Below are 144,179 nucleotides of genomic sequence, written 5' to 3'. Positions count from 1 at the left end.
AAAAACGTATGTAGAATCAAAAAGTAAAATTTAATTTGTTTCATGAAAAATTTCTTTGGTTTTTATTTTCAAACGGCCCTTACTTAAAAAACAGCAATCGTATATTTTTAGTATATGATTTACCAATTTAGTAATACTAATAAGATTTTTATTATGTTATTTTAACAGTAATTAATATAATGATCAAATCAAGCATTATTATACTTATTCGCATATCATATTGCAAAATTACGCATCTTAAATTCAGTAACTTTATTTTTATTTTCCGATTGTTGCCTTTCATTTTACGCTTATTTAGAAATGATCCACTTGGATTGGAAGAAACCCATTTCTTCCAAGTCGTTATTTTTCTTGTTTTATTTTTCATCGGATTTTTCGACTGTGGGAGAAACTTGTCATGCTTGATTCTGTATGCAATCTTACTGCAGTTTGAACCATGATATCCATTTATTGTTGTCAGGGCCCGACTTAGCTTAATTGGGGCGCGGGACGAAAACTTCTTTGGGGGGCCGCCTTTGCTTCACCACTTCAGCAATGAAGAACCGAATTTATGGAGGTATTTAAATTTTTCACCTCATTATGGAAAAGAAAACAAGAAAATTTACTAGAACCTAAAATAGCTATAAAATCTCCCCCCCCCCCCTCTTTCCAATGGTCTGACGAAATATCGCTCTGTCCATTTTATTGATTTTCTGACAATTATATGTCCATCATGCCAAATGTAATCCTCTTTTTGTTATCTTTGTCATTTAGCTGCGAAAAGTTCATATCCTTGCTGACATTTGGGCGGAATTCAGATGAATTTTCTCAACTACAATGCCTCAATTAAACCAATCAGAAGTCCGTATTTTTGTAAACATTTTGCGATACATAAAAATACAGGTTTTTGATCGGCCAAATTTGTTCATCGTCATTGCAAAAAATTAGCTTAATTCCATCCTAGAGTCGGATTTACGAAATATAGACTTTTTGTGTTCATACGATAGATTAATGAAGAAGCTAACGAAAGCATTTCTAAAGAAAATGTCATCTTGAACAACTGTTTCAGATCATGCACAAAACTGAAAGGCATATAACGACACAATTAATAAAGCTAAAATAATTTCGATCATTTCCTTATTATTTGTTTCCAGTGGCTTTACGTTATTAAATTAAGTAAAACATGTTTCTTTTAGTTCATCCTAACAGAATAGGGATTCAGCATCACTTGGCGTGATGCTCGCCGCTAACTCATGATAGTCGAAATTTACCACTATCAAGTAATTCTCTCCGGAACATATCCTTTTCGAGGGGCCGTAAGACGCTTATTACCGCAGTACTAAAACTGCTCAGCCACTCTAAAAATTACCAAATATATCACCATACAACTTTGTACCTATATCAGTATAATTAGTACCTATAACATTAGCCCTGCAACATTTGAGTATTATGCGAAATGCATTTATCAGTGGTAGAAAAATGAAGTTTTTGCTTTTCAGTACAAATCTTATTCTTTTTATTTCAATGACCGTTGATTTTAAATTATTTAGTTTTACATTAACATGGTTCAAAAGCGTTACAACAAACAAAATAAACTCGTTGTTTCAGATAACCTCAGACATGTGTTCCCATGCGTAGACGGTATTCATTTGAATTTATCTAACATTACGGGGAGAAAAAACTATGATAAATATTTATAGTACATAAACTCTTCCCTTGATCAAACAGAGCTACAAGCTAATAAATATCACTTATATTGATTATTAAATTTAAAGCAATAACTTAAGAAATAAGAAAGAATTCATTCATACCGTTCGAACGTATTTTAATGCCGTAACAGTGACCTCCCCCCCCCCGTGCTCCGACATTTCACCGTTCTTAGGAGACTATAAAAGACACACAAACAGACGTAGATTACGTATTTAATAAAAGTTGCACATTTTCACTACTGAAATGTTTTAACAAGCGAGCTATCCTAAAAAGTTTTTGAAAGAAGAAAATAAAATGAAATAACGCTATTGATAACAGATGATTTTAATAGTCATTTGTTATGAAGGGGTATGATGGATGGGAGGTCATAAAGTACACGTCATGATTTCTGAAAAGAGGAAAAAGATGACTTAGCTGGCTCACACATTTTCATAAAAATAAGAGGAAAAAAAATTTTTCGAAGGAAATGCTTTTCTATTAATGTCTTCCATTTAAACCTTTTTGTTGACAGCAGAAAAATTTATTCAGCTAAAAAAACCCGGCCAGTCATTTTAAACTTGGTTTGTATCTTTCGTATTAAGATGTTGATTTAGATCAGGGGTTGCCAAACTTTTTTGATCATCGACCCCTGTATAATTTTTCGAAATCTCCATCGACCCCCACAAACGTAATTTTCTGTTAATTAAAATAAAACTCTATTAGATACTGTGTTTGTACATTTATTTTTGAAATTTACAAAAATTGGTCAATTTTATAATTTTCGTAAAAAAATACAAAGTGTGCTATAGTTTTGTCGCGGGCTGTACTAATCCATATTATTAAAGCTTACCTTCTTTTTTGTGCATTGATAATTAAAATTGATATCTAAACCAAACGAATGGTTTTATCGAAACAATAACTAATTATCCAAAACTATAAAAGTTTTAATAATGACACTGCAAATATTCAACACAGTTTGCAAAGTATTTGCATTTGTAACGTCAATGCTCGTCACACGTGACATATGGACAAGCGCACATATGCAGATGACTTATAAACTGCGCTGAGTTCGTGCCACTGCGCGGTGGAACGTAAATACTTGTTTCACCCCAATAAATATACGTTTATTAAGTTATGTTTTATAAAGAAACTGATATTGAGTCAATTATAAAAGAAATTCACAAATTTTACATGCTTAATTAGGTATGTGTGATTTGCGTAATGAGAACTGTTTTTTTTTCAACCCACGATCGACCCTTCCGATTCGGATCGACCCCCATTCGCCCCCCTGTCTCAGATCGACCCCCGCTTTTGTTAAATAGACCCCTGGGGGTCTATATAGACCACTTTGGCGACCTCTGATTTAGATAGTTGTCGTAAGAGCGGATTTCACGTGACATACGAATAGAACGATTTTTTATTAAATGATTTAATGAGTGGAGATATAGCAAAAGTAGGCTTATTTTATTAAATTTCACTGCAGTAATTTTTTAAAGAGAATATTAAATAATAGTTAAATCAATAATTATTTTTCATCTCTTCATTAATTCTTGAGTTGAAGTTTTCTTCGTTACTCACCACAGATTTCGATTTCAGAGAATCGATAACCGAAGATTATTAGATTGTTAATTAGAATTTTATAAAAATGCAAAATAACTGAGAAATGAAAAGTTCAAAAGAGAAAATTGTTTTAAGAGAACGATGAAACGAAAAACTCCGAACTATTTACAGTCCCTGTCCAAATTATTGGAAGCAATGTAGTTTTTTAATAATAACATGTTTTGCACGAGTTTATATGCAATACTTTCATATTTAGACATGTCGTGGGTTTTCATTCGGGAGATTTTTTTATATACTTCCTATTTGTATTTCTCTTTAACCTATTGGATTACAATGTTAACCAATTGATACACGAACGTAAACAAATGCAAACCGGTTTCAGTTGCATCAGTTGCAGACGCGTTTCTGTGACTTTATGCTCAGTGTTTATTTGTTTCACAGTTTTATACTACGCAGTTATTTGTTTGTTTGGTGCGCCTCTCTCACTGCTCTCTCTGAGTTTCCTATGACATCGATGTCATCGGCATATGCCAGTAATTGAACTGATCTATTCCAAAGGGTGCCTTTTCGGTCTAATCCACTATCTCTGATACATTTCTCCAGAGCTAGATTAAAGAGTAGACAGACTAGGGAATCCCCTTGACGCAGGCTGTTGATAATGGTTCCGATAATTGATTTTGAATTTTAACCCTGCATCTTATATCACTTAGTGTAGCCCTGGTTAAGTTAATGAGTTTAATAGGGATCCCAAATTCGACCATTGCTTCCAGTAGTTTATCTCTCTCTTTATGCTGTCGTAAGCAGCTTTAAAGTCTATAAATAAATGAAAAGTTTTGAAATTATATTCCTTAGTTTTTTCTAAAATTTGTTTTAGGGTGTGAATTTGATCTATAGTAGGTCTTTGTGATCTGAAACCACATTTGGTCGGTAAAAGGGAGAAGTCTTGCGAAAAGCAAGTTGGAGAATATTTTATATGCCGTATTGAGGAGTGTAATGCCCCTATAGTGACGACATTCAAGTTGGTCTCCTTTATTAAATATGGGGTATTCTCCGTATCCCAAATTTTAACCATGATATTATAGATGGCGTTAAGAAGCTCTGGTTCATCAGTTTTTAGTAGCTCAGATGGTATACAGTCTGGACCCATTTTATAAGAATGAGTCTAATGGATTAAATCAGCTAAAAAATAAAAAAAATACTTTAGCTATGGGGGAGGGAGAAATAATTTAATTTACGTGAAACCAGCCAAAAGTAAAATGAAGTTAATATTTTTACTTTAAGAAGAATAGGAAAAAATATTTTTATTACAGTCACGACCCTTATAAATAAATAATGCATTTATTTTATTCTAAGTAAAGTAAGTCATATGGCGATTCGAAGAGAGGTGACTTAATGCTGTTTGAGCTGTCTTAATGCGATATGTTGTTCTTTATGACAATAATATGTAAGCAAAATTTAAGTGTTAATTTTATTTACGTTGTCAAATATTTTAGAAATTAAGTATTTTGTTGCATTGCAGAATGGTGCTAACAATTTCGGTCTTATTATCATCTCTCACTTAAAATCAAAGAATGGTCTCTCATTAAAATGTATAGACATATCAGGTATGGTAAGATTCCTTACAAAAATTTTTAAAGTAATAGAATAAGTAAGAAAATAAGATGTATGTAGAGGAGTGAATTTCTCATCTCCGCTACACTTAATATTTTCAAATAAATTTAATAATTAACATGATGAAATAATTGCAAAATTTATTATTTTGTAATTTTACTTTTAAGATGAAAACTGATTAAAAAAGAACTTTTTATAACAAAATTAAAACTACTTTTTAAAAAAAAAAAATTTACGAACCTTAAATTCCAATTACCTAACCTATTATCCAATCTGACCCGATAGAAGGCACATTATTTAAATTTACAGACTCAGAATTTGATGAATATTAGTATATTGATTTTTATTTTATTTTATAACCGTCGTTGAACAGCCAACCCCATTCTTGGGCTTACGGCAACTAATGTTCAACTCCACAACCTTGCAAATTTTGTACCCAATCCAAAGGACAAGAGAACTCCTGAATCAAGTATTGCGAGAAATTTGCCTTCGTTGACAACTTTTTGATGAAACTAAGCCGCATTTGCGTTGCATGGAAAGGAAAACCACGAAAACCAACCACGGTTAGCTTGACGGAAAGGGGACTCTAACCCATGATCCGTCTACCACTGAGGATATTTTACGTCAGCCCTGTGGTCGTTGCAAGCCGGATGCGGAGTTGAAATCGATCAGCTATCGCTGGAATCGATCTCGGGTCACTTCATTTTGAGGTGAGGGCTCTCTATCTCCTGAGCCACTAAGGCTCTTAGTGTGTTAATTGTGGAGAACAATAGAATACCAGAGCTAAAAATGATAAAGATGCGTAATAAGGCTTCGCGAAATATAAAAAAGCTTTAAAATCTTTTGCCAAAATCTTTTTGATGTATTTGATGAAATTTGTATTTTCGAAAGTGACGGGTTTAATCTGTAAATTTAATTCAGTTTATTGAAATCTTTTTTTCTTCTATTCCCATGATAAAATTCGTTCATTACAAGTCTTAAGTTCTTTACAAATCATAATTTGCAAATAAATTCTTATGGTTAGCTGTATGAAACGCGTTATGTTCCGTATTTTAACATCTCATTTCCTTTACTGTATTGAATTTCCAATTCAACTTAACATTAAGGGCAGATGGCCACCCTTAGGTTTATTTTCGAACATTTTTTTTTCATTTATAAATTTATTTTCTTCATATTTTGTTTTTAATATTTCATTATTATTTGTTCAAAATATTCGGAGTACGGAATGTATAAGGATTTAAAACATGAGTTATCATTTCTTGCATTTTCATTCTTAGAACTTTTATTTTGATTTAAGAAATCTATGTTCTTCTCTTCCGCACTTGCCCTTTTCCAACATTCTTTCAATTGATAATTATGTTTGGTCAGATCTTTTAAAATTGATGTAACAAAATTTTGTGTATAAATTTACTTTTTTATTCCTAACGAACGATAGCCTTACTAATAATTTACAATTAAGAAGGTGCGCCCCCTGCTCCTAGCATTTCTCTTTTTTCTCCCTTAATATTAAATTTTTTTAAAAAAAAATAATTTATTTAGAAAATCTATAACTATTACAATTTTAGGCTTGAACCTTTCTTTTTTTCTACATTAATCGTTAAATAGCGAACTATTAAATAAAAATAAACTATGCTTTTTCTCAAATATTTTTCTTCTATGGTTACTTAATCAGTGTTTGTCCACTGTATATGAAAGCTGTCCGAACATCTCTAGAATCATTTGTGGTAGAGTTCGGAAAATCGACAAGAGAGAGTAATTTTAGTCCCCGACTCTAAAAATTTTAATGAGTCCTTCAGAAGAGAGGTTTGAAAAAAGAATTTCTTTGCATTAGTTTTTGCTTTAGCATTAGCCATCGTTATAAATTAAATTGTAGGCGATTCTGCTTAGCAGTTTATTGAATGTTCTTTAATATTTAAAAAAAAATTTACGAGCTTCGTGATCGAAAAGCATGTTAATGTCCCCAAATGAGTGTTTTAAAGTTATCTGAAACCACGTGTTTTGTCGATAATTTTGCTTCTAAAACGTGTTTCGATAAAACTAAATACAGTACAGTCCCGATTATACGATGAAATGATCGTTAATGTCGTCGATAATGAAAATGAATCAAAACGAAGATGATGAAGACAGTGATGATGAAAATCAGCGTATAAAAATCTCTCATACAGATGAACTAAATGCTTTGGAATATATAGAACAACAAGAAGAGGAGACACACCACAAGCCTCCCTGTTATTCCTAAAAAAATGACGAAACATTGCTGCAGAAAAAGAACAAAGTAATGTAAAACAAAAAACAATTACCGACCTCTTGAAGTAAAAACTCTTTAATTCTCGTAAAATATGTTTTTAAGTTAGTTGTTTGATTATAGCGTGAATCGTGTGTGGTGTACCGTATAAACTTTTGTATTTGTTAAATATATTATATTTTTACCTACAGTTTTTCTTTCCCTTTTTATACTCTTCGTTTTAGCCGAATTTTTCGATTATCCGAGTGAGTCGTGGCTCACATTAACTCAGATAATCGGGATTCTACTGTTAATAAAAATGAATTTAAACAACAACAACAAAAAAACTTTAAAATGCAGCGAGTCACAAATAGATAAAGACAAAAATAAAAATTAATCCAATGACACAAATGTTATTTTCGACCCGAATGAATGAAATATTAAGATGATACAAAATAATAAACGAAATTAACATAATTCTTAAAGAATTAAAGTTTACGGGGTCAGAAAAAGATAAGAACGTAATAAAAATTAGCTCAATTAGCTCGACTTGAAATAATTTTATTTTTCCTCTCAATTAATAAAACATAATGGCAGTAAAAAATTGACTTAATTTTTCGAGAATGTGAATAAAAACATTTATAGAAGTTTTCGGATCACAACAGAGAGCAGTTTAAACAGATCATTAATCGGTTAGCCAACATGAATAATTTTTAAGGAGGAAAAAAAGAGACTGAAAAAAAGAAGAGAAAAATAAGAAGAAAAAAATTGAGGAAAGAGTTCTAAGCATGAAAACTGTGTTAGTGGATAATTTTTCCGCCATAAATAAGTTGTTTTAAATAGCTTAAGGGAGAAAAAAAAGACAGTTTTATAGAAATGTACTTCCTCCTAAGTCCTTTTTATAAAGTCACACTTTTTTTCCTGAAATGTGATGTCACAATAGAATGACCTTGTATTTTCTAATTTACAATGAATGTTTTTGCGAAATCCTAATTGCTCAGCAAAATAAGCAGAATAATTTAATTTCAAGAATAAATTGGCGTCTTTTTTAAATTTTTTAATTTCTTATTTTTATTTTTTAAGGAAAAACTCTAAGGGAAACGCTTAAGTGTTTTTTTTTTTTTTTTTTTTTTTTTTGCAGTTAAAAACATTTTATTCTTAAATTTTGAGTAAAATTAAAAATATCCAGAATAAGTAAAAAAAATAATCCAATAAATAATCATTCCATTCAGAATTTTTTGGAAAAAAACCTGGTAAAAAAATAAGTAACACTCTAAATAACTTTTGTTCGTTTTGCACGAACTAAATGAAAGCTTTTGCCCTCCCGACAGATGGGAAAATATATTTTTCAATCCTCTTTTCTTAATTTTTACGAATAAACTGATGTTTACTACTCGGTGGCAGTATTTTTTACTTAAAATTTGATTTCTCAGGACTCTTCTTCAATTTCTTCACATTTTGTATTTAGTAAAATTAAATTGTTTCAAATTCACAAAAAAAAATTTATACCTAACAATTCAAAAATTTTTTGACCATTTTTAAATAAAATAATAAATATTTACTAAAAGTTAGTTTTTGCATAAAATTATCCTTGGATGAACGAATTTTATAAAAAGTTTTTGATTCTCATAAAAAGTTCTGCGAAACATGCAAAAAGTAAAATTGACATTAAGGGGTCCAAACTTTGGATCGTTCTTCTGACCAAACTATTTGGACTATATTTCCCAGATTGCCGCTACCACCAGTATGCTGGGGGTGAGAAATCTGAATCCGTTGAAAAAAAGGTATGCTTATTCAGAGAAAGTACGTTTTGAGTCTGAGTCCGTAACTTAAAATATCGTTTGCACTAATTAATTATCATATTTGAGATCATCCCGTCGGACAATTAAGATTGAGTCCTAAAACGAGAAAATCCGATCATTGAATAAAAAGTTATTCAGGTTAGTCCATTTTTTTTATTTGCACTGTACAGCATTTAGTATCTATCCAAAACTACTAATCTTATAGCTTCCTACCTTTATATTTATGAAAAAAAAATCTGGTTATTTCTAAAAATTACGGGAAGATATTTCTTCTTATCTTATAAAGAAATATGCTTCTATTTTCCGCTTCTTCTTCTTTTTTTTTTTCTTTCTTTTTTTTGCCTACTTTAATCGACTCAACAAAAGAGTAAGGGGGGAAAAAGCATAAAGTAAACGAAAAATCTAAAATTTGATATAAAATTCAAGTATACTATAAATATCTGAACACCAAAAAATAGTTTGCTATGACGAGTTTGCGAATTAAATAAGATAAGCGGAACACTTTATGTACATAAACTTCAAACTTGAAACTGCACAGTTATTCGCCTTTAAAGTTCTAATAACGGACCGAAAGCATTTGTCATATGTTTAAAACATGACCTATCAACATTTCTCACAAGAATTTAAGAAATATACACTAAGCATTCGGAGTTCTTAATTTAACTTCAAAATAATTTTGTAATTACTCCCATAGACAAAGCTAACAATAATTATACAATCTTCTGTAAAAAATTCTATATTGAACTTTTAAATACGGAATTAAAAAATTATAAAAATTTTAAACTTAGCAATTTAAATAATAATATTGTTATTAAAAAAAATTTTAGCTTTATATAAGAGATTAAAAATTAAAATTAGCAATATAGAATGTCCTTACTTAATTATCAGTCCTAAATTTCATAAAATTCCTGTAAAATTTAGAACTATCACATTTGGATCTAATACTTATCTAACTAAACCTGGCACCATTTTCTTTAACTACTTAAATAAAATTATTAACAATATTTCTAAAGAAGGTTTCTCTTGGATTATCACTAATAATCAACCGATTTTAGATTTCATTTAACATCATAAAATTAATTCTATTGCGACTTTTGATTTCCAGGATCTTTTCAATAACATTCCCCTCTCTAAACTAAAAGATGTCCTCTTGAATTATTACTATGATTTTTAAAATATCCTTTGTCGCGATTTTGAGTATTGGGAAATTCTGATTCATTTTTGTCTTTTTAATAATTATCTTTACAATGGAAGGGATATTTTTCTTCAAATTGATGGAATACCACAAGGATCTAATTATTCATCTCTCTTAGCTAACTTATTTTTGCATTATTATGAAAAAAATTATACTCTTAGTATTAAATTTGTTTTTAGATATATTGATGATTTAATTATCTTTAATTTTCAGGATTATACTATTTTTTAAATGATATTAACCCCGAAGAATTAATCTTGCTTTGTAATCATGATGATAATATTAATTTCAATTTTTCGGATTTGGGTATTATAAAAGAAGAAAATATCTGCTTTGTTGATTTATACGATAAAAGAAATGATTTTAATTTTAATATAAATAAACTTATTACTTGGAATTCTAATATTTCTAGGAGCATCTATTTAAATACCACTTTTAATGAAATAAATAGAATCAAAATGTAGTAATATTTATTTATCCAAGAAACAAATCGATAAACTCTTTCAAAATTAGATAAATAACAATGGATACCCAACTAAAGTAATAAAATTCAATATAAAATCATTGAGTTAATCGTATATTATTGTAGATATATTTGCAAAAAATTTTCTTTGTTAACTTATATAGTCTTCCCGTGTGCAAATCCATATCGGGTAAATCCGTGGCCAAAATTACTTAATAAAAATTTCTTTGTTAATTTGTATAATTTTTCCATGTGCAAATCCATTTCGGGAAAATCCGTGGTCAAAATTATTTACTGAAAAATTCCTTTACTAAAAATTTTTTCTTTGTTAATTTACATAATATTTCCATGCACAAATCCATTTCGCGTAAATCCGTGGCTAAAGTTATTGACTAATAAATTTCTTTGTTAATTTATACAATTTTTTCATGTGCAAATCCATTTCGAACAAATCCGTGGCTGAAATTATTTACTAAAAAGATTTCGTTGTTAATTTATATAATTTTTCCATGCGCAAATCCATTTCGGGCAAATCCGTGGCTAAAATTATGTGCAAAACAGGCAATTCATGTTTTTTACTCTTTTCTATTTTATATTTTTTTCTTAAATAAATATTTATTTTCTAAAATTATTTATAGTCAACTTCTTTAAATTATCCAGTATAATATTACCTTGCGCACATCCATTTTCGGGCCCATCCTTGGTAACTAACAAATCAAACGCACTTCAGTAATGCAGTAACAACGCACTTTAGAGCACAACTCTTCTAGTTACGCCTTTTTCACGATTTGCGCTTTTATTTTCATTTTTTTGCAATCTGGCAATCTTGTTACGAAAATATTTTAAATCACTTTTGAAAAATTTCCCCTTCATGTAAGTTCATTTGATTTGCTACTCGCTTTGTAGATTATGTTTTATTCTGCTTTTTCTTTATATTTTATTTTCTGTCTTTACGTGTTATTTTTACTTATTGTGTTCGATTTTATTTGTTGTAATTTTTGCAAAAATTTTTTGAGTGCTCCTCACACTTTTGTATTGATATATTTTGCTTTGGCTATATTGATAATATTTGCAGATATAGACGTGTGGGCTGATGAAAAGATTATATCTTTTATTTTCTGGATTTTTTCAAAAGAATTCTATCTTTTATTTTCTGGATTTTTTCAAAAGAATTCTATCCTTTTTTTCGGATTTTTTTTCTTCCAGTTTTTGTTATTTTTATTTTTATTATTAATTTTCTTTTTCCCCCTTTTTTCATTAATCTGTAATGTTCCTTTGCTTTATCTTCATTTTGAACTTATTTTATGAGCTCTATTTACTTGCAGCTTATGCGCAATAAATGAAACTTATTGTTTTTCTTAATTTTCTTCGTGTTTTTTGTATGTATATATATATATATATATATATATATATATATATATATATATATATATATATATATATATATATATATATATATTCACATCAAATTCACCAGGATAACTTAATATAGTTAATATCTTATGAAATGTAACAGATTTGAGCTCAGAATCAAAACAATTATCGAAAACAAAATTATATAGTTAAAAATATTGCCTTGTACACTAAACTGTAGTATTCTAACCGGAAGTAGTGAAGCTCAGGAGATTTGTCATTGTTCGCATTTGTATTGAAAACGACACAGTCAAATTAATCTAGAAAATCACTTGCTTGGCCTCTTGCGATAAACTCTAGTTTCTATACATTATGGAAGAACATAGATTCTTTTACAGATCAATATTAAAACAACAAAAAGAAATACTTTTTTTTTCTAACAGCAGGCACTGAACTTTCGCGTCCTTCGCCTAGAAAGATGCCGGAAATGTTACGCATTTAACGTTACTCAATAAGCACATGTGAACCTAAGTCACTGAGGCGAGCAACATTACCCACGCCAGATACCCGTTTATAGGGCGGGCCACATTCACGCATTACATAATAGAAAGCAACACAGAGAGAGAAATATCCATGCCCTGAGTGGGATTCAAACCCGGAGCCATTGGCTTCGCAGTCAGGCACGCTAACCGCTCGACCGTCTGGCCGGCACGCAAAGAAATATGAAGTCTTAAATAGCTTCAACATATAATTCTTGGTTTGTAAATGCTTTGTGTTTCAAACACACTGCGCTGTTTATGATTTTTTTTTTCTGAATTAAGTCACTCCGAAAATCAATTTTATTTTGTGTGTATGCAACTTTTTTAGTACATTGTTATTGTTATCGTTCTTCGAACTTGGTTGGAAAAAAGTAAATAATCATTAAATCGGGAGTGAACAGCATTATAAAATCATGCACATAATTGAAAGAGATGTAAAATTAATTAAGTTAAAACAATTCCAGTTTTATTTATTGATTACATGTTGCTCTTCCCGATGGCTTTAGGTTATTAGATTAAGCAAAACATGTTTTTAGAAATCCATCCAATCCAAAAGCGATATCCTTTGTCCTAATGCTCCACGGGGCCAACAACTGATAGTCATCATGCATACTCAACAGTTTTCTCAGATCCCATTCGGTGGGCCCTAAAAAAATTACTTTTACAATACCTTCAGTAGTTATCGTTGTACATATATTAGTATATGTAGTACCTATTAAAGCAGTATCGATTATTATAGAATTATAGTATGAGTAACGCCTATTATCAACAAAAAAAAAAAACTGTTTCAAATTATTCTTTTTAAATGGAAAATAAGAAGAGGCTCATCAGCAATCTTTAAAATTTGTGCGCACAATTAAGTGTAAAATATAAATAAATTTAGCTTACATTTTACATATTTTTCAATGTAAAAAAGCAAATTGTTCATAAAAGTGGGAGACAGCGGAGACAGAGTAAATATACGAATCCCAGACATAGATGGTTAAATTTTATTTTGCTCCCTCCCCGCAAAGATTGCATTACTCACGTAACTTATACTTAGGTAAAGACATATCAGATCTCCATTGTCATCGGGCGAGTCATGAGAGATTTTCGTTGACTTTCACCATCATATTATGCAAATGCTGATTAACTCGCTTAAAAGAATTATCGTTAAAAGTCTAGGGACCTGGTTTTTTTAACAAAGTATTCTCCTGTCTTCCAGATTTAAAACTAAGAAATTGGAAATACACTGGAAATTTGAAGAAACACGAGAGACGGGTCACTCATCCTGATAGCGTAGTTTATCAAAATAGAAAAAATACCCACAATAGTTTTATAAACATTTTTTATAAATTCAAAAAAAAAAACTCATTTTTTCAAGAAACTGCTCATTTTTAATGAAAAAATTGAAGATACACTGTTGCAAGAAATTAAAAGAATTTGCAGACTGGGTCTCTAGAAACTGCTGAATGAAGTGTGTACATACATTGATACAATACAAAACAAATAACCATTCAACAATTGTAATACACACGTATGTGACACTCATTGTAATCGGAAGGTATGAAACAGCGGTTACAGAATAAACAAAAAGAATAGGGGTCCTCTCTTACAGCGTGATTTCATACTTCTTGAAATAAAACAGTTTATCATTTCCTGTGGCAATTTCCTACCCTCCAATTACGCACGATCATACTCTTGTATTACAATTGTTGAATGGTTATTTGCTTTGTATTGTATCAATGTATGTATACATATCACATTTCATTAAAATCGGTTCAGTAGTTCTGGAGATAATCGACCAAGTCTGCAAATTCTCTTGATTTCTTACAACAGTGTAATTTATGTGTTTCCACAACTATTTTTCCTTTTCTTTTTTGCATTAAAGCTAATAAAAAATACTTTTAATCAGTCTTAAACATACCTCTAAGCATGACGAAATGAAATAACATTTTGACCACAATCAGCGCAATTCAAGGGAATTCTTTTGTAAATCAATAATTACCAAATTCGTACCAATTAAAGCGATTAATGCAGGCAAAACATTTACTACGTGAACGGTAAGCTCACGCTGACTCTGAATCGTTTTTTGGTCTTATTAGGCTAGATAAAGCTAGATGTCAGTTTGTTTCGTTTCTAAAGTTTTACTTCGTGAATTTAAACCAAAATGTATGTAGCTTTTTAAACAAAATTATTATTCGATGAAAAACATTAAAAGTTCTCCAAAGAAACACGCAGATGCTATACACAAAAATCATTGAAAATCCTTCTTTATGAAAGATCAAGAATCAAATCTAAGTTTTTAATGCCTTTACAAATATACTGAAAACATAAAAATTGAGCGAAGTAACAGAAACGAGTTGCGTTAAAGCTCATTTACAGAAATTCGATATAATGTTACTTTTTTTCACCCGGATCTTCTTATATAAAATCAACGCGAGTTTTTTTCTTTTCTTTTCCAAGTCCAACTTATTCAAAATTTATTGCAATTTAAGTGCTTTTGTTGGGAACTTTATAACAGTTTTTTTTTTTTGTTTAAATATTTAATATTCTCTGTTGTTGCAGAAAAATTTGTTTATCTAACTCGTGATCATTATTTTATAAGCTGACGTTTGAGTTGATGTCAATCAAATTTGACAGAAGAAAGAGGGAGAGATTAAATGTCGCAAAATATAAATCTAAATTTTTATATTGAAAATTTTCAAAATAAAAATCTTAATGCAAGAGATATAAAAAAAAAAACGTTCTCTAGTTGAATTGTTATATATCTCGTTTACGAATAAAAAAAAAATTTTTTTTTCATTTCTATTTAATGAGTCACACATTTTGTATTATTTATGTTAATTTTTTTTTTTCAAGTGAAAATTATTATTTTTCAAATCCAGGTAATCGTATATTTTTCCACGATTAACATATTGACAAAATGTTTTCTCTAAATTTTGCACTTATTTTAAATTTTGTCAACAAAATGCTCTTTATTTGTCCGGAAAATATCGAGCTTTAGAATAATAATTAATAATTCCTTCTTGTATTTTAAAAATCGCAATTTTACTTCTTCAAAGTTGGAATTTTTTCATTGACATTGCAACTTAAGTCGTTATTTAAAGGAAATTTCAGTTAAATATTTTGAATATAAATACAAATTCCAGTTTTCTTTTTTTAAATAATAACTGAACGTTTTTCTAACAATAACTAATATGAACTTTTTGTGAACAATAATTATTAAAGAAAAACTTTACGAAAACTGCTGACTTGTTTTTGTTTAATAAAATAATTTCCGCACACTGCTAAATGTAGAGGAAACATTGCTGAATCAGATACTAAGTTCAAAATGTCTTGTTTCATCAGACGAACTACTGATTTTATTTTTTTAAATTTTTCAAATTTTAATTATGCTTAACAGAAAACTAGTTTATTTCTTAAATTAATTTTAAATTCATTTTATAAATTTGGTTGCTAAGATTATGTTTCTCGCTAGGCAGCAATGAGTTTGGAAAAGAGCTTAAAACGCGTGTTTATGAAACCCAAATGAGTATAAATCAATACTTATTTCGATCAGAGACCATAACTAAAAATTCACCGATAAAACGCTTTAAATATTTTATTACTATTTTCTTACTATCGATTCCAAGAGGTGTTCGTCAATTTCTTTTGGATTTTAGAAAGGTATTCTCTTGAATAAACGATTTAATCTAAAGCAAGTTAAGTAAACTACGCACACACTGTAACAAATTTATGTGACGTTTGCAATGACTTTTAAATCTTTTATAGCATCGGTGTTGTAACGATAAATGACGGAATTTTTTGCTTTGAAGAGAATTGTATTTTATTGCTTGCGTCAAATAATCAATCGGAACATTTCATTGTTGGCATAAATCCAATCCGCAGCCAGTTTGTTGTTCTTTTTTTAATAAAAATAAAATAAAGAAAAAATTGAGTTGAAGCTGATTAAATTCTTTGGTTGCTGACACCGCTATTATCATCAGAAGCAGTAAATTTATGGTATTGTTTTGAATAAAGCCATTTGACGAACGATTAGACACTGCGAAAGATTCTTATTTATAGAACTGAAACTATAGTATGTCTATTTATGTACTTTCTTTTGTGTTTTTAGCACGTTTTTCAATTCCTACTATTAGTTCACACTCCAGCAATGTAATCAGAACAGATAGAAATAATCCTGCAAATGTTGCAATTTCATGGGCTGCTGACGGAAAGAGAAAAAGATGGAGAGATTAACATGGTAAAAAATGCATTAAGGAAGATCTTAGTAGCGCAGGATGAGAAGAAGCGAGGCCAAAGACAGAAGTGTGTGGAGAAAAAAACTCGGAGCCTTATGTACCAGTTCAGCACGAAGAGGATAAGTAGGGGAGAGGGGGGTCAATTGTAACATTTTTTACTTAACTATTTTTAACTAACAAACAATCAAATATATTATTAGTATTAATTGACAGACGAGTAAAGTAGACTATCCTCTACTAGAAAAAAAAATAAATACCTTATTTTAAATGTTATTATATTAGATATTAACAATTTTTGACAGTCGTGCACTTGTTACAATTGTCCCCACTTACGGGGTCAATTGTAACAGTTCATAAATTCAACTTAAACATAGTTAATTATACATATTATCATAGTTGTGATATATTTTATTATTGATCAAAATAGTAGTGATATTTTAGGAGTAAAAATACAAATCAGCAGAGACCTAAAGGGTTAAACTTTTAACTTAAACTTTAAACTTTTAACGTCTGTCTAAAATTTTTAAGGGGTTAAAAAATTCAATTTATGCTGTGAAAGGTGACAAATAAAATAATGCACATGCAACATAATATAAATGATATAGAAAACTATTGGTGGTTCTTAAAGAGTTAAGTAGTGGTTTGTAAACATAAGATTATTTATTTTCAGCTGTTACAATCGTCCCTTTACTTATTGTTACAATAGTCCCCAAGACGCCATTTCAGCTTGATTTGTTAAAAACAATGCTAGTTAATTAACAAAACTAATCTTTTTTTCTTGAAATGTTAATTAAGGTGTCCACTTACATATTCGGTTAATAATTTTAATTTGTTTAAACAAAATTACTTTGTTACAATATAATATTCTAATACCAAAAAAAGTACTTACGTAGCGTGAAAATATCTTTTGTGACGTAACTCTTTCAAAAGTACATAAAAATGGTTGCCAGCAGGGGTGTACATGTAGATTTATTAAATACACCTTGTGTGCCACCTGGGAACCAAATCTAGAACCCGACACTAGAAATTTTTGCTCTGTTACAATCGTACCCTGTTAAAATTTACCCCACTCTCCCCTAATGTTAAAAAGAGAATTTATTAAGGGCTTTTATAACGAAAAAAAAATCATCTAGAACGTTAAAAAAAATGATGTATTTAATATTTTGACTGTTCGACCCTTTGTTTCTAAGGAAAAAATGCCGTTTTATATTCCTGTTACCGAGAAACAGAAATTTTATTTTCAAACGTTATCAAAGTAATAAATCTTGCTCATCCTTCTCTTTATTTAGCTTTACTATGGCAGCTGATTATAAAATTGCGCATCGATCAGTAATAGAGAATAACAAGTAGTGAAAGTTTTGTAAATGCCTAATGTTATTTGAAATACCTGACGATTTATTTTCGTTATTAAATTCTTCAAAGCATACACTAAGTATATGTTTTATAATGAAATTGAATGGTTGTTTCCTACAGAAAACTAATATACGGCTCGATTTAAGTACTACCAAAATAAAATATGCAGTATATTCCGTAATCATCAATATATATATATATATATATATATATATATATATATATATATATATATATATATATATATATATATATATATATATATATATATATATATATATATATAATATATATATATATATATATATATATATATATATATATATATATATATATATATATATATATATATATATATATATATATATATATTACTTCAACGAAGTTATTACTTCAACGAAGAATAAAACAAAGAAAAATAAAAGACATATGAAAAAGGGGGGGAATAATAATAATAATAACAAACAACAGTTTATTAAAAATAATAATAAATAAAAAAATTAAAAAAATTTAAAAAAAAAAAAAAAATCATGAAATGTTAATTAAAAAACCGGAAAAATGAATACATAAATAAATGAAACTTATTGTTTTTCTTAACTTTCTTCTTGTTTTCTTGTATTTATATATATATATATATATATATAATATATATGGAATTATCACCAGCAATGCCCACAATTTCGGACAGCAAATTAATGTTTGAACTATAAGGAAACAAAAGCGCTATCGAAATCTGTAGAATCACTAGTGAGGAAGACGTGACGAAAACATCAATTACCATAAGATGTGTGTGGGTGTTTTTAAAAATCATCTTTTAACTCTCTCTTTTTCCCCAGATAATAAAGCAGAGGTTTTCAGTTGTTCAGTCGTGATTATTTTGATTTTGATAGCGATTTTGTTTTCCTTGCATCACTTATTTTGTTTGTCTTACTTTCTGATAAAGATTTTTAAAATTATTTATTAAGGTTGGTTTTTGCGGAACAACATGTATATCAAAAGAAGTAAAGTCGCCACTCAATTTAATTCAAAATGAAAAACTATTTATAAAAATTTTTATATTTTTGACAAAGACTTATAAAGACATTTTCATGGTAAAGAGAAAGCATTTTCGTGGTTCGAGGATGGATAACTAACTATGAGAAAATATTTACGATCAGATTTATGATAACTGATGAAGTCAAATAAAAACTACTTTATATTCATTTGATTGTCTGACAAAAAAATTATAAGTAATTTTACATTTACCTAACATATTAAAAACCCATATTTTATTATTAATTTTACCATTTCATTCATTACTAAAAAGCCTCAGTAAAAATGACCGAGCTTCTTGTCGTTCCCAGAAGCACTTTATCATATTCTGTTAATTTTGACCTCACTTTTCTCAGTATTGAACATTTTAAAATGCAAAATATGTGATTGGATTGCAGATTCAATCTCTCACAAAAAAAGATAATAGAAAAAGAAAGATTTTACTTTAATTTCGTGTGTCTTGCGTTAGATGAAATACCTAGCAAAATATCAAAATTCGGTCATTCATTTGAGCTAATCACCACCGAGTTGCACCAACGACGGCATCGAACTTGCATTTCATATTTTTCTTCGATTTCGCGTATCGAAATATATTAAACAGTTTCAAAAAATATGAATGTTAAAAATCCGGACATTCATTTGTGCGAAACGAGGGACGTCATTGCTTCATATTAACTTCCCGTATTGTAAGATTTGAAATAAGTTTCAAAAACATAAATGTTTAAAATCTGACCATTAACCCTGTGTAATCAAAGATGCTCTTGAACATATTTGAAATAATCTCGTGGGGTTTCTTATCCAAAACGTGGTCCGAAAACGTAAATGAGAGGTTCAGAAATGTAGAGGGAATCATTTGTACTAATACTAAGATAATCAAATTACTTAACATAATTACTATTATATTAACAGATAGTTAATTCAAATAATATTGGAAAATCTTTTTTTTTTCTAATTTTTTCTCTACTTGATATAGAATTAAACAGTTAAAGTAATAAAAAATACTCTACCATCTCATTCTATGAAATGGCATCTTTCAGTTTCAAAAGATTAACCGAACAGGCAATTAAATGGTGTCGAGGAATTGAAGTAGCATCGCGAGAGAAACTTTTTAATGGCGAATTATGTTTCATTTCCATCGCTTTTTCAAAATTTAAAGTTGAGGTAAAAGTGATTTATGGTAAATCTGGAGGTTAGCGTAAATTCAATATTTTCTAAACTTTTAATTTAAAACTTCGTAAAAAACTAAAAGAGAATTTAACATGTAGTATTCTCCGGCTATACATCGTCCTCTTAACATGTATATCTAAGGGAAAACAAACATATTAAAGGAAGATATAAGTTTACATTTATTTTTGTTGAATAATAATTTAAAAAAAAAAAATGATTCTATGAAGTTTTTTTTAATTTGTGGCAGAATTCATAATACCCTGAAAATGAGGAAAAGAACACTATTTTATAAGGAAACAAGGAAGCTAAATTAGATTTCAGAACCATCTTTTAATTTTGTTCTTAAATAACGATTATTTAATTAATATCAGAATTGTTTTAGGCAACAAACAATTCTGGAACTAAGAGATAGTAAGTTGCTCAAAGCTTGAATTACTCGACCTATTACTTAAAAGGAAGAAAAAGAGCAAAATTTTAATTCTACAAAGTTTGGTTCTATTTTCATCATTCAATTTTGAATAAAAAGAAGAAAAAAGAAGCTGCCATAACATTCCTAAGTACTGAAACAACATTGCTGTTTTACATTTTTTGGGTGACAAATTACTTTTATCTCAATAGATTGCAAGGTTGGTTGCTGAAATTTACTTAGACATTACATGATCTAAAAATTTAAAGTAACAATGCAACTTTTAAAAAAATTTCTATAAATTTCGAGATTGTTTCAGCCTTTTGTTTTGGAATTAAAAAAGACGAAAGAAAAGACCTATTATAAAATTTTCGGTGTAAGAAATTATTCTCCGCCTATAAGACCTCAAATTGCTTAAAAGTAAAAATTAACACTAACAAGAAATACTTTAATGTAATGCATTAATTGTACATTAAAAAGAAGAATAAAAAAAGAACATTATTTTCTAAGGAAACGATTCTACAAGTTTCGAGAACTTTTTAAACTTTTACTTTTAAATTTAAAAGTAGATAAAAATACCTAAAAAGGGAAATTTTTGTGTAAGAAATTGTTTTTTGACTAATTGATCAATTATTCTTTAAAGTTAAGAATTTACTTGAACACAAAATACTTTATAGTGGGGCAATTGTACTTTAAAAAGAAGAAACCAATTCTACGAGTTTCGAAGCCTCTTTTAAATTCATTTCTGAATTTAAAATTACACGTAAAGAGTTTTAATACTCATTAAAACATTTTACGTGTAACAAATTGTTCTTCCGTAACTAAATCGAAAATTCTTCAAGGTTTGAAATTTAATTAATACGAAATACCTTAGAACACGGCATTAAAGTTAAAATTTTACTTTAAAAAGAAGAAAACGAAACTCTATTTCTTTAAAGGAACTATTCCGCAAATTTCGGGGCTGCTGTCCCAAACTTATTCAGTATTAAAATAAAAGGAAAAAAATATTAAAAAATATTCTGCGTATCAAATTTTTCTTTGACTGATAAATAGCAGATTGTTAAAAGTTAGAAATCAGTTTAACACGAAAAAATTTAAAGTAATGCATTAAAATAATACGTATTGATTTATATATATATTAATACAAATTGAATATATATTAATAAAAATTGAAGAAAAGAAACACTAATTTTTCAGGAAACAATTCTACAGATTTCTGAACCGTTTTCCTCTTTTGTTTTCGAACTAAGGTTGAAAACGAAATACTGATTATGACATTTTCTGAGTACCAAATTATAAGCAAGAATCACTTTTTAACGAACCTATTCTGCTAATTTCGGAACCTTTCTGAGCCTATAGTTCTGAATGAAAAATAAAGAACATTCTTATTAAAACATTTTCACAAATTATTCTTCCGCAAATAGTACGCAACTCATTTTAGCGAAACTATTCGGCTAATTTTAGGACCTTTCTGAGCATATGAAAAGACCTAAAAACATTTTCCGAGTAACAAACTGCTCTTCGGCTAATTGATCGTTAAAATTAGAAATATATTTAAACACGAAATTCTTTATAGTACAGCATGAAGGTATTAATTGTAAGCTACAGTGTTAAAAAAAAAAATAACATATTTTTTAATAAAAAAATCCAAAAAATTTCGTTAAATTTTGATTATGAGTTAAAGATGAAATAAAATATTCTGTCTAACAAATCGTTCTTCTGCTGATAAATCACAAATTATTTAAAGTTAAAAAAAGTTTTAAGCACGAAATACTTCATAATAATGCATTTAAGAATTAATTGTAATTTAAAGTGGAGAAAGTAGACTATATTTTTCGAGAAAATAATTCTACTTATCTCGAGACCATTTTCTCCCTTCTGATTTGGAATTAAAATAGAATAGAAAACAAAATGCCCACAAGAAATTTATAAGTAAAAATTATTTTTCTTCTAATAGTTCGAAAATTGTTTAAAGTTAGAAATTTACTTAAACACGAAATTCTTCATGTTATGCATTAAAATAGTGATTCTACTTTAAAAAGTAAAAGAGAAAAAAATTGTTTTATTAAAAATTTTAAATATTGCTTAATATTGTTTTTTAAAGAACCAATTCTTTAAATTTCAGAAAAATTTTTAACATATATTTCTGAAATAAAGAAAAAGAAAAATGCCTATTAAAAGATTTTGTGAGTAACAGATAGTTTATTCGCTAACAGAAGGCAAGCTTTAAGGCTTAGAAATTTACTTAAACATGAAACTCTTCTTAGTACAGCATTAAAGCATTAATTGTACGCTAAAGTGAAGAACCGAAACTTTAAATTCAAATTTTTGTTTCTGAATTAAAAAGAAGGAAAAAGAAATATAAAAACATTTTCTGTGTTACAAATTGTCATATGGCTAATAGAAACAAATTGTTTAACGTTAGAAATGTACTTAAACACGAAATACTTGATAGTAATGCATTAAAATATTAATTGCACTTTGAAAAGAAGGAAAGAAATATTATTTTATAGGAAAATAATTCTAAGAGTTTCGACACATTATTTAACTTTTATTTCTAAAATAAATGCCTGTTAGAACATTTTCAGTGTAACTAATTGTTCGTCGGCTTAAAGATCGCAATATAGTAATGCATTAAAATATTAAATATACTTTAAAGTGAAGAAAAGAAACATTATTTTTATGGTTGAAGTTTTAAAAATCTGTTTTTCATTTTGCACACACTCTCAGAATCTTAAATTTAATTCTCAAAATTTTTACTAATAATTTACAGAGGATGTTCAGACGATATAAGTGATATGAAAACTAAAAGAGCATTGAAATAGTAGATCGAGGCGGCATGATTCATAACCAATCAGGGATCGTTTTTGATTGCGTCACTTACAAAGGCCTTTTTGTGAAATTTAAATGTTTAATAATTAAATTAATAAACATTTGTAGAAAAAAACAATCAGATTTTCGGTTTCAGGAGAGAATTTCCAATAAGTTAGAATTGAAAATAAAAAAAAATTTAAGAGATGCTGTAATTGTTCACTATATGCTAAATTTCGGGAGCATTTTTCCTTTTGCTTCAAAATTCAAAAAGAAAAAAAAATACTAATTATAAAAACATTCTCAGTGTAGCAAATTGTTCTTCGTCTAATAAAATGCAAGTTTTGTAAAGTTAGAAATTTCTTCTACCCGAAATACCTGATGGTATTTCATTGAAGTAAAAATTTTACTTTAAAGTGAGGAAGAAAAAAAAATTTTCTTGAACATTTCTAATTTCAGGAACTACTGAATTAAAGAGTAAAATAAATATTTGTTTAAACAATTTCTGTGTAACAAGCTCCACTTCGACTGCTGAATCGAAAATTTTTACTTCAACAAGAAATATTTTACACCAATGCATTGTAGTATTTATTGTACTTGAAAGGAAGAAAATAAGCATTATTGTTTAAGGAAACAATTAAACAAATTTCGGGATCGTTTTCCCTTTCCGATTTCAAATTAAAATTGGGAAAAAAATTGAAAAAATTGTTCTTCCGCTAATAAATCTCCAAACTAAAATTCCTATGATTAGCAATTTACTAAATTCCTTTGATTATCAATTTGCTTAAACACAAAATTCTTAATAGTTCTGCATTAAAATATTAACTTTACGTTAAAATGAAGAAAAGAAACACTATTTTTTAAGAAAACAATTCTGAGCATTTTAGGAGATTTCTGCGTAACAAATTGTTTTTTCGTTAAAAAATTACAAATTTTGAAAGTTATACTTAAACATGAAATTCTTCAAAGTACGTTTAAGTGAAGAAAAACAACAGGTATTTTTTCAAGGAAATAATTTATCAAATTTTCGGGACCTTTCTCTCCTTTTGTTTCGGAATTTAAAAAGAAAAAAAATTCTACCGATTAAAGGAGTCTCTTTGCAACAAATTGTTCTATGGCTATCAGAACGCAAGTCTTGTATGTTGCATGAAATGTATATTTAGGGAAACAATTCTATAAGTTTTGAGATCTTTTTAACTTCCGTTTTTAAAATGAAAGAAAATTCCTATTAAAACATATTCTGTATAACAAATTGTTTTTAGGCAAATAAATCGCAAGAAAGAAATAACTTCTTCAATTTTCGGGACCTTTCTCTCCTTTTGTTTAGGAATTTAAAAAGAAAAAAAATACTACCGATTAAAATAACATTTAAGTAAAAAGAAACATTATTTTTTACGGAAATTATTTCTCCAATTTTCGCGACCTTTTTCTCCTTTTGTTTCGGAATTTAAAAAGAAAAAAATACTACCGATTAATACAGTCTCTTTGTAACAAATGGTTCTACGGAAACAATTCTGCAAATTTCGAGATAATTTTCAAACTTCAGTTTTCAAAATGAAAGAAAATTCCTATTAAAACATATTCTGCATAACAAGTTGTTCTTCGGTAAATAAATCTCAAATTTTCTGCAATTAGAGATATACTTCACACGAAACACCTTATGGTATATGTACCATAATGCTAAAACATTAAAGAATAAATACAGTCGGACTTCTATCTAACAAACTTCCATTTTGCGAATTTCTGTATTTTACGATTTCTTCCAGGAACCAAGAACACTTTGGAAATTTCTTATTAAAATAACTTCCAAATTGCGAAAGGAATTTTCTATTTAAAGAAATTTTCTTTGAGATCCACTTTCCCTATTACCCGAATATTTCAGAACATTTCTAACTTCTTAACGCATTTTATATGTAGCATATAGTGTAACACTGTATAATGTTTTGTTCTATTCTAGCTTTCCATGCAGATTTCTCTTATGGTTAAGATTTATAAACTAAATGATAGATACTAGTTTACAAGATAAATGTGTATCAATTGCTATTTTAATTATGTCTAGTGTTTATTAATTTAAAACCTGTTTTGTGATTTTTAAGTATTTCAAAAGGTGATTTTCTATTTAACGAATTTTCCATATAGCGAACTTTTTATCGGAATTTAGTGACTTCGTTAAATAAAGGTTCGACTGTACTTTAAAGTGAAAAAAGAATTTTTATTTAAGTGAACTTTACTACTAATTTCGGGACCTTTTGAAATTTATGTTTCGGACATAAATGAGAAAGAAAAAACTTATTGAAACATTTACTGCTTAATAAGTTCTTCAGAGGCTAATAGGTTGCCAATTCCAAGTTAAAAATTTACTTAAATGCTAAATACTTTATAATAATGCATTGACATACTGATAATACTTTAAAATAAAGAAAAGAAATATTATTTTTCAAGGAAACAATTCTACAAATTTTTGTACAGTTTTCCACTTCTGATTTGGAACTAAAATAGGAAGAAAGAAAAAAACCTTTTAAAACATTTCCTGAGTCACATATTGTTCTTTCGCAAATTGTAAGCAAGCATATCTTTTTAACGAAACTATTCTGCTAATTTCGGGACCTTTCTGGGCCTGAATAGAAAAGAACGGAAAATCTTAAAAACATTTTCTGAGTCACAAATTGTTCTTTTGTAAATAGTTCGCAAATTGTAAGCAAGAATCTCTTTTTAACGAAACAATTCTGCTAATTTCCGGACCTTCATAAACATATAATTCTGAATTAAAAAAGAGAAAAAAGACTTAAAAAACATTTTCTGGGTCACAAATTGTTTTTCCACAAATAGTTCGCAAATTGTGAGCCAGAATCTTTTTTTAATGAAACTATTCTGCTAATTTTGGGACCTTTACTGAGTATATAATTCAGAATGATAAAGAAAACAAAGACTTTTACTTTGTCACAAATTGTTCTTCCGCAAATAGCTCGCAAATACTTTAAAAGTTAAAAATTTACTTAACATGAAATACATTGCATTAAAATCTAACTTTTGTCTTTAAAATGAAGGAAAGAAACATCGTTTTTGAAGGAAACAAATTCAGCAAATTTTCAGTTCTTTTTTAATATTTTCTTCTGAATAGAAGGGAAAGAAAGGGACCTATTAATTTTTTTTTTTTGTTTAGCAAATTATTCTCAGGTTAATTTATCGCAAATTGTTTATAATCAAAAATTTACTCTAACACGTAATTATTTATTTTACTGCTTTAAAGTATTAATTATGCGTTACATTTCGGGACCATTCATTCTACTTCAAAGTGAAATAAAGAAGCATTAATTTCTAAGAAAGCAATTCTGCTACCTTTCTGAAAATGTTCTTTCGAATTAAAGAGAAAGAAAAAGATCTATTAAATATTTTCTGTTCAACAACTCATTCTTGTCGAATAGATTGTATATTGTTTAATTTTAGAAAATTACTTATACACGAAAAATTTCATTCTAATGCTAAGTATTGATTGTACTTCAATTTGAGGAAATGAAGCACTATTTTTCTAAGAAATTAATTCTTCAAATTTAGGGAACTTTTTTAATATTGTTTTGGAATTTAAGGGAAAGAAAAAGAAAATTAGAAACATGTTCCGAGTAACAAATTATTCTTTCTATAATACATCGCAATTTTTTTTAAGTAAGAAATCTACTCAAATACAAAAACTTTAAAGTATTAATTGTACCTTAAAGTGAGCAAAGAAATATTATTTTTTGAAGAAAAAATTCTGTTAATTTCAGAATCTCTTTTTTTACAAGTTTTATTTCTGAGTAGAAGATAAAAAAAAAAAGACCTACTAAAACATTTCCTGTGAAACAAATTGTTCTTCCACTAATAGTTCACAAATTGTTCTATGTTAGAAATTTTCTTAAACATGAAATTCTTTATAGTACTGTATTAAAATAATAAATGCACTTTAAAGTGAAAAAGAAAGAAGCGCTATTTTTTAAGGAATCAACTCTGCAGACTTCGTGAGTTTTTTTAATATTTTCTTCTGAAATAATTCTACAAATTTTTGGACAGTTTCCCTATCTGATTTGGAACTAAAACAAAATAAAAAAATTTAAAAAATTACTTATTAAAACATTTTCTGAGTCACAAATTGTTCTTTCGCAAATAATTCGCAAATTCTAAGCAAGAATCTCCGTGTAACGAAACTATTCTGATAATTTCAGTACCTTTCTGAGCATATAATTCTGAATGAAAAAGAAAGAAAAGACCTAAAAAACATTTTCTGTGTCACAAATTGTTCTTCCGCTAATAGTTCACAAATTGTTTAATGTTAGAAATTTACTTAAGCACGAAATTGTTTATAGCACTGTATTAAAATAATAAATGTATTTTAAAGTGAAAAAAAAAAACGCTATTTTTTAAAGAATCAATTCTACTGATTTCGGGATCTTTTTGAGTATTTGTTTCTGAATTAAAGGGAGAAAAGAAAGAACAATAAAAGATAAAAACATTCTCTGCGGAAAGAAAAAGGTAAAAAGATTTTCTTTGTAACGATTTGTTCTTAGATCGCAAATTGTTCAAAATTCGAAATTTACTAAAAAATTAAATACTTTAGAGTAACGCATTAAATAAAAATTGTACTTTATAGTGCGACAAAAGAAAGGCTTTTTTTATGAAACATTTCTACGAATTTCGGGACCTTTTAACATGCAACTCTAAATGAAGTGAAAGAAAAATAATTATAAAAATTTTTTTCGTGCAGCGAATTGTTCTTCGTCTAGTTCATCACAAATTGTTTAATATTAGAAATTTACTTAAAAATGAAATTTAATTGTATTCTTTTGAAGTAATAATTATTCTTCAAAGTAAAGAAAAGAAACATTATTATTAAATAAAACAATTCTACGAATTTCGGTACCTTTTTGAGTTATTTGCTTCCGAATTAAACGGAAGGAAAAATACCTATAAAAACATTTTCTGTGCAACAAATTGTTCTTCGGCTAATCGATCGCAAATTCTTCAAAGTTAGAAATTTACTCATTCACGAAAAACTTTATAGTATTGCATCAAAGTATTATTTTTACTTCAAAGTGCGAAAAAAGAAGCATTAATTTCTAAAAAAACAATGGTGCAAATTTCTGGCCTTTTTGAAAATTTTCTTTTGAATCGAAGCGAAAGAAAAAGGATCTATCTGTGGAACAAATTATTCTTCGTCTAATAGATCACATATTGTTGGAATTTAGAAATTTACTTATACATGAAATATTTTATTGTAATTCTTTTAAGTATTGACAGTTCTTTAAAGTGAAGAAGCGAAGCAATGTTTTTTTAATAAAATAATTCTACAAATTTCGGGACCTTTCTGAAATTTTTTTTTTCTGAATTCAGGGGAGAAAAAAGAGACCTATAAAATCATATTCTGAATAACAAATTATTCTGCCAATAAATACATCGCAAATTTTTTAAGTGAGAAATTTACTTAAATGCGAAAAACTTTGAAGTATTTCATTTAAGTATTAATTGTAAGTTAAAGGGAATAAAGAAATCATTTTTTTAAGGAAAAATTCTACAAATTTCGGGACGTTATTTGACTTTTGCTTCTTATTTAAATAGAACGAAAAAGACCTACAAAAAACATTCTCTAGTAACAAATTGTTCTTCGTCTAACTGATCGAAAATTGTTTCAAGTTTTTCAGAAATTTACTTAAACAAGAAATACTTTATAATATTGCTTTAAAGTATGAATTGTATTTGGAAATAAATAAAATAAAAACTACTTTTATGGAAACAATTCTGCAAGTTTTGGATCTTTTGTTTCTGAGTAAAAGGGAAAGTAAAATGTTTAAATATATTCTGTGAGTTGCAAATCGACCTTTCTCTAGCAAGTTCTACAAAATTAGAAACTCTACTAAACATGAAATGTTTTATAGTTATGCATTTAAGCAATCATTGTTCATTATAACGAAGAAAAGAAACATAACTTTTTAAGGAAATAATACTACACATTTTAGGAAATGTTTGAATATTTGCTTCTGTATTAAAGGGATTAAAAACGACATATTTAAGCATTATTCTATGAAACAAATTGTTCTTTGGATCGCAAATATTCTATGTAGTTAGAAGCTTATTTAAATACATTAGAAGTTTATGAAATACTTTTTATCACATTTGTTATTATGTTTCAAAGTGGGGAAAAGAAACACTGTTTTTAAAGGAAGCAGTTCCACAAATCTTTTTAGCTTTTTTGTTTCTGAATTAAAGAAAATAACTATTGATATTTTTTCTGCGTAGTTAATAATTCTGTGATGAACGAATCTTTTTTGCTCGGACATTATCAGTAGATTAAATGGCTAGAAGATTTTATTTTATACTTACTACGATTCCATTCTGATTTCCACAATACTGCCAGAAAAGTGTAAAGTTCATTTTTGATCACTTCGTTTTATTTATTTTGCTTTGTCGTCCTGGTGGTGCATTAATAAACAGTAGTATGCTTTTCAATATTACTGATAAATTCCTCGTGTCAAATTTCAGTAAAGAAATGATATTTTATTGACTGCAATTACTCTAGTTCTTAACCTCGTCTTTTCGAGAACAAAGAATCTAACTGAGCGTATCTTCGTGAACATTAAATTGGACGAGAAGATTTTACAAGAATACGCCTTTCTTAACGCAAGAGTGGACTAGTTCCACTCATAATAGGTCGGATAATCAGTTGGTAATTATTTAAACCTGTAAATGATGAGAAACGCGTTCACAGAATCCATAACTACAGATATCTTGTCTCTATCTGTTATAATCTGTAACAAATGTCTCTTAAATTTTTTCATTTTATTTTTGATCGTTAGTTGCTATTTACAATCTTAAAATTCTGCTTGCATCAGTCAACCAGCGAGCTGTGTTCAATCTGCTCATTAAAAAAAGAGCTCTTGTCATTTTCTGAGTATAGTGGCTTTAGATATCTAGAACAATTCCCTCTAGTTCTTAATGAGTTTTCTAAAATCATCACCGTTTAAGTAACTCTCATTTAATTGGTTTAAATGCTTCTCCTGGAAACTTTTCAAAGGTAAATAGTTTTACACATAATCAGGCAGTAAGAATAAAAGCTTAATAACACGTTCTTAACATTTTTCGTTCTACGTTGTTAATTTCTGCAGAAAATAAAAACAAAAAAATTTACTTTTCAAAAGAAAAATCATTCTGCATGAACTCTGTAACGTTCTGAAACGTGACTGTAAAGTACGGGACTGTAAAGTAGAAAAGACTTGGAAGTAGGAAAAACTAAAAAAAAGGAAGAAAAAAAACCTACTTTTTCTGGGTTTTTTTTTCTTCTTCTTTTTTCCGTCAATTTTAAAATATCTATCTTTAATTAAGTTAAATTTTATAACTGTGCCAAGTAACAGAGAAGCGACTTCACTTTCTCGGCAAGTTCTTCCTTTGCCAGAATACTGCTTTGGTTAAACTGGTCCCACATGAAATTACAGTTGAACCTCGATTTAACGCATTGATTGGGACTGACAAATCCATCCGTTAAATCGAAGCAATTCGTTAAATTGAATATAAATTTAACGAGTATGGTATAAAACTATCAATGCAAAATACCCTTAGATATGCAAACATGAAAAATTCCGTGATAAGTGATAATTGTTTACTACGAGCTTAAAAATATACATCATACGTTAGGAAATCAACTACAAAATGATTTCAATTCTTTAACGCTACTTGCTTTTGAAACTGAATACATAATACATACATATAATTACACACTTGGATTAGAGGTTGAAATATTCGAAATTTTAAGTCCGAAAAATTCAAAGTTTCAGTTTTATGTGCGATTACTTTCCAGAGATTGTTGTTCGTTAAATCAAAGCTAAAAATTCGGTGAATGCATACTTTTTTTCGGGACTGAGAAAATACTCGTAAAGTAGGAGAATTCGTTAAATCAAAGTACGTTAAATCGAGGTTCTACTGTAGTTTCTTCGGCATTGAAGTTTCCTTCGTGCAATATACGTATTGAGTTCGCTTGGGCCACTGCTCAAATGAGCAAAGTCCTGACTTCATGGGAAGACATCTTAAGGGTATTTAATTTGTATTCTGTTGAATAATTAAATTGAATTGAAAATCTGTCTTTAACGCAAATGGGACTTCCAAAAATATAACCGTAATAAAATTAATAGCAATTTCTGTGGTTCTACTCGAAATATCAAAGCAGCATTTCTCACAGATAAAATTTTTTGATTTAAAGAAAATTTTATACCTGCACCGTCCATGTGGATTGAAGCACCCTAGTATATAATATAGATCAGCAGCATATAAGCAGTTACCTTATTTAAATGTTTTGTTTTAAATAAAACTCATTTTGACGATGAAATATCTCCACTTTACAGTTATACTATATATTTACAGTCTAGACGAAGGAATTTCTACCTCTTCAGATTCTCTAAATTTCGCGTATAATTTTGCGTTCTTTAAAGTATTCTGTTCACTTTTAAATAATTTTTTCTTTAAGTTGTAGACATAATTTTAAATTAATTCAAATTTATGTGTTAACTAAATTAAAGGCATATTATCAAGATATAATTACTTCTTATTCTTAATTCAAATAAGATAAACTTACTTGTTCTTTATTTGCTAAATATGATATGATTTCGAAGTATGATTTTACTCAGTATCAGCTGTACTAACAAAACAGATTGCAAATCGATAACAGTCATAAATGACGTATACTTATTTAAAACATATTTAATTAACCATTTAGTTTAAAATGCAAAATACTATGTTGAATTTTTTTAATCCGTACACTTGTATAAGAATTATTCTAATCAAAATTAGAAGAAAAAAGTTTCCCATTTAAATCCATTGGCTATTAGATATTATTTCAAATAACTTATAGGCACGGTTTTCGAAGGTTTTCATAACTAAAATATTAAATTACTTCACTTGAGACAATTTTATTATTTATATTTTTAATACCATTATCATTATTGTAATTTTTTTTTTTTTGAAATTTGAAAATAATATCAAAACCGTTTTTAATCTCTTATTTTTGAATAAAAAGAAAAAAACAAATATTACATTTGCTGCGAAACTAATTATTCTTAAGCTAATTAATAGATCGTGTCCAAAGCTCCAATTTTATTTTAACATAACTCGACTATAGTTTTACTTTATTTTTTTGTTCAATTATGACAGCTTTAGATTTGTATCTGCTACAGATTAATTTACTAATTATGATAGCAAAATAATAATGCTATACCATAAAGTTCCAAGAATTAAACCTTATTTGCGCACATAAAACGATGTTACAAGAGGAAGAATAAATAGCATCTCTTAAAATCGTTCCAAAGCGGAAGTTCGTAACGGTTTATAGAAGAAAAAAAAAATCACTTTTTTAAACTACATATACGCTGTTTACGTTTTAGAACACTGTGTATCGTTTTCTCAACATGAAAGTGATTTGTTATCGTGAAAAACGCAATCTGTTATTTTCAGTTTGAGTGATTTATTTATTTGTAATTTGCGTGAGCGCCTCTCTTCAATTAAATGCGGAGACGACGGTAAATGCGCCATTGGTGAATCTTGTCGATGACGTAACATAACACAATCTTCGAATCTATTGGCTAAGTTTCAAGTCGGCAGAAAAGCTGTTTACCAAAAAGAGCTGGTGTAGAGGACATTCGCTATTCAAGGTCGTTGCTAAGAGGATCGTTTTCTTTTGAGAGAACAACGATATACAAACAGTTTACAGTGTATTTCTCAACTGGCGTTTTCATTTCTCTCTAATTTTTTTTTTCTCTCCTCACTGGAAATAAGAGTCAATCAAATTTCTCATATTACGCATTTTATTTTCTCATCTCTGAAAAAGGAACCCTAAGGAATTTTTTTTATTTTATTTAATAAAGTGTTTTCGAAAATGTTACGAAAAATAAAATTACTAAGCTTACTGATTTTCAACGGAAACGAATGAAGAGAAAAGTGGGAAAAAACTGTATTAAAAGAAAATGTCCACTTGAGATTTAAAGATTGTATAAAATATCTTAACTGATGTCTTAATTCCAAAAATTAATTGAAGAAGCCATACAAAGTATTTCACCTTTCAATAATCTTCCCATAAAAATGGGACAAACAGTACCATCAGTTTATTGGGCATATTGGAATTTCGCAGTCCAGAAATGTCATATTTTTTATCACGGTTACATGTTAACTGTTTTAAATTTAACATTCATTTGGTTACATAAAATTAAATTTATAGAACACTCGCGATATCATCATATACTATCAATATCGGTGGTCATACATGTTTATTATCACCGAGAACTAAGCTCATTGTGAAGCTGCTTCTCTGTGATATCAGGATATATTTCGCCTTAAAATCCACTTCATTAAAAAAAAGTATCTCCATTTCAAAATGTAACCACTGCAACCGAGCTCAAAATAACTTTTCATGTTCTGAAATAAGCTCCCAAGAATATCGTGAAAATCAACAAATCGTCTCTCAAAATTACGTCTGCCCTTGCTTAATTTTACCATTTTGAAAAGAAATAAGCTTTTTTAAAAATGGTTTTTGATACAATCTTCATTATAAAACTCTATTAACTGTGTCAGAGCAACTAAAAAAATTTTTTTTTAAAAATCACGTGATTTTCTCCATTTTGAACGGAATTGTCTAAATGTATATAGATGGAACCATCCTGGATTGTTGGTCCATGAGAATCAAACTTCTCTGTCCATCTTAATATTGAAGTATCATTTTCCATCAAGGAATGGTGGAAGCTTGTGGGCATATCAAAAACCATGAACCGGAAAATGTTGGATGATGGTAACCATCAAATGATGTTGGAACCATCATGAATCACACTGAAACCAACATAAACCATCAAAATGTTTTGATCAGGAATTTTGATTTGGATCCTATTGGTTAATCATAATTTCTTTTTTTCCTTTCCTCTCTGTTTAAATCAACTTAAATTCTTAAGTTATTTTGGTACTTTTCGGTTAAAGGGACTATAAAGCCAACACGTACGAACACTGCTTGACTTCGGTTTAAATTCGTGCACGATAAGATCGCGATCATTATCGATTACATAGCAATTCAGAAAGTTAAAATCGCGAAAATTATTAAATATGGTATTATTGTTAAGTGTTAATAATCATATTTGGGTAACGAAAGTTAACGAGGGTAACGACAAATCATCACGAAAATTCGTACTTATAGGTTATATATTATTAGAAATTTTTCGGAAAAATGAAACAACAATTTATTTAACCATTTTCAACCAAAACAATCAAATAACCATAAAAAGATGGTATTTTGAGCAAAAACACTCAAATAACCTTTGAAAAAAAAAGGTATTTAAGCTGTTAATTGTGAGAAAAATCGTTTTTTGACTGTTTTCACCTGATACTGTTATACAACCAGAATTTTATCCACAACAACCACAGTCAATGAGAATCGAGTTCATGATCTTCAAAACTTGGACGTTAAGCCATGTGATAAGTATTACGTATTTTTATTTTCCATCATCGAATGCCTAACACAATAGTGGATACCTAATAATTATGTAGTAATAAGTGAGAGATTATGAAACCCTTCAGTTCCCTGCAGCTGGGTTGTATACTTTAGCTGAGTTCAAAAGCCATTCCTGATGAAAAACATGACATATTCTAACTCTAATGTTCATTAACTAATATAACCTAACTCCAATTTTCAGTTGCATTTAATTTTCACGGTTTTGAAACCATTCTAGTTGTAAATGGTAAAAAGCCGTTTAATTTTGTACTCACTGTTTTGTAACCATAATAGTTGTAAACAGTTTCAAACCTTAAAAGTAAAGAAATATTCCAAACCGTTAACTTTACAGATCATTGAATGGATAGACTGCTACCGGCAATTTTATCGTAATTTTAGACTGAAAATTCCAACACCAATGTTCGTGTTGACGAAAACTCAGAAAAGCAGTCATCAGCACTTGGTCCCAGTAACTTCTAGGTTACGTTATTTTCTCAGTCCCCCCCCCCTACATCTTTTCTTTTAAATCAAATGTTCAGAAAGTGAAAAAAAATTTAAAAGTTATATTTTTATGGATACTTTTCCTTATTTAAACCTTCGAAAACGTCATAACTAAATTTAATTTAAAATCCTATTTTATACTCCATCAAAATTCCCTTGAGCTAAGGAATTGCTAGTTGAAAGCTTTAATTTCATTATTAAAGTAATAGCAATAGATTTGAAATTCTAATGCCTTTAGTCTTCAATTAGATATTCATCTTTAGTTCGATGTCAAAAACTTTTACACATGGAACAGAACATTTCAGTTTTTTGTACATTCTTAAAATTAAAGTGAAGTTGTTTTAAAAATGAAATTAAGCTGAACAATAATTTCAATTGAATTCAGAAATCATAAAATAAGCTAAAAAATTTAGAAAATATGGAAAATGATAAAAAACAATGACAAGAGAAGAAAATTATTGAAAATATTAAATGCATTCTATTTATAGTAATAATAACTGTTTCTGCTTATTTTTAGTACAAATAATAATAAAGAAACAATATAATAAAGAAATGTTGAAACGCTTATTATTCATTAGAAAGAACTGAAGATCTCATATTCAATGCATTCTTTTTATAGTAAAAATAACTGTTTTTGCTTAGTTTTAGTACAAATAATAATAAAGAAATGATATAATAAAAAAAAACGAAAACGCTTATTATTCATAAGAAAGAACTGAAGAAATTTTTAAATTTTTATTAACTCTCAACGGTCGAGTTGAATTCAAATAAGTTGAATTAAATAAAGATAAAACGAAAACAAGCTTAGCAAGTTTTACCTCGCCTGACGAATAACAAAATAAAACATTGTAATTTTGTTTGACATCTTCCTTTCAAGTAAAGTGAAGAGGTAATTTAAAATGTCTGCTAGTAAGGTGTTCTTCGTGTTTGGAATAGTTATTACAGATATTTTCTTTTTTTCATCTTTTTTTATTCAGCATTAAAGAAATAAAAAAAAATTATTTCTATATCTTCTTGGATTTTGGATTCTAATAATTCTTTAATGTCCTTTTCTTTTTTTCATTTTTAACAAATTAGTCATTGTTTCGATTATCAGCTTTCAAATTATGCATTTAGAATATTTACATAGAATAACCTGAAAACTAAAGTTCACAACTTAATTTAATTTGTTTTAATTTTCAACTAAAACATAAATACTATTTGCTAAAATTGATTAGAAGTTTTATAGGTTAATGAAAAAAATATCAAGCAATTTTATTTTATAGATAGTATTAAGTACAATTATCTTTAATTTTATTTTATATGCATTTTATAACGTTATTTTATGTGTACTACCCTATATTATGTGTATTTACTAAGTTGGATTATATTTCATTCATAATTAATGCATTCATTAATAAATGATATATATTCAAATACAGTAAATGCAGCAAATAAAATTTTTGCTGCTTTGTTCTTCTTTTGTAATTCTTTCATTTTAATTAGATTTGGTCTAATTCGCTTCCTAATTCTCAAAAAAATCAAAAGCAAAACTCTTCGATTTCACATTAGTTTTTTTTTTTTTTTTTTTTTTTATTTTTTTTTTATTTTACCAACGTCTAAAAAGTGCGGCATTAATGAATTACTTCTTAAACTAATGGTTTCCTCTTCTTATTTACAATTTTGTATTTATTTTGTCTCGCACTTTGCACAAATAACAACAAATTTTAAACATTTTTTTTTTATTTATTTAAGTTACAAATCTTAAACATAACAAGAAAAAAATAATAAAAAGAAGAAGAAAAAAAGTAACATGATATTGGCTTTTCACTGAGTGCTTTAAACTTGAAGCAAAACTATTGAATAAACATCTTATCGTAAAGAGTTGTCTGGGGCTCTAAACGAACATTTAATAGAGTATTAATCTTTTTTTTTTAAATAATCATTCATTTATTTAGTTTTTCTACCTGAACCAAAAATTACAAAATTCCCAGAATAATAATCTGCATATTTTTTATGAGCCATTGACATAAGAGTAAAATTTTGAATACAGTCGAATTTCCATTTTACGAATTTCACTATTTTGCGATTTTCTTTCTTCTAGGAACCAAGAACATTTTGGAAATTTCTTCGTAAAATAACTTCCGAATAGCGCAGTGAATTTGCTATTAAACGAACTTTTCTTTGAGATCAACTTTCCCTATTTCCCAAAATATTTCAAATTATTTCAAGCTTGTTAACGCATTTTATGGGGAAAATGACTTTGAATTGATTTTCATTTACTTAACTTTCAGAGAAAGCAATAAAATCCCTTTTTGTTTGCATTTCAAACGAAAGACAAAATTGACGGATTTTATCTGTTGCCATTAAACTTAAGAACGCGCGTAGTAATGTATGCTTAAAATTACTTTTATAATAAATGCAGCTATAATCTTATACATAAATTTAGCTTTTTTTTTTTTTTTTTAGGTTGAAGTGTATGTAGCACGTTTCTTTTATGATTAAGATTTATAAAACAAATATAGTAGATACTAGTTTACAAGATAAGGGTGTATCCATTGCTATTTTAATTATGTCTAGTGCTTATGAATTTAAAACTTATTTTATGTTGTTTAAGTATTTCAAAAGGTGATTTTCTATTTAACGAATTTTCCACATAACGAACCTATTATCGAAATTTAGCAACTTCGTTAAATAGAGGTCTTTCGTTAAGAGAGAGAAGACGTAGTTAAAAAATTGTCACAAAACTGTGTCCTTTTTTTATATTGACATATTGAGCATAATTAGCACTGTCTAAAGAGTGACGAAACAGTCATAAATAATTGTTACGACAGTTATAAGAACATATTGTTGCTCTAAAGAACGTTGTCTTTTGAAGAACAGCCTTAAAAAAGGCTCTAACAATTACTTCTTCTCTTTAAATATCAATGATAGTAGAATAGATATGTAAGTCATAAGAAAAGTTTACTCTTCGTATAATTTTCTTATCTTCTTCTACTTTGCAATTATTTGGAAGTCATTTCCACCTCTTTCTGTAGAGGCATATTTTTATGCATGCATAGAAATTTAGGCTTAAAAATTTAATTTTACTAGAAATAGCAAATAATGGTTTAATGCCATCCATCAAATATGTAACCACAAATCATATTAACAAAATTGACACAGATATAAAAGTAAGTAAAAAGGTAAAGAGATATACAAGTAAATTAGTTTTCGAAAGGATAAGAAAAATTATAACCTATATAATTCAAATTACTTCAGTACTTTTTTAACTAACAAATAAATACTGTTAATCTATGCAAAAATGAGAAACATTTTACTTTAAAAAAAGAAAAAGGACTAAAAGCATAGTGTTCCCAACGTTTTTAGTCTCTACCCATTTAATAAAGAAGGTAAAAAAGAATGCAAAGAAAACAATTTTTTGTATTTACTTAAGTATGCTGTACTCTAAGAAAACTATTGATTGATTTAAAAACTTTTTGATTTATTATTGATTCTTGCTCCTTAAAAACCATTGATGGATTCGCCTATTAACTCTTATCATTTCGGTAATTTTAGTTAATTGATGGGAAAAAGAAAATGGCTATAGAAATGTTAAAATGTCGCCTTAAGTATAATTAAGTACTAATTATGGTTAAAATAATTGCTAATTAATGGACAAAAGAGGAAATTATTTTTAGTTATCAGCGAACGCAAGAAAAGTAATTCTTTATTATTTTTAAGCATCACACGCGAACAGTTTATATAAACAGTGTTCAAGCAGTAAAGAATTATTAACGTAGAGATTGTGAAATATTTTTAACTAAAAAATGTGAAGATACCAAAACATTCAAATAGAGAAAATGAATTCGAAATAAAAATAAAAGAAATAAAATTAAAAAATGCTCCTTCTCTCTTTTTCCGAAAAATAATCTTAAATATATTAACAGAACAGAAAAAAAGAAATACTTTTTGTTTGAAGTTTCGCGTAAGATTAATTTCTCAACTGAAATTCTACGAATTATATCAAAATGATATATTAATTGAGTACTTTATATATTCATTTTCATTTGGTATCATTGACTTGATGGTAAAATAGAAATTTTTTAATGATTCTAAATATTTCGCTTACGTAAGTATCTTGATTTAGCTAGAATTTGAATTCAAAGAATCAATTTGAAATAAAATGTAATAAATAGCAAATAATGTATTAGCTTGGTATAAAAATGAAAACACATATTCAAAATTCTGATTAAAAAATTAATTCTAAATTATCTGTTATAACTGATTTTAAAAGTTTTATTTGAGGCAATATTGTATTCCGTAATTGTTTTTGTTAAACTTCAAGTAATAATTAATAATAATTTATTTACTTATTGCTTATAACTCAATTTTAAAGTTTTTATAGAAATATACTCTAATCGTAATAGTTTATTTTTTAAACTTGAGATAATAGTATTGGCTGTTAACAGAAAACCGATTACTGATTAGGTAGGTGGGTACTTTATTTACATCGCACAAGAACTGCACTATGGGTTATTGGCGACGGTCTGGGAAACATCCCTGAAGATGATTCGAAGATATGCATTCTCAATTTTGAACCTCTGCAGAGCTCCCCTGCTTTGGTAGCCCGACAACCTGAGAGTGAAGTAAAGCGCTTTACGGTAACAGATACCGCACACCCTCGGTCCCTACGCAGGCTGATCATCCACCCGCTTACTGACCGCAGCCAGTCGGTGTTCTACTGGGAACCGTGTCTTTACGATCAGTCCACTGCGGGACTGATGACTGATCAGAAAACCGATAAAAGCCTAATGAAATACATTCAAGAATTTAAATTTTATAAATATGTATTTACATTAATCTTTATCTGGCTTAATATTTACAATACATATTTCACCTAAAAATTTTAATGCCTGTGTTCCCAAAACAGTTATGAAAGACTTCAAAATTGTTAAAGTAGAAGGCATTTCTTTGAAGCATTTAAAACGTTATGCTTTAAAGTGCATCAATAGCGTTTTCATTAAATTGTACCGTATCTCTGTAACGACGAAATTAATTAATAATTCCAAAATTATTTAAAGTGTTCATGGCATGTCCTTAAAACTGAACACTAAAATTTGTTCTTTCATTGTTTTTGTTGTTGATGAGAGCTTCCTTTTCACCGAAATCTTAATTGTGAGTCCATGAAAAGGAGTTGAGGATATCAATGAAAAACACATAAGTTTTTATCCGCAATATTTGAAACTGTGTCAACCATACTAACTAACAATGGGTGTTATCATAATGACTGATTATGCTACCATTCTGAGTCTTCATGAATGGAATGAACTATGACAATGATGCAAATTAAATAGAGCACCCTGAATAACTTTTGATCGAATAATCGGAGTTTCACGTACATAATCTGGCCGGATGGCTGAACCTTGAATATGATAATTAATTAGAGCAGATGATATTACGAAATCAGACACAAGAACTTTCAGTCCTTGGCTAAATTATTAGACGCCCTGTAGGTTTTTTTTTTTTTTTTATTATCAATTGCATGTATGTTTTGCACGAGTTAATATGCAATACTTTTATATTTAGACAGGTTTTTATTCGGGAAAATGTTTTATGTACTTCCTATTTGTATTTATTATTTTTAACGTATTGCATTACAATGTTAACCAATTAATACACGAACGTAAACAAATTGAAACCGGTTTCAGACGCGTTCTCGCGTGCGTCAGTTTCGGGCGCGTTTCCCTGACTTTATGAGCTCTGTTTATTTGTTTCGCAGTTTTATACTACGAAGGTTATTTGTTTGCTTGGTTTGCAGTGTTTAAATAATCAATTGGAACATTTTCATCGTGGGTATAAAAAAAAAGTGATCTATCACCATGTAAAAAAGCTGCGGTAAAGGCCCCCGTGAATACTAAAATATTTTCAAACCGCGAATTATCACGAAGATTGAAAGTTTCTGAAGCTAGCGTACGACCCATAAATAAGAAAATTGTGTCAGGGGAGGAATTGAGACCTAAACGAAAGAAACGATGAGGCAGAATCTTGTAGTGCGTATTTGGCCAGGGACTTTACTTTCTCTGTCCGACGAATTCGAGATCTTCAAAATATGGGGATACCGGGAAATAGTTTATCCCAATAGATGAGCTGTTCTGTTCATTTTACTTCACGAGACTCTATAAGTGAATTGAAAAATGTTTTTTTTCTTTCTCTTTTTTTGCCTCCAATGCTAAAATTAATTTATAAAAATAATATTTGATTATTAATTACTATTCCTATTTAACTTTATTCAACAATAGTCAAAAAAAGTTTGAATTGTAAAGAATACAAATTTAAGGTATGTCATTTTAAATCTCTAAATTTCAACAAAATCAGTCGGATAGTATTCGAATAATCACATTTTAAGCATGCGATTTTTTTTTCTTTTAAATTGGGGAATTTAGAAACTGGATCTACATAAACTACAAAGAAATAGAATTTGAAAGGACTAATTCGTTTTTGAGTGAAATTTGAATTATTTATCATTTTCAATTTCATTGTAGATTTAAGTATTTATTATTATTTTTAATGAAATAAATGCTCGCAATTAAAATATTATATCATTATATATTAAGTTTGGAAAACATAGCAGTGACTAGAAACCTAGAAATCGTCATAATTGATAACTATTTTTTGTAACCATTTTCTTTTTCTAACTTTATAAACTGTGGCAACTCAATGCAACTTATTGCAATGCCTATTTTTATGACTTTCGAATGTTTAACTTATTTTACTATATAATAAGTCTAGGAAAGATTGTAGTGATGGAAGAACCCGAGAATTATCATTCGGTTATTACTTTGTCAGAAATGTGTTCCTACACTTTGCACACTGTGGCAATTCGTTGTGCATTTTTAAAACCGAATTCTCACAATAAGTATCTTTTTACATTTGTAATTACAATAATTATATTTCACTACAATGGAAGCGCAAATCGCTCTAAGTTTGAGCTGGGAAACTTATGTCAATGTATAGTTTTGTTTTTGTCTTTTCCAATTTAATAAATTTTTTCTTTTAATTTTCATCTTACAATGATGGACTAATTTTGAACTCTTATAAAGAAATCCAGTGAATGCTATTTTAGATTTAATATTTTTAAATAGAAAGTTTTATTTTTAGGAAGCTTTTCATTTTGTGGAGATTAAGTGTGTACTTTGACCGAAAATGTTTCGGTTATAACAAAATTTTAAATTCTGAAGATTTTAGTTTTTATTTCAGTAACATAAAAAAATAAAAGCTCTTTTTGCTTTCAGTTATCGTTGCTACTTGTTCCTATTGTTTTCTGGTCTTTTCTCGAAACTTGAAAATGTCACTATCATTATTAGTTTGTAGATAATTATATTATGTTGTCATTTTACTAAATTTTAAAATAGCGTAAAATAATATTTTTGACATTTTTCAAAACTTTTTTCAAAACTTGTAAAATCTTGTAGTTTAAAATTATTTTAAATTAAATGCCACGTATTTACGATTGTTAAAAGGACGCTATACCACATAGAATAAATTCAGACATGTCTAGAATGAGCCATACGTAATCTATATATATATATATATGTAAAATATATATATGTAACATCAGTGCCGAGTGGAACGATTATAACAGGTCTTAGGCTGGGAAGGAGGGTACAAAATTTATTTATTAATTATAAGACAGAGCGGTCATGAGAGTGTACACGAAAAGTTGCGCTCCTCGGTTATATGTTATTGAAAATCTTGCAAAGTAAAATCCGTGAATGTCTCTATTTAGGGAAAAGAGGGGAATCTTAGAAATTACTATTGGTTTATGAAATAGGTCGAGTGATTCCCACGAAGATTAAAGGGAAAAATCTCCTGCTTTTAATTAAATGCATACTTGTGCCAAAAATAGATTTAAGGACAGGATGTGACTTTTGAAAGTTTCAGAAAATATTTCGATTAGAATAATAAAATGAAAGAAAAGGATATTCATAAAAGAGCTAACATAAAAAGATTAATTGAAACTTTTTATGTTATATATATATATATATATATATATATATATATATATATATATATATATATATATATATATATATATATATATATATATATATATATATATATATATATATATATATATATATATATATATATATATATATATATATATATATATATATATATATATATATATATATATATATATATATATATATATATATATATATATATATATATATATATATATATAGAGAGAGAGAGAGAGAGAGAGAGAGAGAGAGAGAGAGAGAGACACGCACACTGTAAAAAATCTCAGTTTATGTTTATCCAATACTTGGTGTAAAGTTTACTCATTGCACCATAAATAGGATAAATCAAAAATTATTTTATCTGGGTTGCACCATAAATTGGAAAATATGATCAAGAAATGAGCTTATCGCGCAATCGATTGCACCAAACTTTCGTACTATGACAGGCACGTGACCGATGACCTATTTTGTAGTTGTTGACAAGATGGACGATTTTGTTGTTGAAGCTTGATATCATCTCATGCAAGTTGTCTTTGAAATTGTCAATTTCTTTTGAAGGTAAGTAAACTTTTCTTAATTATTTGCATTAATTACAGTTCATTTCCTTAATATCAACTTTAAAAATTTTGTTGTCTGTTCTGAAAGTGTTAGCTTCAAATTTCTTCTAGGAAACTGTTTCGTTGCATGAATAATTAAATATTTTAAAATCTATATTAGCTCTTTTTCAGTAAATAAGGAGGATGTGCATTTACAGTTTATTTGGCTAAAGGAGCATAGCTTTCCGCAAAATTTACTGCCGGTGAAAATTTTCTAGGTTCGTGTTTTTATTTCATTCTACCGAACAAAAAAATTCGTATGTGCTTTCTGTTAGGATTAAAACTTTTATCAATATCTATGCTTTTGTTTTGATTTTTATGTTCTATTTTGCTCATTTTCATTTGTAATGCCACATGATTACACGAATTTTGGTCTATACATTCTAAAGTGCTTCTGTTGTAAAATTTTCAATGCGAATTATTCACCTGCAATTAATACTAACCGTTGTCATGGAAACTAGATTTCTCTTTACGTTCGTTCAGCGCACGAGGTAAGAGAAAAACATAGTGGGTAATATTGGCGTTTTTTAATTCGCCAAGAATACCTTACTGAAATTTAGAACAAAACACCACCAAGAATAAGATTTGTTTTAGAACATTCAGAAATAAGCTGATTTCTCATTATAATTTTTTCTTAAAATATATTTTATTATTAAATTTTTTAAACTAAGTTAAAAAAACTTTCAATGTATTTAAGATAATAATTATATATTTCTTATTAAATACAAATAAAAAAATACTTTGATACTCATAGATACTCTGCTTTAGATACTTATTTTTCTGCGTTTTTTTAATTTTTACTTATTTATTTTATTTTTTGTAGCTTTATGTATATTAATTTAGCCCACATTTGTGTTCTGTGGGTGAGAGGAAGGATACTATAACCATGAAATTGAACGTTTTCATTGATCCTCAAAATGTCATACGTTTTTTTTTTTAAATATTTACAGTTGTTTTTTTTTTAATAATTTTTTTTGAAAAGTTTCATTTTAATTATAAAAGTGAAATTTTTTTGTTCTAAAATATATGTGCTTCTATGAAACAAAAGACCTTTAGTTAAAAAGGCAATCCTTACAAACAGTATGCATGTGGAGTTTTAATACTATTCACATGAATACTGCTTGTGTGTTAATCAGCAGACAGATTCCACCCTCTCAGACTCAACACGAACTCTTTTATCTATACAAGTGATGATCAATATGTTCATTTATTATTTTAACTGTTAACAGTTCCTTCAGCAAATTTTTTTACTGTGCCGCTCTGCATAAAATTCAATTCACAATTTCTTAAGTGGAGAAATTCCATTTTGGTGCTTTAGCACATTTTAACAAAAATAATAATAATAATATTTTAAAATATCAATATCTTTCTTTCCTTTTCGGGATCTTTGTGGGTGAAAGGAGGCTTATGATAAAAATCTCCCCCCCCCCTCCTGTATAAATTGTTGGTCTCGAAATTTTTGTTTTTTAAAGTAGTGAAATGTTTTAACATTTTTTTACATGAGAACTACAATTTTTCAATTTTCTTTATATTGTATTTTAGAAATAGTAATTAAAATATGACTTGCTTTGATTTATCTTTCTATGTTTTAAAAAAGTAAGGATTAAAATTTTGTTTCCTCTGTACATTTTATCAGCATAAATTACATTAATTTTAATCTTCTTTTATTAGCACAAAGGTACCAACAACTTCGATGATTTTAATTGAGAAAGAGACACAGGAAAAAATATTGTTATACCCAGTGCCGAACCTATTGATAAAAATATTTATTCTGCCAAAATCACCAGAATTCCAGAAGGTTATAAACAGTTTTCTCACACTTGAAAAGTGCTAGTTTCAATAACAGCTTACAAACAAGGAATGTGTATAGTTTCAAGTTTTGAGAATGAAGAACCTGTGTTTGGAAAAACAATTATTCTTTTGTAAATAGGATCCAAAATTTTATTTGTGTGTAATCTTTTTAAATCTTGTTGTGTTTCTTACAATCAACTAAAAAATGTGATATAGTTAAAGTAATAGCACCAGAAAATCTATAATAATGAATATGTAATAAAAATATTGTTTTTTTCTCAAATACTCACCATCATTTACTAATTTATTAAAAAAAAATTACAGTATTTTTTTCCAAACTGTGGGAAATTTTACTCTTTTTATCAAGAAGTAAATTATACTTGTAAAAAAGTAATTTAGCTGTATTATAGATTTTAATTCAGATGAGGCAGAATATATCAAGAAATTTAGTATCTTATTAAAATATAGAAAATTATTTTCAGATGATCCCAAATTTCAAAACTCTAAACATTGAGGCATAACATAATTTTTATTTTAAATTACTGTAAATTTTAAATAAGTTTGAATTATATGTACTCTCTTAGTAACAAAAACATACTATCTATCATATTTTTGAGTGAATATTTTTATTTTTTTTTATGAATGCTGTAATATGTGTAAAAAGTATAATATATTTAAATTTTAAGATTTTGCTTAAAAATTATTACATTCTGTCTATGTATACAAATATCAAAGTGATTGTAAATGAATAAATTATGTTTAAATATTGATCTGTATATTTTTATTGAAGTTATTTCATTATTTTTACATTTCTTAATTTACTTCAAATTTAATATTTCCATACGCCAATGTAATTAATATTGGAATGTTTCCTTAATTAGAGATTGGGGGTTGGCCAATACAATATTCGCCTACTTTTTTACATAAATTTTTACTTGTGAAAGTAATATTTTCATTTTTAAATAATAAAATAATTTCAAAATGCATAGTAATAAGAATTTAATTCACCCTAAAATTATAATTCTTTTTATTTCCTCTTTAAAACATTAGCGGTATTAACTCTATAGCATCTGTTCGTGCTTTAAATGAAATGTAAAAAATGATTCAAATTTTACATATATCAATTTTAAGAAAGAAAAAGTTTTTATATGAACGAAAATATTTTAAAGCGCCAAAAAGCAGATAAAGTTTGCATCATTAATGAATATTTATAAAAAAAAAGAGAAGATAATTTAAATCAAATTATAATTCAATTATTTAAATATATAAAAATTCAAAAAGCTATTTTTATTTTAGATGTATTATTTAATATATACTTATATATATATATATCACATAACGCATCTAAAACAAAAATAGTTTTATTAATTTTTATAGGCTTAAATAATTTAATTATAATTTGATTTAAATTATTTTCTTTTTTTTAATATATATTTATTAATGATGCTAACTTTATCTGCTCCTTGGTCCTTTAAAAATATTTAATAATGGTGCAACCTTACCCTGCTTTTTAGCACTTTAAAAATACCAAATCATGGAGTAACCTTCCTCCATTTTTAGTTCCCTTCAAAACCACTTATTTTTGGTGCAACCTTTCGCCGCTAATAGGCTCTTTCAAAATTCCGATTTTTGGTGCAACCCTCTCTCGTTGTTCGGAACTAGTGAAAGCACCAATATATAGTAAAACTGAGCACGACTTTACGTAGCCAGTAAATGAATACCAATGTTTGGTGCAGCATAGCTCGAAATTTTTTACAGTGTATATATATATATATATATATATATATATATATATATATATATATATATATATATATATATATAATATGATATGATATGATATGTATATATCATATCATATCAAATCAACCTGCATAAATTTTTGCCGTTTTATCAAGTATCCATTAAATTGTATCTCAAATGTTTTATCACATATTCTAGACAAAGATATTATTATTTATACCGAAACGGTAAATTCGGAAGTGTAACTTCTACTGCCTATGATGGTCAACAGTATTCACTTTTTATGGCCTTTAGAAACGATCGTAAAATAGGCAAAATAATGCGACGCACAGGTTCGTTGATTGAAGCATGTGAGCACGAAAAAGAGTATAAAGGGCACGCCATTCCGTCGTAATTCGACGGTTAAATTTGTATAACTGCAAAAAGAATCACGATTTCTACACATATATCAGCATTAGTGATACTGCATCGCTTTTATGATGAACTCAATTTCCGTTCACCAGAATTCACTCTGCCAGGCCCGAGTTCATTGTTCCATTCATAATATTTTTCTTTACAATGGAATACGTACCCTTCTTTTTTTTTTTTTTTTTTTTTTTTTTTTAGATACGCATTCTTTTACTGTAAAACATATTTACATATTTTTAAGGGAAATTCTCAAATGTTGTATTTAAATATCGAAGGATTTTGAAAATAATAATGATTACTGGAGTCACGGTTTTTTGTTCTCATTTATTTTTTGTCGTTTCATTTCAATTCGTAGCTGATTGATGGAAAGAGTTTGCAAAATAAAAGTTAAAAAAGGGAAAGAAAAAAACAGAAAAGAAAAAGGGAATATTTTAAAAAATTTTCATCATGATCAAATTTTCTCATACTAGCACGTATTCTGAAGGGATGAACTTAGATGAGTTAATGAATTCGTGCTAACACTATTTTAAGTAACAAAAGCAGACGCATACAAGCACACACACAAAAAAATAATAAATAAATAAAGACAGTCTAAATTATTATTCAGGAACAAATTTATAGTATGTTTGTTTTTGTGTCGCTCCTTCTCACTATGTTTAGATTTGTCAACATGTTCTTCTTCTTTATTTGAAGAATTGGAATTTTGCACTCTTATTATTTTGCTGTTCCATCGATCTAACAAGTTTTCATCCAAAATTACAAATTCTAGAAACAATATAAAGAGGAATTTTTTTCAAGTGGTTCATTTTCAAAGATGCAGCCTGAACTGTGGTTATTAATTTGGAATAATTTGTCCCTCTTACTGAAAAAGAAATCGAATCTTAAACGAAAAATTTACACTGTAAATAAAAATTTGGAATATTAAAAATTTGGAATATTAAAAATTTATAAACTGAAAGAAGAAAAAAGTTTTAAGAAAATCGTGTTTGAAATATTACACGGACATTCATTTATTATTTTACGTCCGCGGTATATAAGTCAATAAGTAAACAAATAAATAACTGAAATTAGATTATTTCAATATTATATTCTTTAAAAGAAAAAGAAAATAGTAGTTAAGATTTTTAATACCATTCCGCAAAACAAATTTAAACCCTTATATCTTTCAACTAGAGGATTGAATATTTAGATTTAATTCAAATTTTGCAGACCAATAAATTATATTAACTCGACTTTCTACGAAATTTATCATCATGTTTTTCAAACATAATTACCAATTTCTTTTTCCCTCAAAAAAAGAAGAAAAAGAGAAAAGAACGAAGTCGTATAATAAGTCTACTTAAATAATTTCACTTTGGGTTTTGTTTCTTCTCACAGCGATTGTCTCGAAGGTAACAGCAAAATGGAAAATTATTGAATTAAACAGCCCTAAATTTCTTATCTTTAATAAGCAGAGGTTTTGTTTAGTTTCCGAGTCAATTGGTATAAAATTTTAGCCAAGTCAGCTTTCTCAGTTACCATTTTAATTTCAACCCCAACTTTTTTTTTTTTTTTTTTTTTTTAATTTTCGTTTGCAATAATACTCGTTAAATGTTTTTCACCAACGACATTATTTAGCAATAATACAAGTAGTTAATTTATAGAATTTATTATAAAAGTTACAAGAATTTTTTTTCTAACAGAAGTTAGTTTTTAGGATTCTTAGAAAGAATTTCAATTTAAAATACTTATTTTTTAATAATTTATTTCGTAACATATGTTGACAGGACCCAGTTTTAAAAGTAAATTTATAAAAGCCAAATATAGCTTTTTTACCGTTAAATTATTATGAAGCGGTGACGAAATCTATTACTTTCATAATGATTATTACGTTTCTCACCCTCGATATCGTTTTTATTGATCTACGCCACATGATTGTTGCTTTACGTTTCACTAAAAATATGAAAAAAGCGAAAAACTTAAACGACGAAATAATGAAAAAATATTAAAAATATAAATTAAAAAAAATATCCGTAGGTAACTGCCGCAAATGTACATTAAATTCAGATATAAATAAAATAAAATAAAATAAAATAAAATAAAATAAAATAAAATAAAATAAAATAAAATAAAATAAAATAAAATAAAATAAAATAAAATAAAATAAGAGGTAAATAGAGTTATTAATTTTTTTTTAAACTGATTACAAACTTTCCGGATCTTCTTTGTTAGATTTTTTCTGGCCAATAACGACAACAATGACAGCGATGAAAAGCGGTTGAAGGCTTTTTGTGTAATCTAATTTTTTTTTCTTAGACGTTTTCTGCAAACAATAGTGTACTTTTGGGTGCTTAATAAGTCTGTTTTTCCATTCTTATAATTTTTCAGTTTTTATTTTGAATTTTAATTCATTTGGCCAACCAATAAAAGAGTTATTGTTGAATAAAAAATCATTTGTAAATCCATATAAATATTAATACACGAACTACATTAATTGTAGTACTGCATCGTAATACTTTGCACTATATGATAATACATTTTGCAAATGGTGATTTGTACTTTAAAAAAAATATATACTGGTAATGTATGTTTACTTATATAAAATGAATCATCTTGGCCAAAAGTAGGATGTTATAAAGGATGCTAGCTTCTGTCACAACCGACAGGATTGTTAACGCTACCATTTTTTTTTCTTCGTGGAATTAATTACAAAAATTATTCAGTGGTAAGAGCCTAAAATTATTTATTGTATTAAGATCGAATTGATCCTACAAATTGAATTTCCGATTCCATTGGGATAAAATTTAAATCTCTGACATTTCACCCACAAACTTGTTTTTTTAAAACAGTTATTTATTGAATACCACAAAAAACTCATTCATTGTTTTTCACCCAAGAAATGAATAAGGAAGAATTTAAAAAGTGAATATTCATTAATATTTCTAACACTTTTATTTATTTATTGTTTGTATGCATTGTTTAATTCCTTATCACTTTCAAAGCCTAATTTGCGAAAATAATGACAAGGATTCCCGAAAATTATCATATACAGTCGCACTTCTAATATTTAACAAATTTCCATTTTGCGAATTTCTGATCCCACTTTCCAAAATACTTCGGAACATTTCGAAATATTTATAGGGGAATTGATTTTCACAGCCACTTAAGAAGAGAAAGCACTTTTTCTTTGCATTTCAAATGAAAAATTCAGACAAAATTAGCGGATTTTATCTGTAGCAATTAACTTAAGATTGCATGCGGTAATGTATGTCTACAATTACTTTTATAATATAGGCAGCTATAAATTTAGCTTTTTTTTTTAGTTGAAAATGTATGTAGCATGATAGTGTAACGCTGGATAATGTTTTGCTGCATTCTTGTTTTCCATGCAGATTTCTTTTATGATTAAGATTTATAAAATAAATGGTAGATAATAGTTTACAAGATAAAGGCGCATCAATTTCTATTTTAATTATGTCTGGTGTTTATGAATTTAAGACCTGTTTCGTGTTGTTCAAGTATTTTAAAAGGTGATTTTCTTTTTAACGAATTTTCCATATAACGAACAAATTATCGGGATTTAGTGATTTCGTTAAATAGAGACCTGACTGTATTAGTATATAATGTATTATTTTATCATTTCAAATTAAACTATTTAACAACAGGATTTTAAAATAGTGTTGAAATGACTTAGAAATGATTCTAAGTTTAAGAAGAAATTTAAAATATTGTAACAAAATATTTTACTGCAAATGTAAGGGCAAACAAAAATATTTAAATTATGAGGAATTTAAAAGTGGTCAATTTTAAGGTCTTATGATATGCTTCTTATCAAACAATTAAAAAAATAAACACTCAAAAATCATCCTTTTCTTAATCAAAATTGATAGATCAAATGTCTTTAAACTAAAAATATCTTAATAATTCAATATATTTAATCATGATTTTATTTATGTTATTTAAATTTTTATTACGCTTATAAAATAATTGTTGCATTCATATATTCATGTATTACATTTATAGCTTAATAATTTTATAATTTATAAAATAATTGTTTTTTGTAATTTCAGTTCAAATAATTGTAATTTCAGTTCTTTTAAGAGAATTTTGCTTTATCAAAGTAATACAAAAGTAAAAATTTATACTTAATTAAGAAATAAGACTAGATTAGATTAAAAAGTTTCTTAACACTGCAATCAAAGATTTATGAATACAATAATTTGCAAAAGTAAAGTGCAAGGCAGTAAAAAAAATATTTAATTTTTAAGATATTAGAAGAGGTCAGATGTTCGACTCGGATGTCTTGATGTAAAATTATTATTAATCTACAATTAAAACTATCGGTAATAGAATGTATTCTTTTATTAGAATTGTATTAATTTAAATATAATTAATTTTTGAATTTTTATAATTTTAATATAATTTGTTAATATCATTTTCAGAGCAAACGTATTGTGATAAAACGAATTTTTGAATAATTTCGATATAATTTTTAAATTAAGCAAATTAAAAATTCTAATTCACAAGCGCGTTGCACTTGTATAGAATTTACGATTTTTTGAGAAGAAATTAAAAATGTTTTATTTAAAAAAACTACTTCAAATAACAGGATATTATGATTACAATGGGACCTACTTTTTAAAAATATAGCTAATAAAAGCAAGGCAGCAAAATTTCTTCTGTTTTAAAAAGAAGAGAAAAAGGTAATTCAATATTACTAATATCAGATTTTTAATATCGTAATATATTATCAACTAAAATTAATATTTCACGCTGCACTGCCCTATTTGAGACCAGTCCATTAAATATGCATCATTTTGAAATCGGTCAATATTTTCGTAATTCAAATTAAGTTAATCAACACTCCTGTTAATATCATAATTGATAAATATCGTTATCAATATGCTTTCAGAAATTATCGCTACTCATAGTTTACGCACGATAATATGATATCCGATAAGTATCACTACTAAAAATACATGCGAATTCGAATCAATTTTCACGTTTTCGATATTTATAGTAATAATTATCGGGATGTTACGAATTTAATAATTACTATTATTGATAATACTTTCATTATTATTGTATTCAATATTTTCCAATACTGATAATTTAAAAATGAGACAGTGCATTCACTAAAACTATATTAAATACATTCTTTTATTTGTATTGTATTAAAATCTGAAACCTTTTTTTTTTTAAATATAAAGTTTTAATAAATATAAATATTTTTTGGCCGAATGTCTAGATAATCAAAAGAAAACGTTTGATGGAATCGTTTTGATATCATTTCAAATTATACTAGCTTAAAACTATAAATTTAAACTATATTATTCAAATAACAGGAACATTATTCTTATTCACTGCCAGAAATTTCGGTTTCTGTAACAAAAAATTGAAATAACTTTTTTTTTTCCTTTAAAAATCTACTTCAAATAAAAAGATATAATATTTGCAATAGAAACTAATTTAATTTTCCGAAAAACATAATTTACAAATATAATGAGAAAGCAGAAAATTGGTTTGTTTTTCAAAGAGTTAAAGTCACTGCAGTGGACTGACCGTTCCCAGTTGAACACCGAAGTCAAGCATCACTGTCTGCTGTCAGTAAGCGGGTGGGTGACCACTTTGATGATCCTGTGCTGGGACCGAGGGTGAGCGCTATCGGTTCTCGTTTCGGAGCTCTACCGTAAAGCGCTCGACTGATCGCTCAGGTAGTCGAACTACCAAAGCAGGGGAAGCCATTCCCTCTGCAGAGGATCAAAATTGCGATGGTATGTCTTCGGATCATCCTCAGGGATGTTTCCCAGAACATCGCCAATAGTCCATCATTAAAAGCATTTTAATATTTTTTCAAGTTAAGCTTGTTTAAACTCTAGATTTAAACATTCCAGCCCAGAAATGCTGTTATTTACCAGAATATTTGCTTTATTTTTTTTAGGAAGAAAGTTTAAAAAAATTATCTCAAAATCTACTTTAAATAATAAGAATTTATAGTTAAAATAGGTCCTAATTAGTTTTTTTTCTCAAATATTATGAACAAAAGTAATTAGTGGGGCAACAAAATTTACTTTTTTTTTTACAAGGAATTGAAAAAAATAACAAACATTCATCATTATTAATTCGCGTTTGAAATTATCAATCATAAAAGATATTATTTTTTTGCTATAATATTAAAATTTGAAAAGTTCTTTTCTTAATATCAAGTTTAAATAACTATTTTCGAGGCAAATATTTTGATAATAGAGCGGCGAAGCTATTTAGACTCATTTCGATATCATTTCAAATTAAGCTAGTTAGATATTATATATTTTACCTGCCATAATCGAACAAGAAGATCATGTTTTTGGCCAGAATTTTCGGTATCTTTAAAAAGACATTTAAAATATTTTATCAAAAAATCTACTTTAAATGAAAAGATATTATATTTCTAATAGGACCTAATTTTTTATTAACTTTTTTTAAAATCATAACTTACGAGAGCAATGTGTACAGAAGAAAAAATTAAGTTTGTTTTAGAAGGAATTAAAAGCTGGTTAATTCAGATGTCATGATATAAGATTATTAGCAATCCGCAATTAAAACTATCAATCATTGAATGCATATTTTTAAATGAATTATATTAAAATCTGAATTTGCTTTTTAAATATAAAATTTTAATATCATTTTCAGGTCAAATAAGTGTTAATGATAGAACGGAGATGTTTTTTAAAATGGTTTCAAAATCGTTTAAAATCAAACTAGTTTATAACTATAAATTCCAAACACGTTGTTCCTCGTCGAAACTTATGGTCGTTTCAGAAAAATTAAAAATATTTTATCTCAAAATCTTCTTCAAATAGCATGATTTTATATTTACTATAAAAACTCATTTAATTTTCTAAAATATATAATTTACAAAAGTACTTAGTTTAGAATAAAAAGAAAATTTAGTTGGCTTTATAAGTCATTAAAAAGAGGTTAATTATGATTATGCTTGATATAAGATTATTATTAATCTGTTATTAAAAACAATACATTATAAAATATATAATTTTTAAATCAAATGTCTTGATTATGGAATGATGAGGTTTTTAGTATCATTTTGATTGATTATTTCAGATTAGGTCAGTTAAAAACTATATATTCTGAGCGTGCTGTACTTAACTCAGAAGTTACGTTTTTTTTTTAAATTTTTATTTATAAATCGACTTTATTTGTCAGGATGCAGTATTTATAATATGATGTGATTTAACGCAATATTCTTTAAAATATAATTTACAAATATAATTTACAAATATAACTATTACTCCAGAATGAACTCATTTGCAGCCATTTTCGATTGATTTTAAAACATCTGACGTGGTTAACTTATATTCTTTGCGTTGTATAAGTTAAATTTTAATATTATGATAAATGCTCGAGTAAAAAAATCAATTGAAATCTACCGAAACTGACGGTATTCCCTGGATTTGATGCGTACATTTGATTTATGAAGATGTAAAACTTAAAATAGAATATCGTTATTTGAATAGTGTTATAAGAAGGTACGTATGAAGACTAAAATTATCAGTTACCCAATAAAATTGCATACATTGTAAAATGAGTTTTTCCTTTTATCTCTTACTTTTTCTTTTTTTTTTTTTTTTTTTTTTTTGGAATCATTTTGATATTATTTCAAATACGGTTAGTTAAGAGCCTTAAATTACAAACGCTTTGTTCTTAGCCTATAATTCATAAATTTTTTAAAGAAATGTAAAATTTTTTTTATCTAAAATATACTTCAAATAACACGAATTTACATTTACAATATAGCTAAATTTAATATTAGTAAAAATACAATTTGCAAAAGTTATGCGAGCATTACCAAAATATTTAGTTTGTTTTTACAAGGAATTGATAAGACGTGTATTCAGTTGTCTTGCTATAGACTTTTTAATTATCTGGTTATAAAAGTATCGATTATAATATGTACACTTTTCTTTTGAAACAGTATTAAAATCTGGAAAAATACTTCATTTCTCTTTAAGAATGTTCATAAATATTTTTAAGTCAAATATTTTCATAACAATATTTTTTATAATCATTTCGATACCATTTCACATAGCTAGTTTAAAATAGTTTCCAAACGTGTTGTTCTTGACCAGAATGAATAGTCTTTTTGAGAAAAAATGAATAATTCTTTTATAAAATTGTACTTCAAATAACAAGATATTATATTTTTAACAAGACCTCAATTGTTTTTCTTAAAAATATAAATTGTAAAAGTAATTCGTACGGGAAAAAACTAGTTTGTTTTATAAGTAAATAAAAATAGGTTAATACAGATATAAATTTTTAAGTATGATAAAAGATTTTTAATTTACTAAACAAAATATTTAAAATGCAATATAACATGACTCATGAAATCATAAGAAAATATTTTTAAGAAAAATGCCTTGCTAATAGAACTTAGAAATTCCTAATTATCATTTTTATATGATTTAATTTAACTAGTAAATTAAACTAGTTTAAAACTATGTTGTATGCCAAAATTTTCAGTGTTCTTAATAAATAAATGCAAAAAAAAAAAAAATTTCTAAAAATCTACCTCGAATAACAAGATGTTGCATTTGAAATGAAATCTTATTCAATTTTCTTGAAAATATAATTTACAAAAATAAAGCATATGGCAACAAATTCAGTTTTTTTTACTGAGAATTAAAATGAGGTTATTTTCTTATCTGCATTTAAAACTATCAATCATAAAAGGTATACTTTTATTGCGGTAATAAAATCTGTACCTTTATTTTTAATTTTTTTTAGTATAAAATGTTAATAAAAATCTTTCGGGCAAATATTTTGACATTGTATTGGGCAGGTTTTTCTAGACTTATTTCGATATTACTTAAAATTATACTAGCTAAAAACTATAGATTTTAGCTAGTTTAAACAATTAGCAAGACCAGAATACTTGTTCTCGGAGAGAATTTAGGATTTTTTTAAGAAGAAATTTAAAATGATTCATCTAAAAATCTTTTACAAATAGCAAGATTTTATATTTAGATAAGGCGTCATTTTCTTAAAAATATAATTTTCACAAGTATTGTGTACGATAGGAAAATTAAGTAATTAAAAGGAGGTTAATTAAGATGTCTTATTTTAGGATTATTATTAACCTGTTAATAAAATAATAAATCATAAAATGTGTATTTTTATTGCTATAACATAAAAATCTGAAAACATTTTTTCATTTATATAAAGTATTAATAACCATTTTTAGGGAAATATTTCAATAATATAATGCAGAAGCAATTTAGACTAATTTTGATATTAACGTCAAACTAGTTTCAAAATATATATTTAAACTTCCTCAATGAAATAAAAAGAGATGAACTCTTATATTTAAAATAGAGTCTATCTATTTAATATAGATGTCATGTATTTAATATAGATGTTATATATTTAATACAAATGTTATACATTTAATATAGATGTTATATTTACAATATCATTTCCATTTAAGGCAAGTGAAATATAAATTTTAAACGTGTTGTTCTTGACTTAAGATTTTACGGTTTTGTTGAAAATGAACTATAATTGTTCTAAAGATCTACTAAATCCTGAAAATCTATTTTATATAACAAGACGCTATATTTGCAGTAGGACCTAATTTAATTTTCATAAAAGTATAATTTACGTGAGTAAGGTGTACGGCAATAAAAGTTAGTTTGTTTTATTAAGAAAATCGATAAATTCAGGAAGTCTTGATACACGATTATTATATATCTGCTTTTAAAACTATCAAGCATAAAACATATACTTTTACTACGATAACTCTGAACTTTCTTAATACAAAATATTTATGCCTTTTTTTTCGTTCAAATGTCTTTAAGAAAACACTTAACTTTTTTTGATGCCAATTAATATTGAAATATTTTTAAATATAATGTGTAAATGCTTTTTTTTAAAAAAAAGTTTCAGGCTTCTTGGCACGAAATGCAAATTTTTTTTCTGAAATTCTCCTACAAAGGAAATTATTTAATACTTAAAAGTAAGATAAAATTAAACTTTCTTTAAAGAATTTACAAAAGAATAATGTTAAAATTAATTATAGTGTCATACCATATTATCCTAGTTTAAAACTTAAACATTTATTATTATTATTATTGTTGTCATAAGCACTTTTTGAGGAAAGTTTTGCCTTTTTTAGAAGAAGTTTAAAAGTTATTGTAGCAAATAACAAGATGTTACATTTAAAATGAGATTTTATTTAACCTTCTTAAATACATAATATACAAAAGTTACGCTTAACGGTAACAAAATTTAGTTTCTTTTACAAAGAATTGAAATGAGGTTAATTTATTTTAATATATATCTGAATTTAAGACTATCAATCTAAAATGCATATTTTTATTGCCCAAATATTATATGAATAATTATTCTTGGACGAAATTTACGGTTTCTTTAAGAAAGGGTTTTTTTCTGAAAATTTTCTTAAGAAGATATTATGTGCACGATATGACCTGATATAATTTTCCTAGAAAATTAGTTTACAAAAGTACTGTGCATAGCAGAAAACTTTACTTTGCAAGTAATGAAAACGAGGTTAATTCAGATGTCTTGATATAAGATTATTATTTATCTACTTTTAAAACATTTAATCATCAAAAGTATAATTTTATCGCGAAAACATTAAAATTTTCTCATATAAAATATTAATAAATATTTTCATTGCTGATTTCTTTCGAAAAACACTAAAATTATTTTGATGTCAATCAATATTAAAATATTTTAAAATAATAAGTTATAAATGTTTTTTAAGGAAGTTTCAGTTGTTTGGCACAAAATCCAACGTTTTTTTTTTTTTTTTTAATTTATTTTTATTCAATTTCTATTACTAGTTCACACTCTCCCCGTGTATTCATCTTGTTTCAATTTTCAATCGTTAATAAAATATTTTTTATTCATCCACTCAAGAGATCAAATATATTTTTTTAAACTTGTAGCGGATGACACTTGATGATAAAACAGTTTTTTCAAATATTAATTGATTAATTAAATTTAATTAATTATTTTTCGTTTCATATGAGAGAAAAAAATTCTCCGTTTAATAAAAATTAACTAGAATGAATAATACCTTTATGACTTTTATTAATTTTATGCAGATGACAATATGGAAATGAATGAGGAAAAACTAGATCTTTCCACGTGATTTTCCGAGCAATAAAAATACACGGACAACTACGACACCATCATTAGATTTTTACATATATAGCAAGATATAGTAAAATCTGACTTTAAAAAAAAATTTTTTTTTTACTTCACTCGTTTATTTTTATTTATTTTTTAAGCAAATGTAAATATTTTAAAGCCGATCGTAAAAAAGTTATTCGCATAAGTTGTCACCTAACTAAGAAAATATCGGTTAAAAAAAACATCGCTCTATTAACTACATTATTTGAGTTTTTTCATGATGTAATGTTGATCTCTGTCATTATTACGATTATTTTATATTGTTTATAAGGAAAAAGAAATCTAAAGACTAAGAGTAATACTAGTTTTCATTGATTAATATTTTAATGGAGTATTCGTTTATTAATATGAACATTTTGTAAAAATACCTTTTTAAGTAATCATCATATAAATAGGCGTTTCATGGAAAGCGTTAATTTTTACCTAACGTGTTGCCATAGTTAAATTTGTAAAGTTACGTATTGCTTTACTTGAATAAAATTAATATGCATTTTTAAATATATTTTGGCGTTTTGAAATTATAATATTTCTTTCATAATTGTTTAATTGGTTAAAAAAATCAAAAAAATGTTAATACGCACATCAGTTAGAAATGTCTAAATATAAATTGATGGAGTTTAATAGAATTTTTTGAACAGAAAGTCATTCTAAAGTAGAGGAAAGAGGTGTATTTCTAAACAATTTAATTTTAAAAAATTAATATTTTTAAAATTTTTTTTAATGTAAAAATAGAAAATACCCGAGTGGGAATTTAAAATACTTGACAGTGAATACATTTCTTTAACTCATAAAAATAGAACTAAAACTTTTATGAAGCAATGAAAAGTACTATAAAGCATTTCAGAAACAGCTTTTGCAAGAAGATGTTGAGCCGAATTATGGAAGAGTGGGGGGGGGGGACACCTTTTAAAAATTAATAAACATTTATTAAAGGATGGTCAAAATCGGTAATTAAGTTTTAAAAAGTACATCATGTGATTAAAGTAATCAGTTAATTAATTAAAATCAATCAAATTATTAAAAATATATACATGTTTAAAATTGATGATGATATAAAATAACTGAATTTATAATGGTTTAAATTAGATTTTATATTGTATTTGCATATAATATTTATGTATATTATTTATTATATACATTATATATGCTATATCTTGGGAGTTAAACACTGGGGGTTCCGCTTTGGGTTGATCCCCCAACAGGAACATCTGCTCCTGCATCTCAGAGCCCAAAGGTCAAGAAGACTAGGATGGGTACAGTAGGCCTTGGCCCTCCATGGGCTGTCACTCCACTGAGTTTAGTATTAGTTTTTATACAATATTTATTTACTTTGAAACCTGCAATGTAAAGGTTTCATTCAAAAAATAGTAGTAAACTAAGCATTAAAATATATAATATGCAATTACTTTTTTTAATTTTGTTGCCAAAATGCCATTTCATTAAAAGTTTATTACATTTAAATGAATTTTCTGACATATTTAATTAGTGTTTCCAAAGATTTCCTGTGCCCCGTCATTTTTGTTCAAAGGTCTACATACAGTTTAGTTCCATCAAAAACAGCTCTATTCCTTATAAGTACAGTCGGACCTCTGTTTAACGAAGTTGCTAAATCCCGATAATAATTTCGTTGTATTGAAAATTCGTTAAATAGCGAATCACCTTTTGAAATACTTAGACAACACTGTTTTAAATTGATAAACCCTACACATAATTAAAATAGCAATTGATACACTTTTATCTTGTAAGCTAGTATCTACTCTTTATTTTATACACTTCGCTATTTGGAAGTAATTTTACGAAGAAATTTCCGAAATATTCTTGGTTTCTCGAAAAAAATTCCAAAATAGGGAAATTCTCATAAGGGGAATTTGTTAAGTGGAAGTCCGACAGTATTTCATTAAAATGAGTATAACAATTAAAAACTACAACCTTCTGTTCAATATTCGGTTTAAAAAAATTAAAGCAATAAATAAAAGTAAATTTATTAAATTGTATTTTCATAATTTAGATTGCAGCATTCAAGAAAATGTCATAAAAGACAGTAATTTCAAGGATAAGATGTTCAAAGACGATATTTTACAAAAGGTGAATTCATAATTAGATTTTTGTCTTGAAATGTAGATCGTATTCAAAGTATGAATGATTATGTATTTGTCGTTAATAGAAAAGTTTCTTTACAAGTGTAAAAACATTCCCATATTTACCTACTTCAAAACTATAGGGTAGATAAATGGTAATTTTAACAGTTTTTTTTTTTTTTTTTTTTTTTTAATTATTTCAAGTGATGCCGTGTTCTTTATGGTTTTAATAACGTATTTAATTATTAATAAAAAATTTCAATGCAATTGTAAATTTCATATTAAATGAATAATCTCAAAATATTGAACGATATGGCTGATAATAAAAAAGCTTCATTCTTTTTCTCTCATAAAATATCACTTTCCAATTTACAAAAATATGACCTACCTTAAAGCGAAACAAACTTTTCCGACTGCTGTGATTTATTGATGAAGAGGAATAAATGCCTCATGGAACAGTAACTTTTAATATTTTTCTATGTTTATATAATATATTATGCACTATTATTATTATCTATATCAGACAATGCTTTCAGACTATTATTATTAGCTGTATAAGAAAATTTCAACAGAACAGAAATTTTTTAATAGTCATCTGTTACACTTAATATTGTTTTATACTTATCATATTACAATATTACACTATTTATTATATATTACACTAATAGCAATGGTTAGTATTTATAGCATAATAGAATATGATAGTAATGATTTTAATATTTGTGGTTTTGGAAAAAATGGTAGCATTTTATTTTTAATCAAATCTTTCAAACAATGCTTTCAAGCTATTTTCTTAAGCTGCTATAAAAAATCTAAAGCATAATAAAATAAAGACTTGATATTGTTACAATATAATAATATTTTTAGGCCTTTTCTAAATAATATCTAGCTATAATATTCGTAACTTAGTAAAAACACGTTTCTTCAAGGATTTTAATAATTAAATAATGAATTCAACATTTGTTGTTCAGAAAAAACTTCTTTCATACATTATTTTCTCGCAAATGTCAGTTATTTATAGTTAAAAATTTAAACTGTTGTATAATTGATATTAATATACAGTTTTGTTTAATTTAATATTAGTTATTTTGATAAATAATCCATTACTAATTGAAAAATTGGGATTCCAGCATCCTATTTATCGAAGCAAATGAAATTTTTATATTATCAAATACTTCCGAATAATGTCATGTTTATCTACTTAGAAACTATAGCATGATGTGCTCGGCTGAATTTTTTAATTATTTACAAGGAATTAATGTTGCTTACTGTTTTACACTAAGTAAATTTAAAATTCATAAATTAGGAAAGTGATTTTTATGATTTTTGTTTTAATTTGGTTTACTAATAAAACATTTAAAAGTATTACCAAAGCAATGCAAAATGAGCTAAATGATGATAAACTTTTATTTTTGTACAAGCAGAATACCCGTTCTTCGCCCGGGTAATGAAAAAAAAAAAAAAAGTGAACTCATATTCCCAACATTAATTAAGCATTATTATCGTCAATAATAGTATGACGATTTCTTACGGTTCTTCTAGACAAATAAATACCTTTACTCCTTAACTTTTGCTTTCTAGTACATAGCTTATTTCTTTTACCTCAATATGCATATAGTATTACCTTTATTAATGAAGCATCATTTTGCGTAATTAAGCCCTCATTGGCGTCGATTTTTTATGTTTCTCCTAAGCGAATTAGTACCACTCTTCCAATAATTTTGTTTTTGAATGCATAAATATTTTTTTTTCTATTCTATTACCATTGGTTTTAAATAAGTAATGTTTTAGAAACATATTTAAAAGAATATAAACTACTTTTTGCTCAAATAGAGCTATAAGTTAGCAATTATCCTTGATGTTATCTTTAAATCATATAAAAAATAGAATCGTTAAATTTAAAACAATGACTAACGCTTAACCAATCAGAAAATTCCATTTTGGTTTTTGCTCATCCAGCTTGAACAGTTTGTCGTAGAATGTTCTGATGTCGACAGGGACCTTTCTCGTGCTTTGAACTATCCGTATGCCAAGTTTAATAGCTTTCGGTTGGTTGGTTTAGAAGCCTATAAGGACACACCCACACACAGACATTCATTTTTATATATATAGCAGATATTTCCCAATTAAAGTACATCAAAACTAAATTTTTCGAAAATAAAGTGATTAACGTGATTTACTATTATCACGCTAGTTTCAAAACTCTTTATTTCGAGCTAAATAATTGTTAAATTTTGCATGAAATGAAAATCGTTTCCATCCGTATTTTGATTTTATATTTATCGTTAATAAAAACAATACAAATGTCTCATTACAAAGTTTCAATTCAATCCATATTTAGTTCATACTTCAAAAATATAAAGTATATAAATGCTGATTTGGCAGGATTTTTTTTTTCTTTTTTGATATTTAAATTGATTTAATGTTTTTATCGTTTCAATCTCGTATTTATCATTCATAAAAATATTTCATTCTGTACAATTTCGAATCATTTTATATTTAACTTCCTAAAAACTATTACATAAAGGCATTAACTTTAGCAAGATTCTTTTTTTTTTTCCAATTAATTTTGTTTTCTTTATCATGTTACACTTTAATGACAATGCCAATTAATGTTTCCTATAAATGTATAGTGATTTCAACTTATGCAGTATCGTATTAAAGTAATTCAAAACTAAAGTATACGAAAATGAAAGGTTTCGGGTTATTTCATTATTATTTCAGAGTGAAATAAAAGTCTTTCTTCTAAACAAGGTTATTTATGCTAAATGCGCCTGTAAGCACACTTCCGTATCATTTCATACTTATTGTAGTACATAAAGATGATACCTTTGGCGTTATTTGTTTAATTATTTAAATAGATTTCAAGTTCTGCTTCGTGTGTACGAAAAATTTTTACTAATAAGATAAATATATATTTTTGTGCGTCTTAATTTATTTTATTTCCATGAAGATGTTAAGGATTATTGCTGAAAATGTAAATAAAAATTTGCAAACGTTTTTTTTTTCTCTTTCTTCTTTTTTTTTAGTATGACTTTATATAGAAGTACTTCAAAACTACTAATAATTGATAAAAGTTAAGGGTACATTCCGATTTTATGATCATCCAGCCAAATTCTGCACTTTTTTACTTCATGCTAACTGAAATGACTTTCACCAAGCATAAAATCGTTTCTGCATACTATCATTAATACATATGCTTCAAAAGCATTATTGATATACTTTCGTTTCATGAAAAATCATTTAATCTTTTGAATTTTTGAATGTGAACGTTGGCGTGATATTTTTAAACTTTTGGAAATAAGTTTCAGGTTCTCTTTCTTGTTGAACAAGAAAAGTCGAAATTATATTTTTTCGGGTGCGAGGTACAAAAAACATATTAAAATATGTTGCTATTAATGTAAATTATAATTGTGAATATTTTTGCAATACATATTTTAATTGAATGTTCTCTTAAGTCTATTAATAATTTACAAAAGTGAAAAAAAATTGAAATAATTATTTCTTGTTAAATGAAATAAAAATAAATGAATATTGATTCTTGCCATTTCCTTCGTATAATTTGAATACTTTCATTACGTTCAGAATATGAACGCATGACTGAAACAATAAGATGAATCAGCTATTAACAGTCAAGCAAAATAAGAGTATTGTGGAAATAACAAGATTTTATCTTCCTTTTTTAAACGGTTTTGTTTCCTACATTTTTAAAATTTTTTTGCGGCATTTTCAGAAAAGCGGAGTTTTTTTCTCCTTTTCTTTCTTTTTTTCTTTCTATCGAAATTCGCTTACTATTTTCATTGCATACATAATTACTAATAGGAAACGAATACTATTAGGAAACTTTAAAGAATTAAAAATAAATAATGAGGAGTTCAGAACAACTTAACGATCTTTCCCTTTTTAAGAATTATTCCTCTATTTTTTTAAAATGTATGGGTAATATTCTTTATATTTGTTAAAAAAAAAAGTTTTTTTTAAAGATTACAATAGGCTTATAACAAATTATAAACAAGAATACAATCACCTTTATGTATTTATACATATTTACTGATTCTTTATGTTTTCGCTATTTTTATTTCCGTCAAAGTTAAAAATTCCCAAGAGTGGAAAAATTAATAAATAAATTGAAATTTTTAAAATTTCTATGAAATATTGTTCATTTGTAATAATTCTAATATTAAATTCTAAAGCTGAATTAATTTTCAATTAATTTTCGGGAGAATTCTTGAAACTTCAACATAAGAACAGTTCTCGGGAACAGAAAAATTGTCAGCAATTTTCCGAAGATTATTTGTTACTTTCAAACAAAATATTGAGATTTACAGTGTTTTCTTTGTTTTTAAAGCTACAATGCGAATAAATGAACTAGTTTTTGAGGTAATATTTTAAGGGAAATTGGAGTTAAACGGTAGAATTTGTCGGGAACCGCTGTTCATTCAAATCCTTCTTTAACTTAATTCTTGGCTCAAATGAATTCTAATTATTCCTAGAATCAAAATAATTTCAAGTTGTAAGAATGTTTTTATTGAAATTGAATAAAAAGTACCTATTTACATAACATTTAAAGACTTATGCAGTATATATGCGCGCTTTGCCAAATCTTTAAATGTGGAAACTTCCACCATTTGCTAACGCGGCCCAGACAAAAGCAATCCGGGTACTTTATCACATGACTGCTTTCAACCAATGATGATTCAGTTCGTATTAGACGCCGCAACCTACTCTCCACGAAGGCGCCGAACATAGTCAACAAACAGCCAGCTGACGTTCAAAAGTCTGCAAATTTCGATATTTTTCAACTGTTCTAAAACTGCAATTTAGGTAAGTAGCAAACTTTGAAACTTCTAGTCACTGTATAGAATATTTGATTGCTTTTAAAAGGTCATCAAGTGCTTGAAATCGTTACTTTTTGAACACACTCGCAGAATCGAATTCGGAGAAGAAAATCAACATGGCGGCGATGTCCTTTACTAGATGGATGATGTTATCCGTTAAAAAATATTATATTTCACTGCTCGGCTCTCATTGTTGATCGCTGAGCCTTCTCGTCGTCAAATTAAACGTTTTTTAGCAGTTTAATTCTGAATTTTTGTAGATATTTATTATTTTATTGTATTCATAAATGTATTTTACGCCGCGGCCAGATTAAAGGAATTCCTAGGATCGCTGCTCAAGTGCGTCATCAACTTTCGAACTTTTCATGTTAATTCTGTTTTAATCTCTTAAATATAGTACATTACACCTTTTCAAATACATTCTTATGAATATTATCTTTACGTCCATATGGTTCGATTGCTTTCGAACTCATTTGTATTTTTTATTTCGATTTTTAAAGATAATCTAGTTCTGGTTTCGGAATACTCGTTCCGTGGTAGATCATGTGACCTTATTTTAAGTCGAGATTTTTATAAAGATATTAAGTAATTATAGAAAAACAAATATTATGGACGTCTACCGTAATGTTTTAGCTTTCTAAATATAATTTTATTTTGACGTATACTATTATATTTTTTAAATTACGAACTTGAATTCGGGACTTCGCAAAAGTCGCAAAGTATTGGAATGCGCAAATGCACAGGTGAGTCGCGCTGCGCATGTAAAAGGTCAAACTGTTAATCGCCTTACATTTTGCAGTTATTTTTTATTCTGAATATCAAAAATGATTATAGCATGATGAATTATTATTATTATTAAGATTTTGAAACATTTATTCTCATTCCTTAGTTTTTTAATGTCATGTTTAAAAAAAAATATATATGATGGGATATTTAAGATTTATATTTCGTTCGTAAAGGGGCTACGCATTTTCAAAAAAGAAAATTAATTAATATTATTTTCTGATTTTTTAAAACTAAATTAAGTTGATACAAGATTTTTCACTTTTTTAAATTTTGTTTCCTCGAGATTTATGCTAAAAATTTGATACCTGTCTAAATGCATTATAAATTTCTAACTAGCTTGGGATTCGAATAATTAATCGATTTTTAAGTAATAATGTCAATAACTTATCTCTAAATATATTTTTAGGACTTAAGGTTTTAATTTTATTTCCTTTATGTATATTTAAAATATTCTTTATGTATATTTATTTTTTTTAGAAAAAAAAATAATTTAAATTTAAAAGCAATATTTTCTAGTTCTGTAATATTTTTTTTATTCTATTTGCCATTTTTTTTCTTTTCATCTTAGCTGAAAGATTTAAAAATCAATTTTAAGTTAATTTTTGAAAAAAGTTCTATGTATCTTAAATATCCATATATATCTCGTCCTTTTGGTTATTAACAAAGATTTTCAAACGACCTCTAAATCTAGACTTTTTCATCTTGTGGTCTTTTTTTTTTTCATGCATATTCGAGAATGCGTAAATAGGCTTTCATTATTATTGATCAAGATTTTATTTGAAGGATTTAGATTATTTCGTTAAGTTATCCAATTTAGCTAGCATATATTGAAATTAATATATTCGTTTTTATATTTTTTTCTGAATTTTATGACTGAAAGAAATTTATTATTTATAGTTTTGTTGATTAAGTTATTAGTCACAAAAATATAAACGCAAATCTTTATTAAAAAATAATTGTGAAGATTCAATTATAACTTTCTTCTGAGAAAAAATAATTCCTGAAACTTTAATAAGATTTTCTTAAATAAGCTATTTAATTTGTGCAGACGCCATTTTTTAATTATGAAATTAGTGCAGATACGTACTTTTAAATAAAGGTAACATTTTGCTGATCGATGTAGATTTTTGACCCTTAAGATAGTGGAGCAATCGAAAAAGAATATGGCTCCCGTAGTTAAGTAACAAGCATGGTCAAATATTTGAACATATTCATGCTTATTTCGTCATATGTTTGAAACTTTTTAGCCAAATCCAAAATCTTTTCGAAAGAAATATTGAAACTAATTTATTCAATGCTTAATTTCAAATAATAATCTTTTATATATATTACAATTATTAATGATAAAATCCATTCGAAATTTAAAGGTATCAAAACTATTTACGTTATTATATATTACGCTTTAAATGGAAGATTCTAAAATTGAAATTACCTAACTAAATAAATAAATAAATAAAGGACTCTTTTTTTTCTTAATCAAAAAAAAGGAAAATTAGATGACAAAAGCTTTATGAAAGAAAGAAATATCTTCCCTCTCTCTTAAATATATTATTATTATAATTAATTTTAATAAAATAAAATACTTAAATGTTTGAGATCCTTAGCTTTTAAGTATTAAAATAAATGAATAATACCAATTTTAATAATTCTCCTTAAAAAAATATGAACATTTATATAATGTTAGTGTTTCAGGCTTTTCTTGGCTTTTAATATTAAAAACAGAGTTTCAAGTGATCTAGATAACTTAAAAAGTTTAATTTCTGATAAAAGCAGTAAATATCTAATTTCTTATAAATCTTATCGAAATTTTTAACTTCCAAGTTGAAGAAGTTTCAATTTCCAATAAATAAATAAATAAATAACTAAACGATAGCAATTCTCTTTAAAGTAATTTTAAATATTTACCTAGAAGTTCTCAATTTTTCATAACCATTTTTTTTTTTTTTTTTTTTTTGAAATCTAGTAGAGTTTGTGGTAATAATATTTATAAATGTAAGTAATAAAAACAAGAAAATAATTAATAGAAAACGAAACAGACTATTCAAATACAGTCAGACCTCAATTTAAAGAAGCCGGTAAATCCCGATAAAAAGTTCGTTATATGGAAAATTCGTTAAATAGAAAATCACCATTTGAAATACTTATACAACGCAAAACAGGTTTTAAATACATATACACTAACATATTTAAAATAGTAATTGATACACTTTTATCTTGTAAACTATTATCTACTATCAATTTATTTCAAATGATTTTAACATTTCATCATATGAAGGTTTGGTGATTTCTTCATCTTCTTCGTCTTCCTCACTATTTATTTCAGTATAGTTTTTATTTTTACACTGTCAAAAATATCGGACTCAGTTAATGTTTCTGCGGTTGCAGAATCATTTAAAAGAAAGTCATTAATCAGTACATAATCATTAACTCACATTTTTTTAAGTTCTTCTAAAGGAATGTCATCCTCGTCCTCCGCACTTTCCAAATTCTCTCTTCGCTGACTAAGAATCCAGCTTTAGTAAAACTGTTACGAGTAGTACGATCTGTAACATCATAGTTCCATGCTTTAGTAATTTCTGTTATGCTTTCTCGTAAATTGATTTTTGGCATGGATTCCTATATGAAATGCAAATCAAAATTGAAAGTGGTGTTACCGCTTTCTCTAAAAGTTAAGCGGCTTCGAAAATCATTTCAAGGTCATTTCCTCCATAAAATGCGTTAACAAGTTTAAAATTTTCTGAAATATTTTGGGAAATAGGGAAACTGGATCTTGAAGAAAAGTTCGTTAAATAGAAAATTCACTTCGCTGTTTGGAAGTTATTTTATATACGAAAATATTTCTGAAATGTTCTTAGTTCATCCGAAAAAATCACAAAATACGGAAATTTGCAAAATGGAAGTTTGATAAGTAGAAGTCCGACTGTATTTTTAAATTTCCTTATTTAGTGAAAAAGTAAGAAAAATGCCTAATGTTGTTTAAGTATATACTTACTAAGTTTAGTTTAAATCTTTGTGTTCATTTCAATATTTTGCTGATTATTAATTTGAAAAAAATATTGTGAAAAAGTGGTTTTAAACATTTAAGTGTCAAAATTTGGTGTGAAGTCAGTGAATTTTCATTTGGAACTTTCCAAGCATTCTGTAAAATATAGGAAGAAATACATAGATATTTTTTTTAGAAACCTCTTAAAATTAGCTTTAGCCATTTTTGGAAATGCGCCATTTAAAAACTGGTTTGGCTTAAAAGATCTCATTATTTTCTCCTCTTTAAAGCATTTTTTTTTAAGTACGAAATAATGAAATAAAGTATTGATACTAATTTTTGCCTCAAGTATAAACCATCTCGTATTATTTAAGAGGAAGCCGCGGTAGAAACCTAAAATTTTATTTCAGGGAAAACAATCTAGCAACAGAAAAAATAAGCATATTTTGGGAAATTTTTTCACCATAACAATGAAAGAGAAATTAAGATTTTAAGAAATGTCTTTTGTAATGCAACAAGTGAACTGTAAAATTCCGTTCTTCCTCAGTGATACAAAATAAAATGGCTGTTTTAATTTGATTGAGATTTTATTTTTAAGGGCTCGCAATTTCTTTCGATTATTCGTACGGAAATTGTAAGAATTATGCACCAAATTTCGCAATGAAAGAGATAAAAAACAGAGAAACAAAAATAAATAGATAAATATAAAGAAATATAATAAATAAATATAATAAATAAATAAATATAAACAATATAATAGAAAAAATAATTAAAAATGTATGACGTAAACTGGTATTAAGTAAATTAAGGTCATTAGATAAACTATAAAGAACTACTAATGATGAAATTTATTCTCTTCAAAACATCCCATTACCACCAAATTATAGCACTATTAGCTACTGTTATGGAGAGAGAATAAAATTTCATATTTCTGTCTTAATTTTTTTGCAATGTGACATTTTAGGAAAATATGATCTTTAAAACTTGATAGTTTATTATTGTTTTTTCTGAATTCATGTTTTTTCTCTGTTCTGAAAATTATTCGAGTTGTTTCGGTGAAAGTGAGGTTTTTTCCGCCTTCTTTTGAAATATCAGATTTCTTTTAAAGAGAAATTGTAGAACATTTACCAACACGGACTAAATCAAAATCAATGAATGATTCAAAGTTTAAAAGAAATTGAAAAGTTTTTTTAAGATCGTTCTTACATTACGCAATGATCTTACGAGGAATAAAAGGTATATTATATGCTGGCAATGCTTACGTAAGATATTAAAATATTTTTAATTTTTTTTTAATACGAAAAAAAAAAACTTTTACTTAGAAGACATTTTTGAAATTATATTCAAGAAGAAAAAAAAAAGAGTTGGAAAAAAATTCTTTGAAGAGGTTAAGAGGTTGAGCTCAAAAGGAAAACACAAAGGGATTTTAATGAATAAATTACTGCAATTTTTATAAATGATTGAAAACGTAAATTTTTATTTCATCGAAAATTACTTCCTTTACTTGGAATTTAATCCCAAAATTAGATGACTACAATAAAAGCTCTAAACAAGGAGGAGTATTGCTACATTCTTACGTTTAGCATTTTGCGATTTGTTTATTTTAGGTGAGAAGGGAGAGTACAAAATTATCAAAAACATGCTTGCGTAATATTGAAAAGGCCTTTTCTTTAAGTTTAGGAATCTAATTTAGAAATTAAAACAAAATGAGATATTATTATATTAAGAAGAAGAAGCATCTTTTAAACAGTATTTGTTTTATTTATACGGAAAAATAGGATTCCACGGTGCAAATATCGAGAGAAATGTATGCCTTTAAATTCCTTTAATTTTAAACTTATATTTGATCTACTGAGAAAAATAAAATTGTCTTGATTTTATAGCGAATGAATAACTCTAATATTTAATATTTAATTTATTAAACTTTATAAAATTCCTTTGATAAACTCGATACGAAATGCAATCCACCCTCTTTGAACAAAAATAATATTCTCTCTCTCTTTCTGTATATATATATATATATATATATATATATATATATATATATATATATATATATATATATATATGGTATATATATATATATATATATATATATATATATATATATATATATATATATATATATATATATATATATATATATATATATATATATATATATATATATATATATAATAAATTTCTCCTATTAATTTTAAGACGTAGAAATCGTTCTTTCAAAAAGTCAGGGATGCCAATTAAAAGATTATTTTCTGAAGTTAATGGGTAATAATTCTTAGAAAAATACTCATTAAGAAAATCCCGAAAATTCCCTGTCATCTGAACAACGTCATGTCTCTAAATTTTTCCGTTTGAATGACGTTTGATTAAGTTTAGGATATTCTTTCAACCCTTTTCAAAATGCATGGCTTTTTCATGGTGTAAACTGCTAGCAAATCTACGGCCCGAGTGGCCCTGACAAGAAACCCTTTTCCTTAAGAATTTATCATAAAATGCTGAATAAAACATAAAAGAAACCAACTTGTGCCTCTTCTTGTGTTTTCTTCAAATAAGATCATAAATTATTACATATATATAAACGCAATAATAGAATTGGAAATTAACAAAAATATTTTAATGGGAAAGATTCTCTTCAGGATACATTTCTGTACTTAGTAATATTTTGAAAAAAAAAGAATAATTATCCTTATATAAAAATTATTCTTTATAATGTATCTATGTCACTAAAAAATAAAAATGCAATTGAAAATGAGTTTGAAAGTAAAAAACAAATTTTCCGATATGAAGTAAAAAATAAAAATGCCTTAAAAATAGATATATTAATCTAGCAGTCAATAAAAAAATCAAATAATTATTAAAAATTATTATTTGTTTAAAAATTTGGTATATCTATATTTTCAGTTACTATTTCCTTATTTTTTGAAAGTAGAATTGTTAACGATGTAAAAGCGTCGGCGTTTCTTTCTGGCGTGCATCACGCATCGATGCGTTTTTGTCTGAATTCTTGTTCTCCCTTTTATTGAGTTACTTGACGGTCCATTCACATCAGAAACATTAACCAGAGAATTTTTATTTATTTTTTCTCCTTTAAGAATGAAAAATGAGACTATATTGTAACCGATTGATGATTTTTTTTAATTTTATTTATTTATTATTTTTTTTATGAATGAAAAATGAGATTAAATTGTAACCGATAGATGATTTTTCTTAAGAATGAAAAATTAAAATTATATTGTAACCGATTGAAGATTTTTTTCTGATTTTTTGTGAGAGGCTAGTGAGAAGATGTTCTCTGAACTCGTACATTCTTTCACTAAGGTTTTAAATTAGTCATATAATAAGGTGTTTAAATTAGTTAAATATTATAAACATTTTAAAATTATTATGTTTTATTAGAACTCGAAACTCTTAATGCATAAATGGAAAAAGCTCGCCAAAACTCAAACTAATTACAGTTCTAATTACAGTTTAAATATATTAACCACTTATTTTATTTAGCCTTATATTATCATTTTAAAGTAATTAATGTCAATATGTATTATGTTGTTTCTTCCTTCAAGGAAATATTATTTTTTCAAGAAGAAAAAAAAAGTATTAAAGATCAAGAAATTTCAATAAAGACAAATGTTTGAAACATTTAAAAGCTATATTCCTCCAATAAATGTATTCCCTTTTGCTTCCAAAGACGCTGATTAAGAATATAAGGTTAGAATTTTACTTTTTAAAATGGCAACATTTCTTTGCCAAAATATGTCTAATGAATCATAAATATCACTTTAAGAAGTAATATTTTATTATTATTTTTTCCATTTAATGCTGATATGTAACTATTGAACATATATTATCAAAAACTGATTATGACGTTACTATAAGTACAACAAAAAAGAAGAAGAAAAAAAGTAGAACAGGGAGAAAAAAGAGATAGTGAAAGAGAAGAAAAATATATAAATAAAATTAAATCTGCTTTCCTAGGATTACTTTTTAAGAAAATTATTATTTCAGTAATTATCCCATTTATTGGAATAAATGTTTTATGTGATTATTACATTCTTTCATACAAAATGTACACAAAAAAATATAAATATTGCGTTTTTCTTTCTATAATGAAGCGATTCTTGTCTTGGAATCTTTTAATAATTTATTATAAGTATTGCCCTGTTGAGAGAGATGAGTTTATCATTCTTAAGTAAACAAATCTTCAATGTTATTTAGAAACGTTTCTGAGCGATTTTCTTAATAATGTCTTAAGTTTATGTGAGGTGCTTTCGTCTAAAAGCTCACCCATCGGAATTTCAAAGTATTCAATCATATGAGATACTGCTAATTGTTCAATGTAGATTGTTTGTTTTTTGAGTAGGAAATTTTTTTTTTACACATTCTACAACACAATTATCGATTAAATAATGGCCTAATTTTAATAACGAACAAAAAAATAGTGCCTTTTTCCACCTACCTCCACGAAATCGCCGTGCAAGTTTAAAAAAAAAAAAAAAAAAAAAAAAAAAAAAAACACTGAAGACACGTCAAAAAATTTCTATTTTCACAGCTGTGTCAAAGCGGAGAAAAATATATATATCAGCTGTTCCCATCAAGCGATTCTTTGATGAAATTTTTACGTCCAGCTGATATCTTGTAATAAAAGTATCACTGATCGATAAAAACTTATCTACGGCACTTTCTTCCGCTGATGACGTATTTTCTTTTCTCATTTCATTTAGCATCATTGCAAATGTGTTGGAAGATGTTAAACTATTACGTAAGCATACTCCTTATGGCAGAATTTTTTCGAGCTTTCTTCTCTCTTTATTAATACCCTCTTTATTAATTTCTTCTTAATTTTATTAATACCTTTCTGAAAGACATTTTTAATAGTAACAAATATATTTGTTACTAATTTAAAGTAACAGAAGCTCTTTCTGTTAAAAAAAAAGAAAAATTGAAGCTTTCCTGTATAGAATAGAGCAGTATATAATTTTTCTTAAATCATAAAAGCAGGACTTTTTTTTAATGTTCATGCAAAAGAATACTTCTAATATATATTCTCCTGTTCTAAAAAATATATTTGTATATTTAACTTTTTAAAAATTTTTGCGATTTGGAAATTACATTTTATAATACCAATCTGAAATTCTAGCTATAGGCAGTCATTGCGGAATTGTTTTTATTTTCAAAGAAAAGTTTTTTTTTTTATTTATTTATTTATTTATTTTTTATTACAGGAATATATCTATATCTATATATATATAGATATATATTCTTCTTCCACCTCCGATATGCAAGAAAGGCATTTTTTGAAAATAAATCTGCAGAAAGGGGGGGGGGTGGAAGTTCTGCAGAAGAAGAAAAAAAACATTTCGAAAACTTCTGGAGATAAAAAAAAAACTAACTTTTTTGCTTTCTAAATAAAAAAAATTTCTGCAAGAACTCTGTATTGTTCTGCGACAATGTCGCCACGATCCTGCTACGGGGAGCACACTTTTGACAATTTTGGTCTCTCCCCCCTCCCCCTTGTTTGCTGAAATATGCAAATCATGAACCCCTTTACATGCTTAAAAAAAACTTGTTACTTATTTATTAATTTTTTTATTGTAACTATCTAATTTTTATATTAAATTCAAGTAAACAATGTAATTTTGTAATAAACAAAATTTATGTTTCAATTTATTTTATTAATTTTTTCAAAATTTTTTTCTCCCAATATTGAACTTATTCTTCAGATTTAAAATTTCTCCTATTATTAGGTATTGCAATTATTTTACAAAAAAATAGAACTATTGTAATTATTTCACTCTTTTTTTGTGTGTATATTTTAAAAAAACTTGGAACATGTGATTTTAATGTCTTTTGGAAGAGTTTAGCAAACCCCTCTTCTCCCTTACCAGCAAAAGTAAGCAAATCGCGAACTTTTTAAACCCCTTTAGGTGCTTGCGTAGTTGTTGGAGTGTCCCTTACGGACAACTTCTTACAAAAAATTACGTTATATCACTTACGTAATTTTTTTAAGTAATAATATTGTAATAATAATAATAATTTTTTTGTCAACTAATAAATAATGTACTATTAAATAAGGAAATAAATCAGTTTTTATGAAATAACGCATGTTTAACGCGTAGGTTGCATTTTAAGTTCACATAGTTTTAAGATAAACGCCATTTAAATGTTTTGTGAAATTAGCTTAATCATAAGCTCTCTAATAATAAAAAGCGCTGTTTTGATTTTATGTTTTTATTGCGAAACACATGAAGCAATGCTCTGCAGCCGATCGTTCCACTCCTAATTTAGAGATGTCTGTAATTTGTATACTTTATTAAAATATTCACCGAATCAACCCCGAAAATATTATTTCCTCGGTAAATTTTAGTTGCAGCTTACGGCTGAAATTAAAGGTATTTTGTTTAATTCTACATTTTATGTTGCAACATAATTGTTGTTTAATTAATAAATTAATAAATTTTAAAAAAATTGTATAAGATATTGAATCTGTGGAGCTCTTGATAAAAATTTATATTTATTTATATTACGCATGATAAAAATTCCGTTTAATTAATCGCTTTTTTTCCCTTTACAATAATTCAAAAACTTCATTTTTTAAGAATATTTTTATGTTTTTTTTTTCACTAGTTCCATCACACGAAGCGTATGCAACAAATGTTGCGATGCTTTAAATACTTTTTTTTTACATTTTATTAATGACCTAATTTTGACCTCTGTGGAACGTAACTTTTAATTATCGATGAAATATTTCCGCACACAGCCCTAATTGTAAAGATTTTTTTTTTTAAAAATATTTCTCCCCTTTAAAAATATTTTTTTTTGAAGAATTTTTGGAGGAAAAAAAATTTTCTTAATGACTGTTATTTTTTATCCGAACTTTTAGACCATTCATAAAAGTAACGTATTCTAGTGTAAAACTGAGTCGCAGGTTGGCCGGGGTGGCCCTTTACCCCTTCATCTTGTGGTGAGAATCGTTGAGGTGGAAACCTTCTGGTCCTTGTAGCCTAGAAGTAAAAGTAAGAATTAATAAATGGGCACATTACCCGAGTAACTATTATCATGTGTGATGAAGTTTGAAAAATAAATAAAAGTAATAACATTAATATAAAAACGAATACATAGAGAATGATAAAAATGCATAGTATATAAGTATAAATACAGAAATATATATAGGTAAATAAATAATAAAAGTTCCTGTACTGAATTTGTGAGTATAACACAAGTACGTTTCAACTACACATCACAGTTTATTTATCAATCAAAAATGATTTCAATCAACGCGTTATAAATATTTATAATTTCCCATATCGACTATCGGTAAAACTGAATGATCCTTTTACGGTTAATGTCCCGTAGGAGAGCGGCGTCAGGGTGTCGTCTGCCACGATATACTGCTTGTTCATCCCGCCTAAAATTAGCCCCCGAAGTCCCTCTTCACTCCCGCCACTCTCTCTCTTCAATTCTCGCCTCTCTCTCTTGGGATAAATGGATCTGCCGCTCACGATTCGCACTTTTCACTCCTCTTAATATCCTATCATTTTTAACTGCTTATGATCAATGTAAACAAGCAATACAATTCTTGCTTAGGTCAACAATTTTATTTTACTTACTTTTTATTAAATCTAATTATAACTAATTTATTCACATGTTCCATCCTTGACTCGAACCCAGAATGAAAAAAGAATCTGAAAAAGAAATTATTTTCCAGTGTTATGCAGGCTTCGGTTTTATTCCTAAATTTATATCCTGCTAAATATCTTAAATATATTAAAATTAATGAATTAAATTGAATGAATGAATTAATATTTGAAAAAACTGTGTTAACATCAAGTGTCATCCCCTACAAGTTTAAAAAAATGTTTTTGAATTTGAGTGGATGAATGAAAAGTATTTCATGAACGATTGAAAATAAAAAGCATTCTACTAACGTTTGCTTCTTTGAACTAAAAATGTATGACTTAGATACTTGACATGACGAAAACGCGTAAAAGAAAATACAAGGAGTACGATGAAATTAAAAAATTTAAACTGTTAGATTTGCAGTAGAAAATACCTCGCAGAAATGAATCTACATGATTGAAATTCGATGTGCTGAAAGAGCTATATTTGTTTTTGAGCGAAAGTTTTTCTAAAAGGCCCTAAAATAACGAAGAATAATTCTAGTTGGGGGGGGGGTCCACATTGTTCCTGATGTATTCAGCTACACATTACTCTGAGTGCATAGTAACCCATTCGTTTCAGTTTCAACAAATGAATATTATTCAAAAAGTTCCATTTTGTAGTAGTGTTGTTCAACATTGATTCTTTTTTGCCCCGTACGAAGAACGTATATTCAGCTAGTTCAGAATAAAAGTAGAAAAAAATTCGATATAAAATTTTGTTCGAAGTCAGGAGTTCTGAACGCAAAAGATTTTTGAAAGAATATTCCACTTAAAGCTTTATAAAATGAATTAAAACACAAATTTTGTTTTATGCAAAGTAACATCTTTTATTTGAATTTTAGCCTAAAATTAGATTACTTCCGTAAAAGTCATAGTTAAAGCAAAAACCAGGTGGGAGGAGATGCGACATTCTTACGTAAGCATTGGAGGGGATTTGTGATTAGCTTATTTTTGCTCCCCAACCATGGTGGGGATGAGGGTAATCCCCCTGTGGCGGAATTTTTCGAGCTATTGGCGACTAAACTCTCTAGCACTAATATCTTTCTGCAAGATACTTTTAAACAAACACATATTTTACTAATTTAAAATAGGAAAAGTGCTGTGTTTACATATACTGTCAACCCCGCTTAAAGGAATACCATCGGTTCCAGCCAAATTTATGCTATTAAGCGCGTTATTCGATTAAAAGGGGAGTGCAATATTCAATCTTAAATTCTGAATTTTTGCGGAATTTTACTTTTTAATGGTATTTAATGCATAGTATAGCGTTTTGATTAAATAAGCTCAGTTTTATGATCAATAAGTAATTATAATTGAAACTTTCTGTCTTAGTATCTTAAAAAAATGTCATTTAAAGTTACATTAAAATAAGTCAATGTTAGTGAAAAGTATCATGTAGGAATTAAAATATTATTTAATCCCTTCCGAAAAATTATATAATTGAAGACTGTTTTTTATACCCGTTTAATTCATAAATTTATCACAATTAGATATTCTCTTTTAGTTTCTACTAAAATTTTCATGACTTGTGCGTATTCCTTTCAAACACGTTCAGAATTCTTTTTTTTTCATCTTCGAAACTTGAGAAATTCCTAGTTAATGCGCTATTATGGTTGGGCATTTTTTTAAAAATGTATTGTTTCTAAGATTCATTGTTTTTTCCCCGATTAATTTAGATCATTCCTTTTCGCGCTCAACTTGCGACCCACTCAAAATTATTCACTGGATTAAGCAATTGTTCTTCTTTAAAAAAAAAGACACTCTTTACACTGCATTAATGTATTAGGTTTTTAAAACTTTTTCTTATGAAAGCTAATCGAGCATCAAGAGGGGACCACAAGTCTTGACTTAAAAACAAATCACTCTATCCCTTTTTTACATATTAAATTATGTGTGAGTGAAGTAAGTCAAAGAGGGGTTTACTTCAATGTATAACTGGCAGCAAGATTTGATTAATTTTTCAACTTCATCCCAAACACCTACTAATGAAGAATAAGAAGTTTCTATTGAAATGACCACCCATTGTATCACCTTATCTTAACTGAAATTCCATTTTAGCTGCTGAAACATTTCTCAAAAATAAATTTTTTTTCTCTTCATTTTAGTGCCACTTCTTTATACAATTAAGTGGGGGCCAAAAATAACAAGTAACCGTTTAAGCGGGGAAGTTTAACATTAGTTTAAATTAAAATGATTTGGCTCCATTAAATTTATTTATATATATATATATATATATATATATATATATATATATATATATATATATATATATATATATATATATATATATGTATATATATATATATATATATATATATATATATATATATATATATATATATATATATATATATATATATATATATATATATATATATATATATATATATATATGTATATATATATATATATATATATATATATATATATATATATAATATAATTTTTTTAATTAAACATGTAATAATTTTTTATTCTAATATTATGGTTGATATTCTCGCATTTTGTTGGGGTGACGCACTAATTATGTTCTTTTTCGCATTTTGTATCACAATAAAAAACAAAAAAAAAATAATTAAAAATCATGAAATCCGTAATAGTAATTGCCGAATAAAAAAAGATCGTCGACGAAATCACTCAAATTCTCAAAAAGGGATTACTTAAATGCTTGTTTCGTTTCGAGATTAGGTAGTTGTAATAAATAATATCGTACAAAAAATATCGGATTTAAAATCCATGGAGAATTCAATAGCAATAACAGCCAAAAATCGTTAGAATCACGGCCTTAAAGATCAGAAATTTAACCTTATTACCCGGGATATTAAAAAGTGAAATTTCACCAACCGATTTTATTTTAAGCCTAAGTGAGTCTCTTACGGAATTCAGAACCAATACATCTTGTTTTCCTTGGACCGACAGCGACATCTCACCGTTAGGTGAAAATTTATGCAAGGTCACATCGGTAGCAAGGATGTTTCCTCTTCGACCTTCGTGCTTTCGTAAAAACATTCCAAGCACGTCCACCTAACAAATCGACCTTATTCGGGTGAAGAAAAAAAAAAAAGAAAAAAGATGATGATTTATTCAATACGAGAGTTGACAAACGAGAACTTTTTTTACATCTCTTCAATGCTAATTCTTGTCACTTGTAAATTTTTTCTCGAAATTTTTACTGACACCAATTTAAATTGAATTGATGTCAGAATTTGTCTTATGCTCATTAAACAATCATATTTATTTTTATTGTATGTATCAAATGTGTTATTTCTTTAGACCTTTCATATAAAGCAAGTACGCACATTATCGTTATTATTGTCACAAATGTTGGCATAGATGAAAATAAAATGTTATGTATGTGTTTTTTTTTTTTTTTTTTTTTTGAACATATGTTTATTTAATTATCTCAAGCGTGAAATATGGTTAAGTATGGTACAAAGACATTTATGACATTTATAAATTACTATATCGCATATGGTTTCGAATTCTGCAATTCTTGATAACTTTTCATTATTTCTTTTAGACACATACACACTAGCTCATTTAACAATAAAAGGAAATAAAATCGGAAGTTATCACTATTTGTGAATTTCACAGCCTCTTTTCTAAACTTTTGGGGCCGTACAAATATTGCCTAAGCATGTTTTAAACACTTTTGGAGTCAGCAAAAATAAGCAAATCACAAAGACCCTTTCATCCTTACTTAAAAAAGTCGGTTCTTATTTTGCCTTTAATGTACTAATTCAATTTTAGGATAAAATTCAAGAAAAAATTATCTTTGCACATACAAAATGTACGTTTTCATTAATTTTTATAAAGTTTGTGTTTATTATTCTTTCGAAATATTTTGCGTTTTCCATTTGTGTGTATACCTCTCTGAAAGTCTTTGGAAGAAAAAAAATTCCAATATTTTTTTTGTTTTAATTAATTGCAAATTGGAAATTTTTTGTTGTTATATTTGTAGATGATTTTGAAAATAAAGTCGTTTTAATATCATATGCAAACATTGCTCCTACCCATCCTCCAGCCTTGTCAACAAAAATGTATACCCTGTAAACTGTCCCGTTGAGGTACTCACGAATTGTTTGAACGGTCCCTTTATTGAATTTTATTTTAATTCTGCAAATAAAAACAACGTCTGGTACTTATCGATAGACCAGGTACAAGCAAAACCAACTTTTTTTAGTAATTTTTTTACCCTTTCTTTCAATTTATGTAATATTTTCGTGAAAGTCCATTTTTTTCAGTGTTACTAAAAATAAATAAAATTAAAAAAATAGTAAGAAAAAAGAAAAACGTAGAAGCGCATTTTTTGGCGACTTTTCAGATAATGTTGATTATCAAATTAGATTTTCGGAGCGTAAAACAGTTGTTGATTTTGCCCTAAAATATATGTTTATATATAATTAACAACCCCCAGTAGTTGAGAAACGGTCTTTTGAAAATTCAAATCAAGTATGGTAACTGGCTATTGATTTGAATGGATGTACGCTATGGGGGCGTGTTTCGAACCAAGACGAATGCTGGTTTTGGTTGATTGGTCCAGAAATGTTTTATTGAGTCAACAACATTTATTCTCAACACCTCTACAAAAAGCTTAAAACCTGTGTATTTATGTTCAGAACCAGTTATGCGCATTAATAATCGATGCATATAATCCCTGTGGCAGACTTTTTTAAGGATTTCTGCGACAAACTTCCCATTTTTTTAAGATACTTTCAATAACAACAATTACTAATTTAAAGTAACTTTGAGTTTACAGAAGAAAATATAGAATAAAGCATATAAAAATGTTTAATTGTAGGAGTAATATTATTTTAATTCTAATATTATAGGCGCTTTCTCGCATTTTGTAGTCGGAAAAATGAACTCATTATTTCCCCTTTCGAATTTTGTGAATCATTACGAAAATTGAATTTCGTGAATAAATTGAACGATATTAAATTAAAATTTGTTAATAAGTTAAAAATCGTAAAATCCGTGCAGTCACTTCAAAATAAAGATCGACGACGAAATCACGCGAATAAGACTCTATAAAAAAAGATACTCAAATGAGAAAAGAAAAAAAAAATGAAAGAGAAAGGGAGAAAAAATGAAAGAAATAACATCATTTCTAGAGCGAACTATCTTTTAAACTTTCGCGATTTCTGAATTTTTTATTTTATATTATTAATTTGAAATTCTAGCTGAAGTCAGTCATTACGGACTATTTTTTCAATCCAAAATGAGAATAGAAAAACAGCGATTATTTCTCTCCTCTTCTCAGATGCGCAAGAAATGAATTTCTAAAAAAAAAAAAATTCTGCCGAAAAAAAGAATTTCTTTTTTCAGAAAATAATGCAAAAAGGATAACCAAAATTTTTCCCTTTCCAAATAAAATATCCTTTTATAAAAACTCGGTAACGTTCTGCGACAATGTCGCCTCAATTCCGCCACGTGGCATAGAATAAAACAAAGAATGGCTCGAAAAATATGACATTCAACATGATGCTAAATGTAAACAAAAAATGCTCAATTTTTTTGTTTTTTATTCATTTAATTTCTCATTGGTTTAACGGAAGCCATTGTTTTAAAGTAAACTGTCAACGATGTGTCAAATATTCAAAAAATAACACCAATGATGCTAATAGCTCTAATCTAAAAATTTTAATTTATTGCTCGTTCTTGTATTACTTAACTATTTTTTATTCGTTAGCGGACTACGTCACCCAATGAATGTTTCTAAGGTTATCTGAAACAACGTGTTTATTATAATGTTTTTGAGCTACTGTAAAACTAAATTTATTTAAAATCAACGGTCATTGAAATACATTTTATAATGAAAATCAAAATAAGTGGAGAAATGGTACAAATTCGTTGAGGATAAAAGTAAAAAAAAGCCAGCCTTAGTAATGATGTATTAGACACTGATTTAAAAAATAAGCTGAGAATCAAAAATCAGAAAATGCCCTTCTGTTCGTTCTGGGGAACCGTTTACTATTATTAATAAAAAAATACTGCTTAATTTTGGTAAAAGGCACTGCTGGCAATGGATGCAGTTTTATTGGGTACCAAACAGACTCTTTTATAGATACTAAGTATTTTATTGGTAAATTTGATGCTGATTACAGCTGCGCCAATTATGTAAATTTTTATTATTAATTCTTTCCGGCTCTCGGAGAGTGCTAAATTTTTAAAATATCATGAATTACCTCGAGCATTGTGTCAGGTAATACGGAATATAGTTAATCTTTAATTTGATGGAATGAACTACGTGTTTTACTTAATCTAATAATGTAAAGATACCGAGTTGGACAGCAAATAATAATAAAAAAACATTGAAATAAATTTTTGCTTTATTATTTGTGTCTTACAGTATTGTGAACGTTTTTGATGTGTTTAGTACTGATTTTTTTATTCATATTTCCTCACCCTTTGCAACCCAAGTCAAAATTTTTGATGGTTTTTCCATGGATGGACCAACATAATCTTGATGGTAACCATCAATAATTTCATCATGAGCCATTATATTTTTTGGTGGTAACCAACATAAGTAACCGATGTAGGAATTAGGACTGATGGTTCAACATAAAAACCAAATTATTTTGATGGTATATTCTTGAGAACCAACAAGAATTCCCAATGAACCATCTTGGAAATGTATAGTTGGAACCATCATGAATTGAGAGTCAAACTTCTTTTGATGGTTAACCATCATAGTATAAAAGTAGCATTTTCCATCGTGGAATGATGGAAGTTTGTTGGCACATTAAAAGCCATGAACAAGTAATGGATGTTGTTGGACCATCATAAATAGCACTGAAATCAACATAAACCGTCAAAATTTTTAATGGGACCATCAAGAATTTTGACTTAGGAAATAACGAGTATTCAGCTAGTAGTTAAAATAAAATTATTATATTTGTAACTTTTCATTCCGGGAGCAGTTTCATATATTTTTAAAAGTCCAGACATTTCAATGTTTTTCTTAAAAATATAAATCATTTCGAATTTTGAAAACCAATTTTAAAAAAGAATAATCAGTCAATAATCGGAGGTGGCAGCGCAAACGTTAAAAGTCTTTCTAGGGGTATTATAAATAAATCTCAATATTTAGTTTAATTACTTTAATGATAAGTTTTATTGTCCCACTGTAAAATATAAAATCGATTTTCATGTGAAATTTTTTTTCTTTTCTTTCGCAGTTGATATTGTACTTAACATAATATTAATGCATTAATATAACAAATGTGTAAGATCTTTTCAACATTACTGCAAATAAATCTAACATAACGTATCAGTTAGTTATATTAATCCACAATGTTAATTACTTTATAATAATTTTAATGGTTTCTTTAGCTCCTCCCATCAGAATATGTAGAGATCGTTATTCTCTCTGCTCTCAGCAAACTCATGAATAGTCATAATTTATAACTACAGAATTCATATCTCTTTCAAAGGGACACAAATTTCCACACTATCGGTATTAAAACTGCTAATTATTAGGGCAGCTTTAATATTTACCAAATATATCAACATAATACTTAGATTAATACATTTAGTACCTATTACATAAACCTTCAACGTTTTGTACACAAATACATTTATCAATGATAGCAAAATAAAGCCAAAATTTTAAAAACAAATAAAATTTTTATTAAACCTTGATAAGGACATCAGAGCATGGCCATCTGGGGATATTTCCGTATTGTGATCTGTCGAAACTTGCAATTTTCTTTTTTTTCTCTTAGAAAAAGCATGTAGATATTCGCCCGGGGGTAACTACGAATTAAACCTTTCGAGTTAGTCCCTTTCTGCGATGATACATATATATATATATATATATATATATATATATATATATATATATATATATATATATATATATATATATATATATATATATATATATATATATATATATATATATATATATATATATATATATATATATTAGTTTTTCACGGGCCACTGCCCGGAAGTTACCAAGGCTCGGCGATTATTCTGCCACAGATCAGGATACTAAGATCCCTCCGACCATTTCTCGGTTTGACTTATACTGTTTAAAATATTTATATGTAGTGGTGGAAAAATATTCTTTTAAGATTCTTTAAAATATTAATGCTCTATCTTTGCTACCACGAGAAAACTGAAAAACGGAAAATGCGTTGTAGAATTCTTATTAAAACTGCAATTACCATAATACCAGTAGTACCAATATATATATATATATTCAAATTAACATAATAAAAAAAGCAGTTAGTTAGGTCAGCAATATTAGTTAATCTGTAATTAATTTTTAATGCTCCCTTGAAAAATTAAGAAATTGATTTAATTTTAATGCCGAAAAGCAATTTTTGCAGTGATCTACAAAAAAATAAGAAATGAATAAATAAAATATGCATCGGTGTAAAAAAAATGTATAAAATTAACACTTTAAAATAATTGTTCTTAATAGAATTTCGAAAAACGTGACGGAGGATTTTTTGCTGTAAGATTTTTTTTCTGTTTTTTTTCTACGAAAAGTAATGCATTGGCGAAAAAAGAAATGAGAGCAATCTTTTTAACATTACCGCAAACAAATCTCACAGCAAATCAACTCTAGCGTAAAAGAAGATTTCGCGCTCCACTGCTCTAATGTTTCCGCTGCCCTTGCGACTTTTCGCCAAACGTCACTGCAGTCAAACACCATCACGTAGAAAGATTAAAAAAAAAAAAATCCATCCACGTACACACATATCCATCCATCCACACATACAAACACGAGTACATCTCACGAATCACCTTTTTTTTTCCTGTTTTTTTTAGCGTACTTGTATCTCTTTATTTGCGACAAACCTTATTTTAAGGCTTCCCTTACGAAGTTGGCGAAAAAACGATCGCTTCTGTTGGCGATGTCTTTGGCGCGGCATACTATCGTGAAGAGAAATATTTTCAGTTTCAGAATTCGGTGGATACGCTTGCAAGGAAGGGTCGTGTGTGATTCGTTCCTGTTTTTCCGAAGTGTCGGCAAAATGTGAGGATGACAGGTGTGCGTGTGTGCCAAAAACGGATGTGTACGGAAGTTTTCAACCTGTGTTTGTGCCTCATTGGATTAAGTGAACTGTTTTTTTTTCGTGTGTTGCAAAAGGATTTCGTTATTAATTTATTTGTGTGCTGAAAGTAATTTGAATTTCTACTTCTAAATTATGATAATTAAGGTAAAGTTTATTTATTTTTCACTAATTGTGATTGTTAAAAAAAATTATTCCCGCAACAGTCTATTGTGTGCTAGAGCGTTTAATTAAAATTCAATATAAGTTAATCAGTTAAATGTGTCATTTAAAAAAATAGTGTTTTGAAACATTTTTAATTTAAAATATTATCTTCACGAAGAAGAGATCCTAAGTGAAAAATGGAAAATCGGACGGAAGCGGTAATCCACATCCCTAGAAAAAAAATTGGGGGGTCTAATTTATAACATTGTTAAGATATTTAAAGTTTACAATAAGATAAGTGTAGGATAAGTTGGCTTGATTCTGAAATCTTCTAATATACACTAGTATAAGAAATTAAGAGAATTTGCAGACGGGATCGATTATCTCTTGAACTACTGGGCCAATTTTAATGAAATTTGATATGCTCATACATTGATGATACAATACAAAACAAATAACCATTCAACAATTGTAATACACACGCATGATCTCCACTGTTACACATGATCATGCGTGTGTATTACAGGTGCTGAATGGTTACTTGTTTTGTATTATATCAATCAAATATACATATCAAATTTCATTAAAATCGGTCCAGCAGTTCAAGAGATAAACGAGCAAATTCTCTTAATTTCTGACACCGAACGGTTTAACATAAAATTAAAACTAACAAAATTTACATGCCATTTATTTATGTCCAAAGTATCAAATAATCAACACATCAGTGGATAGATTGAGATAAACAAACTTTAATGATGCGAACATATCCTGGAAAAAACTTTCTGTTCCCTTTTCATAGTTGTAGTTAAGACTAGGGGAGTAAACTTATGTAGCAAATTCTATTTCACCGACGCGTGAGTCATTTAAAATACAAATGCTGAGCATCATAATGAAACCTGCTTTTTGATATTTTTTAAAAACATTTTTCTGCAATTGAAACTTCATGATTTACCTGAATTTCCTTTTTAGTTTTGTGATTATACTTAAAAGTATAATTGTAAAAAGTATTTGCATTTTAAAATACCAGTGAAGGTCAAACAAAATTTAGCCAACAACTTTAAACGCGATGAAGAGTCTTCTTATTTTGTTATGTTATTTATTGAGAACTGAAGTGAAATCTGTGCTCTCTGCAATCATTCATTTCTCAGCCCAGAATATATCCTGTTAGAAATGGTCCCCCTTACATATTCCCTGATACCTCCTATTATCTCCCTCACCCCCTATCTAGAATGATTGAAGATCTGGGGAATGATAAATGAAAAAATAGGTCGATGAAGCGCGCCAATGGGTTCTGAGCAGAAGATGTGACGTCACGGCGAAAACGTACTCCAAGAGATGTGTAGAACAATTGGCATCGATTAATAATTTCAGTTTTACGCTAGAGTAAATTAAGGGGATCTGAGTTACAAGAATCCCTTCGTTTGTCAAAGTATTTTATCTTAAAAATGGACCTTGGATATTTTTCTTTTTAACAAAATTTTTCTTTTTCAAACCGGAGTCAATTCACAATTTTTGAAACTAAAATTTCTTTGAGAGATACTCCTTCCCTCCCACACCCAGACCTTATTTTCACATATACAGAAAAACATGATTGTGACAAAATAAATATATTCTACGCTAATTTAGATTCTGTGTAGATTTTTCACAACATTTTCTTGTAGAACGGGCCACTTGTTTTTGTGAGTTTTCACAAAAAAGCGATCGTATTCTCACAAAATGAGTAGTTTTGCCGCGAATGCGAACTTTTCACAAAAGAATATAACCCCTAAATGTGTTTAAAAAATTAATAAAATAAAATCAAAGTTCTTCATATCTTTCTGTTGTCATATTTTGAAAGAATTAACTATTCATTTTATTTTACATCTAGATAAACCTTGATTAAAAAAAAATTCAGTTCTTTTTTTCTACCTGGAGTTTACGAGGAAATACTAGTCTATCTAAAAAATTTTAACATCCTTAACTTTTTATTTCCATATTCTTTTTTCGACTCAGAAATTGTTGTGTAGCTATTTCTCATATATATATGGGTGATTCTCACGAAACATGACAACTCGGACCAAAAAAAGTCTTCAAAATAATCTAAAATTTTTTTTGCATACTTCTTTAACTACACTTATTAATATCTCTTAGACAGCAGTGTAGTTTATTGACATTTGCTCGAGAAAAAAAAAATAAAATAGAAATTCACCAAATCTTGAATGCCAGGAAAATGACATATTACCTTAGAAGTTTAAAAGACAGTCATTTTAATTTAATAGTAAGTAACTCAACTTAAGACTTTGGACCATAAATTGCTTAAATTAATTCTTTTTATCCGCTGTAGAAAGAAACTAAAAAATTTTTGTTGCTGATATGTACAGAATAAAATTGTGTATAATAATCAATCATTAAATAAATAAATAACTTTGATTACATCCCAGCATATTACAATCATACATAAACTTGGTATTAGGTTAATATTTGCTTTCCCTCTTTACAGTATTAGCAGTTAAAAAGAATTTCTGGTAACACTTCAATGTCCTGGCATTCATAAGCCAGGAAAATGACAGCCAAGATAATGACAAATTCGCCCTTTTATAGCATATACCATTACTTTAATTTAATATTTTAACCGAAGACGTTTATATTCTCCAGAAAACAACAGTATTTCTTAAATAACTCAGATAAATCTATGTAGTTTTTGTTATTAATGATTTCAAGAAGCCAGGAAAACGACAGCATAAAAACCTACTCACCTTGAAAATATTTTGAAATAGATTTTGAGCCAGGAAATTGGTTCTTTATTCATGCAACAGGACATGTTCAGATAGGAGAGTATCTAATCAATCTTTTAACACTAGATATTGATTCCTGGCGCTATCTATTTTGGTTATAAATCACTAAATAAAAGTAGCCAGGAAAATGACAGATTTCCATGGGACAAACAAATTATTGACAGAAATTTTTTTTTTAAACGAAGTTTTAGTAAACAATACCCTCTGCGTATATTCTACAAATGCTTACATCGCATAAGATAAAAAAAATTAGATTCTGAAAAAGGTATGGGAGGTTTTGAAGCTAGTTATTATTGGAAATATTGTGTGGGACATGCCAGGAAAATGACATTTTGATATTCAATTAAATTTTTTAAGCATACAAAACAGTCAATGCTAGTGCAAAGTCATTTTAAAATGCTAACAGCAATGGCATTTATTAATTTTTTTTTAAAAAAAAGTTCTTCTAGTATTATAGTATTAGATTTGGAGCAAGGGACAGTTCAAAATATAGAGAAAAAATTTCCGAATAATGGAAAAAGAAGAAAATTATTGAAATAAAAATAAAAAAAACATTAAATTTTTATTTTTTTTAAATTAATAAAAGTACGGGCACATTAAATTTTAAATAAATAATGTTCAAGATGATTTCAATCATTCTTGTCCATGTTAGTTCATTTGTGCCTTGTTCTGTTTTTTCTTTACGTTTTATTTTCTGTTTTTTACGTGATATTTATTACTTAATGTGTTTTACTATTTTGTTTCAAAAAAAAATTTTTTTTCATTGCTCCTCACACTATTGTATTGATATATTTTGCTTTATAGGGGCACTGTCAGTTTGGTTTTTCCACTGACAACAGAAAGGCTCCTGTGTGTTTGTAAGCAGTGTGTCCCCTGAAGAAGTGCTGTCTTACAAACACACATTCCTTTTATTTTATTGTTTTTATTACTTTTTCCTGCTTTAAATGTTTTTTGTGAATATTATATATTATCATGTCATATGATTGTTGGTACAAATGTCCCGAGAATCCTTATCTTCCCTGCTATATATATATATATAAGTTTAAAATGAAGGTAAAACAAAGGAAAATTATAGACATATCTTTTGTGACCTCGGAATGAATTTCATATTTTATTCGGACACTTGGATTACGTGTAGTATGTCGTAATAACGTCACGAGTCATGTAACTCGTGAAAAGTTGAAAAGAAAGTATTGATATTCAATATCGATTTCTTAAGGGGTGGCAGAATTCTTTCGATCTACCTGCGACACAACTCTCTAGCGCTAATATCTTTCTGCAAGATACTTTTAATAAAATTTTTTGAGTGCTCCTCACACTATTGTAGTAATATATTTTGCTTTGGCTATACTGATACAATATCAGAAAGCACTCTTTTTGGCGGATATAATCGTGTGGGCTGATAAAAAGATTATATCTTTTATTTTCCGGTTTTTTTAAGAAAAATTTTATCCTTTTTTTTTTTAAATCAGTTGTTTGTTATTTTTTTCATTATTATTTTTTTCATTATTATTTTTTTCATTATTATTTCCCCCTCCCCTTTTGCATATGTCTAAAATTTTCCTTTGTTTTATCTTCATTTTGAACTTATCGAATGAGTTCTGTTTACTTGCAGCTTATGCGCAATAAATGAAACTTATTGTTTTTCTTAACTTTCTTCGTGTTTTCTTGTATATATATATATATATATATATATATATATATATGAACTTAATAGAAAAATAAGTTAAAAAAAGAGAGTGGAATAAAACCTCTGTTGGATATGGAAAAAACGTTGTGTTCTCTGAGGCATTTTAAAATCAATCACAAATCGGCAGAAAGTCAGAGAGGAACATCATCAGACACAACCCCTAAGGGAACTGAGAGGAGAATATTTTTCTTTCATTCCCCCGCATCGTCCGGAGCATCCTTATCTTCCCCACGCGACTCATCATACTCCTTGTGTGTATATATATATATATATATATATATATATATATATATATATATATATATATATTCTTTTTCTTTCTTTTATGACCTCGGAATGAATTTCATATTTTATTCGGACGCGTGGATTACGTGTAGTATGTCGTAATAACGTCACGAGTCATGCAACTCGTGAAAAGTTGTAAAGAAAGTATTGATATTCAATATCGGTTTCTTAAGGGGTGGCAAAATTCTTTTGAGCTACCTGCGACAAAACTCTCTAGCGCTAATATCTTTCTGCAAGATACTTTTAATAATAAAAAACTTATATGTTACTTATTTAAAATAACAAAAGCGCTGTGTTTACAATATATATATAAAAATTTTTTTTATTAAAATTGAGCATGTAATAATTTTTTATTCCAATATTATGGGTGATATTCTCTTCATTTTGTTGGGATGCAGAAATTATTTCATTTTCATTTTGCAAATAATCATCACAATTAAAAAAATTATTAAAAATCATGAAATCCGAGTATTAATTGCCCAAAAAAAAATCGACGACCAAATCACGTGAATCGGACTCCTCAAATGCGTGTTTCGTTTCGAGATTAGATTATTGTAATAAGTAATATATATTATCGCATAGAAAATATCAGATTGAAAACTATTTAGAAATCAATAGCAATAACTGGCAAAAATTATTGCATTAAAAAGTAAATAAATACTCAAATACACGATTTAAATTTTCCATAGTGTTTGAAATATATCGAAGTATTTAAAAATCACATGAAAATCAATATCAATAACTGTCGAACATATAATTGAAACAGTACATCGATTTATGATACTATCGGCGTAAATTGAGCGCATGCAAAAGTGATTATCTAATTGCATGATTTAAATATTACGTAAATTTTACTTGGATTAGGTAACTTTACGAAGATTACGTTGCAAATTTCTTCAGAAATGAAAAATTAAAACTTTTACTTTTCAAAAGAAAAATCATTCTGCATGAACATTCTGCGACAATGTCTCTGCGATTCTGGCACGTGGAAGAGGACTGTTGAGAAACTTTTCATGACCACTGGGTAATTTTAAGTACAGAAAAGCTGAGTTTAAGTAAACCTCGAGTAATTCATGCAGTTTCAAGTGGTGATTTTTCTCTCTTTTTTCTTTTCAAAGTATCAAATTGTAAACAATTGTAGGCCTACTTTTAAATTTTGATTTAAAAAAAAAAAGAAATCAGCTTTTGAAATTTCATGCTTTACTCTTGGCTCACCTGAACCTACATTCAAGTAAAACAGTATACGCTGTAAAAAGTTTCTCTCGCGTTATAGAATTCTCATAATGTAACTTATAAAATGTGTTGTTTCAAAATTATTATTGTTATTTGTATTTCGTATTAAAGTATGCTGTGGTACGCTAAAATTAATGTTTTTGATTTGAAATTTGAGTTTGTGGTGTTCTTTTAATGATTATTTTTTCTGTCCGCTGTGAGTTGGAGCATAAAATGATTTAAAGTTAAAAAAAGTTTATTTAAAAAAAATTTTATATTTAGAACAAAAAATGTTTATTTAAAACAAAAGTGTGGTCTCATTTTTCACGAAATTATAGATATTTCTCAGAAAAAACCTCTAGTGTTAGAAAAATCGGTTTAAAGTAGAGCCAGGATGGTGTTAAATTGGACCCTGTTTTGTAGTATAGTGTGTAAACATGTTTAAGAAGTGTAATAACAGGATTTTACCCTATTTAGGTTGCAGAATGACACACTACTAGGCTAAATTTCTCTACATAATCGCCTCAAACTTACTGAACTACCTTGTGGCAAGGCTCCTAAAAACTCTTCTTTTTACCCTGTAATCCGCGTATTAAGTACAATAGAGTGAGAAAGGTCCCGAAACTATATCGTCTTCTTCCCCGCCAAGAGGCGCGTCTGTGTACCGCCATTGACCTCAGGGGTCGTGGGAACTTAGGGGGGCAACCAATAAGACCTCACATTTAAAAAAAAAAAAAATTTGATTGTAAAGAATTGTGTAATATTGTTAGAAATTATCTTTCCCCTAGAGTGGGGGTAAATTGCGTCAGTAAGTGAGTCAAATAAAGTCTTGTTGTTACCTCTCTTTATAGTTATCAGCAGTTGAAAAAGTAAACTAATCATGTCATACAATTTTTGTACCTTAAAATAATTGTTAAGCAATATCTCTACAGTGATGGTATCAGAATAGGACCTAACCTAATTTGGGCCCGAGGCAAAAACTTCATTGGGGGGCCCCCTTTTCTTCAGTAATGATGAACCGAATTTTATGGAGGTATTTAAATTTTTCACCTCAGTGTAGATAGCAAGAAAATTGACTAGAACCTAAAATAGCTGTAGAGTCCCCCCTCCAATGGTCAGACGAAATATCGTTCTGTCCATTTTATTAATTTTCTGACAATTTTATGTCCATCACGCAGTTTTCTGATAGTTAACTTTCTCATCTAGCTGCGAAAAATCCATATCCTTTGCTGACATTCGGGCGGAATTCAGCTAAATTTACGCAGTGACTATGGCTCAAATAAGCCATTCAGAAACCTGTATTTTTTTGTAAATTATCGCATTTTGCGATATATAGAAATATAGGCCATCGTCATTGCGAAAATGTAGCCTAATTTCGCCCTAGAAAGTCACGGAACTATGGATTTTTTGTGTTCATAGGATAGATTAATGAAGAAAATGAAGCTCCTGTGCCCATCTCAGTGATTAATGAAGAAGTAACTTAAAACTGTTCCACTGTTATTTTACACTGTTCTGATATTTTGTTTAAAAAAAAGTTCATTAAAGAAGGAAACGTAAAATAAACTTTCCATTCGAGCCCCCCTCTGATGTGAGGGCCCGGACAAACTGACCCTGCCTTAGTCGGGAGATTGTGTGTATGAAGAAATGTGTGATTTGCTGTCAACCGAGAGAAATAATATTTTTGTTTGTCATCGTTTAAAAAACATGCAAAGATACTCAGACTCAATATAAATATTAAGATATCATTTCATCCCCTTTTTAGGATGTTTGTCTTTCGTCCTTCCCTGTCTAGAAATTAAAATGGATCATGAAATTAATTATTACCACATGTATTAAAAAAAAATCAAACCCATTTCTTCTTTTTTAAATGCACTGAGTTTAACTCAACCAACAGTCTTTACAACCGATCATTAAGATGCCACTGGTAACGCAAATAACATTTATTCTTAGTAGCTGATGATGTGTGGAAATCTTTAATAATCTTGCTTGGGTATAATAAAGTAAGATGAAACATTGCTGTTAACTATGAGTTATTGTGCATAAGTTTTTGTTAGATAAGTCTTTGTAAAAAACATGGTTTCCTCAAATAAAGAAAAAGTCATGTGTTAATTTGGAACTGTAAATAATATTTTAGATGCTCAAATTTCGTCAATTTCCTTTTTAATACTTTTTTTTTTTAACGTTTTATTTTATTAAAAGTTTAATGGTACAGGGAATTGTATATAATATTTTAGATGTTCCAATTTCGTCGGTTTCTTTTTTAAAAATTTTCTATTTTAATAAAAGTTTAATGGGAACTCATTAAAAATGTTAAAATTTTTTTATTTTAATATTTTTAAGAGTGTGCGTTTTTCTATGTTTTGATTACTGAAAATTGCTACAATAGTCAACTGGAATTCATTTTTTATTCATCTTAAAGAGGATTATGTATAAAGGCTGTTTTTCGAAGACTCTGTCGTTGCTTGAAATAAAGCTTTGTTTATGATACTTTTTAATAACCACTGTGAGTTTGCAATAGTTAATTGTGAGCAGCGGCTGCTCAGGGGATGGAGCGTTCGCCTCCCAATGAGGTGAACCGGCTCCAAATCCCGACGATGGCTGCTCGAAACGAATCCGGCTTGCACCGACCACAATGAAGTATTCTCTGTGGTATACGGATCATGGGATAGAGTCCCCTTGCCGTCAGGCTAACCGTGGGAAGTTTTCGTGGTTTTCCTCTCCATTTAACGTAAAAGGTAAGTTTCACGAAGGTAAATAACCACGAAGGTAAATTTCTCTCAATTCTTGATCCAGGAATTCCCTTGTCTTCTGGATGAGATTCAAAATGACAAGGCTACGGATTTGAACATCAGTAGTCATACACCCAAACAGTGGGTCGGCTGTTCTACTACGGTTATAAAATAAAAATAAAATAGTTTATTCTGAAAATGGTGTAAAACATTCATATCAAGAAATGCCTCAATATTGTAAAAATGAAAGTTTTTAATACTTGAACAATTTTTTCACTTTAGCAATATCTAGGCTCATGGAATTGGGCAAATAGTGAGAATCCATCATTGATTTTGTTAATTTTCAACTCGGAAAAATCTCAAGAAGGTCATTTTCGAAAATAAATAAATAATGACTTTAAAATATTTATTTTATTCTAAAGCGCAGATAATTGTTGTACTGCAAGATAGCCTATATAATTATTGCTTGGAGTGCACTTAAACTATGACTGATAGTCATCTTGGCTTCTAATGTAAATCAACCAGACCAAGAAAGATACTTACTTTAGCTCTTATTTTATGAAGCATCAATTGATTAAGAGTTAAAGTAAAAATCATAAATTTAATTTTTTTTAACAGCTTAGAAAGTTAACTTAAGGTCTACAGTCCCTGGCTGGCCAATTTATTAGACGCACTATAAGATTCTATGTAAAATATCAATGGTCAGCTTTTTTGTTTTGACGTGTTGAAGTTCGTGCACCAATGGGTTAACATTGTAATGCAATATGTTAAAAATAAATACAATTAGAATAATTGGGTCTAATTATTATAATATAATCCTTGATATGTTCCATATTTATATAATACATTGTCTAATGTCGTTGAATTAATATTATATATCATCTCATGTAACCAATGGATACACGAACAAGTGAAAACCGGATTTCAGTCAGCTGTCTAGTATCATCTGATAATTAAGATTTTGCATGGAATGTTTTTATAACTGATGGGAAATTCCTAGCACGATAGCTTTGTCCGTCTTTTAACAACTTTTATGAGTTTTTAACAGTTATTCGTGGCTATTGGTTACATTTTTGTTTATATTTAAATAATTGTTATGAGATTTTAATAGTTATTCATGAGTTTTAAGTTAAGTTTTATCCATTTTTCAATGAGTGCCCTTATTGTTTTTAATCTATTTAATCTAGGTGGGGGGGGGGGGGAAACTTAGTAAACGTGTAATATTTATTTAAAACATCTGTTTTAAAGCTTTTTATTTACAGCTCTGACTCAAAATGATTCGTCTCAAAAAAATTAAAAAGTCTCTTATTTTATTAAAATATTTGTTTTTTTACTTACTTAAGTGAAATTACTATGCTAATGAGTCAAATCTGTATATTTTACAGTATTTTTAAACACTAAAATATTCGAAATAAAGCATAGATTAACTGTACCAGAAGTTCCCAATTATTTTTGACTTTAGAAACCCAAATAATCAATCTTCTTTTGCCGGAATCCGGAATCTTAATGAATAAATTTCATTAGCAATTGTAAAAATATTAATCTATAAAGGACTTATATTTATTTTGGAAATATTTAATGATTCAAATTTTATTTATATTTATAACCGTCTTTGAACAGTCGACCCAATTATTTGGGGTTCACGACTCTTTATGTTCAACTCCGTAGCCTTGTCATTTTGAACCTCATCCAGAAGGCAAGGGAACTTCTGGATCAAGTATTGGGAGAAATTTGCTTTCGTGGGGGACTTTTTGATGGATCCAACCCGCATTTCCGTTGTATGGTACTATGCATATTCATAGGTTTAAATTCTTTTCCAAACTTTAAAATTGCAAGCTAAATGTGGCAGGATTAGCAAATTCTAGAGAAACCAAATGAACTATGCGTATTACTGTGTTAAAATTTTTTTTTCATACTTTAAAACTGCAAACAATGTATGGCAGGACTAGCAAATTCGCAAATTTCAAATGTATTAAAAAGAGAATTTGCAGTGAAAAGTTTCTAAGGCTATTACTCTTAGGCAATAAAGAGGGAAAATGTTATCGAAACCTTTTCTCATCTTTTAAGCTCATTATGAGCCGATAATAATGAATAATCGAACATTTTAGGTAGAGGGGGTTTGGCCTAAACGGCTCATTTTAACAGAGGCTTTGCTCTTTCACCCTTTACAACAAGAAGGTAGTTTATTACCCTTGTACACCCTCCTACCGTAGACACCTGCTCCCCTCACATGTAGTTGAATGGCCTCCACATCTTCGCAAACAAGGGTAGTGTTGTTGTGAAAAGGGGGGGGGGGTGGAGAATGCTGACAAGTGTTGGGTGAATGATAATCTGTTTCCCTCCTTTTAACAGGGGTGGTTTGTGGAAACCAATGGGCCACGACTGAAGCTCATAAAACGTGTCATCCTTTGGACGTTTTTCGTTCCAGCAGAAGTGTGGATCTATTAGGGTTGGACTAATGTTATGTTAAAATCCATTCTTGAATAGGAATCTACTTCTCCAACATAGAATTTGTGATCAGGATTAAAATAATGTCTTAGATTTACAGATCATTCGCAATAATTCGAAGAACGAATGTTCAAAAATTCCAATTATTCGATTTTCGATAAGGTCCCCTCTAGGACTGGGCGATGTTAAGATTTTGGCATCGCGATATATCGTCACTCTAACATCGCGATATTTTGATGCATCGCGTTGTTCGGTGCATTAATGTTTTACATTTAGTGCTGCGTAAATTTGAAATTAATAAGTTGCATTTTTTTTTAAATCAACGTTGTATTTTTTTTATAACTGTTTCTAAATATTTAAAGACTTGTAAGTCTGCAAAATAGCGGTTAAAAAAAACATGAAACGGTTGGATTGATTGTAAACAAAATCAACGTGATTTGAACACACACAATTAAAAGAAAACCCTCCCATAACTAAGAGATTCAACAATACTTGGATTTCTAATCACGTTCGGATTCATCATGTCAGCAAAACGATGAGTCATGATATAAAAAAGACGGAGATAGATAACGATCATCGTCACAGCTATCACTGCACACTTACGGAGGAAAATGCTCTTCACGCGAGCTTGCAGGCATCGATCTGGAACAAAGCTCAACATCGCGCATGTAGACATTGATGTCAACGATACGTCGGGAAATATCGTACACATCTCAGTGAATCACAATTTCCGATGATTCGAAAAATTGCCAATTCAAACATCGGATCGGCGATGAGAATCAATATTTTCCGAGGTATCGTCCAGTCCAGACTCTTATATTATGTTATTTATTAGATCATTTTAGGATAAATTTGGGTCTGCTATTCACTCGATTCCTCGCATCACTTTTCATTTTAAAAATTGACCATTTGCAAAACGTTGACATCCATGATTAAAAACTGCTTCAATAAATAAGGCCTTTTTTTCTTTCTTCAATTGCAGTTTTATCTTTACATAATCACAAAACAAAAGATTCGACGAAGACATTTCAGTCTATAATAGTTAGATTCCGATTGATTTGGCAAATCATAAGAAGGTTTTTCAAAATAGATGTGGGTTCATCTTTTCCTTACCAAATCCTAAAAACAGAACATTCCAAAAATTACATGTTGAGATTTTAGTGATAACAGGACTCTTATCACTAGAAACCATTTTTTTTTAAAATTAAAAATGGAAAACAAAAAGTTTTTTGCACAGGTTATTAGTTATTTTAAATGTAATGTTATTGTTGTTCTAACTGAGAGGTGCACAACCTTTTTAAGTGAAAGACCACTTGCACAGCAAGTTGTCTCATGTTGGCAGTAAATATGATAATTTTTATCTAAGCATTATTGTTCTAAGCACTAAATTTTTGCAGAAAATACTTTTCATTATTAGAATTTATTTTATATATATATATATATATATATATATATATATATATATATATATATATATATATATATATATATATATATATATATATATATATATATATATATATATATATATATATATATATATATATATATATATATTGGGAAAAAATATAAATTCTAACAAAAAGAAGAAAAAACTATAATGCTCTCTAAATGAAAGTGTAACAAAATACATACACATTTTAGTTAAAGAAATTTTATAGACTTTAAACAAAAAACCAAAACTTAAAACAAAATCGTTACAGTGCAAAATAACATTCATAATTTATTTGGTATTATACTTTTTTAGATATTATTTATCTTTCTTGAATTAACAAAGCTTTCATGAAATTTAACTAATAAACTCCTTTTTCCTAAAAAAAAATCACCTATCACCTTTAAAAAAAAAAAAAATTACAAACAGTGAGAAATTTAAAATTTAGATCGCAATAACCATGTGCTATTATAATTAGGGATTCTAAATACCACTTACAAATACATGAAGCTAACTGCTGAAACAATGACGAAACAATTTTTGATTCTTACTATAAAATATCCACAAATAAATAGTATCAAGAAGTGATTATTTAAAATCCCGATAAGAAACTCACGTGCCATAACATGGTAGTTAAGGTAACGGAATCATCAAAATCATTTGGGAATCACAATAATTTAAAAAAAATAATGCTTAAATTTACGATGAAATTCGCACATTTGGGAATTTTTAAAACTGCGTGCGAAGGTATCACAAACCCTGCTGAAAAAATGATTGAAAAATTGCTTCGACTTACGAAGAAATCGGCAAAAACAAAGCTCGTCAAAAAGTGGTTATTTAAATTTGCGATTTGAAATTCGCGTGTTATAACTATCGTAGTAAAAATACGGGATTTTCAAAATGAACTGGAAAAGAGCAGCAATAACTGCCTTTTAAAAAAAAGAAAGAAAGAATAATTTAGATTAATGATGGAATCTAAATTATGTAGAGAAAACATGGAGAAAATTACAGAATAATTAAAAGAAAAGCAGGAAAGTATGAAAATAAAATTTTAAAAAATTTTAAAAATTTAAATAAAAACCGGGTAAAAAGATATATTCTTTTCATCAGTTCATACGATTATATCCGTAAAAAAGGTGATGAAGATTATATCTTTTTTTTTTCTTTCGGATTTTCGAACTATTGATTTTTTTTATTATTATTTTATTTTATTTTAATAATTTTCTTCTTCTCTTTTCATTATTCTGTAATTTTTTCCATGTTTTCTCTACATTTTGAACTTATTTTATGAGTTCTATGTACCTGCAGCTTATGCCCAGTAAATAAAACTTATTAATTTTCTTAATTTTTCTCCTTATTTCTTTTTATTCTTTTTGTATTTATTAACAGAAAAAGAGGTAAAAAGGCTCAGTCGTTGCATGCCTTTTAACTCTACGCATCATCGATAATCATTTAATGCTTCCTAATATGGAAGTGAAGATTTTAAAATAACTCCTCCTTTGAAATATAAATCTAATTATAATTCATTGGTATGTTTTCAGTCTTGAAGTCCCAAAATGGAATTCCTATTCTTTACCAAAGACATTTTATGAAAAGTGTTTTAATGCTTTTATTAATACAAAAGTATTTTTATAATTTTTGTGTTACACTCCCCCCCCCCCCCCCCCAAAAAAAAAGAATTTGGTAAGTAAAAATAAAAAAAAAGTTAGAATACTTTAAATTTTTAAAATTTAGGTTGGTACGACTATTCCTTTCCCTACTACAAATAACTTTTTTATCAATTATGTGTAAAAAAAACAATTATTTACAATGACAAAAATAACAACATGATAATGCAATTCATCTGTTTAGTCAACTAAATAGAAAGAAAAATGATACATATTTATATAACTATTCTACTAAAATTTTCAAAAAAAATTTTTTTTTTCACACAAAAATATACACAATTTTTATGCGAACGAACTGGACAACAATTGTCATTTAATTAGAATTAAAGATTTTGGGTGGTTAAAAATATACAAAATTTTTCTGTGAATGAACTGGACAACTAAGTGTCATATTTTGGGCTTTCTATTTTCTTCATATATGGTCTCTTATTATTTTGAAATTTATTTTTGTCTAAGTCACTTTTAATTTTTTCATAACTTTTAAGCTTTTGTTTTGTTTAACTTTTAAGCTTAATGGAGCCAATGATCTCAAAAAGATCATTGGCTCCATTAAGAATTGCTTTATTATTTGTTTGGTTTGGTATTTCTTGAATTACGTAAGTGATTAGAGCTAAGTCATCAATATCACTTTGAGTAGCAACTTCTTTCATTTTAAGGAAATACTCTTGAAGAGTTACATTATATCTTTGCTTTCTGTTTTGCAACATTGCATGTACCACTATTGCAATTAAGTCCAAATTCTCCAGGCAAGAGATTTTTTAATTTATCATATGAATTTGAGCAAGTTTCACTTCTAATTAAGGTTAATGTATTACTTTTTTAACATCTTTTTGCAAATAAAAGTTTTTGCATTTCAGAAAGTTTAAATAAATTAACATGAGTTTCAAAATTTTCAAACCAAGAAAGAATATTTTCATGTTTATCTCCTTTAAATATAGGAGTAACTGCTTCAATATCAGAAAAATTAACTATTAATTTTGTTTCCGGTTTTCTATTATTTACATCGTTGATTTTAGGATACCATATCATTATCTAATTTTTGATTTTGTTTTTCAATATCCTGGTCAGTATAAACATTAGTTATTTGTATTTCTTTATCAACACACATTTATTACTGATATAATTTAAATTAACTTGTGTAAATTGATTTACACAAGTTTTAATTGGTAAATGTGATTCAAAATCAGTTTGAGTTGGTTTACATTCGAACTGACTATTTTCATCCTCATCTTCAGAGGAATTTTCAATTGCTAATTCCGAAAAATTAAAAGTATTACAAATTTCTTTAAGTTTATTTGAAAATTCTTCATCGTTAGATTCAAAAAAATATTCTGAAAAATTTAGTATTTTATTACGATTTAATCTTGATAAATCATCAAGAAATAAAAGTTTGAATAATAACTTAATTTTATTTGCCGTCCTTAATTTAATTGATGTTTGAACCACATTTATTTCCTTCAAAAACATTTTAAATGCACGATACGTAACAGTATTATATTATAATTAAAAAAAAAAAAAAAAAAAAAACTGTAAACATAAGAAATGCAATCTAACAATGAATAATATTCTAAAGATTAAATTTCATAATAAAAATTTTAGAGCACTACTCATATCTAATGTCGCTAAAATAGATAATAACATTTTTTTTTCAAATTTTTTATTTCCAATGGCAAGGCAAAGAGGTACAAATAGAAAGGTGAAATAAATAACGAATACAAATGTACGTAGGATAACAAAGAAAGAAGACCGAAGTCATTGCCTTAAAAGTTCTCTTGATTCTCAATATCTTGAGGACTCAGTGTGTCCATGAAGGGCCCCACATAGAAGCAGGTGATCCCTGCCCAATTTCTCTCCAGATTTACAAAAATTAATAACATACTCGCCAACATTTTTCGTCGCCCTTCATGATGGTTTAGGTGAAGAGAAAAAAAAAATATCCAAGAAGATGGAAGAACCAAGTAAGTGATATTTTTAGAGGAGTTAATGAATTAGAGAAAATTACATAAAGTGGTTGCATCAATATGGGTAGTAACAGAATTGTTTTTGTTTTCACTTTATTCTTAACATAACTAATTCTGAAAATGTCACTTACCTGGTTCTTCCACTAATTTCTTCAATTTATATAGCTAAATTAATTTCAATTTTTTTTATTTACTATTATTGGTTGCCCTTTTCGGTGGCTTTCCGTTATTATATTAAGCAAAACACATATTTTGTAGTTCATGCCATTAGAATAAAGATAAAATGTATTTAGCATCACTTGACATGATGCTTTTACTCGCTGCTAACTCATAATAGTCAAAATTTACCACCATGAAGTAATTTTATGCGGTACATATCCCTTTCGAGGGGGTGAAAGACTTATTTTCAGAGTATCGGTAATAAAACTGCTTTGTATTTGTGCTGTTCTATTAATCACCAAATATATCATTATTATATATCTTTTTTTTTTTTGTATAATTATTTTGCACAGTTTAAGCATTTTGTGCCATTAAGCTTTTTAAAATTTATTTCTTCAATTGTTAAAGATCAAAATTAATTTTAAATTAAATACCTTTACTTTTCCATATTTTTATGTAAGATCAGTGTCTCCAAATATTATATTCATTTTTCTTCTTATTGCGTAATAAATTATTCAAAACATGTTTAAAAAATGAGAAATCTAAAAGTAATTTAATTTTCTTCAAAACTACAACTCAATTAAAAAACTACAAACTCTAAGATACTTTGAATTATTTATCTCGTCTTCTTCAATTCAAAAACTACAAATAATGTTTGTTGTTTTAGCTTTGATGGGTTTTAAGAAAAATAGTTAAGCAAACTCTAAGGTACTTTGAATTATTTATCTCGTTGTGATGGGATGATGATTTTAACTTTTGAAAAATATAGTAACATAATTTTTCAGAGTATTAGTTAAGTTAGTTAACAATTAATTAGTTAAGTTAACAATTTTATTTATTTATGCTTTTTTTATTAATACTACAAATTTTCTTCATTTATTTTTAAAAAAAAATTGTAAGTTTGGCGATATGATTTGACATAAATAATAAACTAAGATGAAACAAAATACAAACATTTTTATCTGCCTATGTGTTACAACTGCTTATTAAACGTCTGCAGGTGTTGATGAAAACTGTTATTGTTTAGTGCCTATTTTAATAGGAATCCCTTTAAGAAAATTAACAGTCGTCGTGCGCAACAAACATTACCAACACACACAATCACGCATCCATCTTATAATTGCATCTCTTTACAGAAGAATAATAACTATCATCATCGTCTCTTTTTTTTCAAACCAAATGACAAATGACGATTTCATCCACCGTTCTTCGAATGGGAACAGTTTCATCTCCACGGGACCTAAAAGAACCTTCATTATTTTACTGCCTCCCCCCCTTTTTTTTTTATCGCTCTGACCCCTCTCTCTCTCCTGCGGCTAGGTAATCAGCATCGGATCAAACGAAAGAAAAATCTAGTTGGTTTAATACCTTCTTCAGCATCCCCTTTTCGTCACGTGATAGAGATGTTGGCAAGCTGCCAAAATTTGAGTTCATCTTCCGTCATTTTTATACCTTCTGATAATTGAGTATTTTGAAGGATAGTAGTGTGTAGAACGGCATTCATTCATACTTTCTGTTAAGATTTGTGGAGGGGGGGGGGGGTAGAATGCTGTTGCGTGTCGAGTTACGCTTTGAAATTATTTTAATTCTAACTTAAAGGTGTACATTCCAATTTCATTTGTGGTTCTCTTCCTCTCGCAGTTTGTCGTGGAACAATTCATCGTATGCGCAATTTGTCGTGATCACAATCAGGGTCCGACTTAGCCTAATTGGGGCCCTTGGCGAAAACTTCTTTGGCGACCCCCTCTGCTTCACATGCAGAACCGAACTTTATGTAGGTATTTAAATTTTTCAGCTCATTATAGATAACAAGAAAATTGATTAGAACCTAAAATAGCTATAAAGTGCCCCCCTCCCGCCAATGGTCAGATGAAATATTGTTCTGTCCATTTTATTGATTTTATGTCCATCATGCAGTTTCCTGATTGTTAACTTTGCCATCTAGCTGCAAAAATTCATATCCTTGCTGACATTAGTTTGGAATTCAGCTAAAATTTCGCAATTACAATGGCTCAACTAAGCCAATCAGAAGCCTGTATTTTTGTAAACTTATAGCATTTTGCGATGTATAAAAATACAGGCTTTTGATAGGCCAAATGTGCGAAATTGTACCCGAATTCCGCCCTAGAAAGTCATGGATAAGATTGGACATAGATTATCTTCATACGATAGATTAATGAAGAAGCTAACATAAAACTGATGGATTTTACACTGTTCTGATATTTTGTTTTTAAAAAAGTTGTGGGGCCCCGGGGCAACTGTCCCGTATGCCCTTGCCATAGTCAGGCTCTGATCACAATTTGTCGGAATTTCGCTGAAATGTATCTATTTACGAAGACGAGTATATTGCATTGTCTACATAAGTTGACTAAATATTTAATTTGTGGCCATTCAAATTGTGTCTACGACAAATTGTCACCCTGACGAATTGTGCGTGACGAATTAAAGCGACCACTGAATTGTAGTAGTTGCTGCATGCATATTTGCTCTACGACTATGATTAATGTGTGAATTATATTTTGAAAAACTCTTTCTTGTCTGAAACTTACATTTTGCGAAGAATATTCGTTCCTAATAGCTATTTATCATTCAGCTTTTTAAACTTGAATGTTTTTCATGAAAATGATGTGTTTAAGTTTAAAAATGGCACTAATTGTCAATATATATATATATATATATATATATATATATATATATATATATATATATATATATATATATATATATATATATATATATATATATATTATGTACCGTGTTACCGTGAATGACCAAAATTAAGGCAATGTCGACTTTCACTGGTGAATGTCAATCATCGCTTTGGGAGAATGTCCAAAATATCCGATTTAATATTCACTTATTCGTTGACATAATTCTATTTATCCGATATTTTAATATCTGCTAAGGATAGATTAGGAGAGACAGAGTACCTGATATGCATACTGGGCAGTGGCACTAAACCTAAAAAAAGAACATTGATGTACCATTCATATGTATATCGGGCAGTGACTGGACACCTTGTCGCACATTTACCAAAGCGACTGTCAACATTCAGCGGTGGAAATCAATCCATTTCGGTCATTCACAGTAACATTTTATAACCGTCGTTGAACAGCCGATCCAATTTTGGCTTTACGACTTCTATTCCGTAGCCTTGTCATTTTGAATCAATCCGAAAAGCAAGGAAATTCCTGGATCAATACTCCCAGAGGTATGATTTGTTGTGGGAACATGAAGGACTTGGTGACTCAGCAGATTTAACTTACCTCTGTCACCATTTAATACACGGGGAGTCTTCGACCGGTAGGGATCGAACCCACGACCTCTTGGACATGGGCGCAGTGCATCCCGGTCCCTAGTAACATACACATATACAGAACCGCGCTAAGAATTTCAAATGATTAGTCAGTAAATAAGCTAAATATCAAAAGTACTGGCCCATTTTTGAAATTCTTCGCCAAATGCAAATCTTAACAATATGTTATGATTCATTTTTCCCCGTAGAAATTTTTTTTATGGTAGTTTGTTTCAGGCTTATATTATTTGAACTCAATTCTAATTTGTTATGCTGCGCATCTACTGAACATTACTGTAATCGAATTAAAAATAATAATTTGTTTAGAAAAATTCATTTTGACGTAATTTTGAGGATTGAGTTAAATATATATTTCTCTTTCCAGTGGAAAAAATCATTTGCCAATACTTCAAATCACAATTTTATTCGCCAAATTTACGATGTATCGCATTTGGCGAATACTTACCGTGGGCCCAGTGAAGCCTCTCGACCACTCTCTCTCTCTGTTCCACAGTAAAATGATCGTTCTTCATTCACCTCAACATGATTTTTCACTTTACTCACCATCATTTTCTTGGTGCTCCACGAAAACCGAATGAATAAAACTTAGCGTCCGTATAATTATGTGTAAAAACAAATTTACCAATTATAGAACTATTTTAAATAAATAAACAATAATGTCAAGGTTTGCATTTAATTTTATAATAAAAATGAGTCAGCTTTAAAAATGAGAAGAGGTATGTTTGCTTGAAATGCTTAGTTTTTTCTTCCTTATTTAACTTTCGACTCATAAGAAGGAAAAAAGAAAAAATTATTGCTTTAGTGCACTCTTGACTGAAAAATCAGGTTGCCGATCTCTCTCTTCAACTTCAAAAAAGAGCTCACCAAATAAGAAACAAATATTTGTAATACATTTGAATCTACTTATAGTTGTTTTATTAATATTTTTTGTTTTGATATTTTTTTGTGTTTCCTTATTTGACCTTTTTTGACTTCAAAAAAGAGCTCACCAAATAAGAAACAAGTATTTGTAATACATTTGAATCTACTTATAGTTGTTTTATTAATATTTTTTGTTTTGATATTTTTTTGTGTTTCCTTATTTGACCTTTTTTGACTTCAAAAAAGAGCTCAGCAAATAAGAAACAAGTATTTGTAATACATTTGAATCTACTTATAGTTGTTTTATTAATATTTTTTGTTTTGATATTTTTTTTGTGTTTCCTTATTTGACCTTCTTTGCATTTGATGAAGAGGTTTGCCCGGTCGCTGGGAAATGTTTTGATGGTCACTCCTAAAGGTTTTCTTAGACACAAAGTCTATGGAAAAAATTCTTTCGCTGTCAAAAGTGGTTAACAATTATATATATATATAATTGTATATATATATATATATATATATATATATATATATATATATATATATATATATATATATATATATATATCTATATATATAAAAATCTCTTGTCACAGTTTTAGTGGTTAAACTCCTCCTAAACGGCTGGATCGATTTTGATGAAATTTTATATGTATATTCAGTAGGTATGAGAATAGGTTTATAACTAATTTTTTTTTCATTTTTTGGACAGATTTAACGTATATTTTAAATATATCTTTATTTAATCATATTCCAATCCAAACTAGACATAGAAACCTGATAAATCAAATATTCACGCACGTTGCAACAATTCACTTTAAACTCTAATACTTATGCTCGCCCTTAAAAGAAGAGCATCAAATATATTTGCAAGTATGTGAATAAAGGCAGTGATATGGCAGTATTTCGAGTTGAAAATACCAATGTGACCGCTTTTCCAGTGAATAACAACGACGAAATAACGCTCTACCAAATTGGCCGGTACATCAGCTCCAATGAAGTCCATCTTGAAAACGGTTCTTGCACTCGGCTTGCTGAAGGACGACAATCAGTGGGAATGTATGCTTGCTGAAGCGGCATTGAACTGTACTGCAAAGCAAATTCGTCTACTATTTGCTATAGAATTAACTACATGTTTCCCGGCCAGTATAGAAATGCTATGGGATAATCACAAAGATTCGATGACTGATGACATACGGTATCAACATCGCACACGTTGCAACGATCTAACGATAGCATTCAGCGATGCTATGTCCAATGAAGCACTGATTGCTATTGAGGATCTTTGCATTCGCTTGACTAACATTCGCTTGAGGCGTTGAAAAGAACATTAAAAGATACAAAAAAACTATGACAAATCATTTGGCGGCACTCTGTTATTCCTTTCAGGTGATTTCAGACAAACACGTCCCGTCATTCCGCGTTCAGCGTGCACTTATGATATCAATGCTCTTCATTGTGGCATAATGTTGAAAAAATTCAAATAAAAGTAAATATGCGCGTCTAAATGCTTCAAGATCCATCTGCTGAAACATTCTTAAAACAATTGTTAGATATCGTTGATGGAAAAGTTACTAAGGATGAGACTGGATGCATAAAATTACCGGACGATTTCTGCACAATCATCGATTCACAAGATGCTCTCATTAACCTAATATTTCCCGATGTACACACACAATACATTCATCATGAGTGGCAGGCAGAAAGGGCGATTTTAGCAGCAAAAAATGTGGACGTCAACGAATTGAATCTGAAGATACAACAGTTATTGCCAGGTAACTTGGTGACACATAAATCCGTTGATGCAGTTTGCGATCCCATTGAAGCTGCAAATTTTCCAACAGAGTTTTTAAACTCATTGGACTTACTAGGCATACCACCGCATAATTTAGCACTCAAAGTTGGATCTCCGGTTATTTTGCTTCGTAATTTGAACCCAGCACGGCTTAGCAACGACACGCGATTGGTCGTTAAAAAATTAATGAACAACGTTATCGAAAGTATTATTTTAAATGACAAATTCTGGGGTGAAAGTATATTACTTCCACGAATCCCCATTATACCCATAGATGCGCCAATTCAATTTTGACGCATTCAGTTCCCTATTAGATTGGCATTTGCAATGAGAAGGCCAAACAACGTCTGTTTGTGTCTTAGATTTGAGCACACCATGTTTTTCACACGGACAATTAATTAATTATACGTGGCATGCTCTCGAGTGGGCAAACCATCCAGTTTATTTGTGTTAGCAAAAAATGGAATGACAAAAAATATTGTACACTCCATTGCACTAAAAGATTAATATTGTTGACTAATATTTTCAGAATTCGTTGTATATATAATTTTTAAAAGAAAAGTTACAACAAATTAAAAAAAAACTATTATTTGGGGTGTTGTTATTTTCATATTCCGTCATCGTTCACTGCGCTCCATGCCTCTTACACTCATATACCACATACGCACACAACTACAATAAATAAGATATATTTTCATACTCTAGAAATAATTCATATGGCAAAACAACGTTTGCCGGGTCAGCTAGTATATATATATATATTGAGCTCTTTGTCGGTTTTAAAGTCTTGGCAATTCTTAAAGCGAAAATAGTATTCATTATTCATGGTTAAGAACTTAAGCTTTGATTTTATTTATTCAGTTGACGAATGGGCTTCGAAAAACAAGTACCCTTAAAAGTCATATTTGGAAATTTTCATTGCAATAGATAGGTTACGATTTTGTGGAAAAAATTTTCTGTAAATGTGCGACGTTTGCTTTGATGTCTTTAGACAAAAGAAAATCTTTGCGTTCCGGCAAGAAACGATCAGACACAAAACATTGATTGAATTGAAATTCAGTATTCGATAATATGGAAAGTAAACAATGAAGCATTTATCTTCGTTGCTTCTGAGTATCAGGTTGAGTCAGAAATAACATTCAGTGCATGCTAAATAAAATACTTGCAAAAAATCTTGATTTATTTGAATATATGTATTGAATTATTCATTACATAATCTTAAAATATGAAGAGCAAGAGAAACATATCTTTCTTATTTAAATGAAGAGGTTAAATCGAAACGTGAATTTAACGTCTCATTTAAACGCTGTTATTAATCTTTTGGGGAAAAAAGTTTTTAATAAATTTTTGATAACTTCTTTAGAGATGAATGATTTTCTTGTTTGTACAGGCAGGTGGAATAATCATGAATAAATCGACGAGGTTGAAGATTACGGATTTAAATCCACATCTCTCCTGTATACTCTGCGGCGGATATTTTATCGATGCCACCACCATCACTGAATGTGTACATTCCTGTAAGTACCTAATTTTATTAAGTTTTTTAAATTTTTAATGTTTTAGGTTTAATACTCTTCTGCCAATAAAGTTATTGAAAATTTGGGTTATTTGGAAGCTTTTAAATGACGCCAATCTTGATGAGAAAAAAATTGCATTCTAGGTTTAATATCTTATGAAAGAGACGATTTTGTTCATGAATGTAATTAGGGCAGCCCGTATTATGACATCACAAGCTTAACTCTAGAGCTCTGTTTTGTCTATTCACTCCCAAGTCAAAATTTTTGATGGTTTCCCATTGATAGACTAACCTAATCGTGATGCTAACCTCAATAATTCCATCATTAACCATTATATTTTGGATCAACATAAGAAACCATCACTCCAATGTAGGAAGTCGGACTGATTTATGATGGTCCAACAGCAACTGATTTTGATGGTTTGTTTATGTTAAACCATCAGAAATTTCCATCATAGTTTCTTAGAAATCAAACGTTGGAACGATCATGAACAACCATCATCATGTAGGAATTCGGACTGATTTATGATAGGCCAACATAAAAAAATAAAAAATATTGTTTTGGTGGTATATTCCTGGGAACCAACAAGAATTCTCATTAAACCATCGTTGAAATGTATAGTTGGAACCATCACGGATCATCATGAATTGTTGAGAATCATGAGAATCAAACTTCTCTCGATGGTTAACCATCATAGTATTAAAATATAGCATTTTCCTTCATGGAATGATGGATGTTTGCTGACATATCAAAGACCATGAACGCATCATAAAAAATTTTGAAGGGTGGTGACCATCAAATGATGTTGGACCATCCTAAATCGCACTGAAATCAACATAAACCATCAAGAATTATGACTAGGGCTGTAACATTCTAGAAGAGCGGTTCTTAAATGGCCCTAGGCTTGAAGGGGTTCCACGATAACCTGCAATGAGTTTTGAAACTTCTGATTATATGTAGATACAATCTATAATTCATAATTTATTTCATTTTTACGTGGCCTTTTTGAAATTAATTCTAGTAAAATGCCACTCAATGGAAATGGCTTTATTTTTTTAAAGAAAATATATTCCTTTTAACAATATATTGTACAAATTGAAGAAGAAAAAAAACAAGCATGTATAAAATATTGTACTAGTATTTCCTATCGCGCATTTCAAATCAAAATAATATAGTTCTTTAATAAAGATATATGTTTCCCTAATAATGATTTTCAACAGCAGTTTTCATCACAAAGTAAACCATAATTAGACTTATTTTATTCGTATACCAAAAGCAAATTCCTAACTAAGCTAGATATAGAACAAGGACTGTAAATTTAAGTGTCAGAAATAAAAACCTAAGTTAAGCTTATTAATGATAAAACGAGGAAAAATCTTCATTCCTTTGATTGAATATTTTTATAGGCTATAACGTTCACAATTATCTTAAGAAATTTTATTTTTATAAAGGCGGGCTTAAAGAAGGGTTGATTATTTAGGGTCCCGTAGCCGAACCGGTGTTCTAGAAAGCTATTGTAATATTAAAATTATTGAAATACATCATCCCGGGTATATAGACTTTTTGAAAACATGCCGGCTATTACTTGGATCAACATTGTTTTTTATTATTAAAAGAACAATTTAAATTGTTACAATTTTATTAAAATATTTTTAATAAAATATAAAAAAATAACTTACTCTGATATTTCTCTTACATACCTCTCGACAAAATATATTAGGTGAGATTTCAGAAAGTCACCACTATTCTAGGATCCACCCAATAATCTGTTTTAAAAAACCAAATTTTATTTTCATTGAACTCTCATAATAAGAAATTATATTCAAAGAATAGTATTCGAAATTGCTTAGATAATTGTAAAATTATTAAAATAAAATTTTAAATTTTTATTAACGATAATGTCATGTATGTGAAAACGTGAAAATATAGAAATATATTGTTCATTTAAAAACAGTGATAAATTCATAAATAGAAATTTTAGTTAGTATTGAAGCAAATTTATAATACAATTCACAACATTCTAATTGTAAGGTTACATGAAATTATAAGTTCTCATGGATTAAACTTGAAAATTTAGGAAAAAGTTATGAAAATTAATACCATAAAAATGGCAATGCTGTTTTTAACTTACCTAATAAAAAAAAAACTATCCAGGGGATTTTTCATTTATCACTCTCTGTGACATAGTCTTACTTATTTACATGGAATTTGAATGAAAAAAAGTAAAATTTATAATTAAAAATAATTTTTTTTTTTTGCATGTAATGAATTTATTATTTTTCTGTTGTAATCGTAACATATTGCTTTTTTTTTCGTAACTTTAAATGTATTTTTAAAATGCCTTCAACTCAATTTTTTCAAATTTTTTCTCCCCTGTAGCGCTTGGCTTGATTTGATTCGTTTAAAGCGATACATTTTGACTTGGTTTGGGGGGGGGGGGGTTACCTAATAATTCACCTCTAAAGTCTCTCACAAAATCTTCTGTATTAAAATGTTCGGAATCTTTATTCTGGATAATTAGAGACTTAATACTATTTCTTTCTTTTTTACATTTTTGCACTCAAACTTTTGTTAAAGATTCCTTTTTTTTTTTTTTTTTTTTTTTTTTTTTTTTTTTTTTGAAAAACAATGATAGCCGTATATACCATTTCTTTGTTATTGTTTTATATATATATATATATTTATATGTTTTAACTGCATATACATTAATTGGCATAGTTATTTATCTTGAGTGAACATAAATGAAACTTATACCTTATTTTAAATTACTGCAAAGGTCAACAACTACCCTAAGATTTATAAAGCAACAAAAAAAAAAAAAAAAAAAAAAAAAAAAAACGTGTTATTCCAAAAAAAAAAATATTTGTTATTCAAAAAAAAATAATTATTACATTTTAGACAAGTAGTAAGAATACTAGTCCGAGATTAAATATTTTACCGGTAAATCGGAAACATTTTAACATTTGCTGTCTGAATAAACCTTTTAACTTCTTTGGGGAGAAGAAGGACCATATATTTAGTTTACTCAAAAGAGAGAGTGGGGGGTTTGATCGATTCGGTAAACACGTAGAAAAGGGATTTAAATTTCCTACCCTTTCATTCCCCTCCCCTCCCCCTGTTGACAGGAATATAAAGCACTCCCCCCCCCTCTATGTGGTTTTCAAAGATCTCCTCCGCAGAAAATAAATTAGAAGATAAATTCTTTAAATTAATTTCTTAGCTTCAAATTAAATTTTAAATATACGACTTTTTATTTTAAATACTACTTTGTAAACTGTGCAATGCTTTAAAATTTTATATGCTTTACAGTTTAAAGCTTTTTCAACCATCAATAAATGAAGTAATGAAAAATAATAAATAAGATTAAAATAATATGTTTTGTATGAAATTATATCTAACTAAACTATTTTAATAAATGAGTAGAATTTTTTTTTTTATGATTTGCATACATGCTTTCAAAGATATAATGAAATGCTCTAAAAATGAAGTTGACCTTCAGGGAACAAAACTTCTGGACATTTTCCTGTCTTTACTTTTCGGACCAAACAGTCCAAATTGCTGACTCCTCCCATATTTTGAAGATCAAAAATTTAAATCCATTGGAGAAAAAAGATGTCTATTGAAAAAGTTTTTTTTTTTTTTTGTGTGTGTGTGTGGACGATATTTCGTAACTTAAAATATCGTCTTCATAAATAAATCAGCAGAAAGAAATACTGTTTGGATGAATAAAAACAAACATATTTATGTTTAACTGTACTACTAACGGTCAAACGTATTTCTTCAATATTCAATAACTTTTGTTAGCCTTCATAATAGTTTCTAGCACTCTTCTCTCCTACCCTTAAGTTTAGCGAGCATTTAGGATATTTAATTTGTCCTGTCATTTCGCCTGCTTCTATTTTTTATATATATATTTTGTAAGAAGGCCGTTTCCATGGGAACACACGTTTTAATCTTATAACATTGGTTTTTATCAATGAAATTTTGTATTTTCAGTACTGTACTCGAACTACATAATGCTGGAAAGAGGTAATTGTTTGCAAACCATAACTTGAAAATTTGAAAACTGCTTTAAAAAAATTATGAAAAATCGGTGCTCCCGTTTCCGAGTTAATAACGATCATTCACCATGACAGAGAGCGAGAGAGATTATAAATATGTAGAGCAGTTTGTTTGTTTATTTTTAATTGTTCACCGAACAATTTGTTTTAACGTTTGATACCTGCCCAGAATAGTTCAGTTTGTTTAAGGTTTTCTTTGTGAGGAAAGAAATTTCATCGATTTAGTGACAATCGAAGAAATTCTTTCGATTGTCACCAAACCGAACCCAAATCTTGATGGTCCCATCAAAACATTTTGATGGTTTATGTTGGTTTCAGTGTGATTTATGATGGTCCAATATCATTTGATGGTCACCATCCTCCAACATTTTCCATGATGCGTTCATGGATTTCGATATGCCAACATGCTTCCATCACTCTATGTTGAAAAATGCAACTTTAATACAATGATCGTTAACCATCAAGATAAGTTTGATTCTCATGGATCAAATGCATGATGATCCGTGATGGTTCCAACTATACATTTCTATGATGGTTTAATGGAAATTCTTATTGGTTCTGAGGAATAGTATACCATCAAAAACAATTTTTTTTTTAATGTCGGACCATCATAAATCATTCCGAATTCCAACATCGGGATGATGGTTGTTCATGATCGTTCCAACATTTGATTTCTAAGAAACTATGATGGAAATTTCTGATGCTTCAACATGAACAAACCATCAAAGCAAGTTGCTATTCTTAGGTTGGACCATCATACATCAGTCCGAATTCCTATATTGGGGTGATGATTTCTTACGTTGGTCACCATCAAAAATGTAATGGTTCATGATGAAGTTATTGATGGTTACCATAAAGATTATGTTGGTCCATCAATGGAAAACCAATAAAAATTTTGTATTGGTTATGCTCATATGTGTTTTATATAATATAGATTCTATTGAAGTGTATGCATATTAGATATTGAATTAAGAATATTTTTTTTCTTTCTCCAGTTTGCCGTGCTTGCATTGTTCGTTATCTGGAAACAAGCAAGTATTGTCCTGTTTGTGAAGTGCAAGTTCATAAATCTCGGCCTCTACATTATATCAGGTAGAGAAATCGATTTCTTTCTTTTTAATCATCATATATTAATGAGTTGTTTTTTTTTCGTTTGGTCATATTTTCTTAAAATCAATATTACTGCCCAAAAAACTTTGCTTATAAATAAGGTGAATTATACTTGCAACCCCTGTCTACTGATTTCATGATTTTTAATTATTATTTTATTGTGATAATTATTTGCAAAATGAGGCGAAGGAAATAATTTGGAAATAATTTAAGGTTCTCCCACCCCTCAACGAAGTGCAAGATTATCACCCATACTATCGGAGTAAAAAATGATTAAAATTATTAATATATATAGGCCACAGGGCCACAAAATTCTGCCACAGGGCTTGTAACTGAAGGGTAAAATAAACGGTCGCCAAAGGGCGACGAAATATTACAAATGGCACCCCTGATCGTCTATCTGAAAATTAATTTATTTCGCGCTTGTCTTAACTTGTTAGATCTAAACAGCCGACACTTAAAGTCTTTAAAATATTTTGATGTGTTTTCTTTCCCAGTTGGAAAAAGATTATATTCATAATGTTAAATATATATTTTGGTTTTATGATGATTTTTTTTTCTTTTGTAACTTTATAATATTTTATTTTCAACGATTTATTAACCTTTTTTTTTAAAGTCAGTTTGTATTTCACGTAATTTGAACTTTTTCGATATTTTGAAAGGGTGTAATTGTATATGACTTTATTTCATGAGGGTTTAAAATTTCAGGAGTGTTGAATTGGGTTATGAAAGGTTTAAAACGATACAAATCACTTTCTTTCTTTTCCTTTTTTTGTATGGAATACAATATATAAAAGTAATCTAATGAATATAATTTTTTGTCGTGATTATACCAAATTTGTTTTGTAGTGAATAAATTTTGTTTATTAATAAACATAAATATTTTTCGTTACATTATTGGCTGAATGACTTAAACCCTGAACTTTATGAGTTGAAAATTTTACATAAATTTGGAGACGACAGGATAGAGGTTATTGTAAAAAATTTTTATTAATTTCCAAGGTTTATGATATATCCTTTCTAACTATGTGAAAGTTTAAAAGTAACAGTTGGAAAGAAAAATAAATTTCTAACTTTTTATTTATTTATTTAAAAGAAGAAGAAAAACTTTATAGTAACTTTTTCAATTTTAAGTTTAATTGTCAATCTGAATGACTTCAAATAATCATGAATTTCATTCCTGTAAAAATATCTAAAAATAAATTAATATAAGTCAATTCAATGTTAAATCATAGTTTCTTTAAAAGATGCTTGATATAAAATGAATCGTTCACAATTATTACCTGTTCTGTTAGTTTTAAAAATTAGTTAAATAATGTAATCATTAAATGAGTTAAGATAAAAAGTACTTTCTTTTTTATCTCATTATACGATACATTATACTTGCTATGATAAAGCGGATTTTATGAATACTATTTCATTAACTAATTATACTAAATATTTAACATACTAAATATGTATACTGCTGCTACAAATGACATATTGAATTCACAATCACAAATAAGTTTACTCTTAAATAATATGATTTAAGCTATTCATATGAGATTCAATGATAAACTATTGCATTTGTCATTACAAACCCTGTTTTCATTAAAAGACCCCATTAGCTTTGAACTCGAAAAAATGCAATGTTAAAATAGGCACTCGTTGATTTATGGCAGGCACTTACAAAAAAATGAATCGGCAAATCCTGATTCAATCGGCCCCATCACGAATCTAAAGGCTACCCACAAATTATCTCGAGTAGTCTACCCCCTCCCATCTATTTCTCCTTCCACGTCTGTATCATTAATGGCGCGCAGATTGTTATTTTCGGAAGTCGATTTTTTTCGTTCTGTTATTGCATAGATTAGGGAAAACGGTCATTTTGTCTTTCCTGTTTTGTTGTCGATCGTTTGGTGTTAAGATAGACACGCATTAAAACCGCCTCTCTTCTCTGAGGGGGAGGAAAAAACTATCATTGGTAACATTATGAAAACGTTCTCACTCATTTTTCTTTTCATTTGTTACAAAATGGAAATGAATTTTATTTGCATGTTGCCATAGAAGCATTATTTATATGGGTTGATGTTGAATGAAATACAGTCAGACTTCCATTAAAGATGTCGCTCAATCCCGATATAAAGTTCTTTATATAGAAAATTCGTTCAATAAAAAATCACCATTTGAAACACTTTAACAACACAAAACAGGATTTAAATTCATAAACACTAGACATAATTAAATTAGCAATGGATGCACCTTGTAAATTATTATCTACTATCGAATTGTTTCAAATGATTTTATTATATGAAGGTTTGATGATTTCTTCACCATTTCCATCTTCTTCGTCTTCCTCACAATGTATTGTTTTTATTTTTCACACTGTCCAAAGTATCAGATTCAGTTAATATTTCTGTGGTCAGAATCATCTTCAGAATCAATAAAAAGAAAATCAGTACATCATCGTTCATTTCGTGGATATCTCTCAGCATTCTAAAGGAATGCCATCCTCCACTTTCCAAATTCTCTCTTCGCTGACTAAGAATCCAGCTTTACCAAAACTGCTATAAGATTTTTTTTTCTTTACCATGTCGATTTTCTCCATGTATTATGCATAAGCATGGTTTACACGTTGTTCTGTTCAACGTTTTCACAATTCATAATGCATTTCGGCGTGCCGTCGGTCAATAGCGTATGAAAGTGCCGATCATTTTACATGTTTGACATACTTGCGGGTTCGTATGTGCATATATACTGAACTGGGTTCATGTGCAACTCTGTCGTATTTTGCAAGAGATCTCGAATTTCAGGTTTCATATTCCACCCTCTGAAACCTAACCGAAAAATCTCTCGTTCTTTTTAGGGTGGCTAATGCATATAATCAAAGAAAAGTGTTCTTTATCAGAAACTAATTATTTTATCATGATCATGTAAATTCTTTGAAAATTATTTTGCATTTTGTTAATGTAGTTAGTGCTTAAAAAGTACATTAAAGGGGCATATTTTTTGTTGAAAGATTTGGCTACACAATCTGATATGCAAATAATTCTTTCTCAACTAGTTGTTTTTAATTTATTTAAAAAAAATGAACTTCCTGATAATGGATCGATACATTATTTATAACAATAAATATTATATAATCGTATTTACAATTAGAATTATATAAAGTATTTAATGGTTCCATTCAGTCAAATTCAAATATCTCTTTAATTTTATTGCATTCGGCTCGAATTGAATCCAAAGTTAAATGTAAACAATAATTAGTGAGTGGCATTTTTTCCGGTTCTTTTTTTTTTTTTTTTTTCATCGACTTTTTCGTTTGGTACTTTATTTCCACGATTCGTTTCGGTTGTTCTTACAGTTGTTAAATTATTTGTCCAAAGTGTAGAAGAGTGATGAATAAACGAAAAGAAATCACAGCGATAACGAAGGAAAAAAAAGCGTATTATTCGCTAGAGAAAGAGAGTCATTTCATACGCTGGCAGATCTTTCGAAGAATATTTAATTCCTCATCGTGAGTCTTCTGCATCCATCAGCAGGCGGTTGTAGTTCATGTCACCGGGCAATCTGTTGTCCGCTCAATTAAGCCATCTCTCCAACAACCCAATTTACCTTCTCTCCCTTCCCGCCTACATCCGTGATGTCGGAAGTATTGAATACTTCGTGCAATCAATATCTCCTCTTTTTGGCACCCTTTCTCCAGACGATATTGACTTTATCAAGAATGAATGTTCATGAAGCAGGAAGATTTTATGAAAATTTTAAATGGTTATCCATAAATGATGTCAACGCTTAAGGGAAAAGAAGGTGACTAAGGATTGAGATGGGATGCCAAGAAATGTAACATCACACGTTGAAATTGAAACATTTAAAATCAGCAGAATTAAATATTTTCGCAGGGTTTCATATAGCTGCACCTATAACCATAATTGTTATGAGGCGACACGTGTCATTTAAAAGTCAGAGTGTAAAAATAAAATTTGAGACGCATCCTAAAAGAGTCATTTGTTTCTTAACTGCTTCTTATAGGATGGAACAAGAAGATAGGGTTAAGTGTGACGAAGGATGGGTGGAAAGGTGAACTTGTTTTTTATTTACCCTTCCATTCAATTATTTAAAAAAATGTATATATCCTGATAAGATCGAAACGCTTCACAAACGAACACATTGTAACACTCATTTTTAGCCTACACATTACAGTCTAAAAAAAAAACGTAAACGAGTGATATAGAAAAAAAATAATTTAAAGTCAGTTCCTTCTTAGGTAAACAAAGAAATTTTTTATTTTCGTTACTTTTTGTTAAGAAATAATATTATAAGAGAAATGTTTTTCTCCCATATAAAACTAAAATGAATGAATTAAATTCAATGAATGAATTAATATATGAAAAAATCTGTATTAACATCAAGTGTCATCCACTACAAATTCAAAAAAAAAGTTTTTTTGAGCTTGAGTGGTTGAATAAAAGGTATTTTATGAACGGTTGAGAGTTTGAACGAGATATGTAAAGGGAGAACTAATAGTAAGAATTGAAAGAGCATAAAAATGACCGACGTTTTGTGACTAAAACTGTAATGAATGGGTTTACGTTTAACCACCAGGCTAACTGTTTGAAACGGGTTGAATACCTCATGATTTACCAATTTAAAATTTTACAAAAACTGGTTTAATGGTAGTAAAAATAAAAAGCATTCTACTGAAAATTTATTATAAACCATATGATTCTTCGAACTTTTGAAAGAATTGGAACAATCAAATACATTGTCTCAATAGCGTTTTGTGGGAAACCCTATTTTCAACAAATGTGATCTCAGAATCTATTGAACCGCTTTACATTTTATTAGATTACTGGTTACAGAATTCTCCTCGCTTATAAATCTATTCTATATATATGTTTTATTTTTTTTCTAAGATTGAAAAGTTTTATTTTGTGCACATTCCTTTGCTTCATTTACGAAACACCGTATAACTTACTTAAAATTTTAAATTTCGGAAAAGCATTATAGCACTAGTGCTGGTCTATTTCGAATTTTAGTATCACAATATATTGTCATAAAATATCGATGATTTATGATTTATAGCGAAATTTTCTCATTTTCTTTAAATGTATAGTGTTCATACATTGGAGTATAGTGTCGATACCCATATGAAAAAAAATTGTTTTATAGAACTAAACCTTAAACAATTTTAATTGAAAAACATACTCATATATATATATATATATATATATATATATATATATATATATATATATATATATATATATATATATATATATATATATATATATATATATATATATATATATATATATATATATATATATACACTGGTTATCATAAATTAAGGAAAATTCACAAAAATCGCGATAACTCAAGAAATTACACATGGAATTTTATGAAACTTACCCACAATATACAACACATAGTAAGGTATTAAACAACATAAAAAGAAATTATCAGACATTAATAGTAGTATAGAAATTAGCACATGTATAAAATAAACAAATTGGAAGTATCGGTTTGCAATAGAAAAAGTACCTTTAATATGGAATATGATTGCCTCTAGAAGCAATACAGCACAAACAGCGATGTGTGATGCTTTCAATTATGCGGTCTATCAGTTCAATAGGAAGTGAGAGCCATTGCTCTTGTAAAGCAGTTGCAAGCGTGGCAAGGGTCTGAGGGGGCGGATTGATGGCAGATACACGCCTCCCTAGAGCATCCCAAACGTGCTCGATAGGATTCAAGTCCGGGGATCGAGCTGGCCACTCCATGCGAGTAATTGTTTCCTGTTGAAGATAATCATCAACAATGCGAGCTCTGTGTGGTCTTGCATTATCGTCCTGTAACAGGAAGCAATCACCAATTGCCCCGGCATATGGGCGCACATAAGCATCAAGGATGTTGTCTCGATAAACCTGAGCATTCACGGTTCCCCTTGGAAAGACATGGAGGTATGTGCGCCCTCCTAAGGATATGCCTCCCCAAACACAGACACTGCCTCTTCCGTATGCATCTCTTTCACGGATGTTTGATGGATGATAACGGGTCCCAGGTTCTCTCCATATCAAATAACGTCTACTGTCACTTTCTAGACTAAACCTGGACTCATCCGTAAAGAGAACAGGCCTCCATTGATCTGACGTCCAGTGGACATGTTGTCGGGCCCACTGCAAACGGTCTCTCCTATGGCGTGATGTGAGCGGCACGCAAATGGCTGGTCGTCTCGCATACAGACCACCTTCGTGGAGCCTTCTGCGCACAGTTGACGTTGACACCAACCTTCCGGTGGCTGCAGCAAGAGAGGATCTAAGATGTGTCGGAGTAGCGGTTCTATTCCTGCGTGCACTTAATGTCAAATATCGGTCATCGGCACTGGTCGTAACAGTTGGCCGTCCTTGACTGAACCTCCTAGATGCCGAATCTGTGGTTTGAAATTGCCTCCAAAGTCTATGAACCACAGATGGACTCACATTTAGCCATCTGGCCACTTCTGATTGACTCTGCCCTGCCTCTAGTCTCCCGATGGCTCTCCATCGTAGTTCTTCAGGCAAATGATGCCTAGAGGTCATTATTACGAATTGGCTATCTCAGATTTTCAATGTCGCAATCACAGTAAAATTTGTGTGCTTTCTCTCAAACTTGGACTTTTATGCTCCAGGCAGATGACGTAAGCCGAGTGCAGCGCCACTAATTTGCATATTGCAATTTTACTCAGCTACTCTTAGTGGACAACATATGCAAATTTTGCACGGTTTGGCTTACTTTTGAAAGAGTTATCGCTATTTTTGTGATTTTTCCTTAATTTATGATAACCAGTGTATATATATATATATATATATATATATATTGTCGATAATGACCGTGACGTTATCGTTTTAGTCGATATTTTACGGCATATCGCACAATTCTATGTATTGTATCATTTACCCCCTATAAGTTGTCCAGAAATGAAAAAATAAAAAGAGATTCAGTTTTTTTTATTTTATTTTATAACCGTCGTAGAACAACCGACGCAATTTAGAGTTTACGGCCTAGCATTGAAATTTTGAACTCAATCCAGAAAACAAGGGAACTCCTGGATCAAGTTTTGGGAGAAATTTTGCCTTCGTGGAGGACTTTTTATTGGAACTAGCGTGCATTTGCGTTGCATGGAGAGAAAGACCACGAGAACCTTCCACGGTTTGCGTAACGGCAAGGGGACTCTAATCAATGGCCACTGAGGATATTTTACGTCAGTACTGTGGTTGGTGCAAACCAGACGTTACTTCAGGACAATCAGCAAAGACAACCTGTCGAACCTCCACCAGACTTAACTCCTAAACTTCCTGAAAAACAATCACGTCCGGGTAACCAATGAGGGGAATTATAAATCGACTACCTTCATCTATCAAAAGGTACCTCATGACATGTCTTATATACTAAGGAATTGGTATTTAACATTTATAGTGGTAGTTACGCCACATTCTAATTCTTTATAATGCTAATATTAGGACGTGGGAAGTAGAGGCACAAGCGTAAGCAAACAGAATTCCTTTTAGTATATATACGTTAAGTGAATAATTTTAACTTTCGTGGAAAAACTGTTTTCTGCCAAGAAAAGATAATTATTGCGAAGCAATCATCGAGGTTGGAGAGCGGCAGCGAACTGGGGGCTTAGCCCCCTAGTATATATATATATATATATATATATATATATATATATATATATATATATATATATATATATATATATATATATATATATATATATATATATATATATATATATATATATATATATATATATATATATATATATATATATAAATTATCCCGTAATGATCACTCTAAATATATGTTCAAAAAAATCTTTCTATAAAATGTGTTTTTTATATAAAAGTAATCAGATGCATCATTCTTTTCTCTGTAGGTCGGATAAAACTTTGCAAGATATAGTTTATAAACTTGTTCCGGGATTGTTTCACAGTAAGTATTCACTGATTTTTTTTTCACGTACGCTCTTCTCCTAAATTAATTAAATTCACAAGCTATATTTTTTCTTATCATTTTTCAGATGAAATGAAAAGAAGAAGAGAGCTGTATGCATCCCAACCTCCTGAAGGTATATAAAAACTAAACATTTTAAATTGTTCAGGCTTCTTTCTCAAAAAGAAAAAAAAAATTCTTGGGGGGGGGGGGAATATTTTTCAACTTTTATCGCTTTATGGAGGGCATATTTCTTTTTCTTTTTTTTTCGCTAACTTTTCACTACGCATTTTGTATTTTGGAAAAATGCATGGTATTAAATTAATTGTTAATTGTTCTTAAAATGCTTTCCACTTATTTTGCATTTGTCAGCATTTTTTTTTTAATTATTATTTTATAACCGTGGTTGAAGAGCCGACCTAATTTTTTGGGTTTACGACAAGGGAGGACAAGGGAACTCCTGCATTAAGTATTGGGAATAATTTGCCTTCGTGGAGGACTTTATGATGGAGTCCTCCACGAAGGCAAGATTGTCTTGGAGAGGAAGATAATGGAGAGGAAGGCCACGAATACCGCCCACGGTTAGCCGGACAGCAAGGGGACTCTAACCCATAATCAGTCTGTAACTGAGGATATTTCACGTCACCACTGTGGTCATTGCGAGTTGGATGCGGAATTCGTATCGACCCGTCATCTCTGGGATTCGAACCCGGTTCAAGTGATTGGAAGGCGAACGCTGTATCCCTTGAGCCATCATAGCTCATTGTCATCATTATAGATTGTACATGTACAAAATGTACATACATTATACATTTCATAGATAAGAAAATTTTTAATTAATTCTTGCTTCTATCTCAATTTTGATTATTATAATGTTTCATCAGCCTTGTTTCGCGTTCTATGGATTCGTTTATGGCTATACTTCTACTGTATTTATTGAAGGAACCTTTATAATAATTGAAAGATGAACTTCGAACACTCTTTTCTAAGTTAAAAGAGATTTTAGTAACGAACCTTTGAAATATCCAAGACATTTACTGCAGCATTCAACAAATACACGCAATCAAAGGCGATTCTTTTATTTATCTGAATTTATATAAGTGAAAAATCACTACGAATAGATATCACTAGGAATTTATTATAACAGTTTCATTTCTCTCCTGCTTAACAGTGATTTTATTAGAAATCATAATTAGAAAGTCCATATATGTTTCTAAACAATATACCCTAGCAGCAAAATAACTTGGGGCCAATATTCGTGAATCTTGGTTTTGTAAGGGTTCAAAGGGTCCTTTATTTTTCCGATATGGCCTCTATATAGAATTTTCCAATTCACCCGATATTTTACAGCCACTTTTCAACCCATATCGGTCCTACATAGAATTATCAGATTCTCCCGATATTTTATATCCATTGTCTAGCCAATGTAGGCCCTGTATAGGACATTCTAGGAACCCTATTCAAGAATCTAGATATGGGTCCCTCAGTGCACGTCCTACCATCTCGAGCCAATTTTGAACCCAACTGGGGCCAAGGTAAACTTGTAGCTGTTAAAAATGACCTTCTGATCTGGATTTTAACATGGATGTAACTTAAATAAAATTATAATTTTTTACAATAATATAAAATTTCGTATTGAAAAAAGAAACTTGCCCGCCTAGAAATCAGAGCAAAATAATTCGTAACACACTGCTTCTCAAATTCATTATAACAGTTCGATTTGAAACAGTTAAATTTTCTCCATCGACATAGCCCAAAAAACTTGACACACTACCCGATATGGAGTGCCCGTAACATACTAATTGTTGCTAGGCAACTGTTACACCCTCCCCTCTCCAACCTGCTTTCATGTTCCTTCCGCTTTTTCTCCCTGACTTTCGTTTTTATTTACTTCGTGTCACCCTCTCCCTCCACCGGAAAGCACTATTTCTAATCCCCCTCCCCATCCCTGATTTAATACCTACACTGCTGAGGAAGTTCTATTGTGTTCTTCATCTACTTGATAAAGACACCCCTTGAGGGATTTGGGGGTCCCGCAAGGTGTTCTACCAAAGATAACCTGCCTAGAGAAAGTATTCAGTGTTGAAAAATGTAGTTTTTTAAAAGTGGAGGGATGCTTTTTTATCTTCACGTTTCCATCTCCCTCTCTGATCAAATTTATGAATATGACGTTTCTATTTATGTTTATGAATATGACGCGAAAACGGAATAACCGCTCTCAAACCTTGACTTTGTGCTAGTCCCCCCCCCCCTCACTCACAACTGATATGTTAAGTTTCTGCTTACAATTTTGTCTTTTGTACTGTTTAAATGGGAAACTTTTTATTACTTCTTGTATTCATTTTTTTTTAATCAATATTTTTTTTTTCGCCATAGAAATATTTATCGCATTTAAAGCATCTATGTACTTATTTTACAGAGTATAATTGCTCTTAGAAATAATTAAGTTATTGTCACTAATCACAGTAAATAAATACAAAAAGGATTTTAAAAAAATTGAAGAAAATTAAGCAAATGAATAAGTTTTAATTACTGCGCGTAAGCTGCAAGTATATAAAACTCATAAAATAAGTTCAAAATGTAGAGAAAACGTGGAATAAAATGTCAGAATAATGAAGAGAGAAGAAGAAAATTATTAAAATAAAATAAAATAAAAAATTTAAAAAAAATTATTAAAAATCTGGAAAAAGGAATTCTAATGAAGAGATTATATAATTTTTTTCCAGATTTTTATTAAAAAATGTTTTTAATTTTTTACTATTTTTTATTTTATTTATTATGTTGTTTTATTTGAATTATTTTCTTCTTCTCTTTTCATTATTCTGTAAATTTTTTCCGTGGTTTCTCCCTCTCTCTCCGTCTCTCTCTCTATAATATATATATATATATATATATATATATATATATATATATATATATATATATATATATATATATATATATATACGCACACACTATGGGCAGCAATCCATTTAATTCGATCCACAAGACAAAAAAAAATAAATGTATTAGTTGTGAAGAATAACAGTTCAAAATAAAAGCTACAAAAGAGAAACTTGCTGTTTCAGCCATAAAAGAGTCGAGAGATGCTGAGGACAGAGGTGAATGCCTGGATGAAAAATTTATCTACGCTCCAGAGGAGATTTTCAGTCTTTCTATAGAATATGGGTGAGTTGTATAATACATGTTCATCATTTTTTCTTCTCAAATTATCTTTCATTCATTGATAGAAATAAACTGTTGTTGGATATTTACTGTGTTGGGAAACATCTTTCAAAACATACGAAGGTTAGAACACTATTTAGAAAACATGAGAACAAAATTGGAGCAGGAAAAATAACATCATATCTTTTGTGTTCTTGAATAATTTTGATCAAAACTTTTCAAGGGTGCGTAGCTATTTTAAAAAGTGCTTATAGGTGCTTATTTTTAATTTCTTTTTTTTTTTTTTAAATCACTTAAAGGTGCTTTTTCTATTCAGGGTTTGCAAAAAGTGAATCTTATAAGAAGAGATTTTCTTTTTGCCGTGTCCATTCATCAGAACAAGTAATATAAAAAAGTCAATTCTTACTTAGGTCAAAAAATTACTTTAGTTACTTTTTATTAAATAATTAGAATTAATATAAGTATGTTATTACATATGACAGAATTACACTATTAAGTGACAAAATAGAATTTCCTTTCAATTTACCTTTCTATATAGGACTCTTATTTTTGTTTGTTACTATTTATTGTCACCCATTTTACGAAAACATTAAATATATGCGGAATCAGAAGACGCGTTCATTTAGATGAATAGATCCCTTTTTAAATGTGTCTCTGATTCCCATTACAGATAAATATCTTATATAAGAAGAAAAAAAAAATTATTCTCCCATATAAAACTAAAGGTTATTCATTAAATTTTACGAATGGAATAATATTTTTTAGAAAAAAACTGTATTAACATCGAGTGTACAAAGTTTAAAATAATGTATTTGAATTTGAGCGGATGAATAAAAAATAATTTTATTAAGAATTGAAAATTTGGACAAGATATATAAATTGGGAGAATATTAGTAGGAAATGACAAGTTGCTGTTCTACTACTGTACGATACACAAGTAGTCAGCCATTCATTTATTTTCGTGTTATAAAAAAGTTGAAAAAATAAAAGCAGCTAAAAAAATAGAATAAGTCGTTGATCGATTCCACTGCATAAAAAATGTCTACTAACTAGTCAACGTTCATTTTCTTCTTCTTCTTTTTAAATGTTTCTACTATTCCTCTCGACCAGTTTATCAACATATTCTTTCCAATCTACACTCAAAATAAGAGAAATCTTCTTTTTAAAAGGATCCACTGAAAACTTGCAACGAAATACTTTTACTATTCATTTATTTGTATGAAATCAGCTTTTACAGCTTTTCATGGTTCAGGTAAACCAGAATTCAAGCATTTTATTGTGTTTAGAATTGACATAGCAACTGCAATCAAATCTCTATTGAGCGAAGTCGCTAAATCCCGGCAAAAATTTCCTTATATAGAAAATTCGTTCAATAAAAAATCACCATTTGAAATACTTAAATAACACAAAACAGGTTTTAAATTCATAAACACTAGACATAATTAAAATAGCAATGGATACGCCTTCATCTTGTAAATTAGTATCGACTATCGAATTGTTTCAAATGATTTTAACATTTCATCCTATGAAGAGGATAATTTCGTTGAAAAGATGAAGAAATCAGATGATGATAGGATCATCATTTCCATCTTCATCTTTTTTGTCTTCCTCCCAATTTATTGCTGTATTGTTTTTATTTTTCACACTGTCCAAACTATCTGATTCAGTTAATGTTTCTGTGGTTGCATCTTCAGAATCAATAAAAAGAAAATTATTCATCGCTCATTTCTTGGTTCTATTTTAGCAGCACCCATATTTTTTTTAAATTCTTCTAAAGGAATGTCATCCGCGCTGACTGAGAATCCAGCTTTAGCAAAAACTGTTACGAATCTGTAACATCCATGATTTAGAAATTTCTGTTGTGCTTTACTGTAAATTGATTTATGGCATGGATGTAATACAGACAATAAGGGATTTTCTCTAAAGGTTAAGTGGCTGCGAAAATCAATTGAAGGTCATTTCCTCTATAAAATGCGTTAACAAGTTTGAAATGTTCCAAAATATTTGGGAAAATAGGGATTTCGAAGAAAAGTTCGTTAAGTAGAAAATTCACTTCGCGATTTGGAAGTTAATTTACGAAGAAATTTCCAAAATGTCCTCGAAAAAAATCGCAAGATAGAGAAATTCGCAAAATGGAAGCTCGTTAAATGAGTGTATAATAAAATGAGAATTTGAGGAAATGCAAAATAAAACTTTCATTTTTCAATAATTAACTGCTTCTTTAATATACATTTACTAAAAATGTTATTTTTAAAATTGTAAGATTCAAACCGAAAAGTTCTTATCTACATTTTCATTTTTTATTTATTCTTGAAGTTTTGTCATTCCTGTTCAACCCATTCAAACAAAATTAAAAATAAAAGAAAGTTTGGGGAACGAGTAAACAATGAAAGAAAAAGTTATGGAATTTAAGATTTAAAAAAAAAAAACTTATTACCACCGAATCAATGGATTATATATATATAAGAAAAATATATTTAAAAAATGCTTATTATGTTTTTTATTCATTTCTTTCCTGATTCTATTCTCGTTCCCTTTTTTTGGCCTCCCGCCAAGTTAGGTTGTCATAGAAACGTGAGATTGTATTTGGTGTACGATGCGTGTCCGCTACGGTATGGAGCTAAAGAAATTTCGTTTTGCTTATTATTGTTGGATTAAAAGCTAAAACATTATTCGTAATGCTAAAAAGAAGGGGAGAGGGGAGTGGTTTTTCTTTTGAAATCATGCGCTGGCTTTGTTACGTCTCGTTCTTTAATTTGCTTTTACAATGAAATGTTGTCTAATTTAATGGATCGTGTAAAATTGTACGCAAACCTTTCACTATAAGCCATTAGAGATAGTTTCAAGGGCGTATTTCTTGACGAGAAAAAAAGGGATAAAACGAAAAATTAAATTTTTGTTAGTGTTAAGTGTGTTTTTGCTTGAGATAAAAAAAATAATAAAAAAAATGCGCTTTAATCGAATAAATTTTTTTCATTATAAATATTAATTATTTTCATTTTAGGAAATTTTCAATATTTTATTTCATTTATTATGTTGATCTTTTTGACTATTTTAATAAAATTTGTATTTTTTAATTAGTTTTATAATTTCTTAACCAAAAAAAGGGATAAAACGAAAAGTTAAATTGTCGTTAACGTTAAGGGTGTTTTTCCTTGAGATAGAAGAAAATGCGTTTGAATCGAATTACTATTATTATTTTTATTATAAATATTAATTATTTTCATTTTTGGAAATTTTCTACATTTTATTTCATTTATTGTATTGATCTTTTTGACTATTTTAATAAATGTGTGTGTGATTTTTTTTAAAATTAGTTTTATAATTCTCTTTGTTTAAAGGTGTGAAGTTGAGAGTCAAAATGATTCTACTGAGAAGGATAATAGTGTAAGTGTTAATTTAACAATTTAGATATTTTCCTAAACATAAACTGGACATATCTTCAGCTAATAATAAAGCTTTCTTCTCCATCTTATTGTTTTCCTTTTTTGTTATTATTTAACTTAAAATAAATAGCTATGTAATATATTTTTCTCTCCTTTCTTGTTTACTGAACCTGTAATATGTGTCTAATGAATCTTTCTTCTCATATATTAGGTGCCAAAAAGGCGTTTCCTAAGATGTCCCGCTGCTGTTACTGTAGCTCATTTGAAAAAATTTATAAGAATGAAATACGGAATTCCCTATTCTTATGATGTAAGTACATTTATAACAATAACACGTTTGATAGTCGGCAAGATGCCTTTGAAAATGCTCTTATTTTTAATCTTGGTTCATAAATTTTTATCATTTCATGCTTTTAGTCGTTAGTTTTTTGGAGGAAGAAAAAAATAATAGTTGTTTAACAGAAGAGTTCATAAACATTTAGTTGATTTACATTTTAGTTTATACAACTCTCTTTCTTCCATGCATAACACTATTTCCCTTGAATGGAAATGATTGACAATAAATTTATTTTATATTAAGCCTTCTCCTTCCTTCTCCTCCCCCTCCCCGAAAAAATTAATTTCAATTTTCCTAGGACCCCCTAGTGGTCTGTAGGAACCACGTTGAGAATCTATGATGTAGATGGAAATTTTTTATTTATTTATTTATTTATTTATTTAATTTTTAGTTGTTTATCGATCATTTTTATCTCTTTATTTGTTTTTTATTTATTTATTTATTCAAATAAAAGTAAAAAAATAATTATACATTTACTGTTTTTTTTCTTTCGAATGCATACCTGCCAACTCTTCCGGATTTTCCGGAAGATTTTATTTTAATATTTAAAGTGGTAGTAAATATATACTATTTTTTCTTTTATAAACTTAATTTTTAAATGATTTTGATCACCACTATTCTTACAGAAATGAAGCACATATATAATTATGCGTTACTATCATGGTTGTCAACTTAAGAGTTTTCAAATGCAATGTATTTGTTTGCTTAAAATTGAAGTTTCAATTCCATTTTAATACCACTGGGAAAAATGATAATGGAAGGGATTAAAAGTTGGCAGGTATGCGAATGGGTGGCGTTATCGCCTGCGCTGGTGCAATGGATAGTAGCCGATGTTTAATGCCTTGCTTCGAGTTCAAATCGGGTTATTATTATTATCAGTTTAGAATATTTTAAGTCATTTAACTGAATAATTATTTACTCATTGTATAAATAAAAGGTTCCCATTCCAGAAAAATTTGAATTATTTTCTTGGAAAAGGTGTTTCTTTGAATATATATGGATGCTTAGGATTGAGGTGGAGTTCAAATAATGATGTCATTAACGAATTCTCACAGCCTCGTTTCGTTTTTCTTTTTCCTCCTATAAAAGCGTTTTTTTTTCTTCCTTTTTTATTCTTTTTTTTCTTGTTGTTATTTTTACGACTTTTATATCTTGAACTCTGAGGAATTCCAAAAAGAATTCCAAAATTATAAAAATGCAGAAATGCATACAGTTGGACCTCGATTTAACGAATTGACTGGGACCGACAATTCCGTTCATTAAATCGAAGCAATTCGTTAAATCGAATATCAATTTTTATGAAGAGTATGGTATAAAAATATCAATGCAAAATATCCTTAGACATACAGATATGAAGAAAAAAAAATGATTTTTGTTTACTACGAGCTTAAAACTTATTAGTTATACGTTAGGAATATCAATTAATTCTTAATGCTATTGCTTTTAAAATATAATACATACATATAATAACACTTGGATTAGGGGGTGAAAGATTAAAAATTTTAAGTGCAAAAAATTCAAAGTTTTAGTTTTACGTGCGAATTTTTTTCCAACTATTGTTGTTCGTTAAATCAAAGCTAAAAATTCGTTAAATGAGAGTATTTTAGCACCCTTTTTTTGTCGGGACGGAAAAAATAGGCGTTAAATCGGAGAATTCGTTAAATCAAAGTACGTAAAATCGAGGTATGATTGCATGCAAGATCCCAATAGTTCGAGCGAAAAACAGTCATAAGATTGAACCGCTTGATGTCAATTTCACGTTTTGCGTATTTCGCTATACATCTCGAAAATTTCTTAAATGAATCAAAAAACTTTTGCACACAATAATAAAATTCATTTATTCAAAGATAATTCCGTGTAAGAAGTTTTTTTTTATTATTTATAATTTTTTTTATTAAATTATTTAAAAGTCGTAAAATTTTTGAACTGTAAGGGATTCAGATTTTTACTTCATTTTAAAGTATGTTAAGAAGTGACAAAATACAAAAATTGAATGAAATCGGTTGACTAGTTTTCGAAAAATTAAATTTCTTAATATTCAACTTTTTAAAACTAAATAACTGAACTATTTGACTTATTTTGTATTTTTATTTAAAATATTATAAAATTTGAATTATGAACATCATAGTTATCATTTTCTTACACTCATTTTAAAAGTGTGTCTCATATTAGTAATTTTTCCACTAATAAATATAAATTAAATGTAGTTCATGAAAATATACTATGACATTACTATGGAGCAATATTTATTTATTTTCGATACCTGCCGTCCCCTACTTCAAACGGAAGTATCGTTACAGCAGTGTGAAGATATACTACAAAAGAACAACGTGTGTTATAATTAACGAACTACTTTTCTAGAGAGAACCGGGGAGGCATTTATCGATTTTCTGCCACCTTCTTTGCCTCATAGGGAAGAAGACCATTAGGGTGGTCTCCAATCTAATTTGTCTCTTTTTTATAGTAGCCATTTTTCTCCTCTTATTCAATTGAGGTGGGGGAGCCACAAAATGGAAGAATCGAGTTTGCCCCCTGGGTCAGTTCAATAAATAGCTGACAACACATGTTCCGGTAAGGGGACTGATTTAGGCATGGTCTTCATGAACTACATTTCAAGACCTTGTGCTGTCAAGGATAGCGATTGTATATATATATATATATATATATATATATATATATATATATATATATATATATATATATATATATATATATATATATATATATATATATATATATATATATATATATATATATATATATATATATATAAATTATCCAGTATAATATTACCTTGCGCACATCCATTTTCGGGCCCATCCTTGGTAACTAACAAATCAAACGCACTTCAGTAATGCAGTAAGAACGCACTTTAAAACAAAACTCCTCTAGTTACACTCAATTTGCGCTTTTGTTTTCATATTTTGCAATCTGGCAATCTTGTTACGAAAATATTTTAAATCATTCTTGAAAAATTTTCCCTTCATGTAAGTTCATTTGAATTCGCTACTCGCTTTATAGATTATGTTTTATTCTGTTTTTTCTTTATATTTTATTTTCTGTTTTTACGTGTTATTTTTACTTATTGTGTTCTATTTTATTTGTTGTAATTTTTGTAAAAATTTTTTGAGTGCTCCTCACATAATTGTATTGATATATTTTGCTTTGGCTATATTGATACAAGATTAGAAAGCACTCTTTTTTGTGGATATAATCGTGTAGGCTGATGAAAAGATCATATCTTTTATTTTTCGGATTTTTAAATAATAAAAAAAAAATTCATCCTTTTTTTTTTCCTTCGGATTTTTTTATTTATTTTTTCTCCCCAGTTGTTTGTTATTTTTTGAATTTTTTTTCTTTTTCCCCCTTATATATATATATATATATATATATATATATATATATATATATATATATATATATATATATATATATATATATATACCGTCGGGCTTCTATTTAACGAAGTCGCTAAATCTGTATAATAGGTTCGTTAAATAGAAAATCACTTTCTGAAATACTTAAACAACACAAAACAGGTTTTAAATTCATAAGTATAATAATTAAATAGCAATTAATAACATAATTAAAATAGCAATTGATACACCTTCATCATGTAAAATAGTATCTACTATTTATTTTATAAATCATACCGTAAAAGAATGGAAAGCAAGAATAGAGCAAAAAATTATTCAGTGTTACACTATCATGTTACATACATTTTCATTTAAAAAACAAGCTAAATTTATGTAAAATTATAGCTGCATTTATTATAAAAGTAATTTTAAACATACATTACCACATGCGTTCAAAAGATTAATAGCTACTGATAAAATCCGTTAATTTTGTCTGAATTTTTATTTTCAAATGCAAACAAGAAGAGAAAAGTACTTTACTACTTTCTCTAAAAGTTAAGTGGCTTCGAAAATAATCAATTCAAACTCATATATATATAATAAAAAATAATAAAAAGATGCACTTTCATTATAATTCTGAAAATCAAAGAACAAAAACTTTTTTTTAAAATTTTAATTTATGTGTAACATTTAAAGATAAGGATTTTGAAATAATAAATGTATACTTTAAAAGAAACCTGATACTGCACATAAAAAAATTACTGTGAGTTTAGTTAGTAATGAAAATAGCATCTCAAATTCTCTTAATTTCATTTTATGATATGTAAATTAAGGAAAGAAAGAATACTTCAGTCCTTGTTTATTCAAATGGAAATTTTTTTTTAAAGGCACATTTTTACATTTTAAAGGGGAATATTTTGGTCATAAAAATTCAGGCTCCAGATATAACTTTTCACCCCGGTAGTTAGTTTTATTCGATTCATCAATCACATTTCTCGATTTTCGATGCAATTATCTTGATTTTCAGAGTTCAAAAAGATTAAAATAATGATTTTGATTCAATGATTTTGTAGTAAAAAAGTTCGGTTCTTTGGATAATGGAGGTTTCACGGTGCATAAGAATTCTTATTGTAAATACTAAGTAAATTAAGAAAGGGCAATAAAAAAGTTGTGCAGTGAATCTGATACTGGCAAAATGTTTATGAGGAAATAATTTTTGTTTTATTTTATGAATACCTTCTTTAAGGCGAATTTTTTAGGATTTTCGAAGAAGTTCAATGTTTAGGTTTCAGGTCATTAAATTATAAATTTTTTTTATATATATTTTGGGATATTTTGAAGTTTTTACTGAAGAGTTTGTTTTTTTTTAAACATAAAAATAGATTTAAATTTTTGTGAATATATTCGCTGCAATATTTCTTTCCTTTTTTTTATGAAATCATGCTTTTTGGGTTCTCTGCAAAATATATTGTTTTCTTATTAATGCTGATCTCCCAATAAAAACAAAATAAAATTTTTACTTTATTTTGTAACAGTCGTTGAACAGCCGACCCAATTTTTTGGGTTTTCGACTACTAGTGTTCAACTCCGTAGCCTTGTGATTTTGAACCCAATCCGGAAGACAAGGGAGCTTCTGGACCAAGTATTAGGAGAAATTTTGCTTTCATAGATTACTTTTCGATGGAAGGAGAAGAGAACCATGAAAACTTCCCACGGTTAGCCTGACGGAAAGGGGACTCTATCTCATGATCCGTATACAGATAATATTTCACGTCAGTACTGTGGTTGGTGCAAGCCGGATGCGGATTCGTTTTGACCAGCCATCGCTGGGATTCGAACGCGGTTCACCTCATTGGAAGGCAAACGCTCTATCCCCTGAGTTGCTCAAATAAGATTTATTTATTTATATTTTATAACAGCCGACCCAATTCTGGATTTACGACTGCCAATATTCAACTCCGTATCCTTGTAATTTTGATCCCAATCCAGAGGAGCTCATCGATCAATAAATACCCCCAGAGGTATGACTTGATATGGGAACTTGGGAGGACTTTGTAACCCCGGCAGATTGAACGGGCATCAGTCCCCATTTACTACACGGGGAGTCTTCGGCCGGCGGAGATCGACACCACGATCTTTTCGACATGGGCCCTACCAACCAGGCTATCCCGGCCTTAAATAAGATTTATGGTAAATTTTGTTTTATCATTAGCATTTTCCTCCTTCCAAATTTCAAAAACCAGAGCCGTTGTAATTGAAAGGGACATTCGTCTTGTTCTCAGCATTCTTTGGTTAAAATTTCGAAAAATGTGTCTTTTAATCGAAGTGTATATCGATAAAAATTTAAGCATAGCTTTTGCATAGCCTAAGCATCTCTCCTTCAGTAATTAGGCGAATATCTAACAGTAAAAGAGGGGGCCCGCAGAAAATGTAGATTAAAAGGGCCCTGTGAAATGTTTACCTTACCCACCCACCCCCCTCCCCTAAGTGCGGCAACTGCGCTGTTAAAAACCTCTCGCCGATATCTAAAAAGATGTATTAAATCATAGTTTGAAGTTTTTTTTCCTTTTCGCCATTTTTAACAAATTGTATCCCCTCTTCCTCAAAAATAGATCCAATCCCAGTGCAGCAACCCTTTAATACCCATGGAATGCGTTGACAGAAGTCTCCCCATCTCTTCTCCCCCCGACATGGAAGTTACGTGCAGACGATAAGAATGAGTGATGGGGTCGTCACGCCTTCCTGCATTCTCCCTAAATGGGAGAGAGAGTAGGATGAAAGAAAAAAAAATGACCCACGGGGGGGTGGAAAGTGATAGGTGTTTTTCACAGCCTAGTTCCTTATTGGGGGCATTCACTAGGTTATTTACACAATTAGAAAGAGGAGTGATTGGTTTTGGGGGGATAGCCTGAGCTTGAAGCGAATTGTTTGGGTCCAATCACTGCGTATCGATGTTACGCCTGACTTATTATAGGAAGGAAAGAAAAAAAACATTTTAAGCTAAATTTTGAATGATAACCATCTTCAGAATCTAAACAAACACCTTGAGGCTATTTGTTTATTCATTTCTTTTTGTTTATTAATTTCCTTATTCAAAACTTCGAAGAATAGGTTAACATGCTCAACTGACATGTAAACTGGATGTTCTTTCCCCCCCTCCCCCCACTTAATCATGTTATTTTTTTTTTAGTTTTTTTTTTAAATCTATTTTTTAGCTCTGAATTAAACCCTACAACTTTCTTTTCAATTTAATCATGCTCCCATTTGACCATAAAATGTCCTAAACCTTCGAAATTATTATGTTCAGGAAGCAGTTAAAATTTTTTTAAATATTACGAAAGCATCTAATGGAATGAGTTTCGCGATTTGCTTATTTTTGCCGACAAGGGAAAGGATGCGTATGAGCTATGCTTTCGTAAGACATTAAAATCACATAATTTTCAAAATACTTTTAAAATACAAAAAAAAAAAAAGAATGTACAAAAATTTTTGAAATTTTTTAAATAGAACTTAATTTAGGAGAAAGAAGACTTTGAAAAAAAAATCTACTAGGAGTTATAGCAGTGAAGTTTTAACCGCAATAAGCAAAACAGAAAAAGTTTCTAAAGAATATTCTAAACAACATTTTACGAACTGAATTGAATTATAAATTTTGTTTTATACAAAGTTAAAGCAAAAAACGAATGGGTGCGTCTTTCTTGGGTAAGCGTAAGAGAGCGTTGTGAATGGCTTATTTTTGTTGATAGAAGAAGTGTCCAAAAATGCTCTAAAAGGTGCTTAGGTAATATTCTAGCGATTTTTTTTTTTCGCTATACACTTGTCGATATAAAGCGGTCTGGTAAATAGTCGAGAGTAATGAAAGTAATTTGTAATGTATGTTTAGAAAAATCTCCATCTATTGTCAATGATGCAGGTGCTTTTACTTTAATTTTTTTTATTATTAATTTATATTCGTAGCTGCCGACTCTACACTGGATTTTCCAGTAGACTACTGGATTTTGCCAGTTTCTCCTGGTTTACTGGTTTAATTAAAATTCTCCTGATTTTTATACATTTTTGAAAATTCCCTTAAATCGAGTAAGTCTCCTAAAAATATCCCTATTGAAATAGAATTTTTGTACAGATTATTGCTTTTGCTTGAATATTTAAATAAATATTATTAATGCATAACGAAGCGAACCTCATTTATAGAAATCAGTTCAAAACATGTTTGGTTCTTAAATAATCAGTTTATTTTTTATTCAGAATTCTCTTTTTAAATGAATTAAAAATATCTTTTAACTATCTTGGATGAATTAAATGCCTATTATGCAATTCGAAATGACGAGGAAACATCATAATACATAACATTCCTGTCTGTTTGATGTCTTCACTGGAAAATATTGCTGTTTTTTTATTGATGACTACAAAAATCCCTAGAATTCTCTATGCGTAGCATTTTAGTAGCAGTTATTATGGAATTCCGTAAAATCCTATGTTGAATACATTTAATTTGTACGGGAAGAGGAAATTAAAGTGCTCATCATTCTTTCAGATTGATCTGTCATACGATATGGAATCCCTCCAGGATGATTATACTTTGATGGACGTTGCTTATATATTTCTTTGGAAGAGGGTGAGTCTTTTACTGTTTTTTTTTTTCAATTTAAAAGCCTAATTTTTAAATAAATCTTATTTTTTGTATCCGTCGTTGAACACCCGACTCAAATTTTGTGTTTACGACTATTCATGTTCAACTCCGGTAGCCTTGTCATTTTGAACCCAATCCAGAAGACAAGGGAACTCCTTCGTCAAGTATCTGGAGAAATTTTGCCTTCGTGGAGAACTTTTTGATGGAACTAACCGCATTTGCGTTACATGGAGAAGAAGACCACGAGAACCTCCCACGGTTAGACTGACGGCAAATGGACTTGATCCGTCTACCACTGAGGATATTTCACGTCAGCACTAAGGTCGGTTCGAGCCGGATTCGTACAACACCTCCTAGAAAAGAGAAGGCCTCTACACGGGTTACCATAAATATCCTTGAGTAGTCCAAACGTAATGACATATTTCGTATTTTCAACCACTGCGCAGTTAACTTCGTCACATCGGACTACTAAATTGATCCGTGCTGAGGCCTTCCTACTTCTAGGAGATGTTGATTCGTATCGACCAGCCTTCATTGAGATTCGTACACGTTCACCTCATTGGAAGGCTCTATCCCCTGAGCCATTGCGGCTCTATTTATTGACATGAGTTGATCTATGAATTTGCCCAATATATTTCATACTTCGAGAATTTGACGGATAATAGTATTTAGTTGCGGGAGAAGCCAAAAGGATCAAAATAAGAACAATTTTTGGCATTGAGTCGAAAAAAGTTTGTTCGACTTTTGGTAGCTAAAACTTAGGTAAAATTTTTCGACTCCACAAACCTGGTTGCTGAAACCAATTTTATAAATGTCGCATTTTACAACTTTTTGAGATTTCATTTCAAAAGAGGGCGCCTTACCGCGGAAGAAAATTTTCGCCGCAAATTCTCTCTCTCCTTCATTACCAATTCAAAATTTAAAAGAAATAAAGAATAAGTTCAGGCAAACCTAGAGTTTGTCATGAAGTTTCTGTTTCTTAGAAAAAATACTTCAAAATATTGAAATGCAAACAAATTATTCGAAGAGAACTTCTCAGTTGCGTAATCCTAAATTATCATCTCATAATTTATTTTCATTTGTCTATTTAAAAATTTTCTTTTCAGTATTTGAAACTTCATCATTTACTCTACGTTTGTATCAACTCACTTTTTCTACACTTTAAATGAGTAATGAAGGAGAAAAAGAATTTGCGATGAACATTTTCTTCTTCGGTATGGCGTCCTCTCAAAGCAACATTCCTCCTGAGCAGCACAAGATTTTAAAATTTTGCTCGAAAACTTTCGCGATCCGCCAACAAATTTTTTTGAATGATAACATTAAAAGGACATTGTTAAATAGATTTTTTAAAAACTAAAGAAAATAATAAATGCAATATTATTAATAAGTTTTATATATGAATTGTTCACCGACTAACAAATTATTATTATTTTTTTTTCATAATGTACTGTCTTTTTAAATTCATTACAGTATACAAAAATACTTCGTTAACAATACATTTTTTTACTGTAAAAAAATTTCGAAAAAAATAACAATAAATAAATTAAATGGTAAATAAATAGTTATTTAATTTAACTATGAGTTTGTTAATGAAATCTGAAATGGAGTTAAACGGATGAATGTATACGACAAAATTTATTTAAGTCTCGTTATAATTTCAGTTAAAAATCCAAAACTATAACTTATGAGTGAATTTAAGTTGTCCTATTTTTGAATACAGTTCCTGGCCAAATTATGATACCATGTAAAATCTTAATTATCAGTAATACTATACAGCTGTATTGTTTTGACGCGGCTGAAGCCGGTTTGCATTTGTTTACGTTCGTGCACCAATGGGTTAACATTGTAATGCAATAAGTTAAAAATAAATGCAAATAGGAAGTATATAAAAAAATCTCCCGCATAAAAACCCATGACATGCATGTTTAAGTATGAAAGTATTGCATATAAATTCGTGCAAAACATGTCACTGCAGTGCGTCTCATAATTGGGTCTAATTATTATAACATAATGCCTGATATAATAAATATTCTATATTTATATAAATCGTCTAATGTATCCAATTTTCGAATTTATATTATATATCGTCTAATTTATCCAATGGATACACGGACGTAAACATGTCACGTAAAAATAATAAAGCTGTATAGTATCACCTGATAATTAAGATTTTCCGTAGAATCCTACAGTGCTTTTAGTAATTTAGCCAGGAACTGTAGAATTAAATAGAATTTTTTTTTTTTTTAAATTTGCGTCCCGCAGTGGATTGATCGTTAAGACACGGTTCCCAGCAGATCACTGAAGTCAAGCATCACTGGCTGCGGTCAGTGTGCGGGTGGGTGGCCCCTTGGATAAGTCTGCGTAGGAACCGAGGATGTGCGGTATTAGTTCTCGTTAAACTGTTCTACCGTAAAGTGCTCGACTTCGCGTGCAGGTCATCGGTCTACCGAAGCGGGTGTGCCATCCCCTCTGCAGAGGATCAAAATTGTGATGGCATGTCTTCGGATCATCCTCGGGGATGTTTCCCGGACCGTCGTCAATAGCCCATTGTATAGCTCTAGTGCGACTGAACTACAACTTTAAAAAAATTGATAATTTGCTATATTAATTTATAAAAGTTCCATGCAGCTCGAAAAAAAAACGGAGGGAACGTTGCTTAACAATTAAAAAGTTTATTTTACTTACCCGTCATAAGGAACTTAGAACCGTGTTACAGAAATTTAAATCATTCTCTTAGAAGGTGATGATATTAAAAGTACTACATGGTGCGTAGTGTTTTTAAAAAGTGCTTAAAGGTGCTTTATTTCAATTTTCGTTTTTTAAAAGCCCTTAAAGGTGTTTTTTTATGGGATATTTTTAAAAAGTGCTTAATTTTCCCTTTTCGAAAATTAGATTTTTTTTTCCTTCCTTACCATGTCGATTTTCGCTGTGTATTATGCAAAAGCGTGGTTTTCACATTGTTCTATTCAACATTCTCACAATTAATTCGACTGCCATCCATATCAGGGCACCGTCGGTCCGAAAATTATGATGACGCCAATCGTGTTACATATTTGATGAAATACTTGGGAATCCGCATTTGCGTCTTCTGAGCAGGCTAGATTGCACTCTCATGTGCAACCCTGCTGCATTTTGTAAGATATTCTCAATTTCAGGCTTCATTTTCCACCCTCTGAAATCGAACCGAAAAAATCTCTCGTTCTTTTTATGGTATCTAATATAGCCAAGAAAAGAGTTCTTTGTCAGAAACTAGTTATTTTATCATGATCATGTAAAATCTTTGAGAATGAGTTTGCATTTTGTTAAGGTATACAACGCTTGAAAATATTTTTTGAGTGGATAAAAAATACTTTAAAGGTGCTTATTTTTCTGTTGAGAGATTTGGCTACGCACCCTGTATTAGTATAACTATATTTTATTTACTTTTGCAGAATGGACCGATGAGATTTTTCTACAGAATCTTAGAGCACCCTCCGAAAATGAAAGCCGAGACACAACAAGGTGAGGAAGTTGAATTGAAATCAGAAAGTTCTCTTCAGTCTTTAGAAAACGACGACGATGTTTGCGAAGAAGAGTGTCCTCCTTCGCACAGTATCTTGGCTTCGAAGGAAGAGAAAAAATCCGATAAAGTCAACGCCAAATTCACTTGCAATAATACAGATCAAAAAATTGAAATCTCCGAGCAAAAGATAGAAGACATCGATACAAAGAATGAAGAAAAATCCTCGTTGTCCAGTCCAATTTCTAAAAAAGAACTCAAAACAACGATAGCAAAATTTTTACCTGCATCAGGATCCAAAAGCACATTGTCCGACAGCAAGCCTGCTGTGATGACTGTTGCTCCTCTAACAAAACCATCTTCCTCGCAACCTACAACAAGTACAACATCATCGAATGGCACGATCACCCATGGACTGTATACTGGAATATCCATCAAAATATCACCACCGAATACTTCGCCACCCTTTAAGATATCTTCTCACCTGTTACCCCCTAGGGTTCCACCTTTAAAATTGTCACCCCCCAGATTTTCACGTCTTGAAAACTGCATTCGACAGTTATCGCCCAAAGAATCCTCCAAGAAATCATCGTCGCAAGGAAAGAAATCCAAGTCCTCAAAGGGGTCGTGTGATAAGTTGGAATCCAAAGTGGCGCAATTGAAATCGGCGTCCATCAAATGTGTGGCACCCCTTGTCATCAGTGTTCCTCCTGAAATCAAAACGGAACTCCGGAAAGAAAATCATCAAGCAGCCTCCAGTTCAGAGAAGAAGGATTCGAAACCTGCAGTGGAAGAACCAGCGGCTGCTAAAGAATACAAAATTGTACAAGAGGATGACAAAATGGATTTGGACCTATTCGAAGGTCCTCTCGTGATTGCCGAGCCCGATGTCCCCGTTAAAGAGGACTCGGAGAGTTCCGAAGACAAGCCGAAGGAAGAAGACGACTCTAAGCACGTAGATACAGAAGATGAAGAAATAGATGTCGTGGATGATGTCGACAGCGGAAGAGGAAGTGACAGAACTGAGGCTCGATCATTGTCTGGTGATGACGATTTGGGGTCACCAACAGATTCTGTTCCAAAAACGGCGGAACCTCAAAAATCCATTCAAAATGACTCGGAAGAGGAACCGAAGGCAAAGATTCCGAGATGTAACGGCGTTACTCCAGTGAACGGTACTGTGTCTAGTACAAGCAACGACAGTGGTGTGTTAGATCTCTCACCGTGCAATAGGAAAAGGAGCCATGAGGGTGACATGCCTGTTCATCGTTCCAAGCAGGTCGCCAATCCAGCCGTCTTAGACAAAACTCGCCAAACTACTCCGTGTCGACTGCCGGATCATTCGTCATTCAAAGTATTATCCGCTGTCCTTCCTCACGTTGGCATCTACAAAAACAAATCAGATAATCATGGACGCAACTTCAAGTGCCGAGGAAATACCCTTACTGTGATAAATCCGGACCCGAACGGCAACAGACCTAAGATAGTGATTAAGAATTTAGGTCCCAGAATAGAACGATTTCATCACCATCATAGTCATCACCATCACCATCAAAGAATGTAAAAATAAGATTGTTGTATCTTCTTAGTACTATTATTTAGAATACCTATAGTGAATTTATTAAATGCTATGCTTTGTGAGGAAAAACCGAATTTCTTCGTTAAACAAATCCTGGGTTAAAACGTACCTTTTTAACCTATGAAAACATTTTCGTTTATAAATTACAGTCGGTCCTCTATTTAACGAAGTCACTGAATCCCGATAATAAGTTCGTTTTATGGAGAATTCGTTCAATAGAAAATCACCATTTGAAATACTTAAAGAACACAAAACAGGTCTTAAATTAATTAACACTGGACATAATTGAAATAGCAATGGATGCACCTTCATCTTCTAAACTAGTATCTACTATTTATTTATTTTATTAATCTTAAAACCATAAAAGAAATCTGCAGAGAAAGCAAGAATAGAGCAAAACATTATCCAGTGTTATACTATCATGCTACATACATTTACAACTAAATTTATGTATTAAATTATAGCTGCATTTATTATATAAGTAACTTTAAGCATACGTTACCACATGCGATCTTAGGTTTAATTGCTACTGATAGAATCCATTGATTTTGTCTGAGTTTTTCGTTTGAAATGTAAATGGATTATACTGCTTTCTCTAAAAGGCTGCGAAAATCAATTCAAAGCTCATTTCC

The 144,179-nt window shown here is 28.7% G+C and overlaps 1 protein-coding gene across 3 annotated transcripts; it reads left to right on the top strand.

The window, feature by feature from the left end:
* The first annotated feature begins 65,908 nt into the window (after positions 1-65,908).
* Positions 65,909-143,616, top strand: LOC107446548 (uncharacterized). 3 transcript variants are annotated; one of them, XM_043047707.3, is made up of 10 exons: positions 65,909-66,014; positions 110,345-110,471; positions 115,528-115,624; positions 123,540-123,595; positions 123,684-123,731; positions 126,664-126,763; positions 130,102-130,147; positions 130,358-130,456; positions 138,374-138,454; positions 141,901-143,616. In XM_043047707.3, the coding sequence occupies exons 2-10, from the start codon at positions 110,360-110,362 to the stop codon at positions 143,530-143,532; spliced, it is 2,271 nt and encodes a 756-aa protein (XP_042903641.2). In that variant the 5' UTR covers positions 65,909-66,014; positions 110,345-110,359; the 3' UTR covers positions 143,533-143,616. The 3 variants fall into 3 exon arrangements, with proteins under 3 accessions (XP_042903641.2, XP_087009696.1, XP_042903640.2); XM_087153570.1 differs by lacking the exon at positions 65,909-66,014 and adding an exon at positions 73,381-73,505; XM_043047706.3 differs by lacking the exon at positions 65,909-66,014 and adding an exon at positions 86,362-86,631.
* Positions 143,617-144,179: the final 563 nt, after the last annotated feature.

The sequence above is a fragment of the Parasteatoda tepidariorum genome, chromosome 10, assembly GCF_982258835.1.
Source record: "Parasteatoda tepidariorum strain Cologne lab strain chromosome 10, Ptep-v5.0, whole genome shotgun sequence".
Lineage (NCBI taxonomy): Eukaryota > Metazoa > Arthropoda > Arachnida > Araneae > Theridiidae > Parasteatoda > Parasteatoda tepidariorum.
The sequence above is the reverse complement of the archived record's forward strand: the minus strand, read 5'-3'. Positions and strand labels throughout refer to the sequence as shown.

What these genes read in the sequence shown, in the direction of transcription:
- LOC107446548 (XM_043047706.3), top strand. An exon ending in TGTTCCGGGATTGTTTCACA is followed by an intron (nt 123,596 to 123,683) that starts GTAAGTATTCAC and finishes ATCATTTTTCAG; the next exon opens with ATGAAATGAAAAGAAGAAGA. An exon ending in CTACTGAGAAGGATAATAGT is followed by an intron (nt 130,148 to 130,357) that starts GTAAGTGTTAAT and finishes CTCATATATTAG; the next exon opens with GTGCCAAAAAGGCGTTTCCT.